The 144,179-nt window shown below is 37.2% G+C and overlaps 8 protein-coding genes, 1 long non-coding RNA gene and 1 pseudogene across 11 annotated transcripts; 1 reads left to right on the top strand and 9 right to left on the bottom strand.

Moving 5' to 3' along the window:
- Window positions 1–8,214: 8,214 nt before the first annotated feature.
- LOC115414108 (B2 bradykinin receptor-like) lies at window positions 8,215–10,163 on the bottom strand. The gene is made up of 2 exons (XM_030127314.1): window positions 10,058–10,163; window positions 8,215–9,429 (listed from the first exon to the last, which is right to left on the bottom strand). The coding sequence occupies exons 1-2, from the start codon at window positions 10,084–10,086 to the stop codon at window positions 8,388–8,390; spliced, it is 1,071 nt and encodes a 356-aa protein (XP_029983174.1). The 5' UTR covers window positions 10,087–10,163; the 3' UTR covers window positions 8,215–8,387.
- A 17,585-nt stretch (window positions 10,164–27,748) lies between these two features.
- Window positions 27,749–30,603, bottom strand: LOC115414259 (B2 bradykinin receptor-like). Of its 2 annotated transcripts, XM_030127534.1 has the most exons (3): window positions 30,493–30,603; window positions 29,286–29,328; window positions 27,749–29,156 (listed from the first exon to the last, which is right to left on the bottom strand). In XM_030127534.1, the coding sequence occupies exons 2-3, from the start codon at window positions 29,294–29,296 to the stop codon at window positions 28,148–28,150; spliced, it is 1,020 nt and encodes a 339-aa protein (XP_029983394.1). In that variant the 5' UTR covers window positions 29,297–29,328; window positions 30,493–30,603; the 3' UTR covers window positions 27,749–28,147. The 2 variants fall into 2 exon arrangements, with proteins under 2 accessions (XP_029983394.1, XP_029983393.1); XM_030127533.1 differs by lacking the exon at window positions 29,286–29,328 and having other exon boundaries at window positions 30,493–30,566.
- A 13,165-nt stretch (window positions 30,604–43,768) lies between these two features.
- LOC115414257 (B2 bradykinin receptor-like) lies at window positions 43,769–49,234 on the bottom strand. The gene is made up of 2 exons (XM_030127530.1): window positions 49,113–49,234; window positions 43,769–46,750 (listed from the first exon to the last, which is right to left on the bottom strand). The coding sequence occupies exons 1-2, from the start codon at window positions 49,127–49,129 to the stop codon at window positions 45,712–45,714; spliced, it is 1,056 nt and encodes a 351-aa protein (XP_029983390.1). The 5' UTR covers window positions 49,130–49,234; the 3' UTR covers window positions 43,769–45,711.
- A 4,648-nt stretch (window positions 49,235–53,882) lies between these two features.
- LOC115414256 (B2 bradykinin receptor-like) lies at window positions 53,883–59,078 on the bottom strand (annotated as a pseudogene).
- Window positions 59,079–65,613: 6,535 nt separating this feature from the next.
- On the bottom strand, window positions 65,614–72,953 carry LOC115414258 (B2 bradykinin receptor-like). 2 transcript variants are annotated; one of them, XM_030127531.1, is made up of 2 exons: window positions 72,848–72,953; window positions 65,614–68,652 (listed from the first exon to the last, which is right to left on the bottom strand). In XM_030127531.1, the coding sequence occupies exons 1-2, from the start codon at window positions 72,862–72,864 to the stop codon at window positions 67,629–67,631; spliced, it is 1,041 nt and encodes a 346-aa protein (XP_029983391.1). In that variant the 5' UTR covers window positions 72,865–72,953; the 3' UTR covers window positions 65,614–67,628. The 2 variants fall into 2 exon arrangements, with proteins under 2 accessions (XP_029983391.1, XP_029983392.1); XM_030127532.1 differs by lacking the exon at window positions 72,848–72,953 and adding an exon at window positions 70,133–70,160.
- Window positions 68,965–79,566, top strand: LOC115414262 (uncharacterized). Its single transcript, XR_003934593.1, has 3 exons — window positions 68,965–69,147; window positions 76,740–76,743; window positions 79,555–79,566. It is a non-coding gene; the product is annotated as an uncharacterized LOC115414262 (long non-coding RNA).
- Window positions 79,567–79,676: 110 nt separating this feature from the next.
- LOC115414261 (B2 bradykinin receptor-like) lies at window positions 79,677–81,430 on the bottom strand. The gene has a single exon (XM_030127535.1). The coding sequence runs from the start codon at window positions 81,419–81,421 to the stop codon at window positions 80,510–80,512; it is 912 nt and encodes a 303-aa protein (XP_029983395.1). The 5' UTR covers window positions 81,422–81,430; the 3' UTR covers window positions 79,677–80,509.
- A 10,093-nt stretch (window positions 81,431–91,523) lies between these two features.
- LOC115413963 (B1 bradykinin receptor) lies at window positions 91,524–97,758 on the bottom strand. Its single transcript, XM_075353453.1, is given in 8 exon segments — window positions 91,524–92,310; window positions 92,313–92,368; window positions 92,371–92,416; window positions 92,418–92,633; window positions 92,636–92,910; window positions 92,913–93,144; window positions 96,996–97,070; window positions 97,395–97,758. Coding segments are annotated over 8 exon segments (1,185 nt in total). The 5' UTR covers window positions 97,407–97,758; the 3' UTR covers window positions 91,524–92,037.
- Window positions 97,759–101,806: 4,048 nt separating this feature from the next.
- LOC115413228 (B2 bradykinin receptor-like) lies at window positions 101,807–102,856 on the bottom strand. Its single transcript, XM_030125962.1, has one exon. The coding sequence runs from the start codon at window positions 102,854–102,856 to the stop codon at window positions 101,807–101,809; it is 1,050 nt and encodes a 349-aa protein (XP_029981822.1).
- A 3,240-nt stretch (window positions 102,857–106,096) lies between these two features.
- Window positions 106,097–111,852, bottom strand: LOC115413969 (B2 bradykinin receptor-like). Its single transcript, XM_030127117.1, has 2 exons — window positions 111,792–111,852; window positions 106,097–108,240 (listed from the first exon to the last, which is right to left on the bottom strand). Exons 1-2 carry the CDS (start codon window positions 111,809–111,811, stop codon window positions 107,208–107,210), a joined length of 1,053 nt encoding a protein of 350 aa, XP_029982977.1. The 5' UTR covers window positions 111,812–111,852; the 3' UTR covers window positions 106,097–107,207.
- Window positions 111,853–144,179: the final 32,327 nt, after the last annotated feature.

The following is a 144,179-nucleotide window of genomic DNA, read 5'->3' as shown; positions in this document are numbered from 1 at the left end:
TTATTTTTAGACAATAGATTTTGAAAATATTATTTCAAGAAATCTTAGCAAGATCATTTTCATTTGTTCCATTGACAGATTTTTTTTTTTTGCTTAATTCTAGATTTTTTTTTTGCTTAATTCAATCAGAAAAAAATCTGCCAATGTAACAAGTGAAAATTATCTTAGTAAGATTTCTTGAAATGAGATTTTGAAGATCTGTCGTCTAAAAATAAGTTCTCATATTTAACTTACAAGTTACTCTTTTGAGGTGATTACGTCTTATTTTAAGTGTGATGAGATATTTTGACTAGAAATGAGAGAAATACTCTTGGTAAGATTTGGATTTTTGCAGTGCATGACAAGAGTCTCCCTCCTCTTGCCATAAAACATCTGAGCAGCACTTGCTAAATGGTAAACACATGCAAAATAAGGTCATAAACTGACAAAAATCACTCATATTCACTATTTACAGCTGCAAAATGTCTAGAAAATCTCTCTGAATCACTGTATAGTTAAAAAAAAAAACCAACAACATGCTTCTTGAACTCACTGAGACACCGGATTAGCCTCTTTGCAGAAATGACCAAAAATAGTCACTTGCCCATTAAAGGGTTAATAAAAGAGAAGCTAGTTACTGCATCAGTTAGAGTAAAAGAACTTGTTACAGATGAAACATATTTATCACAGCAGTTTTTTTTATCCAGTGGAAGGATCTGAATTATCTGCTCAATTAAATCCAGCTGGGACCTATTTTTCCTGTTTTTTTTTTTGTTTTTTTTTCTAAAATTCCTTCCAGGTCTTGTCAGGAAATTAGTACAACAGATTTAAGAAATAGAAAAATGTAGAGAAAGGACAGCCTATTGTATTTGGAACTATTTGTGCTATTGAAAAAGAATTTGTCTGAGCAAGAAAAACAAGCAGTCTGTTGCTAAAACTATTGGAATAAAACTCTTACACTGCTTAAAGATTCATCTAGCTATTCACTAATGTCCTTAAAGACTGAAAAGAAAAAAAACAGCATCAGTGTAACTAGGACAGTGTTTTGTGTTTTTCATTCCATGTGAACAAACTAAAGGATATGATAATAAAATATCCTAAATTGTAAAATATGGCTCAAACTATGGGTTTGTGTCATGTTAAAAAGGAAAACTGATGCAAAAACATCCCAATTATCTCCTGTCTGGAAATTCTCTGTTATTTCTAGCGGTTTTTGTGATATTTGAATTGGAAAACTTTGCACCAGTGATGAAAGAAAACCACAGAGGAAGGCGACATACGTCTACTTTTTATTCATGCATTAGAGTGTATCAATACAGTACGGTACAGTTCAGTTGTAATATTTGCTAATGATGCAAATGACCTAACCACTGATGTACAATATTTCAACAACAGTGAAGTACAGTAACCAAAGTTCCACAGTTGTGTATTTGTGTCATAATACTGTAGGATACATGACTTTGAATAGTAAATTAATGGGACAAAGAAATGGGACAACAAACTGGAACATGCAAATATGTCCAATGTGCAACAGTACATCAGCAGTTATGTATTTTGCTGTTGCAGGATGCATGATATACAGTGTGGGAAACAGCAGAGATATTATATATTAAATCCCAGTAAATTATCATAGAACTAAATTACATTTAAGCCATTTCCTTCTGTTTTATTACCTCCGCCAAGGAGGTTATGTTTTTGCCAGGGTTTGTTTGTTCGTCTGTCTGTCTGTCTGTTTGTTTGTCTGTCCGTTAGTGTGCAACATAACTCAAAAAGTTATGGACAGATTTGGATGAAATTTTCAGGGTTTGTTGGAAATGGGATAAGGAAGAAATGATTAAATTTTGGTGGTGATCGGGGGTGGGGGGGCCCACGGGGGGGGGGGGGGGGGCACTGATCAGCCTTGGCGGAGGTCTGCGCTCTCCGAGTGGTTCTAGTTGGAATTGTAATCAGAACCTGGATTTTGTTGTGGGGTCTGAGCCTGTTTTGGCTGTTTTTGAGTACTTTTGATTTTGCCTTTATATACTGTATAAAGAAATGTTTATTATACCTATGTTTGGTATCTTTTTTTTTTCAGCACAACTTCATCTGTCTCATCTGCCTTTTATTTTTTTTCACTTTAACCTTCTATATCAACACAAAAGACCAAAAAACACACAAAAAATATAAAATCAGATTTAAAAAATGTATATAATTTGTTGCATAAATAACACAAAGATGCTTAACAAACCTTTTCAAAGACTTTAAAAGTGAATATTGGTTCTAAATATTAGGTATATAAAATCAAAGTTGTAATACATTAAAATTATACTCAAATATTTGATATAAAACCATATCTTTACATAGGCGTTTTCTCTGGTTTTCTCCCCCCATCCCCTAACCCCCCGTCCTTCTGGTTTCCGCATCCAGTTCAGGTGGGGGTCATCCTTACCCTTACTTGTAATGCTAATGCAGTCTGTGGATTAGAATCCGCAGATTCATCCCGTTTTTCCGATTTGAAAAAGGACAAAAAATGACGAAGATATGGTCAGAAATGACAAGCCCCCCCCCCCCCCCCCCCCCCTTTTCATACTTTTATTCATGTTTGTTGGCTCCGGTTTCAAACCATCATATCTCTGGTTGTGTTTACTCTATCAACATCAAACAAAAAGTGGGAAAGTGTTTCAAGTCTGCACTTTAGAGTGCAAATGTTCCCAGTGGTCTACATGACTGACTTCCGATGCTATGACGTGTTGAAAATGTCATGTGATTCAGTCATGGGGCCGTGACCGTGGACCCCTACGGGTTAAAGACCTATCACTTTTCTACCTTGTCTAGTGAATTTCTTTGACACTGACAATGGAATCTGAATACCAAACCTTATGAGATTTTAGATTTAGGCTTGTTTGCCTTGGTGAAGGTACTCTGTAGGTAGAATGGTGAATTTTTCCATCGTGCAGTTGCAAAACAGTCATTCTACTTCCTTTAGCTACCTGTGCATTATTACTTTGAAAGTCCCCTTCGCTACATGAAAGAAGAACCGACTCTGAGCTACAAACATACACTCAGAAACAATTTTTGTGTGTAGCCAAACAACAGAGGTATCTTTTTACTAATATTTCATAATGATAGTGGACTGTTCCTGATACAGCTACAGTACTGTCACGGTCATGGTTTAGCTTTATAAATGTATCACACAGTAGGTTCCATTTTAAACAGTTCTTTGCAAACTTTTATATTAACCCATAAAGACCCAGAGCTACTTTTGTGACTGTTCCCAAATGAATTTTTTTCCGTATTTAACCCTTCTTAAGTGGTTTATCTCCATTTATGATAATAGTATCTGCTGTATTTTGTGACTTTTCAGTGAAACTCAAGTATTTTCCTATATTGAATTCACTGATCATGTAGATGTTCATTAGAGCTCCGATTTAAGTTGAAGAATATTATATAAAAAACAAAGAAGACTGAACAAAAAGTGACTTTTTCAGTAACATATATCATTAAAGCTATACCTACCGATGTGGCATTTCTCACAGCACTTAGTAAAAGTTTGAACATGAACAACCCGCATCCCTCCAAAGCCCCGCCCCCTTCCCTCTGCCTGAGCTCTGAGACTCCTCCTCCTCTCTCCTCCTCTCATCTGATGCGCGATGAAAACGGAGGAGGAAGCAGAGGCGGAGGTCCGGTCCGTTTTGGCGTGTCCGCGGACCCCTCCCTCAGTAATCAGATGCATCATCCACCTGCTGCGGGCCCGCGGCTCCTGTTCCATCAGTAGACCTGGTCTGTGCAGTACTGGGTCAGTGTCTTCACTGCAGTGCCCAAAGGATGGGCGCGCGCACTGTGAACGCACGGCCTCCGCAAATTTTCCGTGGACATTTGAGGTTTCATAGTCCATACAATTATCATCCTACATCATCTTATAGTGTGTGACACCATGTACATGTACCTGTATGAGTCCCACCGTCATAAAAGCTGAGTTTTATGCAGACCTGTTCAGTCCAGTACAGCTGACTTCCGGACTTTTATCTCCATCCTTCATTCATCAGACCACGTTTGTGCCCCTCAGTTGTCGTTTCTGTTCATAAATCCGTTTTTTCCCTTCCACATGTGCATGTCAGTTCTATCCAAACACATCCTAGACAGTAGACTGTGGTCAGTGACAGGAGAAGCAGCGCCAGTGAAGCGTCAGATTCAGAGGGACACATATCGGATGTGAGATGGCGATAATGGATCGGATGCTGGATGGCCGTAATGGATGATTGACAGGAGGCTCAGCCAGGTTCGGCCAATTATTTTATTCGGACCGACTAAAATGATTGGTCAGACTTTTATCAGAAATATATGAGAATTAAACATTTTTGAGTTTCAATACCTGGTGGATTTCTTTTACATTTTAGTTTGACACACACTTATTAGGAGCATTTTAAGATGACAAAAGAAAAGTGTAAAAATGCCACATCATACGGTATAGCTTTAACTGAACATAAACCCAGTGTGTCCATCCACTTCATTGATCTAACTCCATGGGTTTTACTGGTGAATCAATGTTGTAGAAGATGACGGTGTTTCCATGGTAACTACGTAGCCTCTGAATGTCCAAATAAGTCATATCTGATGACCGTGAAAAGATGACAAACTGTATTTTCCATCCATCCATCCATCCATCCATTTTCTTCCGCTTATCCGGTCGCGGAAGCAACTGTCTAAGCAGGAATGCCCAGACTTCCCTCTCCACAGACACCTCCTCTAAATCTTCTGGAGGGACCCCTAGGCATTCCCAGGCCAGCCGAGAGATGTGGTCTCTCCAGTGCGGTCTGTTCTAGGTCTTTCCCAAGGCCTCCTCCCAGTGGGACATGCCTGGAATACCTCCCCAGGAAGAAGATGACAGTTTTTCCACAGTAACTATAGAGCCTCTGAACGTCCAAATAAGTCATATCTGATGACCATGAAAAAATGACAAACTGCGTTTTACATCAGTTATTGACATGTATTGATAAGATTAGTGGATCAACAGGTATTAAACATTTTATATCAGTAGATGGTTTTGGTCACCAGTGGATGTTTGGGTCTTATATGCTAAACTGAGCTCCAGTATCTTTAACAAAACCTAAGAGTAGGATTAAGCTTGGGTTTCATTAAAACAGGTTGAACTTTAAAACAGAAGAAATGGAGAGTGAGCTCTAAAAAAAGTTTAATCCCTATCTTCTAATAGAAATTTGGTTGGATTTACTACATATCAAGAGGACTGGACAATATACACTGGAAATGATTTCCCACAATTCAGATAAATGACCCTGAATTCAGAAATAGCTCAGAGATTCCTAACAAGAGTCAAAAACATCCTGAAAAGTGAAGCCTTGAAAGGATTTCCCACAAATCAGATAACTGACCCTGAAATTCAGAAATAGCTCAGAGATTCCTAAGAAGAGTCAAAAACATCCTGAAAAGCGAAGCCTTGAAAGGATTTCCCACAAATCAGATAACTGACCCTGAAATTCAGAAATAGCTCAGATTCCTAAGAAGAGTCAAAAGCATCCTGAAAAGCGAAGCCTTGAAAGGATTTCCCACAAATCAGATAACTGACCCTGAAATTCAGAAATAGCTCAGAGATTCCTAAGAAGAGTCAAAAACGCCCTGAAAAGCGAAGTCTTGAAAGGATTTCCCACAATTCAGATAACTGACCCTGAAATTCCGAAATACCTCAGGGATTCACAAGAAGAGTCAACATCCTGAAAAGTGAAGTTGGGAGAAATGGCAAGTCTGACTGACTCCATCTAGGCAGGAACTGGAGCTAAAATTTTTTTTACAGTTGACACACTCAGCTGGAGTACTTGGAGAAACAGGGCAGTTTTAAATAGGAATTAGGGATTATACTGATGGGAATAAATACACTCAGAGAAGTAGGAGGCTCTTACATTCTTCACCATCTTATTATGTGCTTGTTAAACTGTTACACAACAACCTGTTGCCAGGTCCACTTCTGTTCATCATTCTGTATTCAGTCTACTTAAGTACTGACTCCATAAAACACATCCAGTTGTCATTCTATCACTTTACATGTGATGATAAAGAGCAGAAGAAATAAATGAAAGTGATAAGTAATGTCACAAGTCTTAAATATTTGAGAAAAAACCTGTTTGTTGCTAGCAAAACAACTTAAGTTCCAACTTTAGATAGATAGATAGATAGATAGATAGATAGATAGATAGATAGATAGATAGATAGATACTTCATTAAATTCAAATATTCAGCAGTTTTACATACAGCACAAGAAGACAAAACAGACAAAACAAAACAGGCAGGTTAGTGACCAGATTAACATTAATGCTAGTATATATCATGTGGTGTTTCACATCTTTACACTTCTTTTTTTTTTTTTTTTTTTTTTTTTTAATTTGTCAGCCATTTAGCTGTACTATCCACCTCAGGGAAAAGTAAATACAGTAATGATTCATATCAACACACAACTGAGCACAAAGTGAAGTGATGGACTGCTGTAAACCAGCTTAAACAATATTTAAGACACTGAACTGCGATCTACTGCAGGTAGAACACTGACAATGGAAACTCATGATTGTGATAGTGTTGTATTAATTTAGCCCTTTCTGAAGCCTAACAGGTACCTCATGAAAGAAAGAAGTCATAGTAAATGACAATGCTATACATACTGAAAAAAATCACATTGTTACAGGCATTAAAGAGTGTACAGAAATTAGACACACTGGTGCACTTAGCAGGGCATAAAAACCATTAATTCACAGTGAAAAACATGCATCATCGATCAGATACAAACATGTCTATAATTTCCACCAATGGGGTACTCATACCAGAGCTAAAGTCTGAGTCCAGAGTGTGGCCATGGTTAAAATCCTCCTTTTAAAGATTCAGTGCATGGTATTTAGTGATACCTAGTGGTGAAATTACAGACAACACCTAACATAACACTCCTCACCTTACACTCCCCTGTGGTGGACCTTAAAAGTATGAGTTAGAGGTTGGTTTGTCCATTCAGTTTTTTTTTGTTTTTGTTTTTTTAATATAAGGGGATATTTATGGTAACACAGTGCATTTACTGAAGAAAAAATTTAACCCTGTAAAACTTGACCCTTTTAAAAACTAACCAGAAAATTCATATTTTTTGGAACTGAAATGTTTATTAGCCCATTTAACATAATCCAAACAAAAAATGTTGCCATATTATTTTGTTTATGATATATATTTTTTGCCACATTCAATACATTGGGCATTTTTTCACAACTTTTTGCTCACAACACCATTAACTTTAGAGACAAAGTAAATTTTACCAGTAAAATTTGAAAATATAGAACATTTCAGGTGATTTCTTTTTTTCTTTTTTTTTTTTTTACATAAAATGTTTTACAGCCTTGTTATTTCCCTTGAATGGCACCATAATTTCAATATTTTTCAATATTTTTTACATTTTCAACCGAATAACAATATAAATGTTTTTCTTAACGAAATTTTATAAAAAATTACCAAAGACTTTCCTACAAACTGCGTGTTGGATGATTTCATGTTAGCAGCCATATTGAAAAGGGTAGAAAAAAAGCCTTTCCATTGGCTGCGGTGTGATAATCCACCAGGGGGCAGAAAACACGTATTGCGCTGTATACAACACGTTATTAAGGAAAGTATTGATCTTGTTGATAAAATGAAGGTCTTAGAACCTGGTGTAGCAAATATGATACAAAGGGTTTTATAGGGTTAAGATTCCTTATATTGTAATTATGAGGGACTATATCTATTACTACTATGAGAAAATATAAGTCTTTTGTGTCTTTGTTGGCCTGAGACGTGGGGAAATAAGGTTTCTGAAAAACACACAATCTTATCACACATCTTATCTCCTGTGATTTACGATCCTATGTGGGCATGTTTACTTAAGAGTGTGCCTAAGGTAAAACCTCTGTTCATAAATCTGTCAGTTTAGTATGTTGACCAAGATGTGACCCACTGCTATCCAAAGAACTTTACCACGAACCAGTGAAACAAAGAAATCCTGACTACTACTGACTAATATGTGATTACACTTAAGACTTCAACTATCTAAATTAAAATAATATTTCACTGTTAAGTACTATTAAAGGAGTGCTATTAGACTAAGTTGGTTTTCATTTAAACATTGTGTGATGAAGGCTTTAAAGTCTTTCAAACCGTTCATTTATTTATTATATAATGATTTTTGTTTTTTTTCGTAACACAAAAATCTAATAACAAACTCAAAATATCAGCAACTGCACATGATTTCTGAACTGTTGCATCTCTATTAATGAATCTTTACTTAGTATCTAAGCTCAGTTAAAATAAAGGACTACAATTAAGCACAAGATGATGATAAATGATCAATAAAAATTTTGATGGAAATTTTTTTATTGTCCTGACAGAAGGCTTCAAAAACACAAAAACAGTCACAGTTTCTTTCCTGTTGATTGTAGAGTTCTGCTGGCAGTGGTTCCTGAGGTTGAGACTCTTTTCATGGTGAACTCACAAAATACTTCCAACGTTTTGTCACGGAAAGTCTTTCCTACAATGACGTATAGAATGGGGGTTGAGGACGCTGTTAAGAATGCAATGTAGCTGAAGATCTGCATGAACATTTCGAAGGTGTTGACAATGTCACAACTGTCATGTCCAGGAATAATTTCAGCTCTCAGGAACACATCTATTATCCTGGTCAGGTGAAATGGCACCCAGCAGATCAGAAACGCCACCAGCACAACCAGCACCAGAATGGTGGACTTGTACTCTTTCCTCTGAGTTCCTAAACTCTCAATTGGCCGCTTATTCAAAGATCGAATTATCCTGACTGTGCAGTAGGAAATAATCATAACAGGGATTATGAAGCAAACCACCGTCAGAATGCCCTCATTTGTGTAAAACATGGTCGTAGAGCAACCAAGGATGCACTGAGTAATATTTGATTTTTTATGTTTCACTTTTCTGCACACAAGCGTGGGGATACTCAGGATCAAACCAAAACACCAGACCAGCAGACAACCAAATTTGGCACATTTCCGGCTGCGCATCCTGGCATGAGACAGCGGATGCACCAGGGCCAAAAAACGGTCTATGCTAACCAGAACAAGGAAGTAGATGCTGCAGTTGGCGTTCATGACAATACAAAGGTTGACCAGTCGACACATGTGGGGACCGAAGACCCAGTTGTATTTGTTGACTATGGTGACAGCCCAGAAGGGCATGAAGCACATCAGGAGGAGGTCAGCAGCCGCCAAGTTGCTCAGGTAGATCTCAGGTACGGTGCAGGGATTCTTGTGGAGCCAAAACACCAACAGGACCAGAATATTAAGTACAATTCCCAGCACAGAGAGGGTGAAAATATACACAGGCACCACCTTAGAGAACATCTGCTGAGTCTCTGTTTCAGGACACGGGGTGCTGTTCTCTAGCAGATCTTCATATATGGTAGTGTTGCTGAAAGGAAATGAGAAACTGTGGAAAGACAGAGTAAGTCAAACAACACTAATATTAGAACAAAGAAATGATAAACAGTGTTTCCTACTAATAACTGGGATTGCAGAAGCCACAGTGTCATAACAAACCAAATTTATTTTTAATCTTACCAACAAAAACAATCCCTAATTTTGTCTCTTTCACTATTGATTTTTCACAGTATTAATCACATGTTGACAGTTAAATTACTTTTAAAGACCTACAGTCTCACAAAATCCTGTAAGAAACATTGCTATGTTATGTAAAAAGAGAGAACACATGATAATATTATATGGACTGGATGTGAAATCTGTGCATGAACAAATGTGTCACTTGATATTTTACTCTTCATAGATTAATTTACAATATTAGATGGCATTATAGTCAGTTACTAACACAATGCTTCAGATTGGCTTTGTGCCTTTAATAACATTTGAACTGTCTCTGTAGAGAAATAAAGCAATCTGTAGAACAATCATAAGTACTTTTTAATTCATATCTTTAATTAAAAGTTTGTGTGAAATGCATGCATATTAAAGGCATATGTATGTTTTACAGTTTGAAGTATTCATAGTTCTAAAATATAATAAAGCATGTAGAAGTTACAAACAAAAAGGCTTTTACAAACCTTGTAGGCAGATCCATTGTCATAACCATTAAGTAAATCCAGATCCAGAGGAAATGCAAAGCTGAACTGTTCAAATGCCTTCTGCTGATCTGGTCTGTCTGTTTTGGATTCACTTTCAAAGTGAGACAAAATGTCCCGTGACCTCATACACAGATTGGTTCGCTGGTATGTTCACCAGCCCACCCCCATCCTGTCTGTGTTCTTCATTCCTGTTCCTCTGTTTTTTCTATTTAGTCAAGTTCTTTAAGTCCATGCGTGCATACAATACCAAGAGAAGCTCATGCTTTTATCTTTGAGGTTAACATTGTTTTTAGCATTCTTACTTTGATTTGGGAGGTTTTAAAGAATTATAAGATTAAAAAATGATATGAACAACAATAATGTGTTATATATTTACCTCACTTATGGGGAAGGGTTCTGCTGGAAAGGGAGTCTTTAGCAGTTCATGACAACTTTTCTCGGTGTTTTACTTTATGTTCTTGCTACTTTTTTTCCCAGCCTTTTCTGTTTGTAGTTAGGGGTTATATGCAGTACCGTATGTCCCCCCCCCCCCCAAAAAAAAAAAAATTACAATCGGACTTTTCACATTGATAACTTTTAAATAGTTAAACAGTCTAAATGCTATTTCAGGGTATGAAACTATAACTTGTTACTTCTTGCAGAAAACCCCATTTAATTTCTTTCAGTGGTCATGGAGAAATGTGGATCTTTGTAAAGCATGTCATGGGTTCGTTTCTTCTTAGTTTGGCACTTGGGCGCTCTTGGCATCCATAGGAATGAAAATATTTGTCTCACAACTGACAGGGCAACTAACAAATGAACTCAAATTCTGTGCATAACATTATATCAATGGTGTGTACTCGTGTGAGGTTTTATGTTGAAGATGTATTGATCTCTCAATTACCATTTTGCATTTGTTACCTAAGAAGCTAACATCTGTTGACAAGCATTCACTTTGATTCTTACCTATCCATTCTCTAACTGCAAATTCGGTATGGTTGCTCAATCCAGTATTCCATGAGTTAATAATTTAAGTCTTTCTTAAATCATTCATTTTCACACCTTGCCAACATTGTAAAACTCAGCAAATCTGCTTCCTTTTTGATGTAATTCATTATTCATTTCGTTAGTTGAAAATGAAAAGAAACAAGCAGTCACTTTTTGAGAAGAGATATTTTTTATGCAAGAACACAGTGAACAACTTCGTATTTGTATGGCGTGAACACAATAGACAACGCATCTTCTCACAAAACTTGGAGGGAAGGGACTTCTGACATGCTTTACAAAGATCCCCATTTCTCCGTGACCACTGAAGCAAATCAAATGGGGTTTCTGCAAGATGTAGGTAATAAGTTAAAGTTCATGCCCTGAAATTGCATTTTGATTGATTCACTATTTTTAAAGTTATCACTGCAGAAATTCCAATTGTAATTTTTTTTGGGGACATACAGTATTTATATTACACACTCTCAACAGAACACACTTACAGCTGCCAAAGCCTTCAACAAATCAACATTATGTATCCACAGACTGTGTCACTGTATTGGGTTTTCTTCTTCAGACTAAACCTCTTCTGTGTTATAATCTTCACATGCTGGATCAGCTGAGTTTACATTATAGCTCTGTTAGTTTAGCTCTTTTTTTAGACGGGAAACTGCCACAGTAAAATAACAAATCACTTCTGTTTTCTGTACAGTATGTGTTGTCAATATCTGAACTAAAGATCTGTTTGAAATTGTCCAAACAAGGTCAGAAATGTTAGTTTACTCTGAACTGCAGATCATCAAACAACTCAGCAAAGATAGTAACACCACATAATAACCTTATACCTTATAAGCCTCATAATCAAACACATCCATTTAGAAAAAATACTGCAATTTCATCATCAAACTCACTTCTTTTTCATTTACAGCAGGGCTTCTAGGTTTTGTCATTTTTTCCACTTAGATTCTTAGTGATTCTAATCCAGTCTTGTCACTTTATGATATTTTGGTCAACAGAGTGGATCACTACTCCCTCTACTGGTCACATAAATCCTTTGGTCCATCAGTGTGAACACATTACACTCAAATCTCTATGGACCAATCCCAGTTCACTCCTTGGCCCCTCCCCCTTACCCCTTACCCCTACCCCTTCATTTTGCGCAGTCATGTGAAGGGGTAGGGGTGTCCCTTTTCTTGATGAGTCAAAGGGGGAGGGCTGTATGACCCTCAGAACAGACATTTTTCAGGACCACACTACAATCAGAGTGGTATGAGAAATGCCCCCGTAATTCTTTTCAAATCATCGGCAAAATAGAGGTAAACACAGCAAAAAAGTGCAGCAGTGCGATGAAAGAAACACACAAATGTGCATGTTTTAAGAACTTAATCAGTTGATCGACCATTTAATGCTGTTTCAACACAGTGGTGGAGTGGTTAGCACTTGTGCCTCACAGCAAGACGGTCCTGGGTTTGATTCCAACACCAGTCGATGGGGGGTGGGACCTTTCTGTGTGGAGTTTGCATGTTCTCCCCGTGTCTGCGTGGGTTCTCTCTGGGTACCCCGGCTTCCTCCCTCCATCCAAAGACATGCACTGATAGGTTAATTGGTTAATCTAAATTGCCCATAGGTGTGAATGTGAGAGTGATTGGTTGTCTCTGTATGTCAGGCTTGCAATGAACTGGCAACTCGTCCAGGGTGTACCCTGCCTTCTGCCTTCACCACCATGTAGCTGGGATAGGCTCCAAGCGACCCCTGTGACCCTAGTGAGGATAAAGCGGGTTCAGAAAATGAATGAATCAATGTATTATAGACCGCATTTCTGTGGTTTGTGGTTGATAACTCCAAAAAGATGTCCAAAGCCCATGGAACAGAGACAGTTACAGCTGCTGACAGCATGGGGAATTATTTCAGAAACAGCTGTTGCATCTGTTTGTAGTGGGATCGATGACTACAGATGACGTAACAGGTCTTGAAGGGTTGTCTCATTTCATAGGGGAATGTTTCAACCCCTAACCCTTGCAACTCCATTTCAAAGGGTAATGTGAGGGGCAAGGAGGAGGGCCACGAGGTGAATTGGGATTGGGTTTAGGACTAATTTACCGAAGAAAAAAAAAAACATACCGCTAATTCTGTTGTCTTTAACACCTGTAAGTAGTTGTAGATGCTTGTTAAATTGCATTTCTGCAGTTTGTGGTGCAAAAAGATGCCCAAAGCCCATGCAACAGAGACAGTTACAGCTGCTGACGGCCTGGGGAATTCTGTCAGAAACAAAGTTCAAAGTTGTCCCATCTGTTGATAGCATTGATGACTGCTGATGACGTAACAGGTCTGAAAGGGTTGTCTCATTTCATAGGGGAATATTTCAACCCCTACACTGGAAAAAATCTAAATCTTACCAAGATAATTTTCACTCATTCCACTGACAGATTTTTCTTTGCTTGAATTAAGCAAAAAAATCTTGAATTAAGCCAAAAAAAATCTGCCAGTGGATCAAGTGAAAATGATCTTGGTAAGATTTCTTGAAATAAGATTTTCAAGATCTGTTGTCTAAAAGTAAGTTCTTACATCTCACTGAAAAGTTTCTCTTTAGGTGATTATGTCTTATTTTAAGTGTGATGAGATATTTTGACTAGAAATGAGGAAAAATACACTTGGTAAGATTTGGATTTTTGCAGTGTAACCTGTGCAACTTCGTTTCAAGGGGTAGTGCCAAGTGCAAAGGCCATGGGGTTGGGGGAAGGCCAAGGGGTGAATTGGGATTGGGCCTAGATCTCTATATACTGACATCTTTGGAAAAACTTCAGAGCTTTTTATTCTCAACATTCTAAGGATAATTTTAGGTGATTTTTTAATATTTGAAAGAAGATATAATTTGATATAAACAAATTATCTGTGAATTGGAATAAAACTAAGTTTATGGTGTTCACAAATAGAAAAAAAGGATGTTAATACTGATTTTAATGCTTAATGATGACCATAAGTTTTCTTTTCCTGGCTCCTCACAATTGTTAGTTTGTCAGACACTTGTGTCCTTCAAAACATGAATGTTTCTCTCAGTCAGCTTCTCAATTCTGCATATTGTAAGCTACTTTATCTCTAAAGATAGCACAACTTACAGTTTGACCTTTTAGCCCATAGCAGAGCATGAGCTCTCTCAGTTCTGGAATTCAACAAAGAGTTACTTTCCCTAACTTCCCAGAATGACTCCAAGGTCTTACATTCTGTCCTGTGTCCATCTGACATTCTTTCTTTTACTTAGCAAAAGCATCATACGTCATATTTTATATTAACCAATCCCATGTAAGCTTAGCACAGCCTCTATAAGTTAGACTGATTTTCTGTATTAGGTAGAACTGACTTCTGACAGAGGGCGAAGCTTCGTTTGTCAGTTTCTCACTTGTGCACAATAAAGGAAGGCCTGACTGACAACCAATCCATTCTCCACGTATTTCTTTGTCGTTTACGCCTCCACGACAGTAAGAACATGTTTCATTGTCTATTAATGGGGTTACGATTGAGAACGTTTGAGAAATTTGTTTTTTGGGTGTAATAGTGGACGATAAATTAACATGGAAGCCACATATTGCTTATGGTAAGAAAAAGGTGTCTAAAAATATTTCTGTATTGAGTAAAACAAAATATGTGTTGGATTATAAAGCAATGAGAATTTTATATTATTCACTTATTCTGCCATATTTGAGTTATTGTATTGAAGTATGGGGCAATACATATATGAGTAACACAAAGCCATTGTTTTTATTACAGAAAAGAGCAATAAGAATCATGTATAATGTTAATTTCAGGGAACATACAAATGAGTTCTTTATTAAATCAGGATTGTTTAAGTTTAAAGAGTTAGCTGAATTAAGTACATTGCTGATTGTGTTTAGAGCGAGAAATGAACTTTTGCAGCAAATTTGCAGAGATTATTTGTTTTAGTATCACAGGATGAAGAATGTAGAAGGAGGTTTAATTTTAAACAGCAAAGGGTTCGAACTAATGTAAAGCAAATGTGTATTTCTGTTGTGGGTGTCAGAATGTGGAATTCTTTGGCAATGGAAGAGAAGAGCTGTACAAATATTTTTCAGTTTAAGAGGTTGTATAAGGAAAGAATAGAGAAGCTTTATAAAAGCATGTAATGAAGTAATTTAACTTATGGATGTTGGATTTGTTTTATTTGCATTGACTGTCATGTAAACTGTTTGCTGTAATAGCTGTAACGGCAACCTATAGGATGTAAGCAGATGTTTCAAGAAAGGGGCAGGTGTTTTAAGTTTTCTTCATCCTGCTCCTTTCCAATCATTTAGATTGGAATGAATGAATAAAATGAAAAAAAAAAAAAATGAAAAAGAAATAGTATAGCCCCTTAAATAAAAAGACTAAATTTAAGACATTATTGCATTGTTTGCTTAGAGATAATAGTATAAAATAAAAGTCTACTGACAAGCTAACACGCAAAAAAGTCCTATTTAAAACACATTTGCTAAACTTGGATAGTTTAAAAGTGGTTCCCAACTTTTTTTGGCTCGTGACCCCATTTTAATGCCCCAAATTTGTGGCAACCCTAGACATTCAAAATGGAGACGTTTTTTTTTTGTTTTGTTTTTTGCTAAAATTAATTTGTTTTTGATCATGTAATAGTTAACTATACTATGTTGCAAATAAACGTTAATTTTAGATGACATTTAGTCTATATAATGTATATTATTATGGATGGAGGCAGTAAAGCCAGGTGTAGATTACTGCACAAAGTGTGAGAATTTTATTTTACTTGGTCAGGATACGTACAGTCAGTCCAGCTTGGATTTACAAGGCTGATAATTAATACTGAACAAACAATAACTCAAACTATGAATTATGAAAGAGCTGCAGCATCTGAAACTGACCACAATGAACATTTGAAAGACAAACAGTACCACAGTGCTTCAGTTTCAGCTTCAGAGTTTGTCATGTCTTTTATGTATTGGGATTGTCTCTGTCAACTCACCATATATTTTTTATCAGAAAGTTTTTTTTTATTTTTATCAATTAGAAATTTCAGGTGACCCCATTTGAATTCCAGGCGACCCCAAGGTTGAAAAACACTAGCTTAAAATATATTTTTACACTGACATACAATCGCAGCATCCTGTACCAAGGTGGACACTGACTTCTCTTGACACAAAGCCACAAGTATTAAGTCGTTTATGTTCAAGTGCACTTTGGGATCATGTAAAACAAAGGGATAACATTATCAAGTGGGGGCTCCTTTGTTTACAATCATTTCTTGATTTTTTATTTTTATCTTTTAAAGAATACTTCAGTTAACTAAAGGCATAGCAAATTGGGAAATGGGATGACGTAAACGAGGTTAAACCAGACAAAAAGAAGGCATTTACAGTTGTAATGTACTGTGATTGCAGATAATACATTTAGATAATAGCACATGGAAGTGGATGTCATTTTAGGACATGAGTGAACCAAGCAGCTCATAGATAATTACACATGGATAGCCCCACCCAAAGAGGTTTTTCCTCCTAAATGGCGTTAATGTAAAATCACATAAAATATGCACTTATTCTAATAATGTTACGACATCATCTCCACTTGAATTGAGGGTTTTGTACCTCAGACCTATAGTCACAGGTAAAAATGGTGTATAGTTTATGTGTTGTTTCTCCATAAAGCGTGCTGGCCAAGAGAGCTCAGTGTTCAGCAACTTTGGAAAACATCTGCAGATGGACAAGACTTAACCCATAAAGACCTATGTATCCAATGTATTTTTCACTTTTCTTTGCAATTCATCTATTTTGCAATATTAAATTTCCTATACTTAATTTAGATGCTCAGGAAAACTCAGTAAATTCAAAGGTTTTATATTGAAACAGAAAACTGAAGACAAAGTGATACAAAAAAAAAAGTCAAATCTACCATTAACTGAAAATAAACCAAGTGTTTCCATCCACTGTCATTGATCCCACTCCATGGGTTTTACTGGTGAACCAATGTTGCAGAAGATGACGGCGTTTCCATGTTCACTACGGAGCCTCTGAACGTCCAAATGAGTCATATCTGATGACCATGAGAAGATGAAAAATAGGATTAGTGCATCAACAGATATTAAACAATTACATCAGTAGATGGTTTAGGTTAAAAGTGGATGATTGGGTCTTAATGGGTTGAGAAACCCACTTAATACTGTATGCCTTAGGTCAGTGGTAACCCATTTAAGGGTAAGTCTTTCTGTGTATTTGTGGTAAAGCCAATTTCTAAACACAGAGATTATCCCAAAGCCTAAATAGAAAATCCATGAACATTTTCATGAGTGGATGGATGTTAATTATTTTACAGTTATGAGATTCATTTGACAACTGCTCTGTTCAGTTAATATATATTACACATTTAACAATTTATCGTATTTAAAGAGAACTTATTAAGGTATCTTTATTCACAGTTAAATTTTAGTTCTGCAGGTAACTATGCATGTACAACAGAACACTCCAGAATACAGAAAGCAATAAACCAAGGCCTTCTAAAATGCCATCCAAAATAAACAGTTATTCCAATGTAGTGCATTAATAGCTCAATGTGTCTAAAATGGAAGCAGGAGAAGCTGAGTTTATCATGTCCAATACCAATTTTATAATACTTGACTGATCAATGTGTACACAAAGTAAAAATTTTTGTTATGATAATACGTCTAGTCAACAGGGAGTCTTCTAAGCTGTAGGTGTGATGTGTCCTAATATTTTGGCCCATTTAGAGACTCTTTAATGTCTTCAATTAATTGGATTGATGACACTGCATTGAGATGTGTGATGACTCTGGTTTCACCGATGGCAACAAATGTGTGAAGACTGGTTAAGTCAGTAAATTTAGTGATCTTTCAAATAAGACTAAAATAAAAGCAACACAAATCTGACATAAAATAAGAAAAAATCGAGTTCAGTCAGATTTGTTATCCTTAAATCTTGAGTTATACTGAATGTTAAAATCGGAAATCATTCCTGAAATGTTGTGCCTAATAACAATGGAAACCAATTAACTTACAGACCCTCTTAAAGATAAATAAATAATACTAATTATCTCCTAGTTCTGCACTAAAAACCATCCTTTTAGTGAATTTCCTGCCCCTCAATACTTTATTTCCATTTCCTTCATTTATGCCCATTATTTTTGAAATATTGAACCTTTTACTTTGGCTGATTAATTAGGTCAAAGTGTTATTGTGTTATTCCAGTAACATTAATGATGAAACAATGTAGGCAGAAATGCATTATAATGACCCTTATTGTAATATGAGTCTCATATCCTGCACAGATCCAGTGTAACTCTGTGGTAAATTACCCCAGAGTGTAGGATAACAGGAAAAAAAAAACATATCTGAGTGGTTTCATTAATCATAGCCGCACTCGTTCTTTCATGTGTTCTGATTTGTGGCTTTTATAGTGCATTTATTTGTTTGTAACTCGTGGCTCTGCTTTCCTTAAATTCTGTTTATAAACTGCTACTCAAAAACAACTGGGGAAAAGCTAAGCACCAACACCTGCATCCTTTACTGGAAGAGGAAAACCACATCTTTTCATCCCACAAATGGGCATGATAAAGTGTCAAGGAAAGGCCAAGATTGGTGACACACCCTAAGAAAGTAGAAGTGATAATGTGATAACATACACAACATGACAGCGCTTTGGCCGCACTGAACCCATAGTGCTTGTGGAGCAGATGTTCCGCAGGATCGTCCCCTGTAGCTCATGTTGTGCTTGTTGTGCGTGTCTTTTGTATTTCTAATCCACCTCAGTTTTTCTCTGAGTTTGTGTAAGGCAGGTTAGTTAGCAGTGACTAAATCCAGCAGGCCGTGGTACAAGCTAATACTACGATGATGTAAGAAAAAACGGAATCCTTTTTATAGTTAAACCTATCATATACCAGTATGACTAGTCGTCAGTGTTGGGAGTAACACGTTGCAAAAGTAATGCATTACAGTAACAGATTACTTTTTGCTGTAACGCAGTAGTGTAAGGCATTACTAATCACTTTTTAGTAATATTTTACTTTGTACATGTTCAATAGTGCTTGCATTACAACACACTTTTTGCTCATAATTTAACTGCTCAAAAGAAAAAAACAAACAAAAAAAACAAGACCAGGAGACCTTAAGGCAGTGTTTTGTAACCTTGGGGTCGGGACCCCACATGGGGTCGCCTGGAATTCAAATGGGGTCACCTGAAATTTCTAGTAAATGATAAAAAAAAAAAAAAATTACTGATAAAAAATATATGATGAGTTGACAGAGACAATCCCAATCCATAAAAGACATGACAAACTGAAACTGAAGCCCTGTGGTACTGTTTATCTTTCAAATGTTCATTGTGGTCAGTTTCAGATGCTGCAGCTCTTTCATAATTCATAGTTTGCGTTATTGTTTGTTCAGTATTAATTGTCAGCCTCGTAAATCCAAGCTGGACTGAATGTACATATCCTGACCAAGGAAAATAAAATTCTCACTTTGTGCAGTAATCTACACCTGGCTTTTCTGCCTCCGTCCATAATAATATACATTATATAAACTAAATGTCATCTAAAATTAACGTTTATTTGCAGCATAGTATAGCAAACTATTACATGATCAGAAACAAATAATTTTAGCAAAAAAAAAAAGTCTCCATTTTGAATGACCAGGGTCGCCAGAAATTTGTGATGTTAAAATGGAGTCACAAGCCAAAAAAGGTTGGGAACCAGTGCCTTGAGGAATCAAAAATGCAGCAGGAAAGTTCTACATCCTGTTGGTGTTCAGCCAATGAGTGAAGGTGGCAGAAGACAGTCCATTGTCCACATGGACGTATGCTCATTACTAAGCCTAACCCTGCTTTACAAAAGCTAGTTAACATGATCCCTGTGATCAGCAATGACAAGGTAAGCTAACGTTTCTGTGACTAGCTAGAATTCTTTATCAATTGCAGATTTATCTACCGGCGTCCTGGGTGCCACGCCCCCCCCTGTTTGAACATAGAAAATGTTGAAAAAAATGCAAGCATTCCTGCTGGGATTTGAACATTGTAGACTGTAGTGTTACTTACTGAACTATTGGTCCACATGTACTTCAGGGTGCAAATTTATGTGTCCTAAGATTCTCCTATCTCTTGTATTTGTGGGGGGGGTGTTCTACTGCACACACACCATTTATGACAAGAGTCTGTATGTAACTCTAAAGTAATACAGGAGTCATGTGATGCATTACATTTCTGGGACAGTATTATTGTAAGGTAAGGAATTACTTTTAAATAACAGTAGCAAGTAATCTGTAATGTTTTCCAGTTTGGAAGTAACTTGCACAACGCTGCCTATTGTACCTTAAATAGGCTATTTAATGCTTATCACAAAAGTATGTCTTAATTCTACAAGTTTCAACAATGTGACTTTTGCACACTCAGCTAATCTCGAAAAGGAAACGCGTAGCAGTATCCAGGTGTCCTAGACAACAATAACCTGTATGCACATGTAACAGAGTTAATGTATGTAGTGTGGGATTCCACTTGCCATCTCACACTGTTGTATTGTATTAATTACAATTTTATTTTATGGCCATTGAACACAACACCCCTGCAGACTAGGGTCATGCACCCCTGGGAGATAGCAACAGTTTCGCTGTGCTGTCCACCTGCTTAGCAGTGTGAGAACAAGGCTTGGGTGATACTAATGAGACTGACTGTATACTTTTCTGCCAGGAATAAACGGCAACTGTCCAAAGAAGTTTGGTTTTGTCATATCTAACACAACGCACAAATACAACCGCTACACACATACAACTTACATCTGTATACATCCTGTGCTGGCGGATGAGTATCCTGTTTATCTCATTGTACACAATTTCTCTTCGTAACTAAAAATGACGCTCCTCTGTGTTCTGTGTGGCCGAGCTCTTCTGGCTGCAAGATACAATAAACCAACCACTTGAATCTTTATTTCTACTTCTCATAACATTGAAGCTTCCACAAGGATGAACAGGAGTGGGAGAGAGGGAGTTATAATAAACTATAATTGTTGCTCTTTTTAGTTTAGTCATTTCCTCATTATGTAATTGGGTGCTTCTATGAAACTGGTCCCTAAAAACAGGAAATGGGAACTAAAAATTCAAATCAGATGTAGACTAATGTTATGAAGCAAGTTTGGGTCTATTTAAAAAGAAAATATTTACTGAGATAAAAGAGCAACTATTTTTCCGATAAAACACATTTTTATATTATTTTTATGCAAAAATCGGCACAAAATCAAACTAATTATGCAAGGCAGAGTGTTTCACAAAAATGACCGCTGTTGCAAAATCACTTACAATTTATTTGTGTTTAAATAGGCAGGTTCCGCATGTAACATGAGTGGACACAATGGGTTACACACGAAACCTGGAAGGAGTGTCCCAATTTTGGTCCAATTTTTTATTTAAAATTAATTTTGGGTTGGTCTGTATGGTCTTTTAATTTTCTATATTGTTCTGTATTGGTGTAGTGAGATGTTTTGTGATGGGTTGAGTGGTGTGAGGGGTTGGAATTTTAAAAGCAAGGGTTCTTCCATCCTTTTGTGTTTATTGGTCTGTCGTCTGTTAAGTGTTATACTGTGGTAGCAAGTTTGAAGTAAATATGTGAACTGAACTAATGGCTCAGAGCAAGAGTATTAGTTTTTTTTTTGCATTTATCTGAGGTCAACATTAAGTACTTCTTGGGTGGAAATATGTCTTAATTTCTCTTTTATCGTTGGGTCTAAAAAGCTGGTAAAGTGCCAGGTACCAACATGAACCCAGTTTCACAGAAGCACCCAAACTGCAGTTTCAGTTCCTCCAGTCAGTTTGTTAAGAACATGTTTACATACTGTGGATACATCCTCCATGGTGTCACCCTTGGTTTTTGGACCGCTGTACTTTGGCAGTCAGTGTTGTTATTTTCAGATACCAATATTTGGACAAGAGGGTGGAATATGTGCTAAGTGTAAATCAGGTATTTTCATATATCTAATTTAATTTACTGATCATGTAGATGCTCACAAAAGCAAAGAGTAAATTCAGAGGTTATTATACAGTATAAGAATGGAAAAAAAAATTACTTTTTCAAGCATCTACCACCACTGTCTTTTAATCAAACTACAGGGTGTCCCATAAGTCTCCATACATAGGAGACATAATACATTCCATACATATATGGTTCTAACATGTATTTCTTTGTATTTCTTCTCTATAGTTCTTCAGCAGTGGAGGACATGCATTGAAATGTGTTCCCGACAAAATGGCAGTCATATAGAGCATATTATATAAATAAAAATGGTTTATGTCAAGAAACTTTTATTTTTCCTATGTATGGAGACTTATGGGACACCCTGTACATGGGTTTTATTGGTTAATCAGTGTTGCAGAAGATGGCAGATGGGTCATATGTGATGGCCATGGAAAGCTGAGAAACTGCCTTTCATTGTAATTATTTAAACATTTTAGATCGGTAGATGCTTGTGGATGTAATGGTCTGAGTACAGAAACTGAACCCAATTGCAAGACCCAGAGACAGATGTAAAAGTTCAGTGTTAATTAAACACAATATCAACTGACAGTTCACTGATAGTGTAATTAAGCTGATCCTTGAAGACACTGAGTCCCAGATTCTTCACAGGATCCGGGGACTGGACCGGAGAGTGGACCGCACAGCCCGGGTCAGTAACCCGACTAGGAGAAAGCAGAGGATAGTCAGTAATCGAACCAGGTCATACACGGGAAGGCAAACGGAAAGGCAACAGGACATAACGAACAGGCAAGCTCACATACCAGTTAATCAGGCAAAAGGTCGAACACACGTAGAATCATTGGATGCAGAGGCACAGACAAGGGTCGGGCAAAAAGCAGGAGTCAGAAAAGGCAATCCAGGTCAAAAACAGGCAAACAGACAGGATCCAAAAACCACTGGTAAGTATCACACGAGGGAGAATACGAACTGGCACAGGACAAGGGGAAACACAGGGCTTAAATACACAAGAGGGAGGAAAGAAAACGAGACACAGGTGTAACAAGTCAGGGCGGGGAAAGGTAATCACACAGGTGGGGAAAATTAGGAACAGGAAGTAAGGACACCAGACATGACACATGAGGAGGACTTAACAAAATAAAACCGGAAATGACAGACAAGATGGACAAGACAGACAAAACCAGACTAACATCTGGGAGCTGATGTGACAGTGGACACTGGCAGCTGTTTATGTCTTTGTGTGTTAAGGATATTAAAAACACATGATCAGTTATCAGTCTGAAACTGATCACTTGTACACAGGGCTGGACTGAGACTCATTTTCAGCCCTGGAGTTTCATACCTCAGACCGGCCCAGTTTAGATCACAACCAATTATTATTAAAATCATGTAATTATAACCTTACATGTTATCTTCATCTGTCTCATTTCTGACTAGCGGTTCAGGGTTCTGTTGCTGTGCTGCTTCCTCTGTTATCAGTCCCTGAGTAGAATCTGCTCTCCCTTTCACACTTCCTCCAGTTTCCCTATCACAATAAAAAATAATATCTACAGACATTTTGACTTACTTAACCAATTAAGATATTTACATTGGCAAAATATGCAGGCTTATTTAATATTACTTTATGCTATTGCCTTTCAGTTGTGGGCTTTGTGTATTTACTGTCTCACTTTTAATGATAAAAATTAAAATAGGTCAGTACTATTGTTTGGGTATAGAAAGTGGTTTAACTGGAACTAATGCTTGCTTGTTCACACAATCCGTTACAACAGCTCACCTTTTCCTTCCATACTGACGGGAGCAATCCCCTCATCACTACTGGGTCCGGACTCTGCTTCTGACACTAAATCACATTTTAAAAACGGTCATAATTCTCAGCACAAATCTTCTATTTTGCAAAGCCTTCGTGCCAGTTTCATTAATGGAGTGCTGAATCACCTAGCATCTCAGAGCACCTTTCATATTGAACAGGCCTACACCATACTCTTCATTGTAGCCTATTTATTATAATAATATTCACTCTGTGAGCAGTCCTACGTGCCCACTCTGGAATTGTGGGCTCATGGCTGGTGCCTGGTGCTGGATCTGCTTTCTGACTCTGAGGAGCTACAAGACAAAGTTTCCCAGTTATGTGGCGTCACATCATACTATTATTTAAATTGCATAACATTACGTAACATGCCACAATGGCACACAATTCATTGACTCGATAATTAACTCGCTTGAAAGGTGGTTTACCCGTTTCATCGTCCTCATTAGTTGTTTCCAAACGGGAGGTTGTTTTTGTGAAAAAGTTGCCGATTTTGGCACATTTGGCTGCGTTTGCTTCAAGAGCTCTCCTCTTTTTAATTCTTGCCTTCTCAGCGCCACCCTTACTCTTTTTATTATCCATGTTTCAAACAGCAAACACAGCTGACCATCGACATAGCCTACAGAGCACAGACTGTATATGCTACACAGCTACAGTATAGAGCTACTAACCGTATGTAAGGACACATTACGTCAGGTCACGGTGCGTCAGCAAAAAAGAGGAAGAAAAAAAAAACAGCTTGGTAGTAGAGGGGGTGGTGGCCCAGGAACAGTGGTTGCAGATTACATGATCAACCCAGTGCTATGACTGAACCCCCCCCCCCCCCCCCCCAAAAAAAAAAGAAAAAATTAAATAAATAAATAAATATTTAAAGTGAACTCCGGCCCTCGCAGCCTAAATATTATACTGGCCCACCGGGAATTGTCCTGGTCCTCCTGATTAGCCAGTCCTGCCCTGCTTGTACACAATGAGGACCAAAAAACAGAACTTTGTGTAGGTGTGCGTTGAGTAATTGATTCCTAAACACAAATCATGTCAGTTTCAGGTCATGTAATCTCTGTGATCATCTAATTACATATTAATCTGTTGCATTATATTTATTTTTTGTCATATTTCCATGTTTGAATCTGTGTTGATCTGGGCTAAAAGAATTTAGAAACTTTAACAATAAGAGATTGTGGCATTGGCCAAATTGTTATTTTAAATATTAGTATTGACCAAGAATTTTGCAATCAGTTCATCTGTCATAACTAATGACGATTTGTGTTTTTTTTTCATTTAATTTCATTCGTTATAGCCACTAGTCATTGTGTATACCTCACAAACAACAACAACATGTTGACTTAATTCAGTTTTTACTGGATTTGTACAAGCTCAGTACAGAAGAATTATTGACAACAAAGAGTCATTAAAGCATGGCAGAGTGTGGATGACAGCAAAATAAAAACAATAAATAGTGTCAGACATTTTTGAAGCTTTACACAGAAAATGTACTGTTCCACAACTGTACATTTTAAAGTCACTGAGTATGAACACAGGAATCAAGATGCCATTTTTGGAATAAATTCTGACATAGTGAACAATTCTAGTGACTAATTGTTGTTGCATCTTCCTAGATATTCTATTAAAGTGTTAAAACACGTCATGACATTTTTCATGCAAATAAACAAAAGAATGCATTGCTTCTCCTACTGTGTTTATTAAAGTACTGTGTAACATAGCCAACAGTGTGTCCTGCTGACGATACAATGCATATTATGCACTTTGCACTTACAATTCATTCGACATTTTATGGAGACACAGCTATCAGCCAGCAGAATTCCATGAAATTCCACCAAGTAAATTCAAGTGCATGATATATGCAAACACATACAGTTGTGTATATAATAAATAATATTCACTTTGTGTATTGCATGAACAGAGTAATTAGGTGGGTTAAATAGCAGACTACCTGAGAGACTACATATGAACATGCTGCACAGTTGTTTTGAATGTGGAAATGGGCTGTTGAGAACCATCTCACTAGGCTGAAAACATCGACCCAATCCCAATTCACCCCTTAGCCCTAACCCTTACCCCTACCCCTTGCACTTGTCACTACCCCTTGAAACGGAGCTGCAAGGGTTAGGGGTTGAAACAATCTCCTATGAAATGGGACAACCCTTCATCACCTGTTATGTCATCAGCAGTCATCGATGCCACTATTAACCAATGCGAAAACTTTGTTTCTGTCAGTATTCACCATGCCATCAGTAGCTGTAACCGTCTCTGTTGCATGAGCTTTGGTTATCTTTTTGCGGCTATCAACTATAAACCACAGAAATGTGATCTATAACACATTGAAACAGCATTAAACAGTTGATCGAATGATTAAGTTATTTACAGAGAAAATACATTCATTTGTGTGTTTCTTTCATCACACTGCTGCACTTTTTTGTTGTGTTTACCTCCATCTTGCCAATGTTTCGAACAGAATTATGGGAGATTTCTCCTACCTTTCTGTTTGTAGTGTGGTCCTAAAATATCTCTGTTTTGAGGTGTCATGGCCTGGCTCTAGGCATAACAAAAGGACACTGACAGCTAAGTATGCATTAAAGAATAAAGTCATTTATTTATTATGAAGTAAAGAGAAATGTGCAAATAGTATAAACCGTATTGGATGTGGCATCTGTAGCATCAGTAATGGGGTGAGTGTTGAGGTGAGTGAATGTGATAAGTGTGAGTGTTGTATGGTGTGAAACAAAAGACAAAGACAACGAAAAGATACAGGTGGTCTGGCGCTGGTGTTGGCCTGAGCAGCGAAGGAGAGAGAGAGTCTGGTGTTTTGCCGCCGGTATAAATAGGCGTGGCACGTCGGGCCCAGACGTGCCACGCATGTACACTGGTCTGCCCCTAGCTCCACCTGTACACAAATGTTAGGGACAGACAAGCAGCCCACATGACCAGAAGGGAAGGGTCATGACAGAGGGCTATATAGTCCTCCGCCTTAGCCCTTCCCCTCCGACTAACTAAGAATCATGACACCCCTACCCTTTCATGAGTATGCGCAAAAGAGAAGGGTAGGAGTGTGTGTTGGGGGGGGGGGGGGGGTGAATTGGGATTCAGCCGTCATCTTTCAGCCCTGGAGGTCAGGATACAGACGTTGTAATTAAGTCAAAAATATACACACGTGTACAAATTTGTGTTCTTCATCATACTTTGATGGTTGATGGTTGGAGTGATAAAAACACGCTCTAACATGCGCTGCATTCAGGTGAGATCTGTGGGGTTGACGTGTCATACAGGTTTGGGTTAAAATGACAGAAGGCAGTGTTAAGACTAAGCGATAAATATCTTACAAAAACACGATAACATGATTAATTGCACCTCTGTCTTCTATCCTCTTTCACTTTCTGAAAGACAAGGTTGTGCACGAGGGGGTACATTTCCTCTTATGATCTAATGCCGCGTTTCCACTACATGGAACTGACTCGACTCGACTTGGGTACCAGGTCCTATTCCTGGAGACCATTTCCATTACAGGATACTATCGACTTTACACTACCTGGACGTCATGGCGATGCGGCGCGTTACTTCCGTGTCGTCTGCTCAGAGAGTTGCTGATAAACTTGTTCATTGCGTGTTGTCTCGTCAAACTCGCGTTGAATTTTTATGTCAGCAGCCACAGACTAAATCTCCTCCGACCATGGTGTAGTTTTGCGGGCTGTCACTGTGTGGATTAAGCTGCCGCTATATTTACTGTAAACTAACGCATCTGGTTTTTGTAAAACAGGCGGGTCACAGAGAAAACTCTCTGACCAATCAGTGGTCTGCAGTGTTCACATGTCGCGTTTTAGTATCTGGTCCCCAGTCTTGGAACCTTGGCGGAGGTGATACCAAAAAACTAGTACCAGGTACCAGATTCCAGGTCCTTTTCATAATGGAAACGCAAAAAGGCCGAGTTGAGTTGAGTCGAGCCGAGCTGGTACCACGTAGTGGAAACGTGGCATAATGGTAACTTATGCACATGTTTAAACAGGTTAAAATCTGGAACAAACACAAGCGTATTGACAGACTGCACAGATAAAATCTACGCCACTATCCTGTTAAGATGACTGTTCAGACATGAAGGGTGCTTTGTGTGTATATCGTAGCCTAGACCCAGAGTCTATTAAAATACAATCAGTAGTGTCTTGTTAGGAACGTGTTTGGGTCAGGCTCAGGTAATTAAGCTTGAACAAGGTGCAACATCAAATGAAAAATCCAATAACATCTCAGACACAGACAAAATGGTAAACCTTCATATGCTTGTTTTTGTCGAGGCTGAGCTGGTGGTCAGTCGTGTGGATGATGATTTTGTCTCAGTGTACAGTATCTGTTGGAGACTTCTCGCATTTTTGTACGGAAATTCTTTCCTACGATCACATAGAGGATAGGGTTCAGAACACTGTTAAAAAAGGCAAGATAGTTAAAGGTGTGCATGCAGATGTCAAAGACTCGGACAACTTCACAGCTGCTATTTCCAGGGATGATTCCAGTCCTTAGGAAATTTTCTATGATCCTCAATGTCTGAAATGGGGCCCAGCAGATCAGAAATGCCCCTAGCACTACCAACACCAGAAAGGTAGCCTTGTGCTCCATTTTCTGAATCCTGGCACTCTCTACTGATCGATTTTTCAAAGCTTGAATGATCTTGACGGTGCAGTAGGAAATGATGGCAACTGGGATAATGAAGCCGAACATGGTCTTAACCACCTCATTTGTATAAAATACAGTTTCACTGCAATCAAAAGAGCAGCTAGAAAAATTAAATTGAGGGTAATCTTTCACTTTTCTGCACATGAGCGTGGGGATACCGAGGCTCAAACCAAAACACCAGACCAGCACACAACCAAGTCGAGCACATTTCCGGCTGCGTATTCTATCATTAGACAGTGGATGCACCAGGGCCAAAAAACGATCGATGCTAACCAGAACAAGGAAGTAGATGCTGCAGTTGGCGTTCACGACAATGCAAAAGTTGACCATTTGACACATGAGGGCACCGAAGAACCAGTTGTATTTGTTGGCTACGGTGGCAGCCCAGAAGAGCAGAAAGCACATCAGGAGGAGGTCAGCAGCCGCCATGTTGCTCAGGTAGATCTCAGGTTCGGTGCAGGGATTCTTGTGGAGCCAGAACACCAAAAGGACCAGAATATTAAGTACAATTCCCAGCACAGAGATGATGAGAAGATACACAGGCACCACAGTGTAGATCATCTGGTCAATCTCTGTTTCAGGACACTGGTTGCTGGTATATACCAGATCTTCATTTATGGTAGTGTTGGTGATGTTAACTGGGAAACTGTGGAACAACAAACGACGTTAAACACTGCTGAAATCACATTGAAAAAGGTATCAAGAATTGTTTTTTATAGAAAGAGTCAACAATCCAGTCAGTCTCTGTTTCAGGACACTTGTTGCTGGTATTTACCAGATCTTCATTTATGGTAGTGTTGGTGATGTCAACTGGGAAACTGTGGAACAATAGAGGAAGTTAAACATAGCTGAAATCACATAAAAAAAGAATATATGATATGAAAAGGGCTAACAACTGAAAAAACAATACACATCCTTTCATGTGCACAGTGATGGAGGGAAATTTGTGCGTAAACAACTGGTAGTGACTTGTCTCTGTTAAATACATAGAATATTTCACACACTATAAAGAGGAAAAATGGCTTTTATCAACTGTTACTTGTGCCCCCTGTTGGTGACTCTCTACCTCTGCTTTATTTGTGTATAACCTGTCTCTTCTCTGTCCATGAAGCAGCTGATTAGATCCACCTGAGGCGATGACTGGAGGCAGGGTATACGAGTGGAGAGAGGAGAGTGGAACAGGAGCTCCTGACATGGAAACACCTTTCTCTTTTGTTTATCGTTTTTGCATAAAGCTTTGAGTTACAGGTTTCCAATGGTCCTGTTGTCGGTTTTGGTTCTTAGGTAAGTTTTGACTTTTTGGTTAGGTTAGGGGACAGAGTTGGATCCGACAGCCAACTGCGTGGCTTGGTCCAATACTCTTCCCACCTTTTGTTACTTTGACCAGGGTCTCCAACTCGTTTATGATTAAAATCACTTGCTTTGTAGTTTTTCGCCTGTGGCATCCTATATGTTGTGGTCTGACTGAACCTTAAGTTATTTTTCCCCTTGAGACTGTAACCTCAACATGATTTGTATCCCTATGAATATGTTTGAATATTTTGACTACAACTTTTTTGTTTATTTTGTTGGTAGAGAAACAAAATATTACATTTACATGAGACATTGGAGCCACAGCATAATTAAAACATTTGATTGAAGTCTTGTTTTTAAGTTCTATGGTTAAGAAAAAGGGAGAAAAAAAGGGATGGTTTTAATTACTGTTGTTGCTCTTGCTTGGTAATGTGCACATTTAACACTAAAACATGTTGAGATACATAAGGAAAAGAAAGGCTAGTGATTAATATTGGCACATAGACACTGTAATTATGTAACTGTGAAAGTGGTCATTTCAAACAGTGTCAGGAATTTGCTTCTGTGTTTAAGAGAGCTTTGTCACATTCATCAGTAAAGTGGTTTGAATCTACTTTGCAGTGAGGAAAAACCCAGTAGGTATAAAACATGCACAAGTTATAAACACAGCACATGAACCTTTAACATACCTTGTAGGCAGGGCCATTGTCCCAGTTTTAGATTAAGTCCAGATGTGAAATGTGGAGAGCTCTGTCTAACCAATCTGTCCAAGTTCTTGCTGCTGCTCTGCTCAGTCTGTCACTGACTCGCTCTATTATAGGAGGAAATAGAAGTTTAAGGTGATGTCAGAGATTCCTAGGCTGTCACTCAAGTGCCTGCCCCTCCTTCATTCTCTCCCCCTCCTGCTGTTGTTTTTCTGTTTTGGTTTTTTTTGCATTGCTAACAAAATTTGTTGATGTGTTGAGTGATTCTTGTACTTGCACTACCAGTCAAAAGTTTGGACTCACCTGGATTTTAGCTTACCGGCCGACAGGCTGTAAGCTATTGTCGTCATGTGGCGTCTGTCATCGTCTGTCGTCGTCATCTGTCGTCTGTCATCCGTTACAAAAATTTCAATCGTCTTCTTCTCCGAAACTACAATTCCGATTGACTTCAAACTTGGTATACAGCTTCTTTATGATGATGTCAACAAAAGTTAGTGAAATTATTTGGATCCAGATCTAATTCTGGATTTAGTGCGACTTTGAAAAAATTCCCCATTATAAGAGATAGGAAGTGGATCAATGCAATAACTCAGTAAATATAAATGATATCCAGTTTAAATTTCTACAGTCCAGCCTTGATGGGGAGATGACCAAAACATAATGGCCACATGCTGATCAGGATCTTCTTCTGGATCCGGGAACTTACGGAAAATTTAACATGGACTCTTACGGGGAAAAATTTTCAATTGTCTTCTTCTCCGAAATTCAAATTCCAACTTCACTATCAAGTTGGAATTTGAATTTTTTTTACAGATCTGATTGGAATATGACCAAAACATGGGCTATTTCTGTTATATAATAAATACACATAACTGGGTAATAATAAATGGCACCTGGATACATTTCCCAAAGCTTTTAATTTGGCCGTTAAGCTATAGGGCCATTGGTCCTATGTTTTTCTATTAGTGTAAACTTAACCCAGTTCGTCATGAGCTGTCTGTCATTGTTTCTCTGCCACATGTTTTTATTGTGCGATCCGATTGTGGCAATTATCTATGAACCAACCAGTTGTTAATATTGTGTTTTCTTCTGTTTGTCAGGCAGTGGGAGGATCTGCGGGGAGTATCCGTGGTATTGCACCCTTAGTAGTTTGTAGGTTTACCTCAGTTATTGGATTGTGCTATTTGCAGTGATCACGGTGTGTACATGTTGGTTGTTACTGGGTCTTGCGATAGACTCCCCTTGGTGAGTACCCTGCCTGATCCTTTTTCCACTAACACATAGTGTGTCCTACACGTCCTGCTGGTCCTAATCTATTGTAATCTGTCAAATTTGTTACTTTGTAGTTTTTCAATACATATTAGTCATGCAGTATTAAAGGCATTGTTTTAAAACTAATTATGGTTCTTCCCTTTTATCATCAGGTCATGAAGCCAGAGGCTTATTTCTGCTTTTCCTACTCCCATCCTTACTCCAACTCCACACCTGAAGTAGCAGCAAAATAACACATTAACACAAATTAATCTATGTTTAGTGTCTTAAGTCACTTAGGGATCATTGTTCTTTCATAGCCCTTGAAAATTAAAGCTTTTTAAAAACTCGACAACGACCTACACAATTTCACTTCATCCTTCAATTGTTTCCATAATTTCACACCAACAGAAACACAATATTTAACATTTGTCCTTGATTTACAAGTTTCAAACACAAACATCCCTCTTAAATTATAATAATTTTAATTCCCTTCTACGAACTTGAATGCAAATTGGAAGACGTTTGCTCTTAGCACGAAACATAATTTCCATTGTTTTTAAATGTACAATATCAGGAAATTTTAATATACCAGATCCTACAAAAAATGGATTACTTGATTGAAGATAACCAGCTTTATTTATTACTCCAATAGCTTTTTTTGGAGTGTAATTATAGGGTCCATGTTAGTTCTATACACATTGCCCCAAATTTCCACACCAATGAAACCAGCCAGTACACACTAATAAAAACTAGGCAGACTTCACATAGACAAAGATCTGTGCTTGTATAAAAAGGTCTTGTCTGTCTGAATTGAATTAATAGTCCTTTCTGCCTGCAGTTACTTATTGTACCATGCCAGGAACGTACTGGTCTTCTCACCTTCTTCCTGATAAGACTGTTTCCATCTCATCAAGCTGTTTTGATGCTTTATTTACTGAGAGTATGTCATATTTGGCTGTTAATTTATGAAGCTCTTTGCCAGTGTTGGGCAAGCTACTTGGAAAATGTAGCGAGCTAAGCTACCAGTTATTCTGCCATGAATGAAGCTTCACTGCACAGAAGCTACCACCCAGTCAAATGTAGCAGCTAAGTTAAGTTACACAAATACCGCAGAAGTAGCTCACTACATGTGAAGCTACTTTAAATTGTGCCAACTTAACATGGCGATATACATAAGAAACTACATGTTTAAATTACTAAATACATGCAAAGTCAATTCCATTGGGTTATCAATATGACAGAGTAACTATAATTACAGACCAAAGAACAATTACTGTGCAGTTACTGACATCTGCAGACCAGGATGTAGTTAACAATGTTCACTACAGTCCAATTGGAGTTCAAAGCCACGTGGAAGTCGAGGGCAGTAAACAGAATACTTTGGATGGCTGTGCAGGCAGGGGACTCACTAAAAACCAGGCGTTTCACCCAGGGGTGGGGCTCTACGTCCTGCGTCACACACATCGTGGACAGTGGACTTTTGAGTTTATCTGATTGGTTTTGATGTGTGGAAGAGAATAATTTATTTAAGGTGAAATATTAACAAGGATGCACTGTCAACTTTAGATTTAAGAATTTTATTTAAACAAATGTTCAAAAATAACTGTAACCCTATGTTTGCCTCATGTTGAATACATTTACATTCATGCAGCTGCTTGTGTGACCAGTAAAACCTACAACGTGCTCCTGATTAAGTCAGGATCATTTTATAATAGTGAGCAAATACTACTGATGGATTTTTGGGTAAACTAAATAGAGTAGTCTGACATGTCACTGTTTCTAAAACGGGGTGTTTTTCTGGACTACTTAAAAAAAAAGAAAGCAAAAATTGAGAGTATACCCACTTCTCCAGGGACCATTACACCACTAACAAACTGGTTCCGTTAGTGCAGTGTTTGTCAAACTGGGGGTGTGAAGTCCTTCCAGGGGGGTCATGGGATCAGTCTTGGATGTTTTTTTGTTCTTCAGGTTAGAACATGTATCAGGTGGAACTAATGTTTTAGCGTTGGAGCACCCTGGACTCATTTTAGGGACATATGCCAAAACAATCTACTGCCATGGTGATCTGTCACTAGACTAGACAAAGAGTTTAGGTTTGGAGAATGGACAAGGACTGGACTGGAAAAGACACATGGGACGTGTTTGTGTTTTGGACCAGTTTGGACAGTTTGGGCTTCAGTGTTCTGAAATGTGCAATGGAAACGGACTCACTGACCCACTGATATTGGTCACATGTTCATTTTTGTTACCAGATTAGTTCTAAAAAAAAAGTAACTTTATTGTCATAGTTGTAAGATAATTTCACATTTCCTATTTTTATTTGGAAAATATATTGTTTAAGTGAGCAGTCTGGTTGAGTTTATTTAGCAAAGATCTAAGTTATTTTTAAGAGGGAAACCAGCTGTAGTGCTCCTTACTGTGGGTTTGGTGGCTCTGAAAAGAACCTTTGTGCAGATCAACGTCCACATACCTCAGCCAACAGCCATCGGATGTTCTGCAGATCACCAGTTCCCTCTGCATTGAAGTGAACACCGTCATCTGACAGGTGCACGGTGCAGGTCTCATCTCCAACTCTGCCATGAAAACTCAGCCCTGCATGATGCGCCTGGTCCGCTCCATACCCTATTCGCTGTCCCCTCTTTGGTACCGCCAGCAACGACGCGGGAGGATGTCAGAATAGGAAGTGGGGAAAAGCTCCATCACTGCCTAGATTTTGCTATGCTGTCCACAAGCATGGACACGGCGCTTTTAAGAATGTGCACGACGATGTTCCAGTAAGACACGTCCACTCCAGGCGAAACACCTGGTTTATAGTGAGTCCTGTGCAGACAGCGTGTGTGCCCCGTTCCGAACAATCTTGACTGCTTGTGTTGTGGATTATATAATTACATTTTGTAGTCTACAAACTGCTTCTCCACTGTGTTAAGCCATATAATAATAGTGTCTGTGGTCGTTACCACACTACTCAATCAGTAAGAGTTAAGCTACTGAAATGTTACTTGATTCAGGAAATAGTGACGTTACCGCCAAGCTACTGAAAATTGTAGTAAATTATAAGTAGCGACGCTACTGCCCAACACTGCCGACCACAATGAACATTTGGAAGATAAACAGTACCACAGTGCTTCAGCTTCAGAGTTTGTCATGTCTTTTATGTATTGTGATTGTCTCTGTCAACTCACCAAATATTTTTTATTAGAAAGTTTTTATTTTTTATTTTTATCAATTATTAGAAATTTCAGGTGACCCCATTTGAATTCCAGGCGACCCCAAGGTTGAAAAACACTAGCTTAAAATATATTTTTGCATTAAAATACAATCGCAGCAACCTGTAACAAGGTGGACAGTGACTTCTCTTAACACAAAGCTACAAGTATAAAGTCGTTTATGTTCAAGTGCACTTTGGGATCATGTAAAACAAAGGGATAACATCATCAGCTGTGGGCTCCTTTGTTTACAATCATTTCTTGATTTTTTTTTTTTTTTTTTTAAAGAATACTTCAGTTAACTAAAGGCGTAGCAAATTGGGAAATGGGATGACATAAACAAGGTTAAACCAGACAAAAAGAAGGCAGTTACAGTTGTAATGTACTGTGATTGCAGATATTATTACATTTAGATAATAGCACATGGAAGTGGATGTCATCTTAGGACATGAGCGAACCAAGCAGCTCATAGATAATTACACATGGATAGCCCCACCCAAAGAGGTTTTTCCTCCTAAATGGCGTTATTGTAAAATTGCATAAGATATGTACTTATTCTAATAATGTTGCGACATCATCTCCACTTGAATTGTGGGTTTTGTACCTCAGACCTATAGTCACAGGTAAAAATGGTGTATAGTTTATGTGTTGTTTCTCCATAAAGTGTGCTGGCCAAGAGAGCTCAGTGTTCAGCAACTTTGGAAAACATCTGCAGATGGACAAGACTTAACCCATAAAGACCTATGTATCCTATGTATTTTTCACTTTCCTTTGTAATTAATCTATCTTGCAATATTAAATTTCCTATACTTAATTTAGATGCCCATGAAAAGTCAGAGTAAATTCAACAGTTATTATAACAAAACCGAGAAAACTGAAGAAAAAGTGATTAAAAAAAAAAAAAGTCAAATCTGCCATTTACTGAAAATAAACCAAGTATTGCCATTCACTGTCATTGATCCAACTCCATGGGTTTTACTGGTGAATCAGTGTTGTAGAAGGTGACGGCGTTTCCATGTTCACTACGGAGCCTCTGAACGTCCAAATGGGTCACATCTGATGACCATGAAAAGATGAAAAATAGGATTAGTGCATCAACAGATATTAAACAGTTACATCAGTAGATGGTTTAAGTTAAAAGTGGATGCTTGAGTCTTAATGGGTTAAGAAAACCCCTTAATACTGTATGTCTTAGGTCACTGACAAACCATTTAAGGCTTAGTCTTAGTGTGTATTTGTGTTAAAGCCAATTTCTAAACAGACTATCCCAAAATCTAAATAGAAAATCCATGAACATTTTCATGAGTGGATGGATGTTAAAATGTGGTTCATTTGACAGCTGTTCTGTTCAGTTAATATATATTACATATTTAATAATTTATCATATCTAAAGAAAAATCAACAAGGTATCTTTATTCACAGTTAGATTTTTGTTCTGCAGGTAACTATACATGTTCTAATCAGTAATGGTGGGATGAATACAAACGTTAACCCTCAAAGACTAAGCTCTAATGATATAAATGTTTAATAGCTTTTACACCGCTAATCTATAAATACCTTTAAATTAATTGAGGTAAAATGCCAATTCTCAGCTTTTCAGTGGCCTCAGATGTGTATGTACTGATCAGTTAATTAAATAAAAAAATATGTGATGAAATGGAAAATACAGAGGGTAATATTAAAATAAATGGAGGTAGATCATTGATGTACAGAACTGATTTGTAAGTCTTTAAGAGTTCAGTAAAAGTATAAAGGACACACTATGAAAATGCTCCAGTAAAGCTGCAGATTCACAGCCTGACTTTAAAGGTTAGAAAATTCACTCATTCTCTTCTAAATAAGAGGAGAAAAATGTTAGTCCTTAGATCGCATTAGTTAGGTAACAAAAAGAAAAGAAAAACCCAGAGATTTCAACAGAACCACTCCAGAATACAGAAAGCAATAAGCCAAGGCCTTCCAAAATGCCACTCAAAATAAACAATTATTCCAATGTAGCGTATTAATAGCACAATGTGTCTAAAATGGAAGCAGGAGAAGCTGAGTTTATTTTGTCCAATACCAATTTTATAATACTTGACTGATCAATGTGCACACAAAATTAAAGTTTTTATTATGATATTATGTCAAATCAACAGGGAGTCTTAAGCTGTAGGTGTGATGTGTCCTAATATTTTGGCCCATTTAGAGACTCTTTAACATCTTTAATTAATGGATTAATGGCAATGCATCGAGATGTGTGATGACTCTGGTTTCACCAATGGCAACAAATGTGGTGAAGTCTGGTTAAGTCAGTAAATTTAGTGATCTTTCAAATAAGAATAAAATAAAAGCAACACAATTTGAAACAAATAAGAAAAAAACGAGTTCAATCAGATTTGTTATCCTTTAAAGGTCCCGTAATTATTGCAAATCTGACTTTGTGACAGTTTTCTTATAGTAGTGGTGTTGTAGTAGCCACATTATGAGGTTAGAATTTGAAACTGTCTGTTTCCTCCCTGCCTTGCCTACACCACAGGTTTGTGAAAATGCCTGCCTCAAACGGCCCGAGTTTGAGTTGGCTCCGTTTATGACGACATAAGCGGATTTAACTCCTCCCCCTGACTGTGCCCACCACCCTCGCAAAGCGAGCCCCGCCCTGGCAAAGTACCTCTTGGACCAACAAACATGGTGAAGGCGAGACACGCAAGTTGTGGTAGTTGTTGGCTGCACACACCAACACGATAGTTTATTTTTGCTCCCCACTTCCGAGCCTCTCCGTAAAAGTGTCTGGATTCTATCTGTGATGGTCATGCCACCAAACAACATTCCCAACGCTTGTATGTGTCCCGGCATTTCACGGGACGAGTGCTTTTTAACATGGGCCCATACAGCTCCGGCTTAGCACAAAGACCTCCGAATCCAGAAGGACGCAGTACCAACGCTTCGTGACCCAAGTACAAGTGGGGAGATTTAAGTTCTTATCATTTTTTTGTATCTTTACTGCATAACCCTACATTACGGATAAGCTGGTGGGTGTTGATGTGTACGTCTAACGTTAGCATGGCAGCTAACATAGCTCGGTTACTGCTGCTAACGTTTGCGTCCCCGTTAACATGCAAGAGCTGATAATATCAAGAGACATTCAACAGAACTACTTTGAACACGGGCCTTTTGTGGTTGGCATCAGTATAGTTAGCATCAGCTTGTTAGCAGCTGCCTGCATTAGTGGTGGCAGGCGTCTTTCCGTGTCAGGTCCACGAACCCAACACAACACCGCCGTTTTCCGTCGGGGGCTCAAGTCAGACGCCTCAAGGCAAAGAAAGCCCGTGTTTGGAAAGACGTTCTGTCTGAGACGTGGTATTGTAGACGAGAGAGCCAGGCTTCACGTCAACATTAGCGCGTAGTCCCGGTAGCGGAAGCCGAGTCCTCTCCCAGAGAGGGGAGGGGATGGTGCGTGGACAGATGCGTTCATTTGCGTACCCGGAAGCAGGCCAGAACGGCCTGTTCTTAGGAGGGCTGGTGAGAGAGACTTTTTCGACCGCTGAAACTCGAAAAAAAGGATGATTTTGGGTCGAACAAACTAAATACTATGTTTTGGGCTTCTGAGACTAATGACGTGACTGAAAAATAGCATAATACGGGACCTTTAAATCTTGAGTTACAGTGAATGTTAAAATTCAGTCCTGAATGTTTGTGCCTAATAACAATGGAAACCATTTAACTTAGAGACCCTCTTAAAAGATAAATAAATAATACTAATCATCTCCTAGTTTTGCATTAAAAACTATCATTTTAGAGAATTTCCTGCCCCTCAATACTTTATTTCCATTTCCTTCATTTATGCCCATTATTTTTGAAATATTGAACCTTTTACTTTGGCTGATTAATTAGGTCAAAGTGTTATTGTGTTATTCCAGTAACATTAATGATGAAACAATGTAGACAGAAATGCATTAAAATGACCCCTTATTGTAATATGAGTCTCATATCCTGCACAGATCCAGTGTAAACTTGGTAAATTACCCCCAGAGTGTAGGATAACAGGAAAAAAAAAACATCTGAGTGGTTTCATTAATCATAGCCGCACCACGTTCTTTCATGTGTTCTGATTTGTGGCTTTTATAGTGCATTTATTTGTTTGTAACTCGTGGCTCTGCTTTCCCTAGACTGTTATAAACTGCTACTACTCAAAAACAACTGGGGAAAAGCTAAGCACCAACACCTGCATCCTTTACTGGAAGAGGAAAACCACATCTTTTTCATCCCACAAATGGGCATGATAAAGTGTCGAGGATAAGGCCAAGATTGGTGACACACCCTAAGAAAGTAGAAGTGATTAATGTGATAAATACACAACATGACAGCGCTTTGGCCGCACTGAACCATAGTGTTTGTGGAGCAGATGTTCCGCAGGATCGTCCCCTGTAGCTCATGTATGTGCTTGTTGTGCGTGTCCTTTGTATTCTATAACCCCTCAGTTTTTCTCTGAGTTTGTGTAAGGCAGGTTAGTTAGCAGTGACTAAATCCAGCAGGCCGTGGTACAAGCTAATACTACGATGATGTAAGAAAAACCGGAATCCTTTGTATAGTTAAACCTATCATATACCAGTATGACTTAGTCGTCAGTGTTGGGAGTAACATGTTACAAAAGTAATGCATTACAGTAACAGATTACGTTTTGCTGTATACGCAGTAGTGTAAGGCATTACTAATCAATTTTTAGTAATATTTTACTTTGTACAGTTCAATAGCGCTTGCATTACAACACTCTTTTTGCCCATAATTTAACTGCTCAAATTGAAAAAAACAACAAAAAAAAACAAGACCAGGAGACCTTAAGGCAGTGTTTTCAACTGTGGGTCAGGACCCCACGTGGGATCGCCTGGAATTCAAATGGGGTCACCTGAAATTTCTAGTAAATGATTAAAAAAAAAAATTACTGATAAAACCTATATGGTGAGTTGACAGAGACATCCGCCAGTACATGAAAGACACGGACAAAGTGAAGCTGAAACTGAAGCCCTGTGGTACTGTTTATCTTTTCAATGTTCATTGTGGTCAGTTTCAGATGCTGCAGCTCTTTCATATTCATAGTTTGCGTTATTGTTTGTTCAGTATTAATTGTCAGCCTCGTAATCCAAGCTGGACTGAATGTACATATCCTGACCAAGGAAATAAATTCTCACTTTGTGCAGTAATTACACCTGGCTTTTCTGCCTCCATCCATAGTAATATACATATATGGACTAAATGTCGTCTAAATTAATGTTTATTTGCAACATAGTATAGCAAACTATTACATGATCAAAAACAAATTAATTTTAGCAAAAAGAAAATGTCTCCATTTGAATGACCGGGGTCGCCAGAAATTTGTGATGTTAAAATGGGGTCACAAGCCAAAAAGTGTTGGGAACCAGTGCCTTGAGGAATCAACATAGAAAATGTTAAAAAATGCAAGCATTCTGTTGGGATTTGAACATTGTAGACTGTAGTGTTACTTACTGAACTACTGGTCCACATGTACTTCAGGGTGCAATTTATGTGTCCTAAGGTTCTCTTATCTCTTGTATTTGTGTGTGTGGGGGGGGGTTTCTACTCCACACACACCATTTATGACAAGAGTCTGTATGTGACTCTAAAGTAATACAGGAGTCATGTGATGCATTACATTCTGGGACAGTATTATTGTAAGGTAAGGAATTACTTTTAAATAACAGTTAGCAAGTAATCTGTACTGTATGGAAGTAACTTGCACAACACTGCCTATTGTACCTTATATAGGCTACTTAATGCTTATCACAAAAGCATGTTTTAATTCTACAAGCTTCAACAATGTGACTTTTGCACACTCAGCTAATCTCGAAAAGGAAACGCGTAGCAGTATCCAGGCGTCCTAGACAACAATAACCTGTATTGCAATGTAACGGAGTTAATTTATGTAGTGTGGGATTCCACTTGCCATCTCACACTGTTTTATTGTATTAATTACAATTTTATTTTATGGCCAGTTGAACACAACACCCCTGCAGACTAGGGTCGTGCATCCCTGGAGATAGCAACAGTTTCGCTGTGCTGTCTACCTGCTTAGCAGTGTGAGAACAAGGCTTGGGTGATACTAATGAGACTGACTGTATACTTTTCTGCAGGAATAAACGCAACTGTCCAAAGAAGTTGGTTTTGTCATATCTAACACAACGCACCACATACAACCGCTACACACATACAACTTACATCTGTATACATCCTGTGCTGGGTGGATGAGTATCCTGTTTATCTCAGTGTATATATTCTCTTCGTAACTAAAATGACGCTCCTCTGTGTTCTGTGTGGCCGAGCTCCCTCTGGCTGCAAGATACAATAAACCAACCACTTGAATCTTCATTTCTACTTCTCATAAACATTGACGCTTCCACAAGGATGAACAGGAGTGGGAGAGAGGGAGTTTATAATAAATATAATCGCTGCTCTTTTTTAGTTTAGTCATTTCTCAGATTCTGTAATTGGGTGTTCTATGAAAATGGTCCCTAAAAACAGGAAATGGGAACTAAAAATTCAAATCAGATGTAGACTAATGTTATGAAGCAAGTTTGGTCTAGTAAAAAGAAATATATTTACTGAGATAAAAGAGCAACTATTTTTCCGATAAACACATTTTTATATTCTTTTTATGCAAAAATCGGCACACAATCAAACTAATTATGCAAGGCAGAGTGTTTCACAAAAATGACCGCTGTTGCAAAATCACTTACAATTTATTTGTGTTTAAATAGGCAGGTTCCGCATGTAACATGAGTGGACACAATGGGTACACACGAAACCTGGAAGGAGACTGAGATTCATGAAAAACCCACATGTCTGGATTAGAAAACCACTAGGATTGTCAAATTTAACACTGTCTTTATTTATAGCGGTATATAAGACCATTTCAAGTGATGTTTTCAAGATAAAATGCACTGACACCTACGTATTTTTTCATGTCCCAATTTTGGTCCATTTTTTTATTAAAAATTAATTTTGGGGTTGGTCTGTATGGTCTTTTAATTTTCTATATTGTTCTGTATTAGTGTAGATGAGATGTTTTGTGATGGAGTTGAGTGGTTGTGAGGGGGTTGGAATTTTAAAAGCAAGGGTTCTTCCATCCTCGTTTCAAACCATGTGTTTATCAGTCAGTTGTCGGTAAGTGTTATTCTGTGGTAGCAAGTTTGAAGTAAATATGTGAACTGAACCTGAACTGAACTGAACTAATGGCTCAGAGCAAGAGTATTAGTTTTTTTTTTGCATTTATCTGAGGTCAACATTAAGTACTCTTGGGGGGACATATGTCTACATTTCTCTTTTATTATTGGTTTCTAAAAGCTGGTAAAGTGCCAGGTCCAACGGAACCCAGTTTCACAGAAGCACCCAAACTGCAGTTTCAGTTCCTCTAGTCAGTTTGAAAATAACACTGACTGCCAAATACCAGCGGTTCCAAAACCAAGGGTGACACATGGAGGATGTACTCCACTGTATGTAAACATGTTCTTAACCCGATACCACTATTTGGACCAAGAGGGTTAGAGTGTGTATTTCATATATTTCATTAATTTACTGATCATGTAGAGGCTCAGCAAAGCACAGAGTAAATTCAGAGGTTATTGTACAGGATAAGAATGGAAAAAAACTGAAGAAAAAGTGACTTTTTCAGCAAAATTTATCATTAACTAAGCATCACAAGCAATTTACCACCACTGTCATGTATCAAACTACATGGGTTTTATTGGTGAATCAGTGTTGCAGAAGATGGCAGATGGGTCATATTGATGGCCATGGAAAGCTGAGAAACCTGCCTTTCATTGTAATTATTTAACATTTTAGATCAGTAGATGCTTGTGATCACTGGCAGCTGTTATGTCTTTGTATAGGGGGTTGGACCAAAATAATGGAAACACCTTAAAAAATCAACAAAATATAATTTAATATGGTGTAGGTCTGCCTTTTGCGGCAATTACAGCCTCAATTCTCCGAGTATTGATTCATACAACTTGTGAATTGTTTCCAAAGGAATTTTAAGCCATTCTTCAGTTAGAATACCTCCAACTCTTTTAGAGACGATGGCGGTGGAAATCGACGTCTTACTTGAATCTCTAAAACTGACCATAAATTGCTCATAATGTGATGTCTGGGGACTGTGCCGGCATACGAGATGCTCAACTTCATTAGAATGTTCCTCATGCCATTCTTTAACAATTCTAGCTGTATGGATTGGGGCATTATCATCTTGAGGTGAAGGTGGTTTCCATTATTTGTCCAACCCCTGTATGTTAAGGATATTAAAACACACGATCACTTATCAGTCTGAAACTGATGACTTGTGCACAATGAGGACCAAAAAATAGAACTTTGTGTGGGTGTGTGTTGAGTAATTGATTCATAAACACATATCGTGGCAGTTTCAGGTCATGTAATCTCTGTGATCATCTAATTACATATTAATCTGTTGCATTATATAAAATTTTTTGTCATATTTCCATGTTTGAATCTGTGTTGATCTGGGTCGAAAGAATTTAGAAACTTTAACAATAAGAGATTGTGACATTTCTTGTATTTACGATGAAGATGTCTGTGAAAAATTTAAATAAATAACAACAAAACAAAATTAAAAAAAAGAGTAACATTGACCAAATTGTTATTTTAAATATTAGTATCAACCAAGAAGTTTACAATCAGTTCATCTGTAATAACTAGTGATGCTTTGTTTTGTTCATTTAATTTAATTTGTTATAGCCACTGGTCATTGTGTATACCTCACAAACAACAACAACAGCGACAAAAAGATGTTGACTTAATTCAGTCTTTACTAGATTTGTACAAGCTCAGTACAGAAGAATTATTGATAACAAAGAGTCATTAAAGCATGGCAGACTGTGGAAGACAGTGAAATAAAAACAATAAATAGTGTCAGACATTTTTGAAACATTACCCAAAAAATGTACTGTTCCACAACTGTACATTTTTAAAGTCACTGAGTATGAACATAGAGGAATCAAGATGCCATTTTTGGAATAAATTCCGATATAGTGAACAATTCCAGTGATTAATTGTTGTTGCATCTTCCTAGATATTCTATTAAAGTGTTAAAACATGTCATCACATTTTACATGCAAATAAACAAAAGAATGCATTGCTTCTCCTACTATGTTTATTAAAGTACTGTGTAACGTAGCCAACAGTGTGTCCTGCTGACGATACAATGCATATTATGCACTTTGCACTTACAATTCATTCGACATTTTATGGAAACACAGCTATCAGCCAGCAGAATTACATGAAATGCTACCAAGTAAATTCAAGTACATGATATATGCGAACACATACAGTTTTGTTTATAATAATATTCACTTTGTGTATTGTATGGACAGAGTAATTTGCTGGGTTATGTAGCAGACTACCTGAGAGACTACATATGAACATGCTGTACAGTTGATATGAATGTGGAAATGGGCTGTTGAGAACCATCTCACTAGGCTGAAAACATCGACTCAATCCCAATTCACCCCTTAGCCCTAACCCTTACCCCTACCCCTTGCACTTGACACTACCCCTTCAAACGGAGCTGCAAGAGTTAGGGGTTGAAACATTGTCCCATGAAATGGGACGACCCTTCGTGACCTGTTATGCCATCAGCAGTCATTGATGCCGCTATTAACAGATGTGAAAACTTTGTTTCTGAAAATTTTCATCATGCCGTCAGTAGCTGTAACTGTCTTTGTTGCATGGGCTTTGGTTATCTTTTTGTGGCTATCAACTATAAACCGCAGAAATGTGATCTATAACACATTGAAACAGCATTAAACGGTCGATCAAACTATGAAGTTATTTACAGAGAAAATACGTTCATTTGTGTATTTCTTTCATCCCACTGCTGTACATTTTTTGTTGTGTTCACCTCCATCTTGCCAATGATTCTAACAGAATTATAGGAGATTTCTCCTACCCCTCCATTCGTAGTGTGGTCCTGAAATATCTCCATTTCGAGGGCTATACAGTCCTCCACCTTAGCCCTTCCCCTCCGACTAATTAAGAATTGGGACATATGTACGTGCAAAACAGAGGGGTAGGAGTAAGGGGGTGGGCCAAGGGGTGAATTGGGATTCAGCCACAATCTTTCAGCCCTGGAGGTCAGGATACAGATGTTGTAGTTAAGTCAAAAATATACACACTTGTACATATTTGTGTTCTTTATCATGCTTAACATTTTTGATGGTTGGAGTGATAAAAACACACTGTAACATGTACTGCATTCTGGTGAGATCTGTGGAGTTGACGTGTCATACAGGTTTGGGTTAAAATGACAGAAGGCAGTGTTCAGACTAAGTGATAAATATCTCATAAATATCTTACAAAAACATGATTAATTGCACCTCTGTCTTCTATCCTCTTTCACTTTCTGAAAGACAAGCTCATGCACAAGGGGGTGCAATTCCTCTTATGATCTAATAGTAACTTATGCACATGTTTAAACAGGTTAAAATCTGGAACAAACACAAGCGTAATTACAGACTGCACAGATAAAATGTACGCCACCATCCTGGTAAAGATCACTGCTCAGACATGAAGGGTGCTTTGTGTGTATATCGTAGCCTAGACCCAGAGTCTATTAAAATACAATCAGTAGTGTCTTGTTAGGAACGTGTTTGGGTCAGGCTCAGGTAATTAAGCTTGAACAAGGTGCAACATCAAATGAAAAATCCATTAACATCTCAGACACAGACAAAATGGTAAACCTTCATATGCTTGTTTTTGTCGAGGCTGAGCTGGTGGTCAGTCGTGTGGATGATGATTTTGTCTCGGTGTATCTCTTGGAGACTTCTCGCATTTTTGTACGGAAATTCTTTCCTACGATCACATACAGGATAGGGTTCAGAACACTGTTAAAAAAGGCAAAATAGTTAAAGGTGTGCATGCAGATGTCGAAGACTCGGACAACTTCACAGCTGCTATTTCCAGGGATGATTCCAGTCCTTAGGAAGATTTCTATCATCCTCATTATGTGAAATGGCACCCAGCAGATCAGAAATGCCACCAGCACTACCAGCACCAGAAAAGTAGCCTTATGCTCTACTTTCTGAATCCTGGCACCCTCCACTGGTCGATTTTTCAAAGCTTGAATGATCTTGACGGTGCAGCAGGAAATGATGGCAACTGGGATGATGAAGCCGAACACGGTCTGAAGCCCCTCATTTGTATAAAATACATTTGGACTGCAACCAAAAGAGCATTCAGAAGAATTAGTTTCAGGGTAATCTTTGACTTTTCTGCATATGAGCGTGGGGATACCGAGGATCAAACCAAAACACCAGACCAGCACACAACCAAGTTGAGCACATTTTCGGCTGCGTATTCTATCATGAGACAGTGGATGCACCAGGGCCAAAAAACGGTCTATGCTAACCAGAACAAGGAAGTAGATGCTGCAGTTGGCGTTCATGACAATGCAAAGGTTGACCAGTCGACACATGTGGAGACCGAAGAACCAGCTGTATTTGTTGGCTATGGTGACAGCCCAGAAGGGCATAAAGCACATCAGGAGGAGGTCAGCAGCCGCCATGTTGCTCAGGTAGATCTCTGGTACGGTGCAGGCCTTCTTGTGGAGCCAGAACACCAACAGGACCAGAATATTAAGTACAATTCCCAGCACAGAGATGATGAGAACATACACAGGCACCACAGTGTAGATCATCTGGTCAGTCTCTGTTTCAGGACATTTGTTGCTGGTATTTACCAGATCTTCATTTATGGTAGTGTTGGTGATGTCAGCTGGGAAACTGTGGAACAATAGAGGAAGTTAAACACAGCTGAAATCACATAAAAAAAGAATATATGATATGAAAAGGGCTAACAACTTAAAAAACAATACACATCCTTTCATGTGCACAGTGATGGAGGGAAATTTGTACGTAAACAACTGGTAGTGACTTGTCTCTGTTAAATACATAGAATATTTCACACACTATAAAGAGGAAAAATGGCTTTTATCAACTGTTACTTGTGCCCCCTGTTGGTGACTCTCTGCCTCTGCTTTATTTGTGTATAACCTGTCTCTTCTCTGTCCATGAAGCAGCTGATTAGATCCACCTGAGGCGATGACTGGAGGCAGGGTATAAGAGTGGAGAGAGGAGAGTGGAACAGGAGCTCCTGACATGGAGACATGTTTCTCTTTCGTTTATCATTTTTGCATAAAGCTTTGAGTTACAGGTTTCCAGTGGTCCTGTTGTCGGTTTTAGTCCTTAGGTAAGTTTTGACTTTTTGGTTAAGTTAGGGCACAGAGTTGGATCCAACGGCCGACTGTGTGACTTGGTCCAATACTTTTCCCACCTTTTGTTACTTTGACCAGGGTCTCCAACTCGTTTATGATTAAAATCACTTGCTTTGTAGTTTTTCGCCCGTGGCATCTTATATGTTGTGGTCTGACTGAACCTTAAGTTATTTTTCCCCTTGAGACTGTAACCTCAACATGATTTGTATCCCTATGAATATGTTAGAATATTCTGACTACAACTTTTTTGTGTATTTTGTTGTTAGAGAAACAAAATGCTACATTTACATGAGACATTTGGAGCCACAGCATAATTAAAACATTTGATTGAAGTGTTTTTAAGTTCCAAGGTTTAAAAAAAGGAAATAAAAAAGAGATGGTTTTAATTGCTGTTGTTGCTCTTGGTGAGTAATGTGCACATTTAAGACTAAACATGTTGAGACTGATGAGGAAAAAAAAGGCTAGTGATTAATATTGACATATAGTAGGCCTGTAACGTTACACATACCGAACTGAGCCATTTCGGTACACACCTGTTCGGTTTGGTACACAAACGAAATTTGAATCGAAATGGCACGGTGTGTTGAGAAAAAGAAAGAGGAAGGAAAGATATTGTTCGATTCGGAACTTTAAATCCGTGCAAGTTCCACATGGACATATTGAAGGAGCTGACATTGACCCGAAATATGAATTAGCTGCTGATATATGGAAAAAAAACAACAAAAATGATGTCAACCTGGAAGGAAGAGACAGAAGACCCTCCACCATCATTACAGTCCTGTTTGGGATCACTACGGGTTCCCGGTCAAAGAGACGCTGATAAGACGAACATTGTTGGCCGCCTATGTCTGGTTATTCTCAATCACTTACACCTCTTCTCTCTCTCTCTCTCTCTCTCTCTCTCTCTCTCACTCACTCACTCACTCACTCACTCACTCACTCACTCACTCACTCACTCACTCACTCTCTCACACACACACACACACACACACACACACACACACACACACACACACACACACACGTTGTATAATAGAGGAATAGAACCCGGGAGTTGGACATTGAAAGTATTTAAAGTTTCCCTTTTGTTTGACACCAGTGTTATGGACCTCCACGTAAATAACTGCCCACCCCCCCACCCCATGTTTTAGATGAAGTGCACCCTGCACACACACACACAAAAATACACACAGTGTCCTAAACAATTTATCTGTCCTAAAAGAAGTAATTTGGTTAATTTTGTTGTCAGTGTTGCTCTTCAGTTTGTTAAAACAGAATACCAGTTTGCCCTCTTGTTAATGTTGCACTTCATGTGGAATTATTTGTTGTTATTTTTATGCAAAATGTGAACTGACAGAACTGTGATTAGACTTTTGTTGTTTGTTTAATACTACCTTTCAGGGAAAAGTGCAATACTAATGTTTAAAGTACATTTAGTAATATTTTATTTATTTTATTTTCTATTTAATTTATAGCAGCAGAATTATATTACTCCTGTTTTTCTATATTCTATTGTCTCCACAAACTGGGGGGAAAATGTTCAAAAATTCATAATAATGTATTAAAGATATTTTGAGGGGTTTTCTTTCTTCCTGTACTGAACCAAAAAAAAACAAACCATAGCTTTGAAAACCGAAAACGTACCAAACCAAAAATTTTGTGTACCGTTACAGACCTAGCATATAGACACTGTAATTATGTAACTATGAAAGTGCTCATTTCAAACAGCGTCAGGAATTTGCTTCTGTGTTTAAGAGAGCTTTGTCACATTCATCAGTAAAGTGGTTTGAATCTACTTTGCAGTGAGGAAAAACCCAGTAGGTATAAAACATGCACAAGTTATAAACAAAGCAAATGAACCTTTAACATACCTTGTAGGCAGAGCCATTGTCCCAGTTTTAGATTAAGTCCAGATGTGAACTGTGGAGAGATCTGTCTAACCAATCTGTACAAGTTCTTGCTGCTGCTCTGCTCAGTCTGTCGCTGACTCGCTCTACAGTATTATAGGAGGAAATAGAAGTTTAAGGTGATGTCAGAGAAACCTTGGCTATCACTCAAGTGCCTGCCCCTCCTCCTTCATTCTCTCCCTCTCCCCCTTTTGTTTTTTTTTTTTTGCATTGCTAACACAATTTGTTGATGTGTTGAGTGATTCTTGTACTTACTGTAGTTCACTCATAGAAATACTCTAAAATTCAAAATTTCCACCTTAGTGTGTTATTGGAGGACATAACTGGACTTTATTCATTCATTCATTCATTTTCTGAACCCGCTTTATCCTCACTAGGGTCATGGGGGTCGCTTGGAGCCTATCCCAGCTACATAGGGGCGAAGGCGGGGTACACCCTGGACAAGTCGACAGTTCATCGCAGGGCTGACATATAGAGACAAACAATCACTCTCACATTCACACCTATGGGCAATTTAGATTAACCAATTAACCTATTCGTGCATGTTTTTGGATTGTGGGAGGAAGCCGGAGTACCTGGAGAGAACCCACGCAGACACGGGGAGAACATGCAAACTCCACACAGAAAGGTCCCACCCCCGTCGTGTTGGAATCGAACCCAGGACCTTCTTGCTGTGAGGCACGAGTGCTAACCACTGCACCACCGTGTCGACTTTATTACTTTTGTGAAATTTTTCAATTTTTTAATTGTGTTGCAAAGCAAGGTCAATAAAGTTACCATATTTGGTTCCTCACCCATAAGTGGCAAAAAAAAAAAAGAAAAAAAAAAATCTAAGTCAATATACAGGGTGTCACAAAAAAAATGTATATGCACTTTAAATGATTGTAAAGTAGGTGTTTATTAAAATTCACTACATTTTCAAAATGTAATAGAATTTACAAACATAATTTTATTGTTTTGTCACCACCTGTTCCTGCATTCACGTTCAATGGCTGCTCTCAATTCAGCAACTATTGCAGGTCTCATAACGTTATCTTTGTCTTTTAGATATCCCCATAAAAAAAGTCTAATGGTGTGAGGTCTGGTGAACTTGCCAGCCAGGTGGATTGGATGAAGGGGTTTCATTGAATACCCTCTGCGTTCACCAGGCACGCAAATACCAAGGGAACTGTTTTGTGATGTGTGTGATTCCATTGCTTGGCGTTGTCAGCAGTGTCTGGACCAGAACGGACGTCAGTTTGAGAGCAGGCAGTGACAAAACAATAAAATGATGTTTGTAAATTCTATTTTTGAAAATGAAATGAATTTTAATAAACACCTACTTTACAATTATTTAAAGTGTGTATACATTTTTTTGGGACACCCTGAATATAAAATACAAGAAAAACACATGCAGTGTATGTAAAAGGAACGTGTACTTTAGAACATTAGAACATCACTTTTAGAACATTAGACCAACATCAGTGCTGATCCAGACCCCTGTCCACATCCACATTCTCCCTTTGAACATCAGTCCTTACATTAGTACCATTACTTCATGGTACCTAACAAAGCAGGTCCACTCACTGTTCATGCAGAGGTGGACCTTACAGACCCTGTAGACCACATTGGACCTGAGATTGTTGACTCACTGTCCTCAATGGAACTGTTGCTGTCACTGTCTTGTAGTGTATGTGGAAGTTACCAAAAATAGTCACTTGCCCGATAAAGGGTTAAAATACTGTTTGTTTGTTTTTTTAATATACATTATTTCTTGATACTTTGTAAAAGTTGGTTATATTTACTGTTACTACAGACTGAAATGCCCAGGAGTGTTTTTGCCAAAAGGCAGTTCAGAATTCCCTTTTAGTTTTATTTTAATGATTTTTCTTTTTCTTTTTTTTTGCAGTTACTGAGTTGTTATGAGTTGCATAAAACACAGAGCAAAGGTCAATATAGCTCGTCTATAAAGGCATGTTCAAATCAGATAAGATGAGAATTTATTTATTCTACTATGAGAGCTGGCATGTCAACATACACACACACACACACACACATGCACACACACACCCTCTCTCTCTGAACTACTGTTCAGGGTGAGGGCTGGCATCTAGGTTAGTTACTGCCCCTTGTAGGCAGGGCTAGAGAGAGCTCCCCACCTTTATAAGGACAAGTTTAAGCAATAAGAGCCTGTTTGTTTGAGGTCTGGTAGATGTGTGATGGGACTGCTTCATCTGTGCAGGTATGGGAGAGTTGGAGAGCTTTATTTGGTATTTTGACAAGAATCTAACCAGTATTCTTCTACAGAACTGTGGTGCAGCTGTTTCCTCCATCAACCCTGTTGAGTGTTCTGTAGGCCCATGCTGAAGAGGTGGGCTGCAGATAATGTTTTTTTTTTTTTTTTTTTTTTTTTTAAGTCTGCCCACAACATAAGAATCATTAGTGATTTGTCCAATTTAATCCCTTAGGACATGAGTCAGCCTTCACCCTCTTCCCTGTATCTGCAGTATTAGCCAGTCAGCTCCACCAGGTAACAGTAACTTATGGTAATGTAGGAGGGTTTTTCTCTGAGGCATGTTTGCCAGTCAATATAATGTCTGTATTTTCCTTCTTCAGACTTACTACCAGACTGCTGCTTTGCCTGAACCAATGTGCCATGCGGTCCAGTTGAAGTCTCATGATAGTTTTTTTTCTATTAGTGTGAACTGAACCCAGTTCATCATGAGCTGTCTGTCATTGTTTCTCTGCCACTTGTTTTTATTGTGCGATCTGATCGTGGCAGTTATCTATGAACCAACCGTTGTTAAAATTGTATTTTCTTCTGTTTGTTTGTCAGGCAGTGGGAGGATCTGCGGGGAGTATCTGTAGTATAGCACCCTTAGTAGTTTGAAGGTTTACCTCAATTGTTGCAGTGATTTGCAGTGATCACAGTGTGCACGCGGTAGTTGCTATTGGGTCTTGCTATAGACTCCCCTCGGTGAGTACCCTGTCTGATCCTTTTTCCACTAGCAGATCGTGTGTCCTACACATCCTGCTGGTCCTAATCTACTGTAATCTGTCAAATCCATTACTTTGTAGTTTTCAATACTTATTAGTCATGCAGTATTAAAGGCATTGTTTTAAAACTAATTATGGTTCTTCTCTCTTATCATCAGGTCATCACCATCTCCTGGTACCATTTTGCATAATAAACATTGTCATTTTGACTTGAATGCACGTCTCTGGCCCCTCCTTGTACCTGGGATCAATTGGTTTGGTGGGTTTATGCAGAGACCCTCGTACTGGGGTTCATCACACTACCATGGGAAAATTGCCTGTCACCTTGTGACAGTAATGTCACAGTTGTCAGATTCATAATGAAGTCAACACACCCATAAAACTGCAATCTGTATTTGTTTAGTAAAGCTGTAACTTCATGAATTGTACTCTCACTGAGACAATATAGGCATAATATATGCTTAATTTGACTTAAAGAGTTTACAATATTTTTATTTTTTGCCCAGCTATAGATTAACATACACAAATTTTTATTGTCATCTGGGACAGGCCAGAATCATACAATGTTCACCAAACTTTAAGCAGCTTTAACCTTAAAGGTGTGTATGACTTTGGACACCAATTTGTCTTCAAATCTATAAAACCCCAGTTATAGCCTAAGTATCACAAATCCTTAAGTCTTTCCATGATTATGCATCTGAATCCCTTCCTTCACGGTGAACAGTTTCGAAGTGTACTCCACCATGAACAATCCATTAGTTTAGACAGCCAGTAGGTCACTCAGGCAGTTTCAGAAATTTGTTGCGACATGCATTGTGGTAAGCGAAGCTCCACGCAGCTGCAGTACCGAGAGGCAATGATGCCGTTTCCATGTTTGTTGCCGCTGCCGCCATAATGCGGCGCCATGGAGCTCCGCTTCCCACAACACGTCGCAACGAATTTCCGAAAATGCCCGAGTGACGTACCGGCTCTGTTTGTAAACAAATGGACTGTTTATGGTGGAGTACACTTCGAAATTGTTCACCGTGAGGGAAGAGATTCAGGTTCGTAATCATGGAAAGACTAAAGGACTTGTGATACTTAGTCTATGACTATGGTTTCATAGATTTGATGAAAAATTGGTGTCCAAAGTCATTCTCAGCTTTTACAGCTATTTAGCACAGCTTTTATTAAGTGAACTGAATGTCATGCATTAGACAATGTAAGATGTCAAATGATCAGACTGGAGCCTGTTATCCAATTGTAGACTTTCCACTATTCTCAGATGAAAATAAATAACAGTCAGGCAAACTCAGCTACTGGCACTGCAGATACTAGTGTACGTTGCCTGTTTTTAGGGGATTCTCCTGCATTTAAATAATCTGCAGATATAATTGTAAAATGGTATTGAAGAATGTGGGTCATTTTAGTGAAATGTTTCATTAGTGTAGTTGTAGAATGTCCTGCAGCACTTAGACAAAAGTTCTCCCTGTGTCTGTTTATAGATGGACTCAGTAAAACATGAGATGCTGCTTAACTGGCAGTGAATAAAAGGTAAAATAGTAGAGTGTCTGATATACTGTAGCACCCTAGGGTCATGGTCAGATTGTGGGATGTAATGTAAAGTGGTTTTAACAGCCCTCAACCCAGCCCTCCTCTGACTGATTTCACCACTGATTAGATTTCATTTGCAGTTTTACCAAGGGATGTCAGGATTCCTGTAAAATTCAGTGTCAGACTGAAAGATGTTATGAAGTGGGGCAATGGATTAGCACCAAATGAATAAATATTTTTTATTTCAGTTACGTACAAAAACACATACATATAAAGAACATACAATGAACACAGGTCTACAGTATAAGGTCTATAGTAGCAGCATCACCTGGTTCTTGGACAGAACTGTGTAACTGATTGTAGTAGTACAGTATTTTGTCTTTAATTATAAATAACAGTGAGCATACAAACAACTGGCTCATTTTAACATTAAGGAACATTTTTTTTAGTAGATGAAATGGGTATTTCTTTAGGTGAACAAGAAATATCGCAATATTCTCGTTATCACAGTGCTGTACACCCATATCACATATTGCAAGTTGTCAATATTATGCAGCTCTAATGTACAGTATTGGATGGAAATTTGCATATTGTTGCTGTCAGGTAGAAACCCCTTATGTCCAAAACGGTTATTTTTTGGAAAACTAGAAAAAAACGATGTATATTCTAAATAAATGAATGGAGTTAAGAGATGTAAACACAAGCAGTTTTCCACACTTTTCATTGGTTAAGTATTTCGAAAACCACCAGGCTAACATGTAGACTGAGCAATAGAATCATTTTATGACAAAAAAAAAACAAAAATCAAAAATGGACTTACAAGGTTTCTGCCTGACAGCAATGATGTTTTACTCAACACATTGTGCACTGAGGGCTTTTAGCAACACAGTTTCTATATATACTGTATGTTATGTATTTGTTGAGAACTTTTTTTTCTGTTTGTAAGAGAAATAAAGCAGGGCATTTGATGGAGACATTTGGAGCCACAGCAGTATTACAATGTGTGACTAAGTCCTAGGTTTTGTGGTAAAACGCCAGGTGCCTTTAATTGTTGTTGTTCAGTCATGACAGTTCCCAAATGATGTTTTCTCTATTTAATCTTTCTTAGGTGATTTATCACCATTTATTACAATATTATCCTGTGTATTTTGCATTTTTAAGTGAAAATCCTGTATTATCCTATATTTAATTCACTGATCATATAAATGTGAATAAAAGGTCAGATTAAAGTTGAGGGTTATTATATCAAGAACAGAGAAAACTGAAGACAAAAGTGAAAAATTTAATGTTCCACAACTTTACATTTTTAAAGTCACTGAGTATGAACATAGAAGAATCAAGATGCCATTTTTGGAATAAATTCTGATATGGTGAACAATTCTAGTGATTAATTGTTGTTGCATCTTCCTAGATATTCTATTAAAGTGTTAAAACGTCATCACATTTTACATGCAAATAACCAAAAGAATGCTTTGCTTCTCCTACTGTGTTTATTAAAGTACTGTGTAACTTAACCAGCAGTGTATCCTGCTGACGATACAATGCATATTATGCACTTAGCACTTAGAATTCATTCGACATTTTATGGAAACACAGCTATCAGCCAGCAGAATTACATGAAATGCCACCAAGTAAATTTAAGTACATGACATGCAAACACATACAGTTGTGGATATAATAATCTTCACTTTGTGTATTGTATGAACAGAGTAATTAGCTGGGTTATATAGCAGACTACCTGAGAGACTACATATGAACATGCTGTACAGTTGATATGAATGTGGAAATGGGCTGTTGAGAACCATCTCACTGGGCTGAAAACATCGCCCCAATCCAATTCGCCCCTTAGCCCTAACCCTTACCCCTACCCCTTCCACTTGACACTACCCCTTGAAACGGAGCTGCAAGGGTTAGGGGTTGAAACATTCTCCAGTGAAATGGGATGACCCTTCGTGACCTGTTACGTCATCAGCAGTCATCGATGCCGATATTAACAGATGCGAAAACTGTTTCTGAAAGTTTTCATCATGCCGTCAGTAGCTGTAACTGTCTCTGTTGCATGGGCTTTGGTTATCTTTTTGTGGCTTTCAACTATAAACCGCAGAAATGTGATCTATAACACATTGAAATGGCATTAAACGGTCAATCAAATTATTAAGTTATTTACAGAGAAAATACGTTCATTTGTGTATTTCTTTCATCCCACTGCTGTACATTTTTTGTTGTGTTTACCTCCATCTTGCCAGTGATTCAAACAGAATTATGGGAAATTTCTCCTACCCCTCCGTTCGTAGTGTGGTCCTGAAATATCTCCATTTCGAGGGCTATACAGTCCGCCTCCTTAGTCCTTCCCCTCCGACTAATTGAGAATTGGGACAAGACTACCCCTTCATGTGTACGTGCAAAACAGAGGGGTAGGAGTAAGGGGGTGGGCCAAGGGGTGAATTGGGATTCAGCCACAATCTTTCAGCCCTGGAGGTCAGGATACAGATGTTGTAGTTAAGTCAAAAATATACACACTTGTACATATTTGTGTTCTTTATCATACTTCACATTTTTGATGGTTGATGGTTGGAGTGATAAAAACACACTGTAACATGTACTGCATTCAGGTGAGATCTGTGGGGTTGACGTGTCATACAGGTTTGGGTTAAAATGACAGAAGGCAGTGTTCAGACTAAGTGATAAATATCTCATAAATATCTTACAAAAACATGATTAATTGCACCTCTGTCTTCTATCCTCTTTCACTTTCTGAAAGACAAGCTCATGCACAAGGGGGTGCAATTCCTCTTATGATCTAATGGTAATTTATGCGCATGTTTAAACAGGTTAAAATCTGGAAGAAACACAAGCGTAATGACAGACTGCACAGATAAAATGTACGCCACCATCCTGGTAAAGATCACTGCTCAGACATGAAGGGTGCTTTGTGTGTATGTCGTAGCCTAGACCCAGAGTCTATTAAAATACAATCAGTAGTGTCTTGTTAGGAACGTGTTTGGGTCAGGCTCAGGTAATTAAGCTTGAACAAGGTGCAACATCAAATGAAAAATCCATTAACATCTCAGACACAGACAAAATGGTAAACCTTCATATGCTTGTTTTTGTCGAGGCTGAGCTGGTGGTCAGTCGTGTGGATGATGATTTTGTCTCAGTGTATCTCTTGGAGACTTCTCGCATTTTGTACGGAATTCTTTCCTACGATCACATAGAGGATAGGGTTCAGAACACTGTTAAAAAAGGCAAAATAGATAAAGGTGTGCATGCAGATGTCGAAGACTCGGACAACTTCACAGCTGCTATTTCCAGGGATGATTCCAGTCCTTAGGAAAATTTCTATCATCCTCATTATGTGAAATGGCACCCAGCAGATCAGAAATGCCACCAGCACTACCAGCACCAGAAAAGTAGCCTTATGCTCCATTTTCTGAATCCTGGCACCCTCCACTGGTCGATTTTTCAAAGCTTGAATGATCTTGACGGTGCAGCAGGAAATGATGGCACCTGGGATGATGAAGCCGAACATGGTCTGAAGCCCCTCATTTGTATAAATTACAGTTTCACTGCAATCAAAAGTGCAGCTAGAAAAATTAAATTGAGGGTAATCTTTCACTTTTCTGCATATGAGCGTGGGGATACACAGGATCAAACCAAAACACCAGACCAGCACACAACCAAGTCGAGCACATTTTCGGCTGCGTATTCTATCATGAGACAGTGGATGCGCCAGGGCCAAAAAACGATCGATGCTAACCAGAACAAGGAAGTAGATGCTGCAGGTGGCGTTCACAACAATGCAAAGGTTGACCAGTCGACACATGTGGGGACCGAAGAACCAGTTGTATTTGTTGGCTATGGTGACAGCCCAGAAGGGCATAAAGCACATCAGGAGGAGGTCAGCAGCCGCCATGTTGCTCAGGTAGATCTCTGGTACGGTGCAGGCCTTCTTGTGGAGCCAGAACACCAACAGGACCAGAATATTAAGTACAATTCCCAGCACAGAGATGATGAGAACATACACAGGCACCACAGTGTAGATCATCTGGTCAGTCTCTGTTTCAGGACACTGGTTGCTGTTCGATACCAGATCTTCATTTATGGTAGTGTTGGTGATGTTAACTGGGAAACTGTGGAACAATAGAGGAAGTTAAACACAGCTGAAATCACATAAAAAAAGAATATATGATATGAAAAAGGCTAACAACTGAAAAAACAATACACATCCTTTCATGTGCACAGTGATGGAGGGAAATTTGTGCGTAAACAACTGGTAGTGACTTGTCTCTGTTAAATACATAGAATATTTCACACACTATAAAGAGGAAAAATGGCTTTTATCTATTGTTACTTGTCAACTGTTGGTGACTCTCTGCCTCTGCTTTATTTGTGTATAACCTGTCTCTTCTTTGTCCATGAAGCAGCTGATTAGATCCACCTGAGGCGATGACTGGAGGCAGGGTATACGAGTGGAGAGAGGAGAGTGGAACAGGAGCTCCTGACATGGAGACACCTGTCTCTTTCGTTTATCATTTTTGCATTATGCTTTGAGTTTCCAATGGTCCTGTTGTCAGTTTTGGTTCTTAGATAAGTTTTGACTTTTTGGTTAGGTTAGGGAACAGAGTTGGATCCAACAGCCGACTGCGTGGCTTGGTCCAATACTCTTCCCACCTTTTGTTACTTTCACCAGTGTCTCCAACTCGTTAATGATTAAAATCACTTGCTTTGTAGTTTTTTGCCTGTGGTGTCTTATATGTTGTGGTCTGACTGAACCTTAAGTTATTTTTTCCCTTGAGACTGTAACCTCAACATGATTTGTATCCCTATGAATATGTTTGAATATTTTGACTACAACTTTTTTGTGTATTTTGTTGTTAGAGAAACAAAATGCTACATTTACATGAGACATTTGGAGCCACAGCATAATTAAAACATTGGATTGAAGTCTTGTTTTTAAGTTCCGTGGTTTAAAAAAAGGGAGAAAAGAAAAGGGATGGTTTTAATTAGTTGCTGCTGTTGCTGGGTAATGTGCACATTTAACACTGAACATGTTGAGACAGATGAGGAAAAAGAAAGGCTAATGCTTAATATTGGCACATTGACACTGTAATTATGTAACTGTGAAAGTGGTCATTTTAAACCACGTCAGGAATTTACTTCTGTGTTTAAGAGAGCTTTGTCACATTCATCAGTAAAGTGGTTTGAATCTACTTTGCAGTGAGGAAAAACCCAGTAGGTATAAAAAACACGCAGCACAAGTTATAAACAAAGCAAATAAACCTTTAACATACCTTGTAGGCAGGGCCATTGTCCCAGTTTTAGATTAAGTCCAGATGTGAAATGTGGAGAGCTCTGTCTAACCAATCTGTACAAGTTCTTGCTGCTGCTCTGCTCAGTCTGTCGCTGACTCGCTCTATTATAGGAGGAAATAGAAGTTAAGGTGATGTCAGAGAACCTTGGCTGTCACTCAAGTCCCTGCCCCTCCTCCTCCTTCATTCTCTCCCCCTCCTGCTGTTGTTTTCTGTTTGGTTTTTTTTGCATTGCTAACAAAATTTGTTGATGTGTTGAGTGATTCTTGGACTTGCACTACCAGTCAAAAGTTTGGCTTACCTGGTTTTTCTTTATTTTCATGACTATTTACATTGTAGATTCTCACTGAAAGCATTAAAACTATGAATGAACACATATGGAACTAGGTAGTTAAAAAAAAGTGTGACATAACTCAAAACATATTGTATATTTTAGATTCTTCAAAATAGACACATTTTGCTTTTATTACTGCTTTGCACATTCTTGGCATTCTCTTGATGAGCTTTATGAAGTAGTCATCTGAAATGGGTTCCAACAGTCTAGTAGGAGTTCCCAGTGATGCTGAGCACTTGTTGTCCATCTGTGGTCCATCTCATGTCATTTAAATGAGAAGGTGAGTCCAAACTTTTGACTGGTAGTGTAGTTCACGCATAGAAATACTCTAAAATTCAAAATTCAACCTTAGTGTGTTATTGGAGGACATAACTGGATTTGATTACTTTTGTGAAATTTTTCAAAAAAGATTTTTTAATTATGTTGCAAATCAAGGTCAGTAAAGTTACCATATTTGGTTCCTTACCCATGACTGGCAAAAAAAAAAATCCAAGAAGTCAATATACAGGGTGTCCCAGAGAAATGTATACACACTTTAAATAATTGTAAAGTAGGTGTTTATTAAAATTCATTTCATTTTCAAATTGTAAAATTATGAAATTATAAATTATAAAATACAAGAAAAACACATGCAGTGTATGTAAAAGGAACGTGTATTTTAGAACATTAGAACATCACTTTTAGAATATTAGACCAACATAAGTGCTGATCCAGACCCCTGTCCACATCCACATTCTCCCTTTGAACATCATTCCTTACATTAGTACCATTACTTCATGGTACCTAACAAAGCAGGTCCACTCACTGTTCATGCAGAGGTGGACCTTACAGACCCTGTAGACCACATTGGACCTGAGATTGTTGACTCACTGTCCTCAATGGAACTGTTGCTGTCACTGTCTTGTAGTGTATACGGAAATTACCAAAAATAGTCACTTGCCAGATAACGGGTTAAAATACTGTCTGTTTTGTTTTGTTTTTTATATATATATTATTTCTTGATACTTTGTAAAGGTTGGTTATATTTACTGTGACTACATACTGAAATGTCCAGGAGTGTTTTTGCCAAAAGGCAGTTCAGAATTCCCTTTTAGTTATATATATTTTTCTATGGTTTTCTTTTCTTTTTTTTTTTTTTTTTGCAGTTACTGAGTTGTTGTTATGAGTTGCATAAAACACAAAGCAAAGGTCAATATAGCTCGTCTATAAAGGCATGTTCAAATCAGATAAGATAAGAATTTTTTTATTCTACTATGAGAGCTGGCATGTCAACATACACACACACACACACGCGCACACACACACACACACACACACACACACACACTCTGCACAACTGTTCAGGGTGAGGGCTGGCATCTAGGTTAGTTACTGCCCCTTGTAGGCAGGGCTAGAGAGAGCTCTCCACCTTTATAAGGACAGGTGTAAGCAATAAGAGCCTGTTTGTTTGAGGTCTGGTAGATGTGTGATGGGACTGCTTCATCTGTGCAGGTATGGGAGAGTTGGAGAGCTTTATTTGGTATTTTGACAAGAATCTAACCAGTATTCTTCTACAGAACTGGTGCAGTTGTTTCCTCCATCAACCCTGTTGAGTGTTCTGTAGGCCCATGCTGAAGAGGTGGGCTGCAGATAATGTTTTTTTTTTTTTTTTTTTAATCTGCCCACAACATAGGAATCATTAGTGATTTGTCCAATTTAATCCCTTAGGACATGAGTCAGCCTTCACCCTCTTCCCCTGTATCTGCAGTATTAGCCAGTCAGCTCCACCAGGTAACAATAACTTATGGTAATGTAGGAGGGTTTTTCTCTGAGGCATGTTTGCCAGTCAATATAATGTCTGTATTTTCCTTCTTCAGACTTATTACCAGACTGCTGCTTTGCCTGAACCAATGTGCCATGCGGTCCAGTTGAAGTCTCATGATACTTTTTTTCTATTAGTGTATTTATTTGGGGGTGTGCCGCTCCCACAAACAGACGGATCAGTCTGTGTCTGTGTTTGGCTCCATAAAGCCATTCTAACTCGTCAACGCCATGATCCGCTTTGATGACCGGCTATCCCAGCCCCGGCGTCGCAGCACGGACAAACTGGCAGCCTTCGGACGGGCAGAAAGGGCAATTAACCGACAATTAATAATTTAATCAAGCAAATTCTTATCGACAATTAATCGTTAGCCCATTAATTGTTTACATCCCTAGTGTGAACTGAACCCAGTTCGTCATGAGCTGTCTGTCATTGTTTCTCTGCCACATGTTTTTATTGTGCGATCTGATCGTGGCAGTTATCTATGAACCAATCGTTAATATTGTATTTTCTTCTGTTTGTTTGTCAGACAGTGGGAGGACCTGCGGGGAGTATCTGTGGAATAGCACCCTTAGTAGTTTGCCAGTTTACCTCAGTTGTTGCATTGTGCTATTTGCAGTGATCACGGTGTATACATGTTGGTTGTTATTGGGTCTTGCGATAGACTCCCCTTGGTGAGTACCCTGTCTGATCCTTTTTCCACTAACAAATAGTGTGTCCTACACATCCTGCTGGTCCTAATCTACTGTAATCTGTCAAATCCGTTACTTTGTAGTTTTTCAATACTTATTAGTCATGCAGTATTAAAGGCATTGTTTTAAAAGTAATTATGGTTCTTCTCTCTTATTATCAGGTCATCACCATCTCCTGGTACCATTTTGCATAATAAACATTGTCATTTCGACTTGAATGCACATCTCTGGCTCTCCTTGTACCTGGGATAAATTTGTTTGGTGGGTTTATGCAGAGACCCTCCTACTGGGGGTTCATCACACTACCATGGGAAATTGCCTGTGACCTTATGACAGTAATGTCACAGTTGTCAGATTCATAATGAAGTCAACACACACCCATAAAACTGCAATCTGTATTTCTTTAGTAAAGCTGTAACTTTATGAATTGTACTCTCACTGAGAAAATAGGCATAATATAAGCTTAATTTGACTTAGAGTTTACAGTATTTTTATTTATGCACAACTATAGATTGACATACACAAATTTTTGTCATTTGGGACAGGCCAGAATCGTACCGTATTCACCAAGCTTTAACCTTAAAGGTGTGTATGACTTTGGACACCAGTTTTTTATCAGATCTGTAAAACTCGAGTCATAGCCTAAGTATCATGAATCCTATGACTGCGGTTTTATAGATTTGATGAAAAATTGGTGTCCAAAGTCATTAGCAGCTTTTAGAGCTATTTAGCACAGCTTTTATTAAGTGAACTGAATGTCATGCATTAGACAATGTAAGATGTCAAATGATCAGACTGGAGCCTGTTATCCAATTGTAGACTTTCCACTATTCTCAGATCAAAATAAATAAGTCAGGCAAACTCAGCTACTGGCACTGCAGATACTAGTGTACGTTGCCTATTTTTAGGGGATTCTCCTGCATTTAAATAATCTGCAAATATAATTGTAAAATGGTATTGAAGAATGTGGGTCATTTTAGTGAAATGTTTCATTAGTGTAGTTGTAGAATTTCCTGTAGCACTTAGACAAAAGTTCTTTCTGTGTCTGTTTATAGATGGACTCAGTAAAACATAAGATGCTGCTTAACTGGCAGTGAATAAAAGGTAAAATAGTAGAGTGTCTGATATAGCACCCTAGGGTCATGGTCAGATTGTGGGATGTAATGTAACGTGGTTTTAACAGTTCTCAACCCAGCCCTCCTCTGACTGATTTCACCACTGATTAGATTTCATTTGCAGTTTTACCAAGGGATGTCAGGATTCCTGTGAAATTCAGTGTCAGACTAAAAGATGTTATGAAGTGGAGCAACGGATTAGCAGATTAGCACCAAATGAATAAATATTTTTTAGTCCAGTTATGTACAAAAACACACACACATATATATATATATATATATATATATATATATATATATATATATATATATATATATATATATATATATATATAATTAACACAATTGGTAACTGAAAAAGGAAGAAGCTGAAGCCAGAGGCTTACTTCTGCTTCTCCTACTCCCATCCTTACTCCAACTCCACACCTGAAGTTGCAGCAAAAAAACATGAACATAAATTAATTTACATTCAGTTTCTTAAGTCACTTAGGTATCATTGCACTTTCATAGCCCTTGAGAATTTGACAAATTAAAGCTGTTTTAAAACTCGACAACGACCTACACAATTTCACTTCATCCTTCAATTGGTTCCATAATTTGACACCAATAACAGAAACACAACGATATGTAACATTTGTTCTTGCTTTACATGTTTCAAACACAAACATCCCTCTTAAATTATAATTCCCTTCTATTAACTTGAATTTTTTTTTTTAATACAAATAGGAAGACATTTGCTCTTAGCACGAAACATAAGGACAAGGAAGTAAATGCAGCAGTTGAAGCTTAGATCCAAGCTAAAGTTAAGCAGTCGACACAGTTCCGTGCCAAATATCCAGTTGTATTTGTTGGCTAAGGTGACAGCACCGAAGGGCAGAATGAATATCAGGAGGAGGTCAGTGGCCACCAAGTTGCTCAGGTAGATCTCAGGTACCGTGCAGGGTTTCTGGTGGAGGCAGAAAACCAACACAACAAGAATATTAAGCACTATTCCCAGCCCAGTGATGACCCACATAAACACAGGTAGCACTTTGATGGGCATCCATTCTTCTTCAGTACAGCTCGAATCCAGCTGGTCTTCATATGTGGTAGTGTTGCTGACGTTAGATAGTGTGCTGTTAAATAACAGAAGAATTTAAAGACATCAGTTTGTCCAGTTTTACATTTCTATGCACTGGTATTGAAATAAGGAAATCATATCATTTTTACGTACCTTGTAGACATATCCATTGCCATAACATTTGAGTAAGCCCAATTGTAGATGTAGGATTAGGGTTAGGGTTAGCAGCCTTCTGCTGCTCTGCTAAGTCTGTGTTTGTTCTGCTTTCTTTTACAAGGAAAGACACTTAAAGTGACGTCAAAGAAGTCCATTATCATATTAGTTTGCCAGGCTAAAACAAAGCAATTACTGTCATTATCCGTGTTAGTCTGTGTTGTTAGATGAAAGTGCATGGAAATGGATGTCCAGTTGGAAGATAGATTGGACCAAATGGTGGATCTGGATGGTGTTTGTTGAAATGTTAAGGAGCAAATGGGACTCTTTAATTGAATGGTGAGTGTTCATGTCAAACTCATCTATCCTGTTGTCACTTGATTGTTTTTAATACACCTGTTTATGTTGATATTTTCTGACTTGATTGTGAGAATTTTTAACAAAATGGGCTATGCCATCCTTTTACTGAAAACCACACAATTACTAAGACCACAAACATTTTGCTTGCAACCTATAAGGACAGTTAAACAACTCTTTTAGCCATTATAATAAAATGTTTTCAGCGGTTGATGACAAACGTGTTCTGTATTTTTAAGTTACTGTTGTTTCTCTAACTTTCAGTTCCATTTATATATTACATGAAAAAGAAAACACTGACAACATTATCAGAGAACTGTTTAATCTGATAACCATGGGTAATGTGCAGTTTGTGGGATTTAGTGTTAAGTGAGGGCAAGATAGTTATTACAACCCACAGCCCTGCCACACCATTTCCTTCTGTGCCCACATCATTTCCTTCTCTGCTTGTTTTTCACCATTAATTGTCTCACTGAGGCACAATGGCAACACATAAAACATTATGTACCAAGATTTACACTGAGTTTTACAAACTTGAACTGACTTATGTTAAAGATTCAGTATGTAAGATCTGCATACATTTATATGAAATTTCTGTTTTGTGTGGTCATTGGTTGACAATTGACTCATCTTCTATGTGAATCTCTCAGATGAAACACCTGAAACATTGATCTCTATACAGCTGTGAAAACACTCAAGTCTGTAGTGGTGTTCTACCTGACTTAATTAACCTTTTAATGTTAATACTATACCATCAATAATGTACAAAATACGCAATTTAACAGACGTTATTGCTCACCTGCTAGATCACCCTCGTGTGGCCAACATGAAATCTGATTGGTTAAAGCAACACGTTTATTGCCATTTATTTTCATTCAAGCTAAGTAATCCTGCACTGACAGCAACTACTGTCATTTGACAAAAGCTCCCTGTAGTTTCTTAATTTAACTGATTAGAGCAATGCTAAACTACTTACACCCTTTCTGACCCTTTTTTCTACAGAGAAAATCACTCCCTGTCGTATGCCTGTGTTTGGTGCTGTGATGTGACATGATCTGCAAAAACCCTATTAAATTTTCTCCATGTTATTTTTTGTTCTCATGTAGAGCAAATGATAATCACAACAGCATCAAAGAGATAATGGAATAACTTTAATTATGCATTGGTTTAAAATAACACATCAAGAATATAACAAATACACAGAAAGTAGAAATTATGGTTCCCAGCTGTGAAAAAAACTTCCTAAAACCACGTGAATCTTTCTGAGAAGCTGGATGATCAAAACAATACAAAGGTTATAAGTTAACAGTTATATATGGATTATTATCCATGATTTTAGGTTTAGCATAGGGATGAAACTGAAGTTATAACATAGCAATTAGAGGTAGACCGATATATATCGGCCAGCCAATATATCAGGCCGATATAGATTTTTTTCAATATCATCCATTGGCCTTATTGTTTTTTTTTGAAAGCCGATATTTGATCAGCAGTAAAAATGTTTTGAGATATTTGATCAGGCAACTGTGTGGGCAGCACTTTAAATTCAGTAAATGTTAAGAGTACTATGTGTACGTGTATTAATAATTTCATTTATATTGCTGCATTAGAATTATTTTTAATTATCAAAGTGTTTAAATTGTATTTTGCGGTCAATGTGCTTTTAAAGAAAAAATCGGCCTCAAAAATGGGCTGTAGATATCAGCGATTGGCTGACCAAATTTTAGAAAATCAGCATCTGTCTTAGAAAAATTCATATCGGTTGACCTCTAATAGCAGTAAAATAAATGCCTGACACATCAAGAATTACACATGAACACCCATGTGTGTGTGTGTGTGTGTGTGTGTGTGTGTGTATGCACAAAACCTCTGTGGTGGTGTAGTTTAATAAAATGTAATATGTGTAGAATATAACAAGCCTTTTTTATGTGTATGTAACCATATAGAGTAGAATACACTTTAAATGGTAGAAGAGTTGTTACTTTGCAACAGACTTTAAACTTCAGCCAATGGCAAAGTGAAGTCCTGCCCCTTCCTGTTCCATAGGCTGTTACTTCAGAAAATGTCTGTATGTATGGTTGTCACTGGTGAGAGAAAATATATGTTTTGATCTCATTTCATTGTCTATTTAAAACCAATTATGTAAGTTTAGAAAGATGCAGTTTGATGTAAAGACTGTAAAGTACCATTTAGTTTTTATGTGAAATAGCTCAATGAACAGCTTCTCTCGTCTCATGCAATGCACATCATCAGCAAACGCCATAAGAGCCGTCATGTTGATGCATTTCACCTCATTATTTGAGGGCAAGTGAAAAAGTGATAAAATAGGTGAAAGTCACTTGAAGTCTGATCATATTGAGAACTGCTCAGATGTCTTCAGCAGAACGTAGGGTGACTTTTAGGGATTTATTTGCATGTGCCTTCTGCAGTCCTCCTCTCACTTCTGAAGTTTTACACCAAACTAATTTTATGGATTTGCATAGTTACGTTTCAAATAGTCATTATATGAGTTACAGATGTAATAATTGATGGTGATGAAGAAATGGGCACAGATAGATATTTTCAGGTATATTCCAGATAGATTACAGACATTTTCTGGCTCAAAGAGATAGCAAATGTGCTTTTAAAAATTGTACATAAACTTTAATGTGACAGAAATGTTCTACCTTGTGCATCATTGCCTGATAATTGTGTCTAAGCTGAAGCCTTAAATATTGTCCTGCCTAGAGCCAACAATCAAATAGCTCAGAAATTCCAATACAACTCTAATATTATGGAAAATGAGAACTGTTTCCATGCAACTCATATTATACCTCAACTCAAATAAGCATCCCATTGTATTTTGTTCATACTTAACGATTTGGCTGGAATGGCAAAATGAAATGCATACTGTGATGACTTCACCACAAACGTAAATGTTAATAGTAGCATATTCATTATGTGCAGTCATTAATACTAACTTCTCCAGAATGATGTGGAAACAGAATTCCTCATTAGCTTGTTATGAGGTCAGCAGCTGCCAAGTTACTCAGGTAGATCTCAGGTGGGGTGCAGGCCTTTTTGTGGATCCAGAACACCAACAGGACCAGAGTATTAAGTACAATTCCCTCACAGAGATGATGAGAACAAACACAGGAATCACAATATAGATCATCCAGTCAGTCTGGTGGTGACCGATAAGACTGATGTTCTTACCTTGGTGCACCTCTTGAAGACCTCACACATTTTTTTACGGAAGTCCTTGGCTACGATGACGTAGAGGATGGGGTTCAGAACACTGTTAAAATAGGCAAAATAGTTAAAGGTGTGCATGAAGATGTCGAAGACTCGGACAGCTTCACAGTTGCTATTTCCAGGGATGATTCCAGTCCTTAGGAAAATTTCTATCATCCTCATTATGTGAAATGGCCCCCAGCAAGTCAGAAATGCCCCCAGCACTACCAACACCAGAAAAGTAGCCCTGTGCTCCATTTTCTGAATCTTGACACCCTCCACTGGTCGATTTTTCAAAGCTTGAATGATCTTGATGGTGCAGTAGGAAATGATGGCAACTGGGATGATGAAGCCCAACACGGTCAGAACCACCTCATTTGTATAAATTACAGTTTCACTGCAACCAAAAGAGCAGCCAGAAGAATTAGATCCAGGGTCATCTTTCACTTTTCTGCATATGAGCGTGGGGATACCGAGGATCAAACCAAAACACCAGACCAGCACACAACCAAGTTTAGCACATTTCCGGCTGCGCATACTGGCATGAGACAGTGGATGCACCAGGGCCAAAAAACGATCGATGCTAACCAGAACAAGGAAGTAGATGCTGCGGTTGGCATTCATGACAATGCAAAGGTTGACCATTCGACACATGTGGAGACCGAAGAACCAGTTGTATTTGTTGGCTATGGTGACAGCCCAGAAGGGCAGAAAACACATAAGGAGGAGGTCAGCAGCCGCCAAGTTACTCAGGTAGATCTCAGGTACGGTGCAGGGATTCTTGTGGAGCCAGAACACCAACAGGACCAGAATATTAAGTACAATTCCCAGCACAGAGATGATGATAATATACACAGGCACCACAGTGTAGATCATCTGGTCAGTCCCTGTTTCAGGACACTGGTTGCTGGTATTTACCAGATCTTCATTTATGGTAGTGTTGGTGATGTTAACTGGGAAACTGTGGAACAATAGAGGAAGTTAAACACAGCTGAAATCACATAAAAAAAGGTATCAAGAATTGTTTTTTATGAAAAGAGCTAACAACTGAAAAACACATGGCAGAACTGTCACAGATAATGTGTCATGTACACTCCGTTAATGTGATAACGGAGTGTGCAATATTCATATCATAAAGATGTCTAAATTTCTTTTTTTTTTTTTCTATTAACTTTCTGTGTTACATGCCATGGGGTACCAGAGTGGTTTTCTCTACCACTCTAATGTGCTAGTTTTTCTGGCAAAAAAACCTGAATTAATGCCACTGTTGCTGGTTGAATTCAAGTTTACATGTTATTAATGTTGAAAAGATGTGAATATTTTCAGAGCACAACTTCAGGCAAGGCCTGAACAATTATATTTAAAGATTTGATTTTTATATACAGTATTTACCAAACCAGGCAAGCAATGGAATAGTGTTTTGTTAAAGCTCTTACATGGCGGTACTCTGGCACTTGTGTTATTAAGAAATACATCTGTGTCATTTATATATTGTTGTATATGAACAAAATGACAAAATATTTGACTCTGTTTGTGTCTGAAGGTCTATAGTAGCAGCATCACCAGGTTCTTGGACAGAACTGCGTAATTGATTGTAGTGGTACAGTATTTTGACTTAAATTAAAAATAATTGAGTCAGGATACAAACAACTGGCTCATTTTAACATTAAGTAACATTTTTCTTTGTAGATGAAATGGGTATTTCTTTAGGTGAACGAGAAATATTGCAATATTCTCGTTATCACAATGCTGTACACCCATATCACATATTGCAAGTTTTGCCAATATTGTGCAGCTCTAATGTACAGTGATGGATGGAAATTTACATATTGTTACTTTCGGGCAAAAACCTCTTATGTCCAGAACAGTTGGTAAAATATTTCTTAAACTGTCAGGCCAATGTGTAGACTGAGCTATTGAATCGTTTTATGACAAAAAAAAAAAAAAAAAAAAGACCAAAAATGGACTTACAAGGTTTATGCCCGACAAAAACAATATTTTACTCAATACATTGTGCACTAAGGGCTTTTAGCAGCACAGTTTCTATATATATGTTATGTATTTGTTGAAAACTTGTTTTTTTTTTTTTTTTTTTTTTTTTTGTAGGAGAAATGAACCAGGGCATTTGACTGTAGACATTTGGAGCCACAGCAGTATTACAATGTGTGACTAACTCCTAGGTTCTGTGGTAAAATGTCAGGTGCCTTTAACTTCTGTTGCTCAGTCATGACAGTTCCCAAATTATCTTTTCTCTCTATTTAATCTTTCTTAAGTGATTTATCACCATTTATTACAATATTATCCTGTGTATTTTGCATATTTAGGTGCAAATCCGGTATTATACTATATTTAATTCACTGATCATATAAATGTTAATAAAAGGTCAGATTTAAGTTGAGGGTTATTATATAAAAAACAGAGAAAACTGAAGAAAAACTGACTTTATATCATTAACTAAACATTAAACAAGTGTCTCCATCCACTGTCATTGATCCAACTCCATGGGTTTTCCTGGTGGATCAATGTTGCAGAAGATGACGGTGTTTCCATGTTCACTATGGAGCCTCTGAACATCCAAATGGGACGTATCTGATGACTATGAAAAGATAAGAATCAGCATTTTATACCAACTATTTTTATGTATTGATATTATAAGTGGATCAATAGGTATTAAACATTTTACATCAGTTGATGCTTTTGGTCACTGGTGAATATTTGGGACTTTATGGGTTAAGTGTTTGTAAAATGTCCTTTAGTATTTAGTGAGTTTCATTTGTGAAATGTCTGCAAAACTGCTTATTGTTAATGTTGTTGAAGTAGAACTGAAATAACCTTCATACAAAAGTCACTGTAATACCTCAGTGATTGCAACTCACTGGATACAACACGATTTACAGTAAGTATAAGTGACAGAATCATCAGCCAATCAAATTTGGTGTTTGATGACAGGACGACCTTTGGGCCCAGAAATGTGCCAGTTTATATCATGAAATCCTTACCTATGAATGTGAATGTAAAAACAAAATGTCACCTCTGTACCAGATTGCGTTGCCAATGAATTGCAAATACTTTGTTCAAGGCAACCATTTGGAGACTAAAGAGAAATATGAGACAAAGACAGCTACAGGTCAACTCGCACACAGCACAACAAACTGTTTTGTTGGCCATGTTTACTTTTTAATATGAATAAGAACATGGGATGATTCTGTCTTTTGCAGTCTGAAGAACTTCACCAACACTGAGGCTCTCAGCACAATATAATGTGAGTCCTCTGAAAACATTTGGTGAATATGGAGTGGATTTGCAGCTGAACAAGCATAGGAAACATGAGATCAGCATTCACAATGAAAGAGTCAGATGGAACTGGGAGAGCCTGAAGTGTCATTACTGACTGTATCCTCTTTTTGGGAAGAATAATCTGTCAGGATACAATGAATCCAGAGATTTCTTGAATAGAACGAGTTGTTTCGTGAACTGTTGCTGATGTGAAGCATCATGTTGCTATGTGTTTTGTTATGACCCTGGGTCATAATTTGTCTATTTGTGTTATATGTAAATATGTTTTCTGTGTTCTCCCCCGTCCTGTAGGTGTGCTGTGCCCTTTTGTGTCTGTTTGTTTGCAGGTGCTGATTGGTGGATTGTGATTGACCGGCCCCTTTAAAACTGGCCCTGGAGCTTCCATCCATGCTCTCTCTTGCCTCCTACCAGCTCTCAACCCTGTGTTCGTATGTGTGACCGTCAGTCTTCGTGTGCTCCTGAAAAATTCGATTGTTTGTATTTGTTAATAGTTTTTGTTAAATTGAACCTTTTTCTGGTAGGGGAGGTCGGCTCTTTTGTTTTCTCGTTTTCTCCTGTTTTTGGTTAGGTAGTTAGGTAAGTTTTCTGTATTTTATTTTCTTGCATTTATTTTGGATTAGGTAAGTTAATTTGAATTGTAAAAGAAGATATTTTGTTTGTTGTTTTAGCCGCTCCCTCCCCTAACCCTTCCTTAGTTGTTTAGAAATAAAATATTGTAATAAACATTGTAAACTTTAGTTTTCGACTGACGTGTGTGCTTGGGAGCTGGGAGGGGACAAAATTGAGCATATTATGTTCGCCCTGGTAAACCCCTAGGCCGGGGCGTAACAGTTTTGTCAAAGATGGCAGCTGTGTGTCACCCTGCTGAGGTGGAATTTTAATACCAGGCTCATTTACACTGTCCACGACAAAAGGGTTGAGCTTGACCATGCTGGTGGGGTAATTATTAAAAACAGTTAAAAACTCCTGACTTCTGTTTTTGTTTCTTTTCTGTACTTTTAGTTGTTTAATCAAAGAGTTTACATCTTTACTGTACTTTTGGCCACTGGTGATGTGATTCTACAAAGCAAGACCTTAGACCTGCAGTTTAATCTGGGCATAACATGCCTATGTTGGCTGTACCAGGGACATGGGAAAGTTGTGTATGTGGTTTTTAATTGCTTCCTTAAGGCCCACAGTACACCACAACTGTTGTTGCTTTTGCTGGGATAGTGCTCTCTTACATGTAACTCTAAACATATTGAGACAGGTGACGAAAAATAAAGTGTAGACTTTAATTTTGGTATGTACAGGCAGACAATGTAAAAGTAAAAGGAAGTGTTGTTTATTTTCTGCTCAAGAGAACTGTTCCATTTGTCCCATTTATGAGTAAAGTGTTTTGTAACTCCCAAAAGCATTTACTGATCTAAAATGTTTAAGAACTTTTCAACGTCTAATCCGACCAGTAGAGCAGGATTACAACTCCTGCATTGTCAGTAAATGACATATGGGAAAATACCTGATTTTCACTGAGAAAATGCAAAGGATAATAATACAATAAATGAGGATAAATCGCTTGGTAATGGTTTATAGTTGTTGTGTTTTTACTGTTTTCCTATTCTTTTTTTTGTTCTTTATGGAACATCTCCGGTGGGACACCGGGTGGAAACTAGCCTTTGGCGAAAATCTGGAGTATTTACATTCACATGAAAACATGTATGTTCATTAACTCTCACTGTCCCAATTATATAAATAAATGTAGAGAGGAATTCATTAAGAAATCACAGCAAAAAATAGTTCTTTGTGGGTTAACTGAGGAAACCTCAATATGCACGAACCATTCTCAAGTTACAGAGAAACCACATAAAACTGTTACGTACCTGTGGTACAGAGCCATTGTCAAAGCCCAGATGTAAAAAGTTAAGATCTCCACTTAATGTGTTCAAGTACTTTGTGCTGCTCTGCTCAGTTCGTCTTTGATTCAGGAAGCAGCTTCAGTGACGTAGACAACAAGTCGTGACAATGTCTCATTTACCTTCCCCGCCCCCTTCAGTCTTTGCCTCTGCTGTTTCTTTCCCTTTTATAGTTAGCTGCTATGCTGTAATGTTAAAAATGAAATGTCAGTTGTAGTTTAGTCATGATCTGATTCATGATCTGATTTCACTCATATAGGCATAAGGTTATGTCTGTATATGGAAGAAATAAAATAGAACAAATGAATAAACCACATTTTAAGAAAAGAAAAGAGACAATATTTAGGTGAACCTAACTGCATATATGTAAGCTAATAATCATTCTTTTTCCATTAACCCATAAAGACCCAGTCCTACTTTTGTGGCAGTTCCCATATGATTTTTTTTTTTCTATTTTTAACCTTTCTTAAGTAATTTATCGCCATTTATGCTACTATTATGCTCTGTATTTTGCACCTTAAGTGAAAATCAAATATTTTCCTATATTTATTTTATTGATCATGGAGATGTTCATAAAAGCTTGGATTAAAGTTGAGGGAAATTAGGTCACAGACAAAGAAAACTGGAAAAAAAGTTACTTTTTCAGTAAAATACATCATTAAATGAACATGAACCAAGTGTTTCCATCCACTGTCATTGATCCAACTCCATGGGTTTTACTGGTGAATCAGTGTTGTAGAATATGACGGTGTTTCCACGTTCACTACGGAGCCTCTGAACGTCCAAATGAGTCATATCTGATGATCATTAAAAGACGACAAACTGTATTTTACCTCAATTATTTACATGAATTGATAGGATTAGTTGAACAACAGTTATTAAACATTTTATGTCAGTAAATGATTTTGGTTAGCGGTGAATGTTTGGGTCTTTATGGGTTAATTACAAATATGAGAAAGAATTAGGTGTTAACTATTTAAATCAAAAGCTCCATGTTTCTGAAATGATTTTCTCTTCTATTTTTTCCCCCTGTTGTACAGTACATGGCACCCAGCGGTCAGGTGCATCATCTTCAACCATGTTTGAATGTGGACCAGATTATTTGTTCACTTGAAATTGAAAGAAAGGGCCTATGTTGTAGTTTTACAGCCACGGTAGGAGAAGGAATGCAGTTGGTTGCAGTCTTACAAATTTCACCTCTACAAGAAACACACTGAACCTTTAACATACTTAAGAAAAAAAGATACAAATATTAATGCTGACTTTTATTAACACAAACTTTCTTGTTATTAATCCAATCCGACTTTATGTGTAAAGCACTTTAAAACAACTGCGGTGGACCAAAGTGCTGTACAGAAGAATAAATAAATCCAAAATAAAAGAATAAAATACCAGAATAGATTAAAAGGCATAGAACTGTACAAAAAAGAAAACAGTGCTGTAAAGAAAAATAAATGAAACCTAAATAAAAGAATGAAATACAAGAACAGATTACAAACATAAAAAGCTGTACAATTTAACACATAATCACATAAAGAGAAAAGAAATAGACAGAATAACTGGAACATGGAACTAGATAATCCACAGACAGCAAAAAGCCCAAGAGGAAATACATAACACTGATTTTAGAACCGTTAAGGGTCATTGTTTGCCATGACACAGAGCCTAAACCTTGTTAATATGTTTTCTTCATTACTTGCAAATCATACTTGGAACGATAACATCAGTGAACATTAAATGTAAATACAGGACTTAAAATACATGTGCAGTTTTTCATACAGGTTGTCGTTTATTATATGTTGTAAATACATAAACTTGTCAAGAACATTGGAAATCAAAAATCCTAGTCAGCTTGATTGTGTGTGGTGGTGGTGACTTGTGAAGTTAATGTTAACCTCCTGAAGATGTCCCGCATATTGTTGCGGAAATTGTTTCCTACAATGACATATAGGATGGGGTTGAGGACACTAAGTTTAAAGCAGGCTAATAATGTGGTAGCATGTATGCTGATAACCATGAGTCTTAGGGATCCACAGAAGCCATACACAGGAATGATTCCACTTGCTATGAACATTATTATCAGTCTAGTCAGGTGATACGGGACCCAGAAGATCACAAAAGCCAGCAGCACCAGCAACATCAGAATGATGGCCTTACGCTTCATTTTTTGTTGAGCATTGACACCCTCAATTCTCCTTTTTTTTAAAGCTTGAATGACCTTAAGACTGCAGTAGAAAATAATGAAAAAAGGGATAATGAAGCCGAACGTGATCTTAATCCCCTCGAATGTGTAATGTACAGTTGTACTGCAAACAAATCCACAATAAGAAATATTCAATTTACGCTCATTTTTTGTGCACAGGATTGAGGGGATACCTAGAAGCCCAAAGAAACACCACACCAACAGACAGACAAGTTTAACACATTTCTGGGTGCGCATTCTGTCATGAGACAGTGGGTGCACCAGAGCTAAAAAACGATCTCTGCTTATCAGGACAAGGAAGTAAATGCAGCAGTTGAAGCTTAGATCGAAGCTAAAGCTAAGCAGTCGACACAGTTCCGTGCCAAATATCCAGTTGTACTTGTTGGCTAAGGTGACAGCGCCAAAGGGCAGAATGAATATCAGGAGGAGGTCAGTGGCCACCAAGTTGCTCAGGTAGATCTCAGGTACCGTGCAGGGCTTCTTGTGGAGGCAGAAAACCAACACAACAAGAATATTAAGCACTATTCCCAGCCCAGTGATGACCCACATAAACACAGGTAGCACTTTGATGGGCATCCATTCTTCTTCAGTACAGCTGGAGTTCAGCTGGTCTTCATATGTGGTAGTGGTGCTGACGTTAGATAGTGTGCTGTTGAATAACAGAAGAAATTGAAGACATCAATTTGTACAGTTTTACATTTCTATGCACTGGTATTGAAATAAGGAAATCATATCATTTTTACGTACCTTGTAGACATATCCATTGCCATAACATTTGAGTAAGCCCAATTGTAGATGGAGACGCCTTCTGCTGCTCTGCCAAGTCTGTGTTTGTTTCTGCTTTCTTATACAAGGAAAGAAACTTAAAGTGACGTCAAAGAAGTCCATAATCATTAGTTTGCCAGGCTAAAACAAAGCTATTACTGTGATTATCCGTGTTAGTCTGTGTTATTAGATGAAAGTGCATGGAAATGGATGTCCAGTTGGAAGATAGATTGGACCAAATGGTGGATCTGGATGGTGTTTGTTGAAATGTTAAGGAGTAAATGGGACTCTTTAATTGAATGGTGAGTATTCATGTCAAACTCATCTATCCTGTTGTCACTTGATTGTTTTTAACACATCAGTTTATGTTGATATTGTCTGACTTGGTTGTGAGACAGTTCAACAACTCTTTTAGCCATTATAATAAAATGTTTTCAGTGGTTGATGACAAAATTGTTCTGTATTTTTGAGTTACTGTTGTTTGTCTAACTTTCAGTTCAGTTTATATATTACATGAAAATGGGTAATGTGCAGTTTGTGGGATTTAGTGTTAAGTGAGGGCAAGATAGTTATTACAACCCACAGCCCTGCCACACCATTTCCTTCTGTGCCCACATCATTTCCTTCTCTGCTTGTGTTTCACCATTAATTGTCTCACTGAGGCACAATGGCAACACATAGAACAATTAGTACCAAGATTTACACTGAGTTTTACAAACATGAACTGACCTATGTTAAAGATTCAGTATGTAAGATCTGCATACATTTATATGAAATTTCTGTTTCGTGTGGTCATTGGTTGACAATTGACTCATCTTCTACGTTAATCTCTCAGTTGAAACACCTGAAACATTGATCTCTATACAGCTGTGAAAACACTCAAGCCTGTAGTGGTGTTCTGCCTGACTTAATTAACCTTTTACTATCAATACTACACCATCAATAATGTACAAAAACGCAATTTAACAGGGCATTATATTTTACCTTATGCACGTTCGACCAACCAATCAAATGATACTAAAATGCCGACGTTATTGCTCGTCTGCTAAATCTCCCTTGTGTGGCCAATATGAAATCTGATTAGTTAAAGCAACAGTTCCATTGCCATTTATTTTCATTAAGCTAAGTAATCCTGCCACTGTTGTTTCTGTAGGTCTCAAGGCAGATTTCTTTTACCCGGCAGCACATGGCAGCTGAAATATGATTGGACAAAAGCTGTAACATACACATATACTACTGGACGCAGTAACCAAGAGAAAAGCTATGAAATAAAGAGAATAGACCATTGTGAGTAATTTAATGAATTTTCATGGAACAAGTATGTAAATGTCACGTGTAAATGTTGGTCAGTGATTGCGATTTATTTAGTTTTGAAGAGAAAGGTTCATCACTGGTTGGACATAATTGTCATATTGAAAAGAGGAGCTGTATTTCATCTGAATTAACTTTTTCATGTTGATGAGGCTGTAGAAGACATTACTACTACTATTACTACAACTACTGCTACTACCACTATTACTATTACTACTATACTACTACACTACTACTACAACTGGTCCAGACAACAAATTGCTGATGTGGGTTAACTTAGCAATAAACATTTAATACCATGGTGTCTTATTGTTAATGTTATGGTTGGTAACATCAACTGCTTATATATTTTAAAAAGCCTGGGATAGAATGATTGATATTCTCTTAAGAAATGTCTCTAAGGTTGGAAAAGTCAGATGAAAAATGACAGTTTTGTTGTGTAATTGTGTATCCATGACCCTGTGAAGCTGGAAAATCAGGCTGTAAATACAAGCAAAAACTGTTCCACTTTTAATTCCAAGCCTGAGATACTGTGACTTTCTTCTGATGTGTATGTAACAATATACCAATGTACTAAAATATCTCTATCAGCCACCCTACAGAGTTGAATGTAAATGAACCTTGGATCAAACCTACAGACTCTGACATAAGTAATAGTTTGTGTTATAATAACCACATGCTGATCACAGACAGACTGATCACTAAAAGCATTTTCCCACTGTATTATGTCTTTTGTGTACGTGCAAGGCTTAAGTGTTAGCATGTTGGTAAGTGTAAATGGTCTGTACTCATATAATGCTTTTCCACACTTTTATGGTACCCAAAGCGCTTTACAAAACCTTACATTCACCCATTCAGCTCACACTCATACACCATAGGTGGCTGCTGCCATGCAAGGCGCTGCCAGGCCCTTCTGGGAGCTATTAGTATTGTTTTTAACCTTTTTTTGTAAACCATACAATTGCACACACACAGATGAAGTGTACGAATACAGTTGAAACTAAGGCTCTCAAGCTGAATTTCAGTGTTTAGTTTCTTATATTTTCCCTCTCATTGACAGCAACTATTGTCATTTGACAAAAGCTCCCTGTATTTTCTTGTTCTCCATGTTATTTTTTGTTCTCATGCAGAGCAAATGATTATCACAACAGCATCAAAGAGATGATGGAATAACTTTAATTATGCATTGGTTTAAAATAACATATCAAGAATATAACAAATACACAGATAGTAGGAATTATGGTTCCCAGCTGTGAAAAAACTTCCTAAAACCATATGAATCTTTCTGAGATGCAACCAGAGAGATAGTAAGTTATTGAAAGATGGATGATCACAACAATACAAAAGTTATAAGTTACATATGGATTATTATCCGTGATTTAGGGTTAGCATAGGGATGAAAATGAACTTACAATATAGCAATTAGAGGCTAGACCGATATATCCAGCCGGCCAGTATATCGGCCTATAGATAGATTTTTTTCAATATTGTCCATTGGCCTTATTGGTTTTTTTTTGAAAGCCAATATTTGATCAGTAGTAAAAATGTTATAAGATATTTGATCAGGCACCTGTTTGGGCAGCACTTGAAATTCAGTAAATGTTAAGAGTACTATGTGTATGTGTATTAATAATTTTCATTTATATTGCTGCAAAAAAATCTTAATTATCCAAAGTGTTTAAAATTGTATTTTGCGGTCAATGTGCTTTTAAAAGAAAAAATCGGCCCTCAAAAATGGGCTGTAGATATCAGCCATGGTTGACCTAAATTTTAGAAATCAGCATTGGCCTTAGAAAAATCCATATCGGTTGACCTCTACAGCAATAAATCAATGCCTGACACATCAAGAATTACACATGAATACCCATGTATGTGTGTGTATGTGTGTGTGTGTGTATGTATATGCACAAAACCTCTGTGGTGGTGTAGTTTAATAAAATGTAATATGTGTAGAATATAATAAGCCTTTTTTATGTGTATGTAACCATATAGAGAGTAGAATACACTTTAAATGGTAGAAGAGTTGTTATTTTGCAACAGACTTTTAACTTCAGCCAATGGCAAAGTGAAGTCCTGCCCCTTCCTGTTCCATAGGCTGTTACTACAGAAGAAGTATGTATGTATGTATGGTTGTCACTGGTGAGAGAAAATACATGTTTTGATCTCATTTCATTGTCTATTTAAAACCAATTATGTAAGTTTAGAAAGACGCAGTTCAATGTAAAAGACTGTAAAGTACCATTTAGTTTTATGTGAATAGCTCAATGAACAGCTTCTCTCGTCTCATGCAATGCACATCATCAGCAAACGCCATAAGGGCCGTCATGTTGATACATTTCACCTCATTATTTGAGGGCAAGTGAAAAGTGATAAAATAGGTGAAAGTCACTTGAAGTCTGATCATATTGAGAACTGCTCAGATGTCTTCAGCAGAACGTAGGGTGACTTTTAGGGATTTATTTGCATGTGCCTTCTGCAGTCCTCCTCTCACTTCTGAAGTTTTACACCAAACTAATTTTATGGATTGCATAGTTACGTTTCAAATAGTCATTATATGAGTTACAGATGTAATAATTGATGGTGATGAAGAAATGGGCCACAGATAGATATTTTCAGGTATATTTCCAGATAAAAGAGATAGCAAATGTGCTTTTAAATGGCAGATATCAAAAAAAAAAATTTGTACCTAAACTCCAACTAATGTGACACAAATGTTCTACCTTATGCATCATTGCCTGATAATTGTGTCTAAGCTGAAGCCTTAAATATTGTCCTGCCTAGAGTCAACAATCAAATAGCTCAGAAATTCCAACAAAACTCTAAAATTACAGAAAATAAGAACTGTTTCCATGCAACTCGTATTATGCCTCAACTCAAATAAACATCCCATTGTATTTTGCTTGTACTTAATGATTTGGCTGGAATGGCAAAATGAAATGCATACTGTGATGACTTCACCACAAACGTAAATGTTAATAGTATATTCATTATGTGCAATCATTAATACTAACCTCTCCAGAATGATGTGGAAACAGAATTCCTCATTAGCTTGTGATTTGGTTGTCAGACCTGAGAACAGGTTTGAGCATGTGGTGGCACTAAACTGGCAGTGATTACTTTTTATGTGGAAATTTTTATTGGCAGAGACTTTAAGCCCATTCAAATTGGTTTGGTGTTATAAAAAACACAATAAAAGCCCTTCCCTTGTCCTTAGGCGATGCAAAAGGTGAATTATGTGAAGTAAGATACTGCTAGACTCTTTTTTTCTTCATGTAAATGTTTCTGTAGTCAACTGAAAGTTTTGTTTCCTCTTTTATTAGACCATCTCAGACCCCTGTACCCATCCTGCTTTAACTCTGCCCCTCAAGAATTTTGGATTGCATGACGCTCCTGCCGATGGTGATGTAGATGATGGGGTTCAGAACACTGTTAAAGAAGGCGAAGTAGACAAAGATGTGTGTGCAGATGTCAAAAATTCTGACGACTTCACAGCTGTCATTTCCAGGAATGATTTCAGTTCTTAGCAACAGTTCTATCATCCTAACTATGTGAAATGGCACCCAACAGACCAGAAACGCCACCAGCACTACCAAAACCAGAATGGTGGCCTTATGCTCCATTGTCTTAATCTTGACACCCTCCAATGGCTTTTGCAAAGCGTGGACAATCTTGACAGTGCAGTAGGAAATTATGACAGCAGGGATGATGAAGCCGAATACAGTCATAATGCTCTCAGTTGTTATATATACAGCTTCAGAACAATTAAAAATGCAGGAAGTAGCATTTTGCTCAGGGTAGTGTTTCACTTTTCTACACATGAGGGTGGGGACACTCAGGAGAAAACCAAAACACCACACCAGTAGACAGCTAAGTTTGGCATATGTCCGTTTACAGACCCTGTCACGGGTCAGGGGGTGTACCAGAGCCAGAAAACGATCGATACTAACCAGAACAAGGAAGTAGATGCTGCAGTTGGAGTTCATAACAATGCAAACATTGACAATGCGACACAGGTGGCTGCCAAAGGACCAGATGAATTTGTTGGAAACATTGACAGCCCAGAAGGGCAGAAAGGACGTCAGCAGGAGGTCGGCAGCTGCCATGTTGAACAGGTAGATCTCAGGTACAGTCCAGGCCTTCTTTCGGATCCAGAACACCAACAGGACCAGAATATTAAGCACAATGCCCAGCACAGAGATGATGAGGACATACACAGGCACCACAGTGTAGATCATCCAGTCGGTCTGTGTTGCAGGACACATAGAGTAATTCTGCTGGTCTGCATCCATGGCAGTATTACTGAAGTCAATCTCAACTGAACTGGGGAATGAAAAACAAAGTCAGATAACATTAAACTACTATAAAAACTTGGGTGAGCTGTTGATAAAAAGCATATCATTAACATATGATTTTCTCAAACCTCGAATAAGAATAAGAAGAGGATGAAACTTGAGCTTCTATGGTGCTGTGCACAAGGTCTACTGGCCTTAACCCAAAGGATTAAAGGTGGAATATTTGAATACTGAACATTGGATATCCAAGATATTGACACTGATAAGGTTTGCATGTACTCATGAGTTTATTTGAAGTTTGTGGTGTGCTATTTACTTGCTCCATTTCCAGTAGGTAGATGGGACTCACAAAATCAGTGAAGTAGATATATTTTGTAAATGGTGATACTATGAAAATCTGATAAAAAATCATTTCCCTCTTGCCATTGACCACTGATAAAATTTTTTCTGAAGTTAGCCCTATTGGATACACTGCAGTGGACAGGACCTTGCCTCTGTATTCCTTGAAAAAGAACAGCTTTTTAATCATGATATGTCATGATTTCTTCAATTTTAACTTTATTTACAAATGTAAACTTCCTGTACGCAGAGTGCAGAACGAGTTGCCAAATGAGTGTGTATGTGGATCCTGAAACTTTGGTGAACAGGTGACCTGAGGTGTTGTCTCAATGCGATTGGACTAGGATGGGAAGATTATCCGATACGCATCGAATACGCCGACACATGCACGATCTGAGTGTAGAGAACCTGCGAGTAAATGAAAAGTTTGGAATGATATCGCAATTCAATGGTTATTGAATGTTGTATCGATAAAATTTGATCCGTTCAATAGAATATATTTTACTTGCATTTAAGTGTTACTATTATTTGGGTAAGTTTTTCTTTGCTGCAGACCCACGTTAACGTGGCCGCGGATTCATGGATGTGTACACTGCACACTACAGTTTTGAGCTCCGTGATGGACTGTGGCACGAGCACTGCGGATGAATACTGTAAAGTCTATATCTGAATCTGACATAGAAGGAAGGTGACGACATGTGGTTTCTGAACATGTACTTCTTACTGTATCAACTGTACTAAATACGCAGTACATACCTGAGATATTTCCTTAAACAGTGTCATACATTTCCAACAGCGCATCCCAGAAATACCTTGCACAGGTGTCTCTTAAAGTGACAGAACATTTTTCTGTATTACCGACATTACAAATACATTACATTACAAATTGATCCGGTGAGGGAGACAAAAAGTTGAGTGATAGAAACATGCAGAGAACGACTTTGGAAACAAAGTCCTAACTTTTTTATCTGACTGAGTGTGAGGCACATGTTCTGAAACTGAACTAAAGCACTTTGTAAAAAGTCATGGTCTATTTGATAAATAAATAATGAAGCTCATTGAACTGGCAACTGCATTTATTTTTTTTTTTGTACCAGAATGAATGTGTTCAATCAGAATGTGCTAATGCACTCTGTATTGTGATTTGGGTGTTAATCGTATCGCATCACATTGTGAGATGCCATACATGTCTCTTTAATATATCGGATCGAAGATACTGTGTCGAGATGCGTAACGTATCAGCCTTACAACTAAGATTCCCAACCCTGGATTGGACACTTTTCATTGGATTACCAACTTGCCTGTAGTGAGAAACAAATGCATGTATATTCACAATACATTATGAATGTTATGAATGTCATCTTATAGGGACCACACATCAATAGAATAAATACATTGTGGGAGAATGGATCTGTTATGGAACAGTCACATGGAATAATGGCTTGATTCTTACTTGTGGCAGAAAACACTAAAATGCTTGCTGAGTTTAATGTATCATTAAAATCAGAGGATTTATGACATCAGCACCTAAAATTTACATTAAAAATGTGACATATTCTCTTGCATTTAGCATTAGCTGCAACTGTCCATTTGTAAATTAACAATGGTTTTGGTTTCCCACATTTATGTTAATAACTTACACACTGTTTTTTTGTATTCATGCTACTAGTGATGGGAATTGAGAACCAGTTCTTGTAGAAAACCAGTACCCAGAGGCTCAGTTCCTTGGAATCTTAATGGTTTCGCTTATCAGTTCCATAATGTCATCAGATCTAATACATTATGTCATTTCTGCATTTTGGTTCAGAAGCGTTCTAAAGTATGGTTGTATTTCACCAGTAAAGATGACGCTAGGGCCATTTGCAACGGTTGCAGAGCTTCCATTACAACAAAGGTGGAAATACCTCCAACATACATAAACATATAACCACAAAGCATCCAATTAAACTGCATCAATGTAATGGTGGAGGTGACTCTGGAAGCGGAGCATACAGTGAGGCATCCTCTGTCACAGCCGGTAACATTAAACTCCTCCAGGTTCTATCGATACTGTTCATGTTTAGCACCATTTCATTGTTAACCTGCTTTCACTTTTGTTAATGAATGGTCTCCATGTCCTATAACTATGCTTAGATGATGACGAGGCTGCGGCAGGTAGCTCTCACACTCCTTTAACTATACCTTTATTAGTATTGTTTGAATAGAATATTTTAACATGTTTGACACTGAAGAGTTAATTCAAACAAAGTCATTCATACTATAGATTATTTCCAAATCCAATGACAACTGATAAGAAAAGAGAATCAAATTGAGAAGTGATATTGATAATGGAATTGGAATCGCTAAATTCTTATCAATTTCTGTCCCTTCACCCTACAACACTGTCTGCCGTTAACTTGGACATGCTTGACGATGAATAACCTAATGGTAACACATATCCACCTCCCAGTACAACCGTGTGTGCTATACTGGGAAGAATTATACATAACTCTTTTTTTTCCTATATGTAGTTATGTCGTGTCCCCTAGGGATGGGAATTTAGAACCAGTTCTTTTTGAGAACCGGTTCCCAGTAGCTCGATTCCTTGGAATTGTTTGCCAGCCTGCTTAACGATTCTGCTTATCGATTCCGCCTTATTTGTGCATGGGTGATGACGTCACACGTATGCTGCATGGTTTTGATTTAGAACGTAGCCAACATGGCATCAGGGCAGACATGCTCCAAAGTATGGCCATATTCAGGCGTAAAGATGACACCAGGGCCACTTGTAACACTTGCAAAGCTTCCATTTCTTCAAATGGGGAAAATACTTCCGGTATGATCAAACATTGTCCACACAGTATGCAGTTCATTTGATATGCTTCTTAGCGACGCTTGTGAATCTAGTGCCAGAGCAAAAACCACCAAACACACCTGGGCCCGGTTCTGGTGGGGTAACAAATGACCTGCCTCCTCAAATAAAAGTTTCCAAAGGTAGGCAAAAAGGAAAATGTGGTACACAACAGCGGGAGATATAAAGGAATTAGTAAAGCGTCTTAGTTTTAGTTTCACTGTATGCCCCCCCCCCCCCCAAAACCAGGCCTGGCATCATCAGTTATTATTATTTGTGCATACTGTATATGTTATATTTTCTGTGGAGAGATGGAAATATAAAAGACACACCCATTTGTAGTCATTTATTCTCTCACCCAATGAGAATCACTAAGAGAATCGATAAGGAATCAGATCAATAAGCAAAATCGATAATGGAGTAAGAATTGTTAAATTATCGATTCCCATCCCTAGTGTCCACACAAGACCTTTAACAGCACAGTCAGGTTTTTGTATATAAGCTACTTCCATGTAGCATTTTATGTTACAGAAAAAAGTCTTTTTCTTTTATATTTTGAATATATTAATCTTCATATATTGTATTTTAAACATTTTGAGCCATGTCATTCTTCATTTTGTCTATGAGCAGAGATTAAAAGAAGCAGAATGGTTGAGATATCTGTTTAGATTGTTGCTCCCTCTGTGTTAATGGTCACTGTCAAACATCTTGTGACAAATGAAGTTGAAGACATTGCAACACTACCAGATGTTGCCACAGACACATGAAAATGGAAAAATAAAAAGTTTTTTAGGAATTGTAGGCATTAAGGATTATGAGTAAAATGAGAGCAAGCTTTTTTCTTTTTTTTTCTTTTTTTTTTTTACATATATCTGTGTAGTTACATTTGCAACATAATCTGACTGAAAGACATTAAACAAAAGAATTATTGTCATCATTTGTTAAGAAGAAAATATTTGGTAACAGAAAATATGAGTAAAAGACATAAGACTCATGCAAACCAAATAAAGCATTCACATACCTTGTAGGTAGTGCCATTATCACTGATTTTTTTGAGCAGGTCCAGAGATAAAATCTATAGATTCTCCGCTCGACTGTTCAAGGGTCTTGCTCTTGATGGTCTGACTCAGGCTCGCTGTTTTGCAAGAGGAAAGGAATTTTTTAAGTGATGTCAGACAAATCATCAGACATACTCCTTGGTCAGGGAAAAAAACAAGCTCCACGCAAATTGCTGGAGCTTTAACGATACAGGTGCACAATATGATATAAAATTAGGAAAGCAGTCTTTTAGGAATGATGGATGTCTGTACTGAACTTCTCCATCCTGTTGTTGTTTAGCTTTTTAAGTTTATGATGCTAGTTAATTTACCACTATAAGAATGTGTATAAGAAGTAGACTGAGGTTTTGTTTCTTTAGCCACTGGTTATTGAAGTGATGTACTGAAACTAGTTGTTATGTTTGCTTTTTGGAGCCAGAAATGACCATATTTGGACAGAAAGGCCACAACTGTGGGAGCACAAGGGATCATGGATGAGCTAACATTAGTTTACTGACTGTAAGATTGCAAACGTCAAGCATTTGTGCAACAAAATCATGCTAGTGTTACTAAACCTCAGAAAACTAAACGGCCACCAGCAACCAAAAGCATCTACTGATCTAGAATGTTTAATAACTTTTAAACCACTAGCACTATAAATATTTTTTAATCATTTGGCTAAAATGCAGGTTCAGATATGACCCATTGGGATGTTCAGAGGCTCCATGGTGAACACGGAAACTAGGGACGCAACGGTATACGGGAAAACTGTGTACTGTTTGGTTCGCCGTGCATGGGACAATCCGCCCTTATAAGCAGCAGGATTTCGATTTTGCGTTGGTGGCGAAAGGCGAAAGTCTGGCCCTGCAAGTCTCTCTCTCTCTCTGTCTGTCTCTCTCTCTCTCTCTCTCTCTCTCTCTCTCTCTCTCTCTCTCTCTGTCTCTGTCTCTCTCTCTCTCTGGACATGCATGTGAGCACATAGTGAAGGGAAGCCCCACCCCTCAGTTAGAGATAGCAGATAGAGGAGTGGCTTTAGACTCAACACACATCAGAGTCTTGCATGGGTCCACCACTTTTCTAAACCTTCACTCATTTGTTCCCACTGTGCAATTCAGTTTTTGCTGACAGGCAAAATAAAAATACTAGAAAAGCACTCGGAGAGCACAGACCTCCGCCAAGGCAGATCAGTGCCCCCCCCCCCAATCACCACCAAAATTTAATCATTTGTTCGTTGTGCCAGTATCAACATTTACTGAAATTTTCATCCAAATCCATCCTTAACTTTTTGAGTTATCTTGTACACGGACAGACAGACAAACAAACGCTGGCAAAAACATAACCTCCTTGGCGGGGGTAATAATTTTGGGGGGAAAAAAACTGTTCTCCTTATGCACAAACACATACTGCAACCAAACTGAAACCGTGGCCCAAAAACCGAGGTACAGATTGATCCGTGGGCTACCTGTACTGTTGCAGCCCTAATGGAAACACCATCATCTTCTGCAGCATTAATTCACCAGGAATACCCAGTTTGACAAATGGCAGTAGTAGTAGACACTTTTTTTTTCTCAGTTTTTTTCTGTTCTGTTCTTTGAATTTACTCTAAATTTTTATGAACCTCTACAGTGGTGGAAAAATGTTTTTGGACACCACATGCATTTATGATTTATTACATTAAAAATCACTTGTAAGTCATTGAACTCTGCCAAGTATTGTTCCATTTTCCAAACCCGGATGCTCCCTTCTGCACATGCTCTGTTCCGTTGAGGTCAAAACTGGATGTTTCACCAAGATCATGAAACACATCCACGGCATGACATGTTGAAACTGTCAAGAATTTAGCTTTTCTTGTTCGTTCTTGTTAACAATAAAAATAATAATAATAATTTGCTTTTATTTGTGTCTGTCTGATGAAGCCACATATTTTGAAACACCAATTTTTTTTTTAAATGATAATATTTCGATTGTGTGAAATTTCAATGGTGTCAGAAGACTTTTTCCACTTTTGTACATGGTTGGTAAATTGAATACAGGAAATACCTTATTTTCAGTGAGAAATGCAAAATTGAAAGGATGGTTATAAATGGTGATAATCCCTTAGGAAATGTTACATCTAGGAAAAACATTAATTTGGAAGTCATCACAAAAATAGTTAATAGGTTTTAAAGGGTTTTAACTACAACTTGATATTTCTATTGAAAAAACAAAATACTGAACATCTGTTTTTTGCAACAGAGTGAACCATCACCCAAGTATGGCTCAAGTATTTTAGAGAGAAGTTTTACGTCTATGGGAGCCATTGCTTTTAGAGCCAGTATCAAGGGACCATTGCAGTAAAACTTTGAAGAATTTTTTGCAGCTGGTGGGATCATGACCCAACAGTAGGTCAAAGTAGGACAAAGTATGTAACAGAGGGTCTGCACATACATCACTTTCCCCCCGGGCCACGCCCCTCTAAGTCAGACTCTGAGTGTCAAAACCAACCTGCTCAACATGAAGGAGTATAGCGGTAAACACAGCCAGACCGGGAAAATGTGAAATATGAAATGAAATTAAGGACAATTGGACCTGGACATGGATCTGTACAAGTTATCAAAGAACAAGTGGTCCATGAACATTGACATGTGGACAGAAATCACGTATCCTGACATCCAGGGTGGTAGGGGATCATCGCTATTTTTACCTGAAACAAATATACATGGTTTCATCATTACTGACAACCGGGTCCAAAACTAGGGCCCAGAACCAGCTGATCCAAAGTGCATTTACAGTAGACCATGGACTGACCCCAGTGAATATATTCATGATCTACTGGGACTGAGGAGATTTACTGAGTCTAGTTCAGATCAAGTACTTTATACAACACACAAACTACTGCTGTGGACTAGCAGGGGACAACTTTATTCTGGTAAATTAGGATATTTTTCCACCTGTTTTTCAATTACAACTTTATTCTTGTAATATTATGGCTTTATTGTCAGAATATGACGACTTTAAACTCATAAACGAATGGCATTTTTGTTAAATTATGAGGTTTTTTTTATAACTACGACTTTATTCTCGTAACATTGTGATTCTTTTTGTATTTGACTTTATTATCATAAAATTATGAGTTTTATATCTATATTTTTTGACTTTATACTCGTAGTGACAAGCGTTTTTATTTTCTTATGTGTCTCCAATACTCCGTCATAGCTTTATTCTCCAGTACTCCTGTATTTGAAAAACTGGGTCAGCCTCAGTTTAAGTTAGTTTACAAATCATGTAGGAGCACAAGGTTCAGAATCACAAAATGAAGACAAAACCATGAAAGATCTGATCATGAAACCAAGAGCTTTACTAAGAAGTAACGTTAGCCAAAACAATACATCATTTAAGGTCTGATTTGACCCAAAAATACAGCATAAATTATTGTAACCTGACACCAAACGAGATCCACAAATCTAGGTTTGGTTTCCTGGGTTTGTGGATCCATCTTCTTCTCTTTTCTTTGTCTTTCAGTGCCTGTAAAACGATAGCTCCGACTGCTTTTCAAACCTGTTCATACAATCAATCGCACAACAGCTCTTCACCTTTTTTATATTAAATATTGTTCTTCAGTTTAGACAAGTATTGAAGTCAATGATGTCACTCATCTCCCTCTTTCTGCCACTCAGTGGGCGGAACCTCAGTGACTTCCGCTACCAGTGACGTCACGTGCATACCCTCTATTGAAAAAAAAAAAAAAAAAAACAATAAGAAAAAAAAAAGAAAGAAAGTTTTTATTATATTACAAAAGCCAAGTGGCCTATGTGTGCATGTGTACCGTATTCATTATTTTGTGGCCAAACTATTATGTGGACAATATTTTTTAGCTGTGTGATTTAGTAATAACTTTTTTTCATATGCACAGTAGTGTCCTGGTTATGAGCCTCATCCTGGTTTTGATCATATTTGGGATAAGGCATTTCTATGGAACACAGAAACTGGATACTCAGATTCCTGTTTAAATGATAAACATCCTGGTGACTCATTAATGCCACTATATAAGAGTTTTTCAGCTGGTGGGATCATGACCCAACAGTGGGTCACAAAGTATGTAATTTTAAAAAAAAAAAAAGTTTTTATTATATTATAAAAGCCAAGTGGCCTCTGTGTGTGTTCGTTCGTGTGTGTATGTCTGTCTGGGGATTCACACAAAATCCGTATAAAGCTGACTGCTGCAGCTTGGCATATTTATATATTTTTGGTCATGGAGCAGACTAGCAAAAACGGCAAGTTGGTAGGACCAGTATTTGGTAGATATTAGTAATGGTGGAATACAGTAGCCTTACAATCATGTTGCTATACCCAGAACACTTTGGCGGTGACTGCTGGACAAATGCAGTACAACATGCATGAATACACAACAGCATAAAAACTATTACATCTAGAACCTTAGGCTCCACATGTGTTAATGCACTAGTTATATTATATTATATTATATTATATTATATTATATTATATTATATTATATTATATTACTGTGGGGTGCTAATTATATCCAACTAAATTAATGGATTTTATTACACACATATTTGTAATACATATATATATATATATATAAATATATATATATATATATATATAGATATATATATATATATATATATATATATATATATATATATGAAATGAAGGGCACAAGTAAATTAAATTGCCCTGTTATTTTGTGGCCAAACTACTATGTGGACACTATTTTTTAGCTGCGTGATTTAGTAATAACTCTTTTTTCATATGCACAGTAGTGTCCTGGTTTATGAGGCTTATCCTGGTTTTGATCATATTTAGGATAAGGCATTTCTGTGGAACACAGAAACTGGATACTCAGATCCCTGTGTAAATGATAAACATCCTGGTGACTCATCACTGCCACTGTTTGCACAGACACTGTGGATGGTTGCAACATAGATTGTTCATGTTGTTTGACATTTCAGTAGTTTCTTCCTAACTTTACAGCTGTTGTGGTAAAGGAAATGAGCAGGTAAATGTCTTCATGACATGGCTTTTCGCATCATTTAGGAGAAGTCATCCAGTTAGTTTGACTATGGACTTCAAAGACTCAGCTTTCCGATGCTCCATCTAATCAGCCAACTATATTTACTTTTGTCATTACCAAAAGACAAAACTGTGTATCCACCTCCCCCACATGTGAGTTCATTGCTGCTGCCATGTTTGTATCATTTAAGAAACTGCGCAGTGTCCACAACTGTCAGAAAGCAGCATAAGACATGTACATCTAAGTGAACCCTGGTTAGTTTGGGATTCCAGCTACAGGTTAAGCTGTTCTCCAGGACACTGAAATCAGGATATGAGATTACATGCAAAAATACTAGGACAGGATTGTATGGGCATTATGTGCATTATGTAATAACTGTGGAGTTTTTAATAATGTAATAATTTTTCACCTCATTATGTAATATCGCCACTCTTTGTAAAAACATGCCACATTTTGCGATAACTTATTACATATTGCAGCAGTTATTTCAAAATGCAGATGTAGGACCTTTTTTTTTTAAAAAAAACAAAACAAAAACAAAATGTAATAATTTGGTACATTATGTAATAAAACATTGAAAAACCATTGAAATTGATGCCTTAATTGGAAAAACCATTACACCAGTAGAACAACATAAGCATTCCAGCTTAATTAGAATTTATTTTACTAGTAGGATGTTTCATCGGTCAAACCTGAATCAATGTAACTGTATTTATTAGAATGGCGAATGTGTTTGCAAACTAGAGACAAAAGCTTCACTAATTAAGTATTACTGACAAGAAACTTACTGGTGCACTGAAATTTTGGAAGTTATTACAAAATGAGGCAAAGTCTATTACAAAATGTGTTCAAGAATTTTATTACAAAATAATAACAATAAATTTTATTTATAAGCGCCTTTCAAGACACCCACGGACACTGTACAATAAGATAAAACAGGCAATGCATAAAATACAAAGAAGTAAACAAATAGATAAAAGAATAATTACGATATATAGAAATTAAGAAATACTGAGTTATTACATATGAGGTTAAAAATTATTACATTATTACATATGTGCACTGTTATTACATAATGTGGGTGGTACAAGGATACCTAAAAAAAACAAACAAAAAACCTCAATGTCCAGGATAATGATTTACTTGTAAACACAGACTCAGACAGCTTTTTTTTTTATTTAGTTGGATTTTATAAACATTCTTTTTAACATATGACATAATCACATTACATTTACCTGTATATACACAATTAGAGAATTGTTTATTAGATTGATATGTGTCTCAGAGTACCATAATAATGGCCTCATGTCCAGTATATTTTGTTTCATCATCTGTGGGCTACATCTGATTTAATTGAAATGAGTCACAAGTTGGGCTTTGCAGTAAAAATAACCACAGGCTTTATTTGTTCTGTGCGGTTGATGTAAGTGGATATAACGGATCGTTGGTAGGTGGTCATGTCTGATCCTCTTCGAAGATGTCTCTTTTGCCTGTAGATGGCACTAACTTTCCTCCTGAAATACTGGCCAGAGAAAACATAGAGCAGTGGGTTGAGGGCACTGTTGAGAAAGGCGAGATATACTGAAACCTGACCTCCAATATCCAGGGTGTGGAACCAAACACTCTCATCCAGCACTGTTGGACATCGCAGAGAATGTCCAGGAAAGTTAAGACCTGGAATGGACCCCAGCAGAGTAAAAAAGGAAAGTGACAATATACACTAAAACCGTTGCCTTTGTGTCCACTACACTCACGAAAACCTACACTCTCCCTCCTCTTGGCTAACACTGTGATTATGCTCACGCTACTGAAAACAATGACCAGAACAGGGAAAACAAAGCCCGCAGTATTCATCAGAATCTGATGGGCCAGTTTCCAAGAACTTTCATGACTATAATCCAGTATACAGGAAACAGTCTGTAACTCCTCAATGAACTTAACTTTTCTGTGAACCATGGTGGGCATTGCTCAGTAACAGCCCCAGTAATCCAGAGGATGAAGCAGATCACTTTGGCGTAAAGTGTCCGTCTCAGCCACCTGGCCTTCATGGTCTTCACAAGGGCCAGGTAGCGGTCAACACTGATCATAACCAGGGTGTAGACACTGGTGTAGAAGTTGACGATGATGGCGGAGTTGATTATTTTACACAAGGCGTCTCCGTATGGCCAGTTGAAGTCATTGAGGATGTTCATCGCCCAGAAAGGGAGGCTACACAGCAGAATGAAGTCAGCCAGGCGAGGTTACTGAGGTAGATCTCTGCTACAGTCAGTCTGTCCTTATGAACGACGAACACCACCAAGACGAAGCTGTTAAAGAGGAGGCCTAATATGGATACGGTGAAGATGTACGGAGGAACAACAGTGTAGATGATGTCCCATTCTGCTGAAAGAGGAGGCTCTGATGGTAGAGATGTACTGTTGTTATCGTCCCACAGTGCGGTCACAGATGTGTACTTCAGGGACTCCATGAGCTGGATCACAAAAAAAAAACATAACAAAAAAAATATTGAAATAAATCTTCGTTTGAGAGCCATTGTGTTAACTTTGCATATATAGAATTTACATTTATGTCATAAATTCCAGACATATGAAGCTTGTTATTCTTGAACCACTGTGACTGTAGTAAAAAGTCAATATTTATCATATGCAATGATGGGAAACTCTGATTATAATCTCTCCCTTGTTTGTTGTGTCACTGTCCTGTGAGAACCAGGCATCTTCAAAAAGTTACCTTTTTATGAGCTCAGATTTATTTTTATGACAGTACGAACAAATCACACAAAATATTTTCATTTCTGGATTTTCAATATTTGTCTGGTAATCGGATACAGATTTGACCTCAGGCTGGACAGTCATCAGATTTTTACGTCGCTCTAGAATGAAAACTGTCACACACATAGCCTGGTCTTTAAAAAAAAGTAATAAATATGAATAAGCTGATCTGTTCAATAAAAAAATAAATAACAAATAAGTTATATTCATAAAAACAAAACATTCATTTGATTGAATATCAAATATTTGTAATAAGTAATCGGTCTGGGTTTCTGTTTAGAAGAAATAAGACTGTAATTAATGTTACTGCTATAATAATGTTGTCTGTTGGATTATGCATGTGGAAGAAAACGTTTTGATGTCAATTGGTTTTCCTGCTCAGATTGTCATTTGACTGTCGTCCAATCGTGAGATATGGGGCGGGGACATCTAGAGGCAGGTTAGATCGACACGGAAAGAGACTGAGAGAACGTCTGAGAAACAATATGTGATTGTGCTGTAATGCCAGAGTATTGTCCTCCTACCAGGACAGATGCAGGGGTTTGTCGATGGTAAATGGCCATACAGAAGGGAAATGTTTATGTTGTGGTAATCATGGGGCTGTGTTTACTACTGATAATGTTGCAATATAAAGCTGAACGTGATTAGCGAATTAGCTTGCGCTAGCAAGCTACAGTGGTCTACACACGCTTTACTGTAGTAGCCTTACGTTACTTGTGCTAAATGTGTGTTAATGTGGTAAGCTATGTGAACTCGGAATGATTTCACAAAAATGCATAGAGACTGTCGATATAACGGGTTAAACAAGATGTATGTATGTTTGCCAGAGGACAGGACCAACATACACTTCTTGGACCTTGTTTACCGTCTGAGCTGTGAGCGGCAGGTGTCGGCTAAGAGTGAGAGGTCACAAGTGTCAAGGCCATGGTCACTGGGTCTGCTTTCTCCCCTCTTGACTATCCATCAAGGTTATTATTGTTAACGAAAACTAACGAAATGACGAAAATTAGAATTGAAAAAACATTTTCGTTAACTGAAATAAATAAAAACTATAATTAAAGTAAAACGATAACTAACTGAAAACTGTATTGGGTGCTTACAAAACTAACTAAAACATATAAAAATTATGGATAAAATTCCCTTCGTTTTCATCTTTGTCAATGTCGGATTGATACAAAATCGATTTATTTCACTCTAGCAATTTTAACTAGTGGCACCATACGGTACTTCATGGTCCGTCACTTCTCGTCACTTGTGGTTTAGAGTCGTCTTCTGGTCCCCACTCTACCTAGAAACATGGAGACTACAGTTGGGATAAAGCAGCAGAGTCCTGTCTGGGATTTATTTGAATACGACGAAGAAGAAGATAAAAGATATGACAAAATTAAAATTAATACTAAAACTAAACTAAAACTAAGCATTTACAAAAAAAATTTAAACTAATAAAAACTAGCAAACCTGCTCTAAAAATGAATTAAAACTAACTGAATTGGACAAAAGTCAAAATTAAACTAAACTAAAATGAAAAATCCAAAACTATTATAACCTTGCTATCCATCCGTAACCTCCTCATTACTTCCCCATCATCTACACTCACCACACACTAACTGAGAACGGACAGCGAGTGTACAAAAAATAGTTGCACATGCATTTATTTTATTTTATTTGCTTGTCTAAGCAAGCGGTCCCTAAGTTTTTGACCACACCGACCCTGAGATTCGACTCAGGCCTACGTCGTTTGTTTGGAGGCTTTTGGCTTATGTACAGTGTACACAGACATTTTCGTTTTTGAGTATTGAATGTTGTGTTTGCTAAAGATACTGTGGACGTTACTGGAAAAATCTGTGAATATTGTGAATCAGTTATAGTGGGTTTATTGCCTTTAGTAAGTGATATTCATCATTTAACGTTAATACAGTGACTTTATTTTTAAAGTAGTGTGTGTGTGGTAATTAGAATTCATTATAAATATTGCTTGGGTTAAAATAACAATTATTACTAGCTCAGAGTTTGAATATATTGAGTGAAACAAAGAAATGAACCAGCCCACATCAAACTATTTTAATTCATAATTATTCTTAGTAGGATTCATCATGTTTTGTTTCATGTTCTACTAAGTGAGGCTCCAAACAATTCATTCACTTACCTTATTTCTGAAGGTTAAAAGTATATCATCTGTTACAAGTGTTATTTTAAGTTGATATGGCAGAATGAAAACTAAGAACCCAGAGCCCTCCCAGATGGATAAACTGACATAAATCATTGTAAGTATTCTTTGTCACATGGGTAGGTGTGACACTCAGTGAAAATAGTCTCTGTCTATCGTCATTTCCTTCAGCTACACATCAGCTTACAAGTGAAATTCTAAACATTCACTACCATGACCTCTATGTTTACCTCAGTTCAACAGTGTTGTGTGGGCAGGTGTTGTTCTTTTACGCATGAAAGTAAGTTAAAGTTCATGTAATGTTTAAAAATGATATGAACAGTGTGAAAACAGGATGAAGGCATGATGTTAACCCACAAAGACCTAGTGCTACTTTTGTGTCAGTTCCCAGATGAATTTTTCTCTCTGTTTAGCTTTAGCTTAAGTAATTTATCACCATTTATTATAACATTATCCTCTATATTTTGCATTTTTCACTGTAAATCATGTATTTTCCTATATTCAATTTAGATGGTCATGAAAACTCTGAGATAATTCAAAGGTTATTGTATCAAAACAGAAAACTAAAGAAAAAGAGAGTTTTTCCAGCCAAGATATCAATAACTTAGCATAAAAGAAGTGTTTCCATCCACTGTCAGTGATCAAACTCCATGGGTTTTACTGGTGAGTCAGTGTTCTAGAAGATGACTGTTTCCACATTCACTATGGAGCCTCTGAACGTCCAAATGGGTCATATCTGATGACCATGAAAAGATGACAAACTGTATTTTACACCAGCTATTTACATATATTGATAGGATTAGTGGATCAGCACATATTAAACAGTTTAGATCAATAGATGCTCTTGATCACCAGTGCATGTTTAAAGTGTAGCGTTAGAGTCAGAATGAGGGTAATTTTTGTAAAGGAACACATATTCTTTCAGTTTATCCAGAAAATGGTTAAAGCGTACACACTCTTTACAGAATAAAAACATATTTAACTTCTTCACTAAAATAAAGTTATGAAATTCTACTATATTATATGATTATTATTTCATTTTATCTTTATTTATTATTAAGTACTATAAACATATTAAAGTACACTGGCTGTTTTGGTGCAAATCTGCTGAATCTCGTATCTTCTGTGTCAGTATTAAGTCTTCTTCTCTGTTCTGTTCAGTTTTTTTACATCTTTTATAGACCTTACATCTGTTTCACTACATCTGTGATGATATGCACTGCCCATGTGTTATTGATCAATAACCCCTATCAGTTACACTGCAAACACAGTACCAAGCCCGTCTGGAAAATGTAAGGATTAGAAAATACTGATAGCTATCTTGAAATGTAGGGAGTGAAAATGAAAGTCATAGTAAAGTATATGTGCATCATTCCTTCCCACCTCTGCATTCTTTTGGAGATACGTGGTTCTCACTTGACAGGAAGGGGATGAACAACTGTAATCTGAAAGGTAAAGCTGTTAGACAAATACAGTGGAGTACAAAAAAAAAAACAAAACCTTGCCCCTGAAATGTAGTGGAACAAACATATTAAACTGGATAAAATTACTACATGAGTTTGAATGAACATATTGAGTCCCATTCCATCATTCTTCCTCATTTACTCATCATTCGTGTTCATTCTTGCAGCTTATGACTCAAATAGTCGTGAAATAGAAACCTGAAGTCCTTTTCAATTTACTTTCAATTTACTCTGGACAGATTTGGAGGCACATGTTAGTATCTAAACGTGCTAATGTGAATGCTATAAATAAAGTGAATGGAAGTTGAAAGCTTCTTACCATATGTTCCATTTGATCCTCCGTGGCTAACGATAAAAACTCATGTCTGGAACAGGACTCATCTGTGTACACAGAGCTTTTGGAGAATACACAGCAAGTCAGGGGAGAACTGCTACAAACCTCTTTGTATATAGAGGTGCATTCTTCCACACCCTCGGCCAAGTAGTTCAGTTTATCTTCTTGTTTATAAAAGTCAAAATTCAGCCTGCGCACCAGTTGGATGAATTACATTTCAAAGAGCAGTGCACTTAATGTCAGCATCATCAGCACCGCCTGAGGCTCCTGAGATAACATAAAAGATACATTCTATATTTTACATGTACAATACTGTATTAACTGATGCTATGCTGACACACAGCAGTGTTCCTGGATAATCATAACAAAATTCATGTGTTAAACTGAAGGGAACCATCCATACACAGGTTATGTAACGGTCAGAACAAGTCTGAACCATGCATGTGATTTTACTGATAAAAGGAATTCTTGTCTCTGGGCAAAGTAGAAAGCCTCAGTGATGAATAAACACCAGCGTCTGTGTTTCTTGCTGCGTGTGATAAACAAAGTCTGTATTTTACTTGAATGTATTACCCCGCCCCCAAAGGGGAAGAAAGGGCTATTGTTTTTGGTTCGGTTTGTTTGTTAATACTCTACCACAGGGGTGTCAAACGCAGATCCTCAAGGACTGGTATCCTGCATGTTTTAGATGTTTACCTCTTCCAACACACTTGATTCAAATGATAAGCCTATCATCCAGCTCTGCAGAAGCCTGATAACGACCGTCAGGTGTGCTGGAAGAGGGAAACATCTAAAACATGCAGGATACTGGCCCTCGAGGATCTGAGTTTGACACCCCTGCTCTAGCAGCAAAACTATTGGATCAATTCATATTAAATTGTGTTTATAGATTGCCAGTGACCCAGAATAGATCTGATTACATTTTGGGAACAGTAGGTCAAAGTTCCAATTTTTTATGAATTTTTAAAATATTTTTTTTCTCCATTTACTTGTAATGGGTGAAATTTCAAACATCTGTAGCAGCAAAACTATAGGTTGAATTCATACAAAATTGGGTTTATAGATTGCCAGTGAACCAGGATAGATGTCATTATATTTTGGGAAAAATAAGTCAAACTTTCCATTTTTCATGAATTTTTAAAATCTCTTTTTCCCCCATTTACTTATAATGGGCAAAATTTCACATGTCTGTAGCAGCAAAACTATTGGTTGAATTCATACCAAATTGGATTTATAGATTGCCAGTGACCCAGAATAGACGGGGGGAAAAGTTGGTCAAAGTTCAAATTTTTTATGAATTTCTTTTAAATCTTTTTTTTGTCCCATTTACTCATAATGGGTGAACTTTCAAACGTCCATAAAAACATCATTTTTGTTTCAATTTACTTCAAACTTGGCACATATGTAGAGGCAATAGACATGATGACATCAGCTGGGTCAATGCCAAAATAAGTTACAATATGAGCACAGGGCAGGGTTTGTTGTGCCTGGCACCACTTGTTGATATTGTCCCTGGGATATGATGTCACAAATACATACAGGTAGAATCACTGACCCTCTTGAGACATAGAAAAATGTTCTTGCCTTAATGCTGCCATGCAGTGGTGACTGGTAGATAAGACCAGAGTCACCAGAAAGTATGAGCACATAGGTCATGCATTTGTGTGCTGAGCTAAATTAAAGACCCTGTTGTAAAAAGTACTGAAGTCGCAAAAACGTCTGTTTAAAATGTTTATAGGGTGCACTTAGCTAAACAAATACATGTTTATATGCTCAGCTTGAATGGTCCAAAAATGTGACTTCAGTACTTTTAGCACCAGGGTCTTCATTTATAATGGTTCAGTCAGCTGATGATGGTTGTCATAAGACTTTAATATTAGTTATTATCACATCATCCTATATTACCAAGTAGCTGATTAGAAAAAAAAAAATAGAGTTTGGCCTCATAGTCTGTTAAATTCAAATCCTTGTGTAAAACATAGAGGTGTAATGGGCTAATCATGAGTAAACTTTGTTACCTGTGACCTTTGGAGCAAATTAATCATCTTCAACAAAAATTATCCAATCAGACAAAGAGAAGAAACAACTCTGAGGGCTACAGGGTGCCAAAAATTAAGCCATGGGGTGAATCTTTAATATTCCAAAGAGAGCACACATATAAACTCATTTTATCCACATGTTCATGCAGAAATGAACCAAATACAGTTAAAACAACTTCACTAAATGTTGACATCAACTATAGGATACAGGGCGAGTATTATGCCAAAATAATTTAAGCATATCTTTTTATATCAGTCATTTTTGCAAAAAATAATAACAGCTCTTCTTTTACAATCAATTTTAAGAGGAGGCTGCCTCTGAACCACCCTCCAAATTCATTTGATCACTGATTCATTTGATCACGATTATTTTGCTTTATATTATTTTCTTGATGGAGACTGATTTTACCCCTGAGGATAAATGAAGTTGATCTGTAAGCTGTATGTGTATGTCTGGAACCTGATGGTACTGCATAATTTACACAACCTGCTGTCATCCTGGATGTGTTTCAGTCTGTTCATGTCAAGTTCCAAAGACCTTTGAAAGTTTTATTTAAAAAAAAAAAAAAAAAAAAAAACCTTCTCTCAATAGTAGTTTTGTGTCTCATTGGCTGTTGCTAACCTCTGACGAGTCCAAGACCAATATACAACAATGTCACATCCCTCTACCATGTATTATATGGAACATAATGGAATATTTTAAGTGTTTTAGAATAAAAACAAGTGGCATCATGTATTCAGACTGGCATTTAAAGGGTGAAAATCCTGAAACTTACTGAACATTTATTTAGTAGTTTTCAGAAGAGCTGAAGTGGTTGGAGCAATTTATGCAGAAAAAAATTTATATGATTATTTTATAGGAGTATTTTGCATTTACATTTTTGGCTTGAGGGTCCTGTGAGGATGCAAAAAGTGTCTGTGGTGTATATTAAACCTGCAAAAGTAAACGATATTACGTTAAATAAATATGTAAAAAAAAAAAAAAAAGAAAGAAATCTGCAACAGCCATACTGATCACTAAAAACAAAGAAATAAAAGGCCTGAGGGGTCCTTAGGGGTTAAATGCCTTCTTGCAGCTGGAACATTCATCACTGCAGTGAGTATTCAGTGGAAGATTGTCATCTGTTTACTCAGTAAAATTCTGGAGAGATTTTCCTGAACCTCTGTAGCTCTTAGAAAACTGTGTTCCATAAAAAACTTTCCTACAGCTCTATTTTCTGATTTCCTCATCAACCAATCCTACAACCTTATCATCTATTATTCTCTCATTACTCTTACAGAAATCTGGCCAAGAGCAACCAAAGAAGAAGGACTCTTCTGAACACTCATTCCAAACCATCAATGACCCGTGAAGTTTTTTGAAGACAGTAATAACCAAATTATCTTGCAAAAACATGATTTAAAAGCCCATAAATGGAAATGTCATCTCATCCAATCTAAACACTCTATTATGTACATTTTTTCCAAATGGTTTCACTTAGTGTTGCTATGAAGTGCAGAAAATAAAGCCAGGAACAACTTTTTTACACTGCAGTAACACAATTTGTTGCAGAAGAAATTAACTAATCTCAGTTTCTTCATAGTTGCAACAAACTAACCCTAACCCTAACCCCTAACCGTAACAACCAAGAGGAACACAACCAAATTAAACATTGTTAAATATAGATTATCATGTATTTGTCTTGCCAAAACAATACAAGTAGAAAAACTTAACCCATAAAGACCCAGCACTACTTTTGTGGCCGATCCCAAACAAAATTGTTCCAATTTGGAACCTTTCTTAACTGGTTTATCACCATTTATTCTGATACTAAGCTCTGTGTTTTGCATTTTAAAGTAAAATTAGGTATTTTCTTTTATTTAATTCACTAATCATGTGGATGTTCATAAAAGTCCTGATTAAAGTTGATGGTTATTAGATCAGAAACAGAAAAAACTAAAGAAAACTTGACTTTTTTGTGTAAAATATATCATTAACAGAACATAAACCAAATGTGTCCATCCACTGTCATTGATCCAACTTCATGGGTTTTACTGGTGAATCAGTGTTGTAGAGGACGACAGTGTTTCCACGGCAACTACGGAGCCTATGAATGTCCAAATGAGTCATATTTGATGACCATGAAAAGATTAAACATTCCAGACCAGTAGATGAATAGTGGGTGTTTGGGTCTTTGTGGGATAAAATACTTTGAGAAAGTGAAAAAGACAAAAGTATGCATTGTTTCATATATATTATATATATATATATGGTGTTTAATCTTTACATTCTCTACATTCACAACTAGAGGAAGAAAACTTTACCGTATGCCCCCAAAATCAAGATGATAGTGGCTTAAAATGCTGTAATGACTCCTTCTACTCTAAATTTAGAATGACTGCATTCAATTTTATACTCTCTTGTTTGGTCGTGTTGAAGTTGGCATTAGATTGACTTGACTTCCCCTGCTGCCATTTCTTCCTGCAGAGCAAAAGTCTAAACACTTCCCTTGCCCTCTGCTTGAAGTGTTTCCCTACAATAACATACAGGAAAGGATTCAGTGAACTGTTGCTGTAGCCAAGATAAGTGGCTAATTGTTCCCCAATGTCCAGCACGTATGCCCATGTACACCCAGAGATGATTTCATAATGATCCAAGGTGTCCAAGAAGATCAGGATCTGGTACGGTAGCCAGGACAGAATGAACACAGTTAAGACGATGAGTACAAGGTGCGCAGCTTTTCTTTCTGCACTTCCCCTATTGCCTTTTTTCATCTTCTTGCTGATTCGAAGGACTTTGGTGATGTGGTAGCTACAGAAGGATACAATAGGAACAGGGATGAGGAAGCCCACTACGCTCACAGTCATGTTGTAGCGCAGTCTCCAGCCTTCATGTGGATACACTAAGTAGCACGCCTCGATCCCCAGATGTGGAAGGAACTCAACGGATCGGAAGAGGATAGCAGGAAAGCTGAGCAAGATCCCAGCAATCCAGATGATCGAACAAATCCCACGCGCCCAAAACGCTCGTCTCTCCCATCCCTGCGACAGAGGTCTGGTGAGGGCAAGGTATCGATCCACGCTCACGAGTGTAAGAAACAACACGCTACAGTAATAATTCATCCCGATGATGATGTTGATCAGCTGGCACATGGGAGTCCCGAATCTCCAGTGGAACTCGTCGATAATAGTTGCCACCCAGAACGGTAGGCAAGAAACCATGAGGAGGTCGGCCACGGCCAGGTTGGTCAGATAGATGTCGGCCACAGAGCTGCGACGCTTCTGGAGACAGAACACGCAAAGCACAAAGGAGTTTCCGATGACTCCGAGAAAGCAGATGATGGACATGTAGGCAGGCTGCATGGTGTGAACCCAGTCCCATGCATCTGTGTGGTTACAGACCAGCTCGGCTGTACCGTCACCCTCCATCACCTTCAGACTGTGGGTCAATGTGAAATCTGCTGCACGGTGCCGGCAATTTAAGAGCCAGAAAGTCATTGTGTTGTCAGCTAAAGACAAATTCTACACCAATAAAACCTTTTAACTGTGTCAACATGGGATTAATGAGTGTGTTGCAACCCTCGAGTCATGTTTGAGTTCAAAGCTTGAGGGTCCAGTTGATTCAGTGTGGCTACTAAAATGACCATATGTTGTTTATCAGAGTACATAAGGAGATACCTTTTTCAAAGACGGGGCTCTTAGCAACAGACGGTGCACATCTGAGGCAGAAAAAAAACAGGTCACGTACGAGAAAATGTCGAACCTGCACAGAATCACTTTAAACCTTGACAAAAATACATGGATTAGGTAAAAAAAAAAAAAAAAAAGATGCTTCATTTGGTCAAAAAAAGCAAAAATTAACATCAATGACAGGGAAAAATGCATGAAAAAAATACAACTGTTGCAAAAAAAATCAACTGTCAATCATCAAATGTAAGTAGTGCAAAAAAAACAAACATACAAAAGGTCTGAGGCACGGTGATGCAAAAACAAGTCCCATAATACATAAAGGGACACCATCACCTACACAGAGTCTTCAATAGGCCATGCTTTTACTAAGTATATGTGGTTTATTCATGGAAAACATAAAACACACCATCTCATCCTGAAGTAACACTGTTCAAACATGCAAACACCATTAACAGTATTTCTCTTAGTCTCTTATCACATGTCCTCTACAGTTTTGTATGAATGAGCACATTTGTAGCATTTTGTTCATTGTTTATTTTTTTGTGTGTAAATTATCACTTCTGTAACTTTTTTCATAAATCATTCTGTCATTTCTTCTAATCATGTCCCGTTGGTGTGTCTCCACATTGCGATGCTCTGCTATAGTTGACATTCAAATGAAACACACACTTTTCTGTTACTGACTTGAGAAAGAACTATTCCTTCCAATCATTGCAAAGTATTCTTTTACTTTTCTGTCATGTTGTTATTTTTTGGGGTAAAAACTGCATCTAGCTCCCAATCATAGCTGCTGAAAAGTGAGATTTAGATTTGTCTTAAGCAAGAATTTGAACTTTGACCTCAGACAAGGTTAGTGTTCTGCTAGAAGTGCAACATTGCAATAATGGGCTCAGTTGGTAGAGCGGGTTGTCCAGTGACCATTGAAGGGTCGGTGGTTCGAATCCTGGCTCCAACTGTCCACATGTTGAAGTGTCCTTGGGCAAGACACTGAACCCTAAATTGCTCCCCATAGGCCCTGGCAGTGCCTTACATGGCAGCAGCCGCCCATTGGTGTATGAGTGTGTGTGTGAATGTGAGGCTTTGTAAAGCACTTTGGGCACCGTGAAGGTGTGGAATAGCATTATATAAGGTCAGTCCATTTACTATAATGCACAATTACCTGCTGCATCCAAGACGGATACTGTTTGTTCCATGTGGTGATGATTATTTTCGTTTATTTTTATGCCTCTGTTCCAGTGATAGTTAGGACTGGAGGGTTTATATATTTAGTAGCGTCCTTCCATCCTGCTCTTTATCCACACAGCCAATGCCCAATATGTCAGGAACAGGTTGAATTTCTTTAAATGTTCATAAATGTTCACATGGAGTCTAAAATAAACAGATTAGACTTCAGTGGCTGAAAGTCAAGGTCATCATGATCTAAAAAACATATTTTTGGTGCTAATTCAAGAGCTATATGCCATTTGTGTGATCACATATGTAGAAGGTCAAACGTCAGCTTCGCTGCATCTGCATAATAAGATCTGTACATACCCTTTACTGTGTTGTTGTAGAACCATATACCTGTATAAAAAATGATACCCAGGCACACAGAGCATGTTCCTCACCAGAAATGACTGTTAAAATACGTGAACAGAAACTGTCATCTGGACATGAATCTGCAACTACTCATTGATTTAAATTTTAAATATTAGAACACTTTCTTTGTTAATTTTACAGAGGCGAGCAAAAAGACAATAATACAGAAGTCACTGAGGTTAGAGGGTCTTTTCAGATCACCAGCTCTTTTCACTCATATTGCAAAGCCTTCACTACTCTGGATTACATTAGTGAAACTCTTCCCTTAATTTTGCCACGTTATGTTCTCTTTTATCATTATGAACATTAATTTTGTCATGTTTTGTGTTAGTTATATTGTGTTGGATTGTCAAAGCTGTTACACCACAAGTAAATTTAAAATGTAATGTAATGTAAAAAAAAAACAAAAAAACAAACCAACAACAACAAAAAAAACGATTATAGTCCAACTTTTTTTTTCTTTTTGCTTAAAAACACAATAATCCCAAAAGCATCATTTAGTCATATGTGAGGTATTTAAAATCATTTTTAAGGGGTGGTCATCATGGGGTTGGTCCAACTTTTTTTCTTTTTTTTGCTTAAAAACACTTCTAAATAATCCCAAAGGCATCACTTAGTCATATGTGAGGCATTTCAGACTATTTAAAATAATTTTTGAGGGGTGGTCATCACAGACCGCCGCTGTGATAAAATGTAAGGGGGGGTATGTGGTCTGAAAAAAAAAAAAAAAGATTTTGGTCCAGTGTTTTTAATTTGCTTAAAAACACTTCTAAATAACACCAAAGGCATCAAGTAGTCACATGTGAGGTATTTCAGAGTATTTAAAGCCATTTGTGAAGGGTGGTCATCATGGACCCCTGCCTCAATAAAACGTGTTCATTCATGTTTAAGCCCCCTGTCAGTCACAAGCTCTCAGTATTACTGTAAATCCCCCACCTTCTTTTGGCACCTATAGGCATATGCACCCTTTAACACACTGTCTGCCGGAATATTTTTTATTCCACAACAATTTCCAGCTCTGGCAGCAGTGGTGAAAGACAGACTCCAAACATAGATTTCCTGTTTGGCATAACAAGGCTTCATTTTGGGGACAGCTAGGGTGTACCCTTACCCACAGCCCACACTGAGTCAACACTGGCCAATAAACTGCGGTGTGGTGAGAAGTGTAGAGTGTAGTGAGACAACTGATGTCTGCACAGCCATGAAAAAGTAGCATGTTTTTGTGTCACCACTGGAAACTCTGACAGACTCCTGTTTTTAACTGCAGACAATGAGTCAGAAACACCAGAAAACACGAAGTAGATAGTTACCCGGGTTCACTTATGTTTAAGTTTTTGTGCTCAATTTGACATTTAAATGCATCATAAAGATTCAATAAGACATCCATAAAACCAGATGTTTGTTTAATCTGACGTGAACAAGTACTGCATTTAAAATCAATTACCTGCAATATAGACATATGTAATAATATGACAATTATAGACTATTTACATATTTTACAGCAAAAAGGCACATATAGATGACCTGCATATAGTAGATATGGTAGATGTGCAGTCTTTGCTATGTCCATTTTACATGAATAATTGACTCTCATTAATATTCCCTGTCAAGCCCTCATAGATTTGTGACTCATTTGTGGGTTTTTTACAGATTTTAAAAGAAATTATAGCTCTGACTGCATCTTCAATAACTCTTTTGAAGTTCCAGAGAGAAGAAAACGGAAAGAACTTCATATTTGAGAACTACAATTACAACATAGTGTTTATTTGATCAATAAAAACCAAGGTTCTCCTATATGAGATGATACTAATGTAAACTAGCATTGCACACAGTTGTGCTCAAACAAAGGAGGTCTGATGTTAATTAAGTTAATTATGCATAAACTTTAAGCAATCATACACCGTTTAAGGCTGAATAAATACTATATACTATGTAAAAAGAAACACAAGTTATGTTTGCAAGAGAGACATGTTTTTGTTTTTAACAACTGTATGCTACAATAGCTAAAATTAGTTAGCATCTTAGTTTGACGCAATTTAAGATTTAATGAGTCCTTTCTGTCTACTACTCTGATATTTCAGGACAATTAGTGTAGAAATCATTATTAATTGTTAATAATTAGCCTATTATTTCCTTTGCAATATCTGATCTATATCTTATAGATTATATACTGAAATGTCAGAAAATAATGGAGAAGTCCTGTCTCAAACATTTAAAGTCAGTCTGTACGATAAGTATCTTCTACAGTGTTTAATCTATAGTCTGACATCCCTTTCTCTTTTTTTTGGCCTCAGAAAACCAAAAAAATAATGGCTACCCCCATCTAAACTTGAGGATATTACAGGTTATGTAGCACATATGCATAACATTTTAGCATCTTCGGTCATTTGCTAGTGTAGGAGTGGACATTGGCCATTCTAGGGAGGGGGCTTGGGTTAGGGTCAGTTATGTGCTTAGTTTATACTGTATTAATAACTGTCCAGCAGTCATTCTTCTTCACACTCGTAGTATTTTACACTGATGTTTTCAGCGTTGACGACCGTGTAGATTCTGACATCGCTGTTTTCATAACAAGAAACTGCTTGAGGACTTCCTGCACCTTTTTCCGGAAGTTCTTTCCCACAAGGACATAGAGGATGGGATTGAGTACGCTGTTGAAAAAGGCTAAGTAGCTGAAGAACTGGTTGGAAAGTTCGAGGAAGTCTATGAGGGAACACCCTTCCAGGTTCAGGCCTCTCGCGAGCACATCCAGCATTGTGACGATATGGAAGGGCACCCAGCATACGAGAAAGGCCAGGAGGACCGCCAGAACCAGTGTGGTGGCCTTCTTCTCTGTTTTCTCAGCATTGAACCTTTCCATAGCTTGATTCTTCAGAGCCTGAATAATCTTAATTGTGCAGTATGAGATTATTGAAATGGGGATGACGAAGCTCAACATGATCAACATGACATCCCAGAACAGCTCCACCTTTAGGTTGGGGTACTTCAAATAGCATGCATAAACATCATAATCGGGAATGTACTCCACGGTCCTAAAAATGAGCACAGGGGCGCCCAGGAGCAAGCCAAACCCCCACACAAGCAGGCAGCCCAATTTAGCATACTTCGGTCTACGCATTCTGCCGTGGGACATGGTATGCACTAGTGCCACATATCGATCTATGCTAACCAGAACCAGGGAATAGATGCTGCAGTAGGCGTTCATTTTGACGCCTAAGTTAACAACTTTGCACAGGAACAGACCAAAGGGCCAGTTGAAATCATTGTATATGTTGACAGCCCAGAAAGGTAAACACGACACAAGAACAAGGTCAGCAACCGCTAAATTGCTCAAGTAGATCTCAGCCACAGTGCAGGGTTTCTTGTGGAGGCAGAAAACCAGCAGGACAAACACGTTCAGCACAATTCCCAGAACAGCTATGAACAGAATATAAGCTGGCTGATAGGTGCTGAGCCAGTCCCAGGCTTCAGGATCAGGACAGGTAGTCTGGTTGGTGTAGTTTTGGTCTCCATAGAGAGCTGCTGTGCTGAAGTTGGCAGTGATACTGTAGAGACAGAAACATGAAATGAAAGTTAGATTTTGTTTATATTACTTCAAGGTTCAAGGTTACTTGATTTGTACTCGTGGGTAGATTTGTTCTGCAGGCGTGGTGATTGCTTTTGGCATTACAGCAAGACATACGTTGAACCTGTTAGGCAGGTACTTGATGGAGCTTCTAGACAGGACAAAAAGTGCTCAGTGTTCCACCATTCATCAGCATAGCAGCATGGATAAGTAAAAGAATAAAATAAATAAATAAGATCAAATAAATAAAACTAAGATGCAATAAAACACAATAAAAACCCAGAGAAGATAAAAACAGTCTGGGATAAAAACCAGGATAAGAACATAGAATTTAAAAATTTGAAGTAACAATAATAAATAGAGCAAAGAAATAGGATAAATAACTAAAACAAGTTAATGAAGTGCAATGTCATCATTTCTTATTGAGCTCAGTGACGGCGACAGGAACAAAGCTGTTTTTATAACGCTGTGTCCTGCACCTTGGGACTAAAAACCTCCGTCCAGAGGAAAGGAGCTGAAATTCACCTCATAAAGGATGGGAGTCATTATTACTTTACTATTATTAAAACATTTACATGCATCGTAGAGGTGGAAATCCCAGACAAACTTATTATTATCAGCTATAATTCTGCTTTGCACAGGACTTTGTTAATGTATTTACTACACTGAACAAAAATATAAATGCAACACTTTTGTTTTTGCTCCCATTTTTCATGAGCTGAACTCAACAATCTAAAACTTTTTCTGTGTACACAAAAGGCCTATTTCTCTCAAATATTGTTCATAAATTTGTCTAAATCTGTGTTAGTGAACACTTCTCCTTTGTCTTTTGCTGAGATAATCCATCCATCTCACAGGTGTGGCATATCAAGATGCTGATTAGACAGCATGATTATTGCACAGGTGTGACTTAGGCTGGCCACAATAAAAGGCCACTCTAAAATGTGCACTTTTATTGTATTGGGTGGTCCAGGGGGGTCAGAAAACCAGTCAGTATTTGGTGTGACCACCATTTTCCTCACGCAGTCTTCTTCATGAATACATTCAATTCACAGGCAAAAGCTCTGGTGGACATTCCTGAAGTCAGCATGCCAATTGCATATTCCCTCAAAACTTGTGACATCTGTGGTATTGTGCTGTGATAAAACTGCACATTTTAGAGTGGCCTTTTATTGTGGCCAGCCTAAGGCACACCTGTGCAAAAATCATGCTTTCTAATCAGCGTCTTGCTATGCCACACCTGTGAGGTGGATGAATTATCTCAGCAAAGGAGAATTGTTCACTAACACAAATTTAGACAGATTTGTGAACAATATTTGAGAGAAATAAACCTTGTGTGTACACAGAAAAAGTTTTAGATCTTTGAGTTCAGCTCATGAAAAATAGGAGCAAAAACAGAAGTGTTGCATTTATATTTTTGTTCAGTGTTTGTATTTTATTAGTATTTACTGCATGTCATATCCTTCCAACTTTGTGAATACTGTCGTCTGTCTGATTTAACAGTCACTGGAGTTATCTATGACACATGCCACTGTCACTTTGTGTAAATGAAGAAAGAGAAAAGCTGAAATGCGGAAATTGTGTATTTATTCTAGAATTTGGCACCTGACATGTAACACCGTCCAGTCTCAGTTGAGTGCACCTTCATTACACAAACTTACTGCAACTTCCATGTGCTATTACTCAAAGAATTAGTGACTGTAATGAATCACATTGATACAAGAATGTGTTTAGAGTGCCTACACATTTTAGCAAATATAACTGTATTTGCCACTAGCACAGATTGATAGTTATTATATATATATATATATACTGGAGGATTCTGTTGGGTTTCTGTAAATTTGATTTGATTTTGATTTGATTTGATAAAGCACTTTGTGACTCTGTCTGTGAAAAGTGCTCTATAAATAAAATTTACTTACTTACTTACTCACTATATACGGTATGATATATTCATGTATCAGTGTTATATTACAGTAACTGAAGAACACATCACACAATGTAACGTTGAACTAATTGTCATCAACTGCTCAAAGTATTTTGTCTAATGAAATATATGTTATAAGCCCATTGTCTGGCTTTGCCTTGACTTGTAATTTATGTTTTCTTTACAAGCAAAATGTGGGGCACTATAATTGAACTTTTGGTGAGCATTTTTAGTAGCTTTGGTGAAAATAATGAACGGCTGAACATTGAAGTGGTACCTGACCCTCAAAAACCTACCTGAAAGCTCATTGTTGGCCTTTCTATTCGAGTACCAATGACACATGAGAGTGTTTCCAGTGTTTAGGTGCAGATCTCCATACTGTACATCTAATTTCTGCATGACCATCTCAACATACATAACCTCCAGCTCTGTCTGCACTATGTTACTTTTCACTAATGAGAAACAGGGTCGGTTCTGTTCACTCTATTTCCTCGGGGGGGTCATTCTCCTTGCACAATACAAGGTGTAATTTTATTTGTCAGGAAATTAGTTTTGGATTGGGCCATTATTATGCTTATTATTTTAGCTTTTAAGAGAGTGATTTTGAATAAACTTATTTACTTATATCCTCTGTGTTGTGTTAAATCCATATGACACACATCACTGTGTAAATGATCTGCCTCAGACATTAAATGTGTTAAATCTTACTTTATTAAGATGCATTAGAAAACAAAGAGCTGGTTTGCTGATGTTTTCAATGTATATCATAAAGTGTTATTACACATATATATTGGTTTATGTACATTTATACAATAGATTTATAAATCTTTCTTTAGATAGAGCTTGTACAGTGACTGTATTGTCATGTGCAGTGTTTTGAAGTAGATCTAGTTACTCTGAGAGTAACATTCCTTTTGAGTAAAACCCATTCTTTCATTAATTCACATAATTTCACATTTTGACCCAAGACTGTTGGACGCTTGGAAACTACCACCAATCTGTATTTTTGATGTAATTTTTCTTTATTAGTGACTCAAACCTGGTAAAGATTCACAACTTTTATTCTGGAATCATTTTACTTGTAAACCAGTGCCACATTCATTTCTTCCCCCACGTTTTCCCTCATAAATGCATCCAGGAGAAAATGGTTTCCCCACAAAGTATTTTGCAAGAAAATAAAAAAAAAAAAAAAAGTCTGTCGGGCCACCAAATAAAATATTTAACTTTCCAAATATGCTCTTTTCATGTCATTTATTTGCCAGTAAAAGTCTTTGACACTATAAAAAATGCTTAAAATTGTTCGTCAGTGTGCCTCAGAAACACATGGAAAAAAATCTGAAAGAACTGAATCCGAAAACTTAAAACTCTGACTATGCAATGAATATACAATATACTATACTATATGTAAATGGAAGTTTTGTTTAAAAATAAGCTGCTACCATAATATGTGTTGACTGGTAAGAACAGCTCCAACAGACGTTATTATTGATGAAAATCCTTCTCACAGCATCAAAAGTGACTGTTGATAATACATACATAACATATCCATCACAATGCAGCATATCTAGTAGAATCCAGAAGTAAATAATAAACCTTACACATACCTTGTAGATTGTGGAGTCATTCCTCCTCAGAGAGTCCAGATGTGGACTATCCAGATGCCCAGCAAAACTGTTTCAGTTCTGTGTATGATTCACTCTCTTAAGGGAAACTGTAATTAAAGGGATGTCAGACCAAACCTCAGACTTTATCCTGCATGCTTGTCTCTCTCCCCTGTTTAGTTTGTCCTCTCCTCTTACTAACATCATACACAGAGGGTGTGTGTTTATGACTTTAATGTTTTATTAGACTAAACATCATTTTGGGCTCTAAATAAGATGAGGTAGACAGACTGATTTCATTTGCCTCCATCATTACCCACTTGAGCTGAAGTTTTTCTGCCTCTTGTGAAAAGACTAGGGTTGAAATATTATTGAGAATTTCAGCAAAAAAAATTATAGAGATTCATTTAAAACATAGAATTGTGGCAGCATGAAAGTAAGCATGAACTATAGTAAAAAAAAAAAAAAAAGAAAAGAAAGTACATGATATTAAGGGGAAGAATCATTCATATTCTATGCATTTGTGACAAATCCATTTATTGCACTGCATTTTATTTTATTTATTTTTTCTTACTGTGAATGAAGCAATAAAACAATGACAATTAGCATAATACTATTTAATATTGCAGTGATTTTTATCTTTTGGGAATATTTTCTTTACATGTTCACCTTAAGCAGATCCTAAATGTTTTACTGTTTTCATCTGATTTCTTTATATTAAGCATTGAGTAATTTTTCATAAGTCTTCTTGTAGTCAATCTTGTATTTGTACATATGCAAATCTTGTTTTTTTGTCTGCTTTATTAGTGTATTCGATTTATATTATTTATTGATTTTATATCTTCACGCTTTTTTTTTTTTTTGGCTTCTTTTGGTATTGTTTTTCAAGAGTGTTTTTCTATGTAACTGAGCTATGATGAAGAGGACTTCCCTGGGTTCTTTACCCCAAATACAAAATGGCAGGGTGTGAAAGGAGGACCGTGAGCACCTTAAAGCCCTCCGTACTATCACCCCCGTACGTCAGGCTTCTCTCAGGGGGGAGGGAGTGTGACAACCTGGAAGTTGCCCCAAACACACACACACACCCTGTAACATGCATGTTGGCATCCAGATCCACGCCGGAAATTGTCACCACAGCATCGACACCTGATTCGCCCGAAGTTGGCGGCAGTTTTTAAATACCCCCCCCATATCCGCATTCGGAGAGTGCGGCGGTGCGTTCGAGTCGGCATGACACGGAAGCGTCAGAGCAACAGCTCGTTAGTAGAGACAAAAAAGTACGGCAGTTAATCCCGTTTACAACTCTGTTCATCTCCGTCCGTTTTCTCCCTCTGGTGCATCACATCCAATCCATCTCACTGCAGCAAGACAGTCTCCCTCACATACCAGCAAACCAGCAGCAATAACCCGGAATGGATTACAAACTGACTGGACTGGACTGACTGACGGACTGACTGACTGCGACCATTGGAGTGTTGTGAGTAAGTTTTTTTTCTGCTTTCTCGTTTTTTTTTAAAAAAGGCCTTGAACTGAACTGTGCGCTTGTTTTTTTTTCCAAACGAACTGAAATGAACTGAATTATTTTTTTTTCTTCTCTCTTTGGAAAAACTGGAAAACCCGGAATGGAATTTTTTGTTTAAATGGACTGAACTGTTTTTTTTTGTTACTTTCTTCTTTCAAAAGACTGTTTAAATTGTGGAAGATTTAAGTTCGAATTTTTGCTTGGTTGGTGGATTTTGTTGAGTTTGGACTTTGGGTTTTCTGTGGGTTGGGTTTTCAACTGTGGGTTTGAATTTGTGTGAATTTTGTTTATAATCATTGTTTAATACATGATTTTGAATTTTACATGGTTTGAATGTGTGTTCTTTTCTTTGTCATTTAATGTGTGGGGTGTGAGTTTAGTTAAAACTCACATCCTTTGTGTGGTTTGAGACTCAAGCTAAAGACTGACTTACACTGACTAACCTAACATCTTATATGTCAGGAGAGAGACCTGGCTGGCACCCCTGAAAAATCAATATAATAAAATAATATAAAATAAATAAATTAAAACATCAAACTCAAACTGTCACATAGTGGCCAAGTACTTTCCCTTGTGGATCAATAAAGTTTGTCTAAGTCTGACTTAAGAAATCCTTGGCATTTAACCCATAAAGACCCAAACATCCACCGTCGAGCAAAAGCATCTACTAATCTAATCCACTAATCCTATCAATACATGTCAATAATTAGTGTAAAATGCAGTTTGACATCTTTTCATGGTCATCAGATATGACCCATTTGGATGTTCAGAGGCTCCGTAGTTACCATGGAAACATTGTCGTCTTCTACAACATTGATTCATCAGTAAACCCATGGAGCTGGATCAATGACAGTGGATGGACACACTTGGTTTATGTTCAGTTAATGCTATATTCACTGAAAAAGTCCCCTTTTCTTAATTGTTTCTGTTTTAATATAATAACCTTTGACTTTACTCTGAGCTTTTATGAACATCTTTATGATCAGTCAATTAAATATACGAAATAGATGATTTTCAATGCAAAATTCAGAGGATAATATTATAATAAATGGGGATAAGTCACTTAGGAAAGGTTAAATAGGGAGAAAAATTCATTTTGGAACTGCCACAAAGGTCACACTGAGTCATTATGATTTAAAGAGATAATTATTGATACTGACCGACATAAAATTTAATGATTATTGATTATTTATCAGGGGGGTGGTATATATTGGCCACCAAGTGCATATTTAGTCCAAAAGGTTGATGTGTTAGAAGCAGCAAAATGGGTAAATGTCAGGATCTGAACAATTTTGACAAGGCCAAATCGTGACGTGACAAATGACTGGATCAGAGCATCTGGTGTTGTTGGATGTGTCCGACTTGCAGTGTTTAGTATCTACCAAAAGAGCAACGAATCAAGCATCTGTGGGAAAATGCCATTACTAATACAAACCTAATGTGTAGATTTCCTTTTTATTTGCAACTGTAAGGCCTAAATATTTGCTTTATGACTAATATATCTGACCCACTGAAAGGTGCCACTGTAAAAATAAAATAATCATCTTTCTTATTACTTCAACTGTCAGCCGTCATTATGTTATAGTTGATCAGTGTGTGATGCTGTTCAGTTTAAAGGAAGTTTACAAGTCAAGAAAGTTGAAGTTGTAAAACTGTTGAAGTATCCGACTGAAAATATGTAAATAGAAGGACTAAATGCGCGTAAGCTGCAGACGTCATTGCAACATTTTTTCCACCACATTCTGTTCAGATTCACTACAGATGCCTCTGCAGCTTCAGCTTGGCTATACTACAGTGATTTTCACTTCTTTTAATACTTTGTTACGTTGCTGTTGAAGCTTGAGGTGAAGTTTTAAGGCATTAACCATATAAGTGTTAGTGATATGTCACATGCAAGAAGAGATGCAGTTCATTGAGCTGTTACTTTCAGTTCAATTTATTACAAAATTATTACAAAGTTAAGATCAACAATTCATTTACACACATTTTGTAATAGGACACCCCAGAAGCAGTCTTCAGCATATAAATGGGAACCCTTAAACATGTGATAAAAGACACAATTTACATTCTAATCTTTAATAAATTCAAATGTTCTAAATAACTACAAACATTTTAAAATATTTGCCCATCTACCTGACAATCATTCATTTCCTTATCCTGAGTCCTATTGTAGTCAGCATATTCTAATATTCTCAGATAATTTAATAGTCAGACATGGGTTCTTTATCCACATAAATAAAGAGTTTACATGATTTGTATATCAGCCATACGGGGTTTAGAGTCAGGCATATTTTGAAGTAGCTCTATTCATTTATGATTACATGTTTTGGTTTGGTTCATTAGGATGTATGGGGTTACACTAAGCATAAAGCAGCAACTGTTTTTACTTAAGATGCTTTTCAAATATATTAAAAGAAGGAGATTTTTTATTTTATTTTATTTTTTTGGATAGAGATTTGAATCTTATTCCAGACCTCTGGATTGTTACATGCTACACTAAAGCTGGTACACTTCATCTTACGCGTTTTCCCTCTTAATGGTTTTCTTTTAGTGTTATGTTCATGAGACTTTACTATTCTCGTCACAAACTGCAACAATAGGAACAGTGTATTATTTATCTGTTACACCTGATCACTGTTCATAGTTTTTCCGCCCTCTCAGGTGATAATAGAGTGTTGTGTAATGAGTAATTTTATTTTTTTTTATAAATTTCATCTCACATGCTGTATGATGCTTTTACTGATTTACTAGAGATTTAAAGGCACTGACTAAAGGTTGATGTCCAGGTATCTGCAGATAAATACACAAACACATACAAACAGAGGGCCAGAGGTGATGACTAAGGACTATTATTACATATGATCATAGAATAAGAGTCTATGTTGTGTTTTTTTTTAGGAAAATATTCAATACTTTGGTTTTAGAGTTAATTTATTTCAATAAAGTATACATGAACATGTGCATATGTGTGTATTATGGATGCAGGAAGGTATTCATCTGCATCAACCAGCCTGTTATTATTAGCTCTCATCTGATACTTGACCTTGTCCAGTGTTTCATTTATCTCACAGACGAACTTTAAGTGTGTAACATGGAAAAACATTATGCCTCATTGTGCATTTAAAGAGGCAGAATGATCTTCAGTGCACCTTTGGGAAAAAGCTAATTCAGGTTAGCATTGATCGAACAGACAAAGAACATAAATACAGTCAATTAAGTGTGAAAACTGATCTGGTTTGTCACAATCGCATGACTGATGTGCATTTAAAGCACAGTCATGAGGAAGTCACACAGACCACAAGGGCATACTATAATAAGATTATATTCTTCCCTAAAATAATGTTGCAATCAGGGGCGGACTGAAGCAATATTTCAGGTCAAGAATTTGATTCCATCCCAGACCACCCCGTTCATGCAAACCATGACTGCTAATTCTGCACACTAACTGTATTTGTTAGACTGTAATAGCCCATATATTACCAGCCTTTGGCAGACTGGTTGGAAACTTGGTCACTGTGTTTATCAGAAAAGAAAGAAATATGAATAACAAAAAACAGGGACTGACCAACAAGTAGTTTATCTCAGTGTTTCCCAACCTTTTTGAGCCACAGCACATATTTTACACTTGAAAAATTACAAGGCACACCAAACAAAAATGTCACAAAAAGTATATTTATTGAAATATAATGCAAATCTAGTCTCAATGTACTCAGTATAAACTTGGGCCTGTTTGGTTGAATACAAAGCTGATATTCTTGCAGGAATTGAAGAAAGACACATGAATCTGCCTCACATAGATAGGTTTTGGAGAAAGGGAACAGAACTGAAATAGCTTTGTTTGCTAGAATGGGGAACTCCTTGGCAGCAGTCACAGGACATTCTCTTGGAGGGGGGGCTTGGATGGACCCCCTGGCGTACGAATTGAGGTCCATCGTATAGCACTGGCAAATACCTGATTTCCACTGAAAATGTAAAATACAGAGGATAATATAATGAATTATGATGAATCACTTAGGAAAGCTTAAATGTGGGGAGAAATTCATTTGCAAGTCAACACAGAAATAGTTCTAGATGTTTAAGGGTTAACTGCAGAGTGAGGTATGTATGTGTGTGACAGGAGTCATTTGACAGAGAATTACAAGACACTAATGCATAACCATAGAAGCTCTGAAAGGGTTAGTTTGAGTTGTTGGACCTGAGAAAGACCCACCTAAAGATTAATCTGAATGGGAGTGTGTGCTATATTTAGTGCATTTTCACTAGTGTTCCTTATCGTAATAAACAGCTCTTTCCCTTGGAAATTAAAATGCTGAAGCCTCATAAACCTATCAAAAATAAGCAATTCTGCAGCCTGTGTTGTTATATAACTGCAGTGTTTCAACGCATTACATATTTAAATTAACTGATTGAGGAAGTGGGTTTATTTGACAAAATCACCGCTGGTGTGGGAGTTGGTTTTAAATAGAAAGATCAAAATGCTTCAGCTCACATTATCAGAGAATGTTGTTTGGCAAGTGGAGTAAATATATCTGACTGTAGTTGCTAGCATTGATGTAGAGTCGTACCAAATGTTCAACTGATTCATCTGTTTTTGGAGGGTGAAGGCTCCAGAAGAGGGTTTTTTTTCTTTTCTTTTTTTGTAATCTACAAAATGCAGATTTTTACATATTCATTGATTTTTATGTGAATTATCACCAACACTGATATGGCTTATATGATTCTTACAAATGCATTTTAGTATTTAGTATCTCATGTCATTGTACTTTGAGAATGTAAACCCTTTTTATGTATTTGGCTGTAACTGTTCACCTCGAGCATATTTTCCCATACCTGTCAGTGTTTAATGGTTTTCTTCTTGTATATTAGTACTTTGTAACTATGACGTTTTATTATGTTGGTCGTTTGTCAAGGACAACAGATGGAAATTAGCTCCTCTGCTAAATTTGGTGCACACATCTTGTCCTTTGTAACTAATGTCAATACACATTGTCCTGTAACTAAATAAATAAATACTAAAATACTTTATATCTAATGTATTTTGGCTCTCACATTTCTTCTGTTAAACGTAAAAGTCCTAAACAGCCACAGGTGACCAAAAGCATCTACTGATTTAAAATGATTAATAACCACTGAACCACTAATTCTATTAATATATTTAAATAATTCAGGTAAAATGCCGTTTCTCAGGTTTTCAGCAGCATCAGATGTGACCCATTTGGACATTCAGAGGATCCATAGTGAATGTGGAAACAGCCATTTTTGCAACATTGATTCACCAGTAAAACCCAAGTGTAGGCTACATGCATGTTTTATGTTCAGTTAATGGTATATTTTGCTGTAAAAGTCACTTTTCCTTGAGCCTTCCTGTTTTGATATGATTTTGATACTCTCAGTTTTTATGAACATCTACATGATCAGTTAAATAAATATAGAAAGTACATTATTTTCAGTGAAAATGCAAAAACACAGAGCATAGTATTACTGTATTACTATGCTATTTGCTTACTATATTAATCATTATGAATACATCGTTATAAATCACTTAACCATTTAACCCCACAGACATTATTCCAGGTAAATGTGCTGCTGTGAGTTTGCATCTATTTCAGTGTCATAAAAGCTGCTGTGAGTATGTGCTTGTGTTCCTTTTCTTCAGTGGTTTTGCTTCATTGTGTGTTTTAGGGTCAAAACAGAGTGGAGTAACAGAAAAAGACAAAGAGAGGAACTGAAGTTTGACAGGTTTTTGTTAAATAAGGCACTCAGAATGTACATCAATGAGAGATTTAGGATGTTGAACATCAACTGTGAACTGGAACACACTGAACAACAAGGATTGGAATTTTAGCCCAGTAGTTTTAATTTGGAGCTCTTTTTCTTTTTTTATAAATCAGTCCAGCTGCTTTTTGATACCTGGTTAAACTCCAAAAAAGCAGTTACACGGTTGAAACTCAGTAAAAAAAAAAAAAAAAAAAAAAAAAAAAAGGAAAATGAAAATGGAAATGGAAAAAAGGAAAATCACTGCAAACAGTAAAAACAAAAAACGACAAGGAAAACAGTGTAAAAAAAAAAAAAAAAAAAAAAAAAAGAAAATGCCCAAACCATCTACTTTTATACCAAGTCAGTCTCACACACTACTCTGATTTACCCCCCATTTCCCAGCCAGTGGGGGGTCCACTGAGCATGCTTAGATATCTATGGAAAGAACAAGGTCTATTCTATCAGCATGTTTGGAAATTTTTCCTATTGAGCAAATGGTTGAATTTTTCTGAATATTTAAAATAAATCCTACATTCAAAAGGCTCACCACAGATATGGCAGGGGTTAAAGGGTTAAAATAAAAAAAAAGTTAAATGTAGAGAAAAATGCATTTAGAGGTCACCACAAAAGTAGTTCTAGGCCTTTGAAGGTTAATAACATCAGGGTTCCATGGAAAGAGTGGATTTTGAAACATCTATAGTATTTCAGCTGTTTTTATTGTATTTTAGTAATTTGGTCCTATGCTGGAGAACATATTGCTTATTGTGAGACATTTAGTTGTGCCCATAGCAAGGTGAAGTATTGCTCTTTTTATTGTCTGCCCCTGCTGCACCTTTTCTTATCCTCTAACCGCCCATTTCACCGGGTGATTTGTCTCTGTGTTATTGGTACCGAGGCCAGAGGAAGGTTTCTATGTTTGATGCACGGTGCACCAAACTGGCATGAACACCCTCCAGCTGACCTCAAAGTAGTGTTTGATAATCAGATCTGTCTTTCCCATGTCTGCAGTCTTTTTCTCATGACAGGTTCAGCAGGTTGCCTCTAGTAAAAATATCAACCAGACAAATAAGCACCAGACATCCTGTTGTGTAATGACTGCATTGTTCTTTCCACTTTCACGTTCTGTCTTTGTTTCTCGCTATGATAACAATCTGAATCCATTTCATATTTTAATAAATGACTCACGCCCATGTTTGATTGATTGGTGTTTTTACTTTTTAGTGCATTGTGTTATTGTGTTTATTCCTTAATGCCTTAAGAGACACTTAAAACATTTTCCAAAGGAAGTTATTGCAACTAAATGAGAGTGGAATGTTGCACACTATAGAACAAATATATTTATGTAAGACTTTTCATTAAGTAGAAATGCTAGATGCAAAGTGATCCAGTGTTTTGTGCAAATTCATCTTCCTGTTGCAGTGAGTAAAATTCTTGAGTACTTTTCGCAGGTTTGTACATGCAGTTTCATTGCCCTGGGATATGGAAGATCCACATGCTCACAGGTTTGTTTGTTTTGCAGAAATGTCCCAACTTGAACTGTAACAGTAATAGTAACTTTTGATTCTACTGTACTGCAGCGACCCTTGTAGTCCATTATAACATGTTGCTATGGGAACGTTTTTCTTCTAATCACCACCATAAACTGGATGTTTATTTCTAATTCTAATAGCATCAGATCAAAATCAATAGCATATTTTTTCTTTTTCCTTATAAATCCTTTATTAAACCACAGTCATAGCAAAATGTATTAATAGTGACATAAATTTTGTATTTACAGACATTGCTGATTCCATTCTTTAAGATTTTTTCCCCATGTTTTCACAAGTACATTGAGCAGTAATTTAAGAATTATTAATTATTATTAGAATTACATTTCAAATATTTTTTGGTAAATAAGTCACATTTTTGCATAAATGTAATTTGAGTCACTGCCAAAACTTTTGCCTATGATTATTTATTAAACATATCCATTATCAGAAATGAATTATTCTGGAATCTCCCCATTCAATTTTAAGTTCCAAGGGACTTTATCAACAGCTACTTATTAAAATTTCTCTGAACCATTGATTAGACGTGGATATGGTATCACAAATTTACAGTTTATGTCCACTCAGAGCACTTCGGGGAAAAAAGTCTCTTTCAGCCAAAAATAATTTTCCCATCACACCACAATGATAAAAAGGTCGGCTTGAAATGGCCCTTTTTATTTTCACTTTTTAAAGCATGGGGGTTTTACATGAGTTACATGTTGAGTTGTTTACAGAAGTGTCTCAGCATGTTTCCTGTCAGCTGTCATATAAAACCCTTCCCTTAGCAGGCACACAGTAGTAATCCCACAGGTACTGACTAGAATTCTGAACAGGAATAGGACTATGAACATATGCCAGAAGACATTAACCATGAGCTCTGGTAATTAGAAACTGGCAGGTTGATTATATGTCATTTCTCATTTGAAGAAATGTTCTGAAGTAAGGCACAGTTTGTTTGTTTCTAGGGAGTGTTTTGTCTTGCCGCTGCTTGTAAAGTTACGGCCTTAGTTTTATCAACTGACTAAAACCGATGCCAAAGAAAACAGGGAGTGTTTCATGTCAAGATGTAACTTGACTTCTGAATGTTGAGCATGTTTATTGTAACTTGTTTAACTGGATTACTGGAATGGTGACAGAAGCCACAGATGTTGCTCTTCAACGTAGACCAACAGATAACACTTTGTGACGCCAGGTTATTACCTCCACCAGGAGGTATTGTGATCACTTTGCTTTGTGTGTTTGCGTGTTTGTTTGTGTGTTTGTTTGCGTGTTTGTTTGTTTGTTTGTTAGCAAAATAACTCAAAAAGTTATGGATGGATTTTCATGAAATTTTCAGGAAATGTTAATAGTGGCACAAGGAAGAAATGATTAAATTTTGGTGGTGATCGGGGGTGGCAGATCTGTCTTGGCGGAGGTCTGCGCTCTCCGAGTGCTTTTCTTGTTTCCTTTGTTTTGGTGCTTACCATGCATAAGTATGTTCCACAACCAGCTCAGGACCTCCTGCATACAAAATGGACGCAGACTGCCGGCGGATTTGTTATATTTTTTTAAATTGATTTTGGGACATTTTAAATCGATTCTGAATCGTGGTAAATGAGTAGGGCTGCACGATTAATCGATTTTAAATAGAAATCGGATTTTTTAATTAGGACAATTTTTAAAAAAGGGAAATCGTAAAATCGATTTCATCTCTCTCGTGCCTGCGGGCCGCGCGCTTGCGGGCTCCCGTAGGCTCCTCCTCCTATCAGTGACAGCGGTCTGTCACAGAAGTCCGTGTAATGACCGGACTTTAAATGTGTTAATGAGCCCGCAGTACTTATAGCAATGTAAGGTGTGGCTTCACGCACGGATCCCGCAACTGAAATAGAACTGCATGCGGATCACTCATCTTCCGTTGTCCCGGATCCGTACCGTACTGTCTTCTTCCGATCCGGGTCCGGGTCTCGGGGTCATCAGCCTCAGCAGAGGAGCCCACACAGCCCTGTGCCCACACACATCCACCCGCTCCACACATAGAATCCCTCCAGAGTGTCGTGGGTCGGTCTATTCCACGCACAGATCGCCCAGTTTAAATAGAACCGCATGTGGATCACTCATATTAACGTGGTCCACGCACGCACGACTGATGCCTGTCACTGACTTACACTGGTATCACTTCTGTGGGCCCAGATACCCAGAATAAACAAATAAATAAATAAATTTGTCCTCTTACTTGCTAAATTTTTCATTCACAAATGTAAGTTCTGGAACACAAAACCAAATATTATTTATTTTTTGAAAGATGTTGAACTTTTTTTAAAGGTGTTAAATAAATCTGAAAACAAAAAGGCAGATATAAAAAAGGTGTAAAAACAATCAGTATTTGCTCTGATTTGGACATTGTATTATAGTGTATTCCCCCTGGCAAACTTATGTTATTTTCTTGTTGTATACATTGTTTGTATACTCTACTTAATTCAATAAAGATTTAATTAAGAAAAAATAAACTTCTGTGGGTTCATCACGTGATACCATCACAGATTTGAGGTCAGAGCAGTGCCTTGCATTGTGGGCTGCTCACGAAAACGACATGCTGACTTCTGTTGTCTTTTGTAGTTTTACCCAAAAATCGAAATCAAAATCGAAAATCGAGTTTTTAGAGGAAAAAATCAGGATTTTTTTTTTTTGCCAAAATCGTGCAGCCCTATGAATGAGAATCACGATTTTTATATGAATTGATTTTTTGGCACACCCCTATAAAAAGGGTAATTCACTTTACTATGTTTGTCAGTCTGTGTACATTACCCATCCTAAAACAGACACAGTACATACCATTAGCAGTGTTTGCTCATGTAGCTCCCTACCCACGTGACTAAGAATACTAACAGTTAACTAGAAAAGCACTCTTAGAGCACAGACCTCCGCCAAGGCGGATCAACTTATTTACATTTATTACTTTTTAAGATTGGGCTACACTCACTTGGTCACTTTTTTTTTTTTTTTCACTCTAAAAGTTGAATCTTTACAGTTCTCATCCCATCTCATCACTTTCTGTTGCTTTGATCAAAGGCCCTGTGATGTTAGTTTTCCTCACTATGGGAGACAGAGTGACTCACTACTCCCTCTAGTGGTCACAGAAATCCCCCAACCCAACAGTGTAAATAAATTCAGTGCTCATCTGTACAATCCAATGCATTGGCATATCTTCTGATGATTTTTCTGTCATTTTTTAATACACTGTTACCCACAAATAGGGATGTAACAATATGAAAATTTCATATCACGGTTATTGTGACCAAAATTATCACAGTTATCATTGTTATCGTGGTATTGTTGAAATTGTGCTTAAAATGTTCAAAAAGTACTTATACACACACTGAAATAATTTAACCAAGTTGTATTTTGAAAAATAAAATAAAAATAGGCACAATATACTTTCTGTTGGCAGAAACATTCAGATATTAACCTGTAAACATCAAACAGAGAAATGTACATTACAGATGGCTCCCATATGAAGTTTGAGTTTTTAGTTTCTTTTTCAGATAGATAGATAGATAGATAGATAGATAGATAGATGCAAACTGGCATGTGCGCCTGGAATGCCGCTGCCTTTCCAGGAACTGAGCAATATTGTGAGTTTTCAAAGTCCGGTAATCAAACACGGTTATCATGATAATTACAATTTAAACTGTAATACTAACCGTTGGGAATTTTACCGCGGCTTATCGTTATACCGGTAATCATTACATCCCTACCCACAAAATTGGCATTGTTTTCAGACACATTTCTTTTTATTCCAGTTTATACACATCAGTAATCACCTTTGAGACTATCAAAAACAAATCAGTCACAATCATTTCATGAGTAGAGATATAAATATTTTATTCTGACTTAAAATAGAAATACTACATATAACCCCTTTAAACTCTGTCACAGGAGGCTAAAATGATAATTTATTGTATTAACTCCCACAAAGTTTTTACTAATTTCTACAGGCAAAAAGGTTCTTAAAAACAGGCTCTGTCAGATGATGTTAGTTATGTCTCAGTGGTGTGTAATGGAGTATGTACCGAATGTCTGGACGAGGGGGCGTTCAGGCTCCTCTTCGAGTCTGCCCAGCTCATTTCCTGTCTCCTTCTGCTTGTAATGTTTTTTCCAGAACATGAGCTCCCAAACACTGATTCCACCCCCAATCTTTATTTCATAACTCCTCACAGATTTGAGACGACTGGCCCCAGTGTCGATTATATCTTGTATTCACAGCTGTTGGCCACAATCAGGCCTTTGAAGAGGCACGAGTATGGACTAATAGGAGACAGAGTCAAACCAACCTCAAGAGTCCCGAGACTGGGAGCGTCTCTTGTCAAAAACCACTAATGCAACTTTGACGAGCATTGTGGTTTTGTTAGAGCAGCCGGCCAGGGGACACCAGGACTTATTTATTCAAGATTCCAAAGTGAAGTTCAACCTTTTATATTCTGTGTTAAATGTTCCTGGAAAAAAAAATGAAGAGCCCACACAATATTAGAGTAGTTAAAAGCAGATGGGGATGTTACACTGTAAGACCGGATAAGTTGAGTTTACTTAAAAAATTGAGTAAACCGGTTACCTTCAAAAATGAAAGTAATGAGTAACGAAAACTTGAGTGTATTAAACTTAAATGCTTGATTTGAATGGAATTGCTATTTTAAGTACAACACAATAATGCCAAATTAATTTAACTTAAAATTTGTTGCAATGTCGATTGCTTTGTATAATCATTAACTTAATATCATCAGTTCTTTGTACTCATTTCCAAGTTGATTTAAATTAAAATCTTTTGCAAAATAATTGTTTAGTAACATTATTCAACTTAATATATTGTAGCATGGATGGAAATTAAGTAGGAAGATAGCTGAATGTAATTTGCCAGTATAGGAAGTGCTTTTAATTTGGCAAGGCATAAAGATTTACATTAAATATGAACAGTTTTAGATGAACAGTAAAGCCTTTGTTGGGCCTGTGGCTCTCACTCATGGTGCAGCTCTGCAAAAATACAAAAACAAACACAAAAAGGCCAATAAACATTGCCATACACACATTAAGTCCAAATTCACACTAACACCACAACCCCGCTGAACCCCTGCACAGAAAAATAACACATTTTTGACAACATGCCCAATACCCACAATGTAATGCGGAGATAAAAAGGTGTGGTCATGACTAAAACTTAGTGATTTAAATCCATTCAACTTAAACTTTTCGTACTTTCGACTATGTCAAAGTACATGTTAGTAGAATATACTGAAATTTTATAGTAATGTAATAAAACTTAAATCATTTAAGTACATTGTAATTAAAGCATTTTAGTAAATACAAAGTCTGGGCTTACAGTGTATGACACTACAGAAAGTTGAGTCTATCGCAACATGATTCTTATTTTGACTCACATTTTACCGTCTGAAACAGCAAGAAAACAAAAATGAAGAAGTCACATGATGAAGTAATTGTCGGTTTAAGTTTCAAAAGACTTTTCCAAGGTAACACACGAGTCATAAAATACTGTGTAATACTGTGAATCATGCGCTGGTGGGTGTATGGGTTCCATCCAAAAATCAGAATTTTTTATTTCGTTTTCATCCTGTACTTAGTGCCTTTAGGTCACAATGGGGCACATCAGGACATCTGCCATTTATGGTGAAAAAAATAAATGTTTACTTCTGGAGTCCAAGTCTAAAGTTTGCTTTTCTGAATGTGGGTGTTTATAGTTTAGAAAAGTTTGACGTAAACACAGTGGGAGAAAAAATACCTCATTGGAGATGAATATTAACGGTCAGCTCAGAATGCTTTTAAAACATGAGCGATAGTGGACTTCCTCATAAATCATCTTTTCTTACAAACACTGACTATGTTTACATGTGCACATTAATGTTGTGGAAAATATCCAAGACAATATTCAGAATAAGCTGTTTACAAGGCTGAAAATGAATAATCTTGTCTTATTCCTCTGTGTATGCAACTACACATAAACCAGTTAGTAATCGTGTTTTTCAGATGTTCTACCGAGGGAACTCTCCCTCCCTCTATTGTTCCTTCAAACATCCTTTTGAAAAGGTCACTGTTTTAATTTGCTCATATCCTTATACCTCGATCTGGATCTTTCGCTTCACCTCAGCTGATCATAAACAGGGACTGTGTGTCACAATAATAATGCACAGCAAAACATGAGAAGGAAAACATTTCCAAAGAATCCTCATGAAACTGGAAGAATATCAGCACATCTCAAGTGAATTCCAAGCAAAATACGTTGTTTACATATCATATGTCAGGGGTGTCCAATCCTGGTCCTTGAGATCTACTGTCCTGCATGTTTTAGGTGTATCCCTCTTTCAATACACCTGATTCACATGATAAGCCTATCATCAAGCTCTGCAGAAGCCTGATAATGATCGTCAGCTGTGCAAGAAGAGGGAAACATCTAAAACATGCAGGATAGTGGCTCTCGAGGACCAGGATTGGACACCCCTGTCATATGTCAAATTCAGAGTATTGTCAAATTCTGAATACTGGTGAAATATTCATGTGCATGTGAATATAGGCAAGGCAAGGCAGGTTTATTTATATAGCACATTTCATGTACAAGACAATTCAAAGTGCTTTATATAGAACATTAAAAGCATTACAACAGAAGCAATAAAAAGTATAGGCATGAGAAAAACAAACAAAACAAAACAAAATCAGACTAGAAAAGCACTTGTAGAGCACAGACCTCTGCCAAGACAGATCAGTGCCCCTCCCACCCCCACCCCCACCAAGACAGATCAGTACCCCCCCGATCACCACCAAAATTTAATCATTTGTTCCTTGTGCCAGTATCAACATTTCCTGAATTTTTCATCCAAATCTGCCCATAACTTTGAGTTATCTTGCACACACAGACAGACAGACAGACAGACAGACAATCAAACCAACGCTGGCAAAAACATAACCTCCTTGGTGGAGGTAATAAATAGATAAAACAGATAAAGCAGATAAAAACTTTAAGCTTAAAAGAATAAAAACTCTTCAAATGCAGCTGAGAACAGGTGGGTCTTTAACCTGCATTTAAATAAACTGAGTGTTTCAGCTGATTTGAGGTTTTCTGGAAGTTTGTTCCAGACATGTGGAGCATAGAAGCTGAACGCAGCTTCTCAGTGTCTGGTTCTGACTCTGGGAACTGGCAAAAGACCAGATCCAGATGACCTGAGGGGTCTGGTGGGTTCATGTACTCGGTGTTTACACATGTCATAACACATCCTTAATCAAAAGAGGCTTTGGTGATGATGTGGGAACACTGGGCTTTAATTATTTTACAGTTTATCAACTTTTACTTTTGCTTTGGATGTAGATCTAAGTGTCAGGAGTGGACGTGTATTTATAAATGAAGTTGATCGGATAAAACATTAAATTCACAGATCAGCCATAACATCCTGACCACTGACAGGAGAAGTGGTAATAATATGGATTATTTCATTGTGATGGCGTGTTGTTTCTAAAATGCTTGGCTGTATGGTTAAGGCCAAAGAAAATCAGAAATTAAAGATAAGTAGTTTGATTTTGTTGTTTTGCAAATGATGAAATGCTGCAGTAAGTGATGCCAGATTTTCTATTAAGAGGCTGATTTTACAACAGTGATTGAAATTACAACTATAAACGCACAAGTATTTTTTTTTAAAGAGGGGCAGAAAATAGAAGGTTGTTCTGTCTGCTCCTTTTTCTTCATAATGTGGTCAGTTTGCTGAAATGTAACTAAACTTAACTAAACATTTGCACTGGGTTGGATACATTAGGCAGCAGGTTAACATAAGGGATGTAAGAATTACCGATATAACGATAAACCACGGTAAAATTCCCGACGGTTAGTATTACCAATTAAATTCTATTTATCATGATAACCGTGTTTGATGACCGCACTTTGAAAACTCACGGTATTGCTCAATTCCTGGACAAGCAGCATCTATCTATCTATCTATCTATCTATCTATCTATCTATCTATCTATCTGAAAAAGAAACTAAAATGTCAAACTTCATATGGGAAATGGTGCCATCTTTAATGCCTATTTGTATGCTTGATGTTTACATGTTAGTATTTGAATGTTTCTGCCAACAGAAAGTACATTGTGCCTATTTTATTTTATTTTATTTTATTTTTCAAAATACAACTTGGTTAAATTATGTCAGTGTGCGTATAAGTACTTTTTGAACATTTTGAGCACAGTTTCAACAATACCACAATAATAATGATAACCGCGATCATTTTGGTCACAATAACCGTGATATGAAATTTTCATATCGTTACATCCCTAGTGAACATTTAGTTGTTGAAGCTGATGTGTTGGAAGCAGCAAAATGAAAAACATAAGGAGCTGAGTGACTTTGACCAGGTCCATAATGTAACGGTGATGACTGGGTCAGAACATCTCCACAACTACAGGTCCTGTTGTTTGTTCCTGGTCTGCAGTGGTTAGTACTGACCAAAAATGGACTAAGGAAGGACATCCCAATGCAGCATCAAATACACTGGTTCTGTGGAGGCCCCACCTCTGTACTTCCAGGACTTCAGAGACCTGCTGCTAACATCTTGGTCCAGTTCCCACAGCATACCTTCAGAGGTCTGGTGGAGTCTAGGCCTGGTGTCAGAGCTGTTTTTGTGGATTAATTGGAACCTACACAGTATTAGACAGGTGGTAATAATGGTATGGTCCATAGATGCTCCACTGGTGGTTGTTCTGTAGATACTTTTGGTCAGCACTGACCACTTCACACTGAGAATGAGCATCAACATCTGGAGATGATCTGACCCAGTCATTTGATCATTACAGTTTCTGCCCTGTCAAACTTACTCAGATTCCTAGTCTTAAACATTTCTGCCGTTTCTTTCTTTTAACACATTGACTTTGAGGGTTAGATGTTCCCTTTCTGCCTAATATATCCACCCACTGACAGGTCCCATTAGAATGACATCATCAACATGAGGACCACTTCAACTGTCACTGGTCCCAGAGTTATGGCTTTATATGGTCTTCTGTTTGCTCTTTCTTTCATTTGTTTGTTTGCTCTTTCTTTCTTTCTTTCTTTCTTTCTTTCTTTCTTTCTTTCTTTCTTTCTTTCTTTCTTTCTTTCTTTCTTTCTTTCTTTCTTTCTTTCTTTCATTTACTCTTTCCTTTCTTTCATTTGCTCTTTCTTTCATTTGCTCTTTCTTTCTTTCATTTGCTCTTTCTTTCTTTCTTTCTTTCTTTCTTTCTTTCTTTCTTTCTTTCTTTCTTTCTTTCTTTCTTTCTTTCTTTCATTTGTTTGCCCTTTCTTTCTTTCTCTCTTTCTTTCCTTTGCTCTTTCTGTCTTTCCTTTGTTCTTTAATTTGCCCTTACCTTCTTTCGCTCTATCCTTCTTTTGCTGTTTTTCTTTTGCTTGCTCTTTCTTTTGCTCTTTCTTTCGTTTGCCCTTTCTTTCATTCGCTCCTTCCTTCCCTCCTTCCTTCCTTCCTTCCATGCACTCCATGGGATCTTCTCCTGTAAATGTCTGGTCTGTAGTGGACCACAGCTGGCCAAATATCTGTCCAGATTCTGTTTTTATTACTTTTTCTTGCGGAAGCTGAACAGTCGCAGCTTGAAGAATTATGCTGCAGAAGTCTTATTCATCATACAAAGTACAGCAACTGACAACTACCAGCACATTCATTTAACTGATAACACCAGGTGTGATTCTAACCAGATGTACTTGTGTCTTAATGTTGTGATGCTAATCAGATGAACTCACATATTCAAAGGCAGGTTTTCAGTGTAACAGCTGGGCGCACCATGCTAGTACCAGATGTACCTAATAAAGTGGCCTGTGAGTGTATACCGCATGCAACTGTTATAGCCCATCTGCTCCAGTGTTTGCTGTGTTATGTATTCAGAGCATTTATGTGAGCTACTGAAGTCTGGTCATTCTCCCCTGACCTCTGGCATCCACAAAGCATTTTCACCCAGAGAGCGGATATTTTATCTGTCCCCTGACCATTCTCTGGAAGTCTAGAGATTATTTTGGATGTCTCAGTGGATCAGCAGTTTCTAAAATATTCTGACCAGTCCATCTGGCACCAACAGCAATGCCTCATTCAGAGTGGCTTAAATTATCATTGTTTTGACTGTGGGCACACTTAAATGAATTTATTAGATATTTGTGTTAACTGGCAGTTGAACTGATGAATGTGGCAAAATGGAAGCTGGGTCTATATTTTTTCATTGTTTATATCTATTTAAATTACAATTTGTGTTATCTTGTGAGAAATATACATCTCTAGCAAAGTCCATGTTGCTTATTGGTAGGGGTGTTAGAAAATATCGGTTCAGCAATATATCGTGATCTTTAATTTCATGATACTGTATCGATATTAAAAAGTACTGTTGTGATATTTTTAAATATTCAAATGCAGATATGGCAGAGGTTCATTTTTGTTTTTTGGTCTCTTTCTTTATTGTTTATATCTTATTTATTATTATTTAACGCTGTTTTATTAAATAATGGTAGTTCCTTTGTTGAGATTGAACTGTAATGTCTGTAAAACATAATTTAAGTTTTAACAGAAAAAAAATTTGTGATGTAGTATTAGATCCTGCTGTGATCAAATAAAAATGTGTTTAGTATTTGAGCATATTTATGTTGTAATTCCATTCTTCCAGGAAGTAATCTTTTAAAAAAGGAACAAAACCAATAAAAAATTGCCTTTTTAACAGTATCGTGATATATCGTATCATGATCCAATATTGTGATTTGTATGGTATCACCAGATTCTTGCCAATACACACCTCAACCTATTGGTCAACTGGGAACTCTGAAGCAGCGTCAGATACCATTCAATGTGAGAGCCAAATGTTTGATTTTTTCAAATTGGACAAAAAACAAACAAACAAACAAGTCCTGAGTCTGTAGAACTTGCGTAAAATGAATATCAGATGGGGATGCGCTCCACCAAAAACCTCTGACCACGTTGATATAATGCTGATTCAATGCTAATTTCATTTTCATTTAATTCTTGTTTTGTTTTTTGTTTTTTGCTCTACTTTGGATATTCTTTTATTTATTAAATGTCTAAGATGCTCTAAAGGACAGACTGACACTTACAGGATGCATGTGATTTAGAGGAGCAAAAAGATGATGGATTGTTTAAGTGACTTTTGACAACTTTTTGGTTTTTAAAAATAATAACATTGCCATCTTGTCTTCTATATATCACTCATTCCAGAACAGAACAGAACATAAATTCTAAACATAATGTAAAAATCTAATGAGTATAATATAATTCTCACTTATAACAATTTTAAGTTTCGTAAATATATTTTATATTGACTTTATCTATAGTCATACATATATAAACCACATACTGGATGTAGACTCTTAAAGTCTCAGAAAATTGGTGCAAATTTTTTCTTTATTTATAGCTTTTTCAACACACAATGCATTTCTACATCATATGGGAACATCAGTATAAAGTGTAATCTGGAGCCCTCTGCTGGACAACTTATTAAATGCTCTGAGTTGGAAAATGCCTTAATTTCGTTATTCACATGAGCATTTCAACTTCTGATGACTTTTTTATAATTATTATTTTGTAATTTTGCATGGAAAAAAAATAAAAATAAAGAAATAAACATGTTATTGTATACAACCAGCCATCATCTATTCATGAATACATGATTTTTCTCCATATTATAAACTATATTTTAGTTTTCTCAAATACACTTCTGCCCATAAAGTTTGAATAAAATATTTTTGCCTCTTCTCACGAAATGATTGTCGCAATTTAATGTATTCCTAATAGATAAAGTATGCAATTTTACACCAGATCAAAAGTGATTACTCATGCGTAGGAATAGGAATATAAAGACAAATGTGTCTGAAAACAAAATGATTCCAACTTTATGGGCAACAGTTTGATAATGTTTATTTAACTTAGACCTTTGCAGCAAACCGCTAAACCTGAAAATCTCCTAATATTTAATTTCTAATTTTTATTATTATTATTATTATTAATAATAATAATGATAATAATAATAATAATAATGACTTCTTTCTCCATGTTTTACTGTTGTCTGATAAATTTAATGAGCATTTCATCAACAGGAGGTCATTGTTAAAAGCGTTAGTGTTCAGATATTGATGACAATCACGTGACTATTGTAGAAACTATAATCTGCTCAACCTATACACGCTTAAAATAATGTTCAAAGTTAAAAATAACCTTATGTCAGAAGCAATCCAGGAAATGTTCAAAATTAGAGACAATCATTATGACCCTAGAGGGACAGAAAAACTCACAAAGAAAACATTTAGAACAAATATGAAATTCTGTGTCTGTCAGAGGAGTAGATCTGTGGAACAGCTGCACAGGTGAGTTGAAACTATGTATCTCTGTCACCTTATAGAAAAACATTTATATCTTTAAATCTTAAGTTTGTATGCAACATTAAATATTTATTTATTTATTTGTGGGTGTAGATGTTTTTTCTAATTGATTGAATTGGGTTCAGCTTTGAGATGCTTTCAAGGAATATTGTTATATTTTTAGTACCTTTTATAATAATGATGACGTTTCATATGTATGTTCTTATCAGTTTTAAGTTTGTTTTCAGTACTGACTTTCATTGAGTTTAGGTAGGTAGATAGATAGATAGATAGATAGATAGATAGATAGATAGATAGATAGATAGATAGATAGATAGATAGATAGATAGATAGATAGATAGATAGATAGATAGATAGATAGGCTTTATTACGGACTCGTGGTCCACATTAAAAAACAGATAAATACAAACAATAAAAAACACACAAAAAAAACCCTCTATACTTTCAAGAGGCAGTCATGCCAGTGTTTCCAGAACAGAGATGTGTAACGTACACTACGAATGTTGCACTATATGCAAGATTTGTCAGCAATAAAATTACAGTATTTTCCGAGTGATTCAGGCGACACATAAATTTAAACAAAAGATTTCTCAACACAGCACGCAATGAATTTACATGATTAGACATGAACAGTTCCCTGACACTGGTCCATCTGTGCTTTTTCAATAACAGTCTTAGAGCATCATTGTATGCCACTGTCAGTCTGTGGATGCTGGCCTTTTTAGTGTGGATGTGTGGCTGTGATTTCGATTTTGTGTAACTTCTGCTGCTGTCTTGGTCAGGACACTCTTGAAAAAGATTTTTAATCGCTGACCTTTTTTCCTGGTTAAATAAAAGTTATAATAATACAAAATAATTTTAACATTCATGTTTTCATTGTCGGTGTGAATATGTTGTGTTTGTTAAAGTTGAAGACATGCTATAAGATAATGTATAAAGGGTAGGCAAAATAAGCAGAAAGCTTCAGCCTACTCCTTTTTAGTCTGATTGTATAAATTAACTATTTAACTAGTGAAGTTTGTATTATAAATTTTAGTTTCATGGAGTGATGGTTGGATTTATGGATTGAATGGATCTGTGGACTGTGTTTGTTCTTTAGACTGAAATAAAACAATTAAAAAAAAGCAAAAGTTTAGTCTGTGCATAGATGATAGTGTTTAGTTCATTCATAGATTCATTCATTTTCTGGAGTCCTCAAAAAGGGCCTATTAGCCTATTTTCACTGCCAACAGGTGAAGGTTAATACAACCTGCATCACAGACACACCACAGACAAACAACCATTCACTCTCACTTTCACACCTACAGGTGATTTAGATTCACCAATGAACCTATAAAGGTGCAGAGAACCTCCACAGACAACATACAAACAGTCCACACCCGTTTTGTTGTGGTCCCTTAACCTCCCTAAAGGTTTAGCTGACGCATGTGGACCCTCTGCTGGACAGATGTGGTAACTGTCTACAGTTAAATCTGCACAGAAGAGAGGAAACAGTGACTGAAAACTCCATTCATGGATCATCTATCAGAAACAGGACCAGATATTTGTTTGATGTAAGTTGAAAGGTAAGGCCATGAGGACTTTTTTTAATGGATGTATCAGTGTGCCTGAATTTAGTACAGCGATCTGAGAGACATGACTGATAATAATTTGATTCAGGCTTCCTAATCATGCTGGTGCAGTTGTTTCTTTGTTGCCTAAAGGTTAACTAATTCTCTGGGGTGCAACGGGATCTAGCCTCAGACCAGGCTTTGTCTGCGCCGTGCATGTGATTATAGACTAGTGTAGAGAACCAGGAGATGTGAACAGATTACAGATCAGATCAGGGGTGTGAAATGTTTTTTTTTTTTTTCTTCCTTTTTTTCTTCCCAAAGGGCTGTACTGACTTAGATAAAGTGAGAGAAAGGCCACACACTGGACAGTTGACACATTAAACACAATGAAGCATGAGTTACGTCTAAAACCACCCACCGGCGATATGACAACTTAAGTTGCAAGCAACAGCATCAGTCGGCTTGAGCGGAGCTGAGATGGGTCAGTTCGTTTGTTTATTTTTATGTTTGTTTTATTTTGAATCTCAATATTTAAAACCAAATACAACAAGGAAAAACAATATATCCATAGATATTAAAAAAAAAAAAACATTGGAAAAGGAGTGGGATGAAGTTCAATTTATATACAGGGTGGGGAAGCAAAATTTACAATGAACATTTAGTTGTTTTTTCTCAGCAGGCACTACGTCAGTTGTTTTGAAACCAAACATATATTGATGTCATAATCATACCTAACACTATTATCCATACCTTTTCAGAAACTTTTGCCCATATGAGTAATCAGGAAAGCAAACGTCAAAGAGTGTGTGATTTGCTGAATGCACTTGTCACACCAAAGGAGATTTCAAAAATAGTTGGAGTGTCCATAAAGACTGTTTATAATGTAAAGAAGAGAATGACTATGAGCAAAACTATTACGAGAAAGTCTGGAAGATACTATTAAAGAAGAATGGGAGAAGTTGCGCAAGTTTCAGGAAGCGTGTGAAGGCAGTTATTGAGAAAGAAGGAGGACACATAGAATAAAAACATTTTCTATTATGTACATTTTCTTGTGGCAAATAAATTCTCATGACTTTCAATAAACGAATTGGTCATACACTGTCTTTCAATCCCTGCCTCAAAATATTGTAAATTTTGCTTCCCCACCCTGTAGTCCCGCCCCCTTACTCTATCTTTTTTAACTGACCATGAATTCCCATATCAGTTCATAATGTAGCGAGTCTTTTCGGCAACTTGTGATAATCGTTGTCTTGTTTTTTTTTTTGTTTGTTTGTTTTTTTCCCTTTAAGTCAGGGGTGTCAAACTCATTTTAGTTCAGGGGCCAGATTCAGCTAAATTTGATCTGTAGTGGGCTGAACCAGTAAAATAATAACATAATAATATATAAATAATGTCAACTCCAAAATTTTCTCTATGTTTTAGAGTGAAAAAAGTATTTTTACATTATGAAAAGGTTTACATCTACTAACTATCCTTTCAAAAGATGTGAATAACATGAACAAACTGAAAAAATAAGTGTAATTTTAACAATATTCTGCCTCAGTTTATCATTTCCACATGTACATTATAACATTATATGCACAGTGGATCTACAAACACACAAAACTTTTAGTATCAGGCAGAATATTGTTAAAATTGTACTTCTCTCAAGACATTTCAGGTTATTCACATTTTTTTGCAAAATTATACTTTGTTTTAGTGTAAATACATGAAAATATTTACATTTACAAAGAAACATTTTGATGTTGACATTATTTATATGTTATTATGACAGTATTTTACTGGTCCTGCCCACTTGAGATTGACTTGGTCTGACTGTGGAACCTGAACTAAAAGGGTTGTTAATATTTTAGTGTAATTTTTGCATTTCACAAATTCATCCCAAGGGCCGGACTGGACCCTTTGGTGGACTGGATTTGGCCCCTGGGCCGCACAACACCTGTGCTCTAAGTAATAGTTTATATTGTTTTATTTTTATGCTCATTCTCTTTTGCATGCCATTCTTAAATGCCACTTTGTTTTGCTTGTTTTAATTTCCTAGTTAAATTGTTTGATAAATCTTAAATTCTCTTGGCTCTCAGTGTGGACGGCAAAGTAAGATTTTCATTGTTCAGTCAAACCTGTTTCTTTACTGCACACATGACAATGAAACGCTTTGAATCTTTGAATATCGTCACAAAGCTTTGGTCTGGACTGGCTTTAGTATCCAACAGGTCACCAGTAACCCACTGGAACTGATGTAGTTCAGGTTGGTTTTGTCACAAGCTAAACACAGAAAGTTGAATATGTTCTTATATGATGAGGTCACATAAATATTGATCTTAACCCATAAAGACCCAAATATCCACTGGCAACCAAAAGCATCTACTGATCTAAAATGTGTAATACCTGTGAATCCACTAATCCTATCAATAAATAAATGTAAAATGCAGTTTGTCATGTTTCCATGGTCATCAGATATGACCCATTTGTGCATTCAGAGGCTCCGTAGTGAACGTGGAAACACCGTCATCTTCTACAACATTGATTCACCAGTAAAACCCATGGAGTTGGTTTATGTTCAGTTGATGCAGTCCTTCTCAGTCTTTTTCTGTCAGGCCCCCCTTTGGAGGATGAAAAATCTCCAGGCCACCCTCAACCCCAACAATATTGTATTAATACAATATGTTTCTGCCTGTTAAAGGGAAGTTTTTCCTCGCCACTGTCACCAGTCACAAGTGTTTGCTCCTGGAGGATTCTGTTGGGTTTCTGTAGAATTGACTTAGAGTCTGGTTTTGACCAACTCTATATATAAAATGTCAAGAGATAACTTCCTTGTGATCTGGCGCTATATAAATAAAATTTGATTGATTGAGTGATTTAATTGGTTTTCCCCTGTAAGTCGCTTTGGAAAAAAGCGTCTGCCAAATGCGTAAACATAAACATAAACATAATACTTTTTGCTTGTCCTTGAATAATTTGTTGTGCTAATTAAAAATAGCTTAGATTTTTGATTGAACAACACAAATAAACTTAACAAGACCGCTCCCCGAGACTATATTTGTCCAAATAAAAATAGGAAATGCACAATTATCTTACAACTATGACAGTTACGTTACTTTTTTTTTTTTTTTTTTTTTTTAGAACAAACACATTTTGGTAACACAGATGAACATTTTAACAATATCAGTGGCTGCAGTGAGCCTGTTTATGTTGCACATCTCAGAACATTAATGTGCAAACTGTGCAAAAACACAAACATTGCACATGTTTCTTTTCCAGTCCAATCCTTGTCCATTCTCCAAATCCAAAACTCTCTGTCTAGTCTAGTGACAGATCACCGTGGCAGTAGATTTGTTTGTTGTACGTCTCTAAAATGAGTCCAGGGTGCTCCAACGCTAAAACATTAGTTCCACCTGTTACATGTTCTAACCTGAAGGAAAAAAAAAACACCCAGGAGTGATCCCATACCCCCCCGGCAAGCCTTCATGCCACACACACAGTTTGAGAAACACTGAGTGAACGATAGATTTTATAGATTGAAGAAATGTCACATTTTCTTCAATTTTCTATGTTTTTTATATAATAACCCTCAACTTTAATAATTGGAGCTTCAATGAACATCTGCATGATAACTAAATTAAATACAGGAAAATACCGGATTTTCACTTAAAAAATGCAGAACACAGAGCATAATTTTAAAGTAAATGGTGATAAATCACTTAAGAAAAGTTAAATATAGAGGAAAAAAAACTTATGGAATTGCCACAGAAGTTGCACTTGGTCTTTATGGGTTAAAGGGGTTCTACATAGTATTGTCATTCCAAATTCTCAACAGCAGGGGGAAGTCATGTACCAGAACACACTTATTGCTACAAAAACCACCAACAAATCACCACTGTATGTCCACAGACTGGATCATTCACTGAATAAAGTTTAAAGCTCATTGTTTGCACACATCAGGATTATGGTATTATCAAGTTTTCTTCTTCAACCCAAAACTCACAGCCTGTTATTTTTAGAGTCAGTCAAAATAACACTGTGTCTTTCAGTCTTCGTGTGCTGCATCAGCTGATAGTTTACATCACAGCTGTTAGCTTAGCTCTGGTTTTAGACTGAAAACAGCCACAGTAAAACCACAAATCACCTCTGTTTTCCTAATGCTTTGCATCAGTTTGGAATTGTCCAAACACGGTCAGAGCTGTCAGACTAAGAGCTTTCTGCTGGAATCAAGTCAGCATCACAGGAGGTTTTTTGAGAAGATCCACCTCCAGTTCAGGTCCTCGGGTCATATTCTGCACCAATGAGCTGTGGAGGAATTAAAACGCAACTCTAAACACATACCTGTCGCTCTTCATTATGTCAAACCGAGTCTGTCATAAGTCTGTGGTAAATAAAATGGCAGCTGTAGGAAGCGCCACAACCAGGACAGTCGCCCTGACACACTCGCCAATGTTTCAGAGTATGCTGGATGACAAACATAAGCATCGATCAATCTCTGCTCTACTCTACAAGAACACCTGTCAGACATTCATCACAGCACAAAGAAATGGACGGAGTCTTCCACTGTTAATCCTGATCCTTTTCCTCTCCATTCTCTTGCATTTGGGCTCTTCTCCATCATCCTGTCGTTTTCTGTCAGCCCGTGCATCTGTCTCCTGACTCGTCTTTCCCTCTTCAGTTCACTGGATCTCCCATCAGCCCCTGCAGTGGTTTCCACTTTAATTTTTGGCCAGGAGCTACATGAGTGAGACTCCACTGAGGCTGCCTGTTCCTGCCAGTGGGCGTGTCAAGCGGATGGAGTGATACATGTCAGTCTCCATGGTGACAGGCTCCATGTTCTTCATGCTGATATCCAATTGTATTCTGTGTAGAGACAGAGCTGAGGCTGGTTCTGCTGCAAGTGAACATCGTGTTCCTCAAGGATTAGAGAATACAGTAAAGACGTAACTGACTTCTGGTGTGACAATACCTACAGGCCTTTGCTTTATACATGTGACAAGGAAAACGTCCACGTTAAGGAAATAAATGAAGTGAACTCTTCACTTCACAGTGAAAATCCACTAATTCAACACTGATAGAATGATTGAATTCAGATATTAAAATCTATTCTGCTCACAATTACACAATATCTTTTTGACGGGTATTTCAAAATTGCATTTCTGAACTTTCACCCATTAAAACCAATAAAATTATGGTTTTATGGGAAAAAACTAAAAATAAAAACATGTTAATTCTTCAATTAAAGCCACTGTTTTGTATCAATGGACATAGAATTTCGATAATTTATACTTTATATGACAAATTGACACTGATTGAATACATTTGAATTAAAGGGACGATAGATAAATAAATAAATAAATGGAAATAGTAATAATAATAATATCACTATCTTTTCTCTTTTACATGAGTCATCCCACAATTTGTAATTTTTAATTCAATGTATACTCCAATACTCTAAATAAACTTACACTATGAAACATCTTACTTATAATAAGTATAATAACTGAGATCAGTAATTGCGAGTAGTGTACAAGTACTTTATCCACTCATATGCACATATAAACTACATACTGTGTGTATTTGTTATGAAAACTGGATCAAATTCCCTTTAGGTAGTAAGCAGATGTGGATCGTACAGGGCATTGTATTACATGATCTTCATCCTCATAAATCATTATTTTTTTTTATTAACTTTTATTTTATTTTTTACATTTTTTAAGATACATTTTTGGTTACTCTGCACTCATTTTGTGTTGTCTTGTTGCTGACTGGATTTTATTTGGGTCAGATTTACATTGTAAATTAAGATAAATATATTTTCACTGAGTCTTTGGTCTTTTATAGACAGTCACATCTGTGATTAATGACTGACAAAGTTTCCCGTGGCGTGAAGGTGTTTCTATCCCGCCGATAGCGTCAGAACAGCTGTGTTGGGTGTGTTTTTCACTCCACATGCGTTCACTATGAATGATTACCATCCTCAGACACAGCCAGACAAGGATTGCATTCTGTGATTCTGTCAGTCAGTGGTTGCTGGTCCATAGGGGGCGCTGGGACACCACCACTTCAAATGACTTAAAAGAAGAGCTGTTAAAACAGGGATTTTAGTCAAAATGTCTTGTTATGACATAGTACTTGATCGGATTTTCATGCTAGCTTTTCTTGTTGAGCCTTGGATAACTTTTAATTATAGTGTCATTATGAGGTTTACAAGTTCAGACTAAAGTTCCACCATCTGAGTTTTCTTCTTCGCCTAATAATGACAATTAACTATGTGTGAAACTCTACCTTTAACAAAGATATCCCTGCCGAGTAAACATACAAATCTTGCTTTGATGAAATAAAATTAAGTCAGCATAGAATTATTATGCTGTAATTGTATGTGAGGAACCTAATCAATAAAAAACAATAATTAACAATAGTTAATTTAGTGTTAATAATAATAATAATAATAATAATAATAATAATAATAATAATAATAATAATGTGGTATTTAAAATGGTATTTAAAGGTAAAAAGAATACTTTAATATTGTGAGTCTCATTTTCCTATCTGGACGTATCAAAGTATCCATTCCAAACTTCTGCTTCACTTCACTTCCTTTTAAAGTGCTTTAACAAGGCTGCATTTCAACTGTTGTGCAGGTCGCCGTGACTTTGCTGGATTAGGTAATGTATGAGAAAGGAAACCAGAGCCTGGTCACACCAAACGATGGTCGAAACAAAGTCATTAATCTGGTAACATCATATTTAGCAAAGGAGCATATCATGCATGTAGTGAATGGTCAGACTCCTTTTATGGTAGAAAGGATGTGCAAATGTTGTACAACTCTCCTGTATAAAACCCAGTGTCAAATAAAGGAGGGAGAGAGATATCCCTGGATGAGCAAATTCTTGAGTCTGTGTTTTCCTTCTTAACAATTTACATTAATAATAATATTTACTTTTTTACTATATCTTATCACAAATAGAGCACTTTTTTGTGTCAAGCTTTCTTTTTTCTTTTACTTGTTTATAAATTATGTTTCTGTCTATATTCTTCTGATCTCATAGATTTTACTCAAAATGCAGCTTATTCTTTACAGACATGTTTCACTGTAACAAATGATGACCAGTGATGGTTGATCTCAATACAGTTTCCAGTTATTCTAACACAGAAATTCTCTACGTTGTTGTCTTTGAAGGTAGCATACGATGGCTTTTTGAGCTGAAAAGTACATCATTTATTTGTTCCTCTCTCCAAAAAAATAGTTACAGTACAGTTTTTGCTGATAAACTTCACTGTTTCACAACATCTTTGAGCTACAAAGAAATATATGGAGACCAAGGGGTTCCTTTAAAGAAGTGAAATACAGTTGCGGAAAAAAAATATTAGACCACCCTTGTTTTCTTCAATTTCTTGTTCATTTTAATGCCTGGTACAACTGAAGGTACATTTGTTTGGACAAATATAATGATAAAAAAAATAGCTCAAAAAGACTTTAATTTCAGAGCTGATATCTATCCATTTTTCGTGTTTTCTTGATAATAACCAAAACACTTCAGTTCTTACATCAATATCTGTGGCATTGTACTGACAAAAACAGTGCTTTTAGACATTCCATGTTTTCTTTTCTGTCTGTTTTAGTCGCATGATACACACAGGAGTTAGTACTTGATTGCATAACCATTATTTTTGATGGCTTTTGATGGTCTAATCATTTTTTCCGCGACTGTACATCAGCTTGCCTAACGGGAAGCAAAACCCTATATTTATGCAAAGTGAAGAGACATAACAGTTGTTAAAAAGATTATTTTATTATGTAGGAAGTATAGGACCTAACTGTAATTGTAGCAACAGATTGGTGTTCAAGTGAATAAATAAAGAAAAACAATTAAAAAGCAAAACAAAACATGAAAATGCAGGTGAACTTTAGTCACATGTTAAAATGCTAATGTCAATCATTATAAGCACCAGCTGTCAATGTATGTAACTTTATCAATACATAACATTACAACTTGGCTAGAACAGGAATAATAATTAATCATGATTATGTCATGTAATTAACTGAGCATTCACTAGGTCACAGGTGTCAAACATACGGCCAAATCCGGCCCACCAAAGGGTCCAGTCCGGCCCTTGGGATGAATTTGTGAAATGCAAAAATTACACTAAAATATTAACAATCCTTTTAGTTCAGGTTCCACATTCAGAACAATTCAATCTCAAGTGGGTCAGACCGGTAAAATACTATCATAATAACATGTTAATAATTACAACTCCAAATGTTTTTCTTTGTAAATATAAATATTTTCATGTATTTACACTAAAACAAAGCATAATTTTGCAAAAAATATGAATAACCTGAAATGTCTTAAGAGAAGTAAGTACAATTTTAAGAATATTCTGTCTGTTATTATAATGTTTTGTGTGTTTGTAGATCCACTGTGATCTGTAAGTTATAATGTACATGTGTAAATGATAAACTGAGGCAGAATATTGTTAGAATTACACTTATTTTTTCAGTTTGTTCATGTTATTCACATCTTTTGAAAGGATAGTTTGCAGATGTAAACCTGTTCATAATGTAAATTACCTTTTTTCACCCTAGAACATAGAGAAAAGTTTGGAGTTGACATTATTTATATATTATTATGTTATCATTTTACTGGTTCGGCCCACTGCAGATCAAAATTAGCTGAATCTGGCCTGTGAACTAAAATGAGTTTGACACCCCTGCACTAGGTAATGGAATTGTATCAATAGTGGACAAATCAAAGTAATATCAGGCTGAAATTAAAGCAAGACCCAAAACGTCACAGCATTAAACATATCATTTGTATCTTCTTACCTTTAGACAAAAGCCTCCTTGCCTTTTTTTATGTATTCCCCCATTTTTAACCTTTATTTTTTAACCCTCTGTTACCCATACATTTCAGGTGAAGATTATCCAGATATCCACACTTTCATTACCTGGACATTACACAGTTATTACATTATAATTACATAGTATTACCCCTTTAAAATCACCTACTGAGCTGTGTTGTAAAGCACTACCAAACACATAACAACAGTGAGCTTTGTACTTTAGACATTTGGCTCAGGGCACACGTGGGCAGGACTATCCATCTTGCTCAAAGGGCAGCTTCTTCATAAATTCCCCTCTCTTTCTAAGGATATTTTCTATATGAGACGACAGGCAGAGACTGATACGTTGTCTATTCGGCTGCTGTGAGAGCGAGAGAGACCCAGCCATCCACTCAACAACGATACTAAATCAAACGAATATCGCTGCTGCCTTTTGGATGACGGGTGATGCTGAGCTCCCATCATGGAGTAACAGTAATGAAGCATTTTCACTGAGGCTGCAGCAGCATCAGGGGGTGGTGGAGCCCCAGGGACTGCATTAAAGACTCTCTCCTCCCTGTCACATGCGGTGCACTATTTACCATCACTTGCGATTTGAGGTAGAAAGGGGAGCTTGGTAGAGAAATGGGTTACATGTGACTCCTTTCACGTTTTCCTCTGCATCTTGTGTCTAAAATGACAGCTATATAAATTAATTAGCAGGAAAGCTTTCAATTGTGACTTGTCTAGGAGGGAAATAATAAAATTGAATAATATCGAGGACACACATCATCATTTAACTACCCTGTCAATTCTAATCTGTCAGTGTTTGCATGG

This window comes from Sphaeramia orbicularis, chromosome 22, assembly GCF_902148855.1.
Source record: "Sphaeramia orbicularis chromosome 22, fSphaOr1.1, whole genome shotgun sequence".
Classification (NCBI taxonomy): domain Eukaryota; kingdom Metazoa; phylum Chordata; class Actinopteri; order Kurtiformes; family Apogonidae; genus Sphaeramia; species Sphaeramia orbicularis.
This window is presented reverse-complemented; position numbering and strand designations above follow the sequence as displayed.

Bases quoted from the DNA above. Each gene is read 5' to 3' on its own strand.
- LOC115414261 (XM_030127535.1), bottom strand. From the start codon at position 81,421: ATGTGTCCTGCAACACAGACCGACTGGATGATCTACACTGTGGTGCCT.
- LOC115413228 (XM_030125962.1), bottom strand. From the start codon at position 102,856: ATGGAGGGTGACGGTACAGCCGAGCTGGTCTGTAACCACACAGATGCA.
- LOC115414108 (XM_030127314.1), bottom strand. From the start codon at position 10,086: ATGGTTATGACAATGGATCTGCCTACAAG. The intron at 9,430-10,057 runs GTTTGTAAAAGC...GTCTTTCCACAG, and splicing joins ACAATGGATCTGCCTACAAG to TTTCTCATTTCCTTTCAGCA.
- LOC115413969 (XM_030127117.1), bottom strand. From the start codon at position 111,811: ATGACTCCACAATCTACAAG. The intron at 108,241-111,791 runs GTATGTGTAAGG...CTGTCTCTACAG, and splicing joins ATGACTCCACAATCTACAAG to TATCACTGCCAACTTCAGCA.